At 42.1% G+C, this 144,179-nt stretch overlaps 1 protein-coding gene across 1 annotated transcript; it reads right to left on the bottom strand.

Annotated features, from left to right (window-relative positions):
- Positions 1–46,489: 46,489 nt before the first annotated feature.
- On the bottom strand, positions 46,490–115,358 carry ZNF366 (zinc finger protein 366). Its single transcript, XM_066241482.1, has 5 exons — positions 115,239–115,358; positions 66,145–67,491; positions 62,745–62,936; positions 52,165–52,339; positions 46,490–50,596 (listed from the first exon to the last, which is right to left on the bottom strand). Exons 2-5 carry the CDS (start codon positions 67,474–67,476, stop codon positions 50,040–50,042), a joined length of 2,256 nt encoding a protein of 751 aa, XP_066097579.1. The 5' UTR covers positions 67,477–67,491; positions 115,239–115,358; the 3' UTR covers positions 46,490–50,039.
- Between the last annotated feature and the right edge of the window lie 28,821 nt (positions 115,359–144,179).

Here is a 144,179-nt window from a genome sequence, read left to right as displayed (position 1 = left end):
AGAAGAGAACACCCACACCAGCCGTAAGCATGGGAGCTTGTGATGGTGGCTAATTCTCCTGCCAAACAGACTCCTGTTTTCCATGATTAACAGAGGCTGAGTCATGCAGGCAACAGGCGTGTTTATGTGCAGTTATCTTAAAATAGGCTGGATGGTAGAATGAGGGAAGAAGGCGGAAATCACTCCCAAGTCCTTCTTACTAACTTCCTCCTTGGGGCATTGGGTTCAGAGGAGCTCTATTATTAAAGATGTCTCAGGTTATCGTGGAAGGATACAGTGAATGAAGATCATGCACGCGAAAGAGTATATCTTGCTTCTTTAATAGTCCATGCATCATCCTAGCTGGGTGTAAATAAGTTCATAGAGTGTCCATTAGTGAACAGATTAGAGTGAAATGGCTTCATTTGGTGACATAAGATCAGTAAAAACACACCATAGTAAACTTCATGTGACATCTAAATTATCTGGCAGCAAATACAACAGGTTTGAAATAAATAACTTGGTAAAATCAGTCTACAGTCTGAGGCAGAATTTGAGCCTAGTCTCCAGTAAATAAATGTGTCAGATAAAGCAGCATTCTGTGATTTGAACCTAAGGAGGAAAAGGACAACTCACTATCTCTGCTTCATCTCAGCTTTTGACCCACTGTCCTCTCTCGAAGTCCTGGCTTCCTGGATGGCTGAAGGGTTTGCAGTGTGGAGGGTCAGCAGGCATGAAGGGGGCTGCAGTGTGAGTGAAGAGCAAAACCTGGGTCCGCTCAGCTCTCACTCTGCCACAGGGTCAAATCATTGATTTAATTTCTTTAGAACAAATGACATTTTGTGAATGGGGACCAAAAGAAAATGTTTATCTATGATAATGTATTTTATAAGATTTTATACCTATCAAAAAAGCTCTATTCCAAGCCATAGAATTTTTTCTAAAATTTGTTTAAAACTGGTGCCATTTAATCCTTGAAGAAATACTAGTAAAAAGTTCCAACAATTCAGAATCATAGAAATAAAACAATGACTATTCCCCTCCCCATTTCCTCCACCTCCTCTTCCACCCAAAGCAGCCACTGTTATGTGTGATCTTTATCCTTCTAGGATTTCTTCTAACCACACATGAACATATATGTGATAGATGACAAGATTTACAAAGCACATAGCAGATACATTTAAAGACAGGGATGACATTAGACTGATATTCCGCAAGTTGTTTTCTTTACGCTCCACACACTATATTTAAAAGGCCACCTCATGCTTTTTCAGGAATGCACGATTATTTTACCAGTGTCCTGTTGGTGAATATTTTGAAAGCAACTTTAATTTTTTTCTTTTTTAATTAAATAACTAGTTTTTTTAGTGAGAGAGACAGAGACAGAGAGAGGGACAGACAGACAAAAAGGGAGAGAGATGAGAAGCATCAACTCGGAGTTGTGGCACCTTAGTTGTTCATTGATTGTTTTCTCATATGTGCCTTGACCGGGGGCTCCAGCTGAGCCAGTGATCCCTTGCTCAAGCCAGCGACCTTGGGCTTCAAGCCAGCGACCTCAGGGTTTCGAACCTGGGTTCTCTGTGCCCCAGGCTGAGGCTCTATCCACTGCACCACCAGCTGGTCAGGCAAAAGCAACTTTCCAATAAGAAAATATTAATAGAGTGTGGGGATGGGTAAAAAAGGTGAAGGGGATTAAGAGGTACAAAATTCCAGTTATAAAATAAGTCCTGAGGAGAAATGTTATGTCTCGGGGAATATAGTCAGTGGTAACATAGTAACCTTGTATGGTGACAGATGGTTACTAGGCTCATTGTGGCGATCACTTCATAAGGTATATAAATGTTGACTCACCATGTTGCACACCTGAAACTAATATAATGTTGTATGCCAACTATACTTTAATTAAAAATAAAAATAAAGACATTTTCTCTGTAATGGAATGATTCTTTCTATGTAAGGGTAGAATATACTTACATTCTGGTAGGGTTTTTAACCAAATGCTTTTAAACCAAATATGGATATGAACTGAGAACTATTTTAATTCACAGCAAACGGAGACATTAGAGATATCGAGGAATGCATCCAAGGTTGTAGGTCACATGAGCTGTTTGCCTGTTTCTCAGCCTGGGCTTCAGTGAATACCACTGTCCCCTGGGGACTGGCAGGGCACTGAGAGGGGGGAGAAGACTTGCGTGGAGAAAATAATACAAGGAAGGAGGCAGGGAAGTGACACAACGGGAGAGGGAAGAAGGAAGGACAGAGGGAGTTGGTGACCTTGTGGGCCCTGGCCTCCGCCCCCACCGCCAAGAAGGAGGTCTTGGAGAGATTGAGGAGCTGTGGGGAGACTGTAGAGATGCCTCTGGGGCCATTTTTCCAAAAGGATATTCTGTTGCCAAAATAAAATGTAAGAGAGAAGCCAGAAACTATTCATGTAGGAAGGACATTGTAAAACTTTGATTAAATCCTGGCAGAAGACTCAAAGAACGTTGCCATGACTCAGACTGGAATGAAAAGGTATGATGCAAACTTTAGGAGGGGAGTGGTTTTTGTGCAATTTTTTTGGAGATTAAGCATGCCAATGATGAAGGTTCCAGAAATAATGTGTGTTGGCTCCAGGCAAAATTACAAAGGAGGTTCAACCTTGACTGGGATGCCATGTCCCCATGCTCAGCCTTGTCCCACCTTGGAGGACATCCTCCACTCTCTAATGCCCTGCATCATGGCGGAAGTTCCTGAATGTCTACAGTGGAGGAGCTTAGGGACCACAATTTGAGGAGAAGGAGAGGCCAGAGGCCTAATCTTGAAATTGCATCTGTAGAGAAAGAAACCATTTTTTTTCCTTAGAGTATGTTATAAAGCAAGTTCAATAGCAAAGTTTCCAAGAGATGTTTTTATTTATACTCTACATAATAGTATTAAGGAAATTATTCACTTCAAACTATATTTCTTTCACTTTATATGGGGTGCTTTGAGGAGTTGGAGGAAGTGACCCTCCCCAGGCCACAAACTTATTCCCTGTGCTGCTGGCTATGTCCTCATGTTCTCTCTGCTTCCTCCTCATCAAAACTCGCTCTGCAGACAGGGCAGGGTAAACTTGGATATGGCACTTCCAGATCAGAGGCTCACCTATTGCAGTGAATGAGCTATCTGCATTTTGTCAGGGAACAAAACCCAAGCAAAAGAACCATTTCCTTGGGGGCCATGTTAGCTGGTGGAGTGAGAATCGACAAGCAAGTTACTCTTCTCAGATTCCTGATGTTTGTCTGCCTCTTGGCCTGCTCCTGAGGCCAGGCCAAGTAAGAATCAAGGGATTAGATAGATGCTTTAAGGTTGGGAAAATGGCACTGTCATTAGTCAAATAAATAATAATATTGCATAGATTCTTGAGTATGTAAATATATATAAATGAAGATATTATCTTCATTGTGAGGGCCGAGTGTTATTTTAAATCCATTGGGTCTTCTCCTTTGGATCAGGATGCAGGCTCTTCGGAGACTGCTTTACAGGGTCTGGCCGCAGGGGTGGCCCGCGGAAGTCCCCTAGGGTATTCAGTGGAAGCTTCAGACTAGCAGCTGATGTGCCACAAACTTCACTCCCCACTCCCTTTCCTAAGGTGAGGTGGACCAGTCAGGGATCAGTTGTAAGACACAGTACACCACTCTAGATATTTCATTAGAATGACATTTACTTCAAAGACTTTGGTGTTTAGATTTCAGAAGAGCTGGAGGGGTAGATTACAGGCCAGGCCTGCAGAAATGACTTTCAGAACAGGACCGCTGAAGGGCCCCCCCGGGAGTTGTGGCTCTGGATGCCATCCAGGGGTGAGGAGTCGATAAACCACCACCAGAACTCTAGCCCTGTTGATGTCAAGGTCACATCGCTGGAGCTGTGAGCCAGAGATAAGGAAGCCTCGCTCATCACCGATGCAGCTGCTCATAGTGTCCATGGACATAGTGGTTGGACACTGAATCATAGCTGCCGAAAAATCTCATCTGCATCTCCACGGCCTTGAATGCCGTGGGAGGAAGCCTCCCCACCCCCATTCTCCATCTGCCTTTCAAATCCTGTTTGAGTGCCATCAATTGGCAGAACCTAATTTGCATCCAAAGCCCTAACTGTAAGAGGATCTAATGGTGATTATTTTCAATTTGTAGTGTAGGGGTTCAGCACAAGTCACCCCATGATGTGCCTCTGTGGTCTGTGGATTATTTTGAGTTAAAGGCAACTGAGACATTGTAGGCTCAGAAAAACTTCTGCCACCACCCCCCCAGCTTTACTACCTAGAAGAATTCAAATTAGGGGCCTTGCCCATAATAAGAGTTATCACCAGAAGTAACTCTTTATGGCCTACTATAAGGCAGGGCAAACATCTAATTACTGAACATCTGTTCTTGTTACCGTCTTGCAAATGACATTCCTCCCTTCTGAGGCCTCAAGGTGCCTTTCCCCATCCTTAGCTCCGAATGCCATATCTACCTCATTCTAACTTCTTGTCCCTGAACCTCTCATGTTTGTGGGATCACTGACTCTCTCATGTATGTGGGGTTCTCATATAGATATGTAATTTTTGTGTGTGCATGACAGACAGAGAGACAGAGAGAGGGACAGATAGGGACAGACAGACAGGAAGGGAGAGAGATGAGAAGCACCAATTCTTCGTTGCGGCACCTTAGTTGCTCATTGATTGCTTTCTCGTATGTGCTTTGATGGGAGGGGGGGGAACTACAGCAGACCAAGTGACCCCTTGCTCAAGCCAGGGACCTCAGGGTTTCAAACCTGGGTCCTCTATGTCCCAGTACAACATTGTATCCACTGTGCCACTGCCTGGTCAGGCTACATATGTAATTAAGTATGGTTATTTTCTCTTGTTAATTAGTTTCATGTACACTTAATTATCACACCACCCAAAGAACCCTGAAGGGTAGAGGAAGTTCCCCCCACCCTGAGTAGCACAGGAATGCACACAGGAGAAGAGGTGGGAATTGATGCTGAGGACCAGTTCTTCATGTCTGTTACAGAAGGGAGGATGGGGTTGGGGTTGGGGGTGATTCCCTCCTCCCTCAGGTCAAAAGAGAAGGGCTTCAGGGATGCTATACAGAGACTGGTCCTCTGAAGTTCGGGAAGGAGAGGGAACGCATTTGGACCCCTGACTGGGGAACCTAAAAATGAGGGATGTTCTGAATATAGGAGCAAAGGTGATTTGGGAGTTGCATGGTAACTGGCCTGTTCTCCCAAAGTTTGGGATTCAAATGGAAGAAAGTAAAGAGGAATGTGAGGGTTTCCAATGGACAAAGTAGTTCACACCCTAGAGAGAGCTGGTGTGGAACTCATTCATGTCTGTGCATGTGCTTATCTAAAGGGGAGAAGGGGCTTTAGCAGGAAGTGGCTGGAGGTTAGCTCTAGAATCCTTAGGACATGAGAACAGGAGGAGAGTGTAGCAACCACAGCAGGAAGGTCTCCCAGTAATTGACAAACATTCTTCCTAAGAGAATGAACCAAGTTTACACTCTGTGAGGTCTGGGGAGTGTGCTGAAAGCTCACAGCAGCTTCAGACAAGTGCAAATGCTCTTTCTTCCTTAAATCTTCTCTCCCTTATTTATGGGTCAAACACTAGGTACATGAGAGACCTAAGGAGGAGATACAAGGTGATGAAAGTGGGTGCTGTGGACTGAACCAACCACATATTTTGAAGCGCCGACCTCCAATGTAGCTGAAGGGGGTACTTAAGGTTATATGAGGTCATAAGGGTGGAGTTCTGGTCCAATAGAATTAGTATCCTTTTCAGAAGAGACACCAGAAAGATTTCTTCCTCTACCTTTTGCAGACACAATAGAAGGTGACTGTCTGCAAGCCAGGAAGAGTCTTCTCTAGGAACTGAATTGACTGCCACCTTGATCTTGGGCTTCCCAGACTACAGAACTATGATAAATGCATTTTTGTTGGTTAAGCTACCCCGTCCAAGGTATTTTGTCATGGTATCCTGAGCGGACGCACACAGTGAGAAACCAACTAACCCCCCTTCTCTGTCAGATTGTTACAGTTGGAGGAAGGGACAACCCTCAATTTTACAGTTTCCATGATTATAATAAATAAAAATTAAATAAATAAAAATTAAAAACCATTTTGCTGTTTAAAAACTATTCTTTTTCATTTTGCAAGAACTAGTTCGAAGTATGCACATTGAAATCCTAGACAGATGAAAATGCTGAGTTTGAGACTTTTTTGGGGGTGGGGAAGGGAGATACAGCCTTTAAACTTCATGACAGTAGGTCTTTTCAGTTCTGTTTTGCACATTAATCACATCCTTGCTGCTTAACACATAAATACTAGGGAAATCAAAATAATTTTGGTAATAACCCAGGCAACACAAATTGTGACTAATAAACAAAATGTGGTCCTGGATAAACCTGGATATTTTGTTTACTAAATTGAGACCAACTTGCTACTTTTTATTTCCAGAGAGTAAACAGAAACATCATAGGATTGCTTGAGATTTCTTCCAGGGACTGGAGAAGAACTAGCCCAGAGTGGATTTAAGGAGATGGTGGAGACAGAAGAGAAAGCTGCTTGATGAGTATTTCCTAAGAATTGTTCTTGTTCAACATTTCAATTATAAATTAGCCTCCAAAACCAATATACCTGACTGAGTGTGCCAGTCAGACCTGGATGGCTTACCGTGGAAACAAGGACAAAGGAGGATGGTAGAGCAGGCTGACGCTGATGACACCTCTCCCAGTTCTGCACAGGGGGTGCGACTCTTGGTCCCACAGCCTAAAATGTTTCCATCTTCATGGTAATCTGTCTGTCTGGTTGGTGAAAGGGCATGCCCCTCTTTTAGTGGAGAGATGCTCCTTAGGATCAATTAATTGCCAGTGTTATGACAACATCCTCACCTTTGGGTAAGTTGGCTGCCATGGCTGGGAGTGAGATGGAGATGCACCCGTTTGCTAATACAAGTCATCTTCTGGATGACTCATTCTTTTAAAGTAAGTTCATGGGTTGGCATTCTGATTTGTGTGTAACCATCCCTGTGAGCTTGGTTAGTATGAGTCTGTCCCCGAGAGGGGTGTCCATTGTCAGTGTCTGCTAAATATTAATCAATCAGCAAGTGATGGATTGATAAATTTTCTAGTTTTAAAACTGATACCCAAGTCCTAGTAGATTGTCCAGGTAAATACTTTATTGTGAATCTCTTGGCAGCTAGTTGGTTGTGCTTCTGGGGATGTCCATTATCAGAGACTTTTCATTTCCAAACGCACCAGTGGCCTCCGCCAGTACAGGGAGGATTCAAGTTTGTAAGCACTCAGAGAATCCATGCAAATTACAGCGTTTGAATTCCTTGTTTAATGAATCGCAACCTGATTTCCTCCATTGTTCTTGGTTATTTTATTGTTGCAAAGGTTCATATAACTTCTTACGTTAACAAATTAAAGCATATTCAGTATGTGATGAGTAAACTGCCACAGGTGTGCAGCCAAAGCCCAGCTATGTAAAGTAACCATTGTGTGACAAGGAATGTAAGTTCACTCCAGTTCCTGAAAACCAAGCCGGGAGATTCTGTCCGTTAGCCGCTTCTAGTCTGGTTTCTTCCGCTACTCTGGCCCTGTTTCCCAGTGGAATTATTCCCATTACTAAAATAGCATAGCTCTAAAGCAGGCCACTTTATGTTTGAATGAATGTGGACACATGGCAACATTTTCGGCCTTCTACCAACATGACACCAGAATAGGTTAATACTCTTTTTTTAGAAAGAAGCCCAATCTGTTAGGCAACAGAGGACCCAGATTTTGATTTTAAAAATGTTGACCTTGATAAAAGCAAAATATAGGGCCTCTTTTCCTCACTTGTCTTTAAATCTTTCAATTAACTGAACAAAGTGGAAACCATTCTTTCAGGTTTAAGAGTCCTCATTGCAATTGCATCTGTTTATTCAGTGTTAGAGTTTGAAGACGTTGAGGAACATTGTCAAACTTGGCACACCCACTAAAAGGAATCAACATACACTGTGAAGTCTATTTGTAGTTTATGTTGCTAAGCAAAGTAAATGGCACCGAGGGACAATGTAATGTGTTTGGATGGTCTCTCCTATGTGATGCTACAATTTTCCCAGAAATGAATAACTTATACATGACAAAGTAGGGTGGGTTTATTAATTCAGATGTCAATAAAGGGAAAGATAAACACTTAGCACAGTTGAAACAAAACAAATGATCCTTTAATATACATACCATAAAATTTCCCGATTATAAGTGTTTGATTTTTAACCAATTTGCAGTTATGCAACCATCACCACAGTTTTAGAACTTTTCCATTGTCCCAAAAGTTCCCTTAGACATTTTTTGCAGTAAATCTCCACTCTACTCTCAGCCTCAGTCACTAATCTAATTTCTGTCTCTACAGATTTCATAGAAATGGAATAATATGTACTCTTTTGGACATCTGGCTTCCTTCAGTTTGCATAATGTTTGGCTACTATGAAGGATACTGGAATGAACATTTTGTGTAGACGTTGGGTTTTTTTCTCTTAGGTAGATAATTTCACAGTGGAATTGCTGGGTTGTATGTTTATGTTTAACTTTTTAAGAAATTATAAAACTGTTTTTCAAAGTGGTTCTTCCATTTTACATCCCATCAGCGATATATAAAGTTTTTCATTTCTCCCTATGCTCTCCAACATTTATCATCATCTGTCTTGATTTTAGCTGTTCTAGTAAGTATGAAAAGATAACTCGTTTTAATTTCCATTTCTTTAATGAATGATGACATGAAGCACCTTTTCATATGTTTGTTAAATATTTCTATGTCATCTTCTTTGGTGAAATATCTATTTGTATACTTTGATCATTTTTAATTGAATTATTTGTCTTTTTATTATTGAGTTGTAAGAGGTGTTTTTTCTATATTCTGGATACAAATCCTTTATTAGATACATGATTTGCAAATATTTTCTCTTAGTCTGTGGCTTGCTTTCCGTTTTCTTAGTGGGAGTCCTCTGAAGTACAAATGTTTTTAATTTGCATGAAGTCTTTGTATCTTAAGCATTGTGTTTTGGTGTGACTGGAATTTTGTTGTTGAATTCATGGGAACACATATTCTCCTCTATCCCATTTGCTATATATGCCCCTAAAACTGCCCCAAAGTACCCTACTGAAGCAAAACAGTGATAAGTAACAGTCTTTAACAGATAGTTTCAAGAATGAAGAAAAACAAACATTGAATAAAAACGGAAACATCCTAAAACAGCAAAAAATTTATTATTAGAGAATCGTTACAGTAAACCTAACATCAAATTCATATTAACGAGAGAGTAGGAAAAAGAAGGAAGGAAGAAATGGTTTAAAATTAATGTATTGATTCTTTCCAGGGATAATAAAACAAAAGCAGAGATCTTTTTGGTGACCTTGACTCTATGTTGGCCAGGGCAGGGACTGGTGATGTTTTCTATTCGTCATTCTCTTATCTCTCTTCTGGTGACACGGGATCAAGCAGGTTAGTAGAGCGTAAAAGAGAGGATGAAAAACCTAACACCAGTAATATATATTTAAAAAAATGATGTTCAGAAGTTGAACTCAGAAGATTCAAGCTTGTATCTCAGCTCTGCCCCCCACTAGCTTAGATGCCTCGGGACACTTGATCACAAAGTTTTTGTTTCTTCCCCTTTAATATGGGAACAATAATTCCACATCACAAAGGGTTGTGAGGATCAGGTGTGTGTGCGTGTGCGCGCACAGTAGGAACTCAGTAGACTTCAACACAAGGACACAGAAAAGTTCTGGGCAAAGCATAGATAGGTGTGGCAAGAGCTTGCATTTCATGGCACAATTCTACATCCCTGCTGTAAACCTAACCAGACACTAGAGACAGAATCCCACTGTCATCAGAATTGGATTTGGGGAGTGGAATACAGGAAAGGCTCTCTGGGAGAGAGCAGCTCTATGGTTGTTTTGTTTCTGTGTTGGGTTATTAGAAGTGTGGGAGATCTTAGACTCCAGTTGAAAGATAAATGACATGGGAGAACAAATGGGAGAGGAAGAGATTAGTTGAAATCTAAGTACTGTCATTATAAAAGAAAAAAGCAGGAAGAATTTTCTCATCAGTCAAATGAAGGGATCGGTGTAGATAACCTCTAAGACTATTTTGTGCTTATGATTTCGCCATGAGGAAAGCTCTTCATGGAGGAAGACTGAACTTGCCAGAGGAGATTTTTCAGAAGAGACTGTAAGGTGGTTGGATAGAGCTGCCAAAGAAATTCCATTAAGAGCAAAGGTATTTCGAATGCAATAAAGAAGCAGAAATCAAGAATTCCTACCTCAAGACAATTGCCAGTACTTAATGAGAGAAATGAACATACGGAAAACAACCAAGGACAAGTTCAATTCTATAAACAGAACCCCCTTTATATAGAAAATCCAGAAAACGCTGACATTTTGGAAAAAGATGCTAAGGATGAGTAACTTTCAGGTCACAATGCTAGACATCTTAATTAAGTTTAGAAAAGCCTGGAGATTTGTGAAAAGGTTGTGAGAAGCAGGAAGACAACTGAGAGACCGATCATTTAAAGGGTCTGGACTTACACCTGGGCTTGGAAAAATACCATGACCTACATATGTCACAATGAAATAAATAGACTGTCACTGAAAAAGGTATTTCATAGACTGACAATCCTCCCCTAATGTTCTAGGTCTGCCGATCTGGTTGTGAGCACAAGCCGCTTAGACCCACAGCAGAGTTATTTATGGTCCATACAATGGCTGTGACTGAGCTTTAACATGGGCCTCAATACTTGATTGTGATATTCTGTAGACATATAACTACTGAGATAACTTAGTCATCACACCTGTGCTGAGGATTGCCCGTTTTTCCCTCTGAGTCTTTTCTGTCCTGATGACTGCTCTGCTCTTGGCCACAGAAGTCTGCTCTTCTGCTGGGCCCTTCACCCTCCAAAGCCCTGCTGGGACCCTGGAAGATGCCAGACCTTAGTCTAGGCACTGGGAAAGAAACTTGATTAAATTGATCAACCTCAAGGGAAAGAGCTACCTTTTTCTTTCTTTCTTTTTTTTTTATAATTTTATTTATTTATTTATTTTTACAGAGAGCGAAAGTCAGAGAGAGGGACAGACAGACAGGAACACAGAGAGATGAGAAGCATCAATCATCAGTTTTTCGTTGTGGCACTTTCGTTGTTCACTGATTGCTTTCTCATATGTGCCTTGACTGTGAGGCTATAGCAGAACGAGTAAGCCCTTGCTCAAGCCAGCAACCTTGGGTCCAAGCTGGTGAGCTTTGCTCAAACCAGATGAGCCCGCACTCAAGCTGGCGACCTCAGGGTCTCCAACCTGGGTCCTCTGCGTCCCAGTCCGACGCTCTATCCACTGCGCCACTGCCTGGTCAGGCTACCTTTTTCTTTTGAGTCAGAAATTCTTAAGAGGGCACCCACCTGACGTACCTAGCTTTATTTCATACTCACCTGAACTCTGTGCGTGGCCTGCCTAGCATGATGCTCACGGTGTTTGGTCCCATGCTCCCAGCTGAATCACAGGGAAAAGGAATGCTGACTTTGAGTAACGCTGTCTCTCTGAAGTTCAAAGTCTCTCACTCTCTCTGCTCCCATCTTCTTCTTGCTGAGTAACTGTTTAGTTACGAAAACCTTGATAACCATAATCTCGGAGTTTAAAAAGTATTAGGTGGGAATCCTTTTGCTTATGAACAATGTAAAGATAGTCTGAATAAAAAAATATATTTTCCATTACAGAAAGTGTACATTATTATCATAAAAAATTCAAGCAAAAATAGGTTAAATAAAATATTAAGGTGCCCCAGTCCCCTCTCAATCCTTATCCCCAAATCACCTCAATTTCCCACTTAGGGGTAAACATTGCTGAACCATATTTTTAAAAGGACTGAATAAGAAGAACAAATTCTCTCCAGATGTTTTTAAGATATGAAGAAAAAGGATCAGGGAAAGAGAATTCATTTATATCTTTTCCATTTTAGATTGGCAGAAAGGACTTAAACTGACCCAAAACGGATTCAAGGGGAGAAACAATTTTATGAGGGAGGAAGCAAACAGAATAATAGACAAAGTGAACAAAAAATCCTGAGAGAAAAGCATACCTCCTAGAGAGGAATTCAATTTCTTAGGAGAAAATGAAGAAAAGATTCAGTATTAGCACGTTTTTAAGAATTGAAACTTTCAGAGAGAAGTAGAGATCGCGTTGTTCGCACACCATGGGAAACGGCTCACTCAAGGGACCGCGGAGGGCGCCGGCAGGATGGCGACCTGGGTTCCGCAGGTCGGCAAAACAAAGAAGACGGTTAGCGGTACTGGGTTGCTGGGTGCTCAGTTTTAAGCTGTCAAACACAACCCATTTTGCAAAGAGGCAAAGGAAATACTGGATAGACTAAAAATGGTTGGTAATAAGAAAATAGCATGCAGACTACAGAAAGCATACAGTGAGAAAAGAAACATTAATGACCCCAATAGTATATTACTTTATTTTAACAATTAAAGATGATGATCATAATTAGGAAGTATGGCTAAGAAAATAAATGATGTTTACCAAGTAGGGCATATGAAAAAATCTTCATTTTTTTGTTTGTTTGTTTGTTTATGGCTACAAGTGTTTGCAAAACCTATTACTGATTTGTAACTAGGCTTCTTAGACTCTTTCTTTCTTTCTTTCTTTCTTTCTTTCTTTCTTTCTCTCTTTCTCTCTTTCCTTTCTTTCTCTCTTTCTCTCTTTCTCTCTTTCTCTCTCTCTCTCTCTCTCTCTCTCTCTCTTTCTTTCTTTCTTTCTTTCTTTCTTTCTTTCTTTCTTTCTTTCTTTCTTTAAGAATTACTTTTTTTTTCCCTCTCAAAAATAGCCATCATCTTTTTTGGAGATCATTATGTTCAGATTAGAGCCCTAAAGGCATTTTGTATGTGAAAACGTTTGAAAATAAGATCCTGTAGCCCTGGCCGGTTGGCTCAGTGGTAGAGCGTCGGCCTAGCGTGCGGAGGACCCGGGTTCGATTCCCGGCCAGGGCACATAGGAGAAGCGCCCATTTGCTTCTCCACCCCTCCGCCGCGCCTTCCTCTCTGTCTCTCTCTTCCCCTCCCGCAGCCAAGGCTTCATTGGAGCAAAAGATGGCCCGGGCGCTGGGGATGGCTCTGTGGCTTCTGCCCCAGGCGCTAGAGTGGCTCTGGTCGCAATATGGCGACACCCAGGAGGGTAGCAACATGGCGACGCCCAGGATGGGCAGAGCATCGCCCCCTGGTGGGCAGAGCGTCGCCCCCTGGTGGGCGTGCCGGGTGGATCCCGGTCGGGCGCATGCGGGAGTCTGTCTGGCTGTCTCTCCCTGTTTCCAGCTTCAGAAAAATGAAAAAAAAAAAAAAAAAAAAAAAAAAAAGATCCTGTACAAGTGTTCACAGGACTAATTATGGGCTTGAGCCACTCAAGAAAGAGAGAAAAATCTTCCTTAAGGGGAAGTGAGAAGAAAAATGAGGAACAAAACTGTAAGAAAGAGGTAGGATGGCGATGTTTATGTTTAGTAACTTTGTTTTATCGGTTTCTGAGTGTGGTGTAAAAAAAAATTAATAGTCGATAATTGAATGGGAAGTGGCAAAGTGGAGAGAGGAGCTTCTCTTGTCCTTGTTAAGCAGTTATTATTCGTTGAGCTAGGTTTCTTTAAGCATAGGAATCATGGAGCTAAAAGAGTTAATATGTAGGAAGATATAACACTTATTTTGTTATTTATGTTTTTAATCTTCTTTGGCAGCCTTTTTTCCCACTCAAATATGTTGTACTGTTAGGTGAAAACCTAGCTTTGAGAAGTCAGCAACCAGTATTTCCTATAATTACCCCATCAATAGATGCCCAACTTTTGAGGCTCAAGACTAGAAGGGAGAGTTCAGAGTAAGCATTTCTTCAGGTGGGTGGAGGAAGCCAATACAGAGCCCAGAGAGTGTTGACAGAAAGGGCAAAACTAGATGTTTCCCCTTGCAGTCCTGAGTAGCTCTTCAAATCCAGACAACGGGTCTGAACTAAAATGGCACCTTAATTGAATGACTCTCTGTAAGTCACATGATAATTAGCTGCATGCTAAAAAATACCCTACTTGCATTTCAGTCTGTTGAGTATCAGGAGCCCCTGTTGCTCTTGATTATAAGGAACAGTGCGGTCACACGTTGACCCCAGGGCAATGTGGTCGCTAGACCACAGGGACAGTGAGAACAAAGGCAGCTTTGGGCTCTGGCTACATTCTTTTCTCCTCTGTCCTGCTCTACCCTGACTTCTCCCCTCTTCCTATCTTTCTTTCCTTCCCTTCCCCCGCTTTCTCTTTATCTCCCCTTCCTGCTTTCTGTCTTCCTTCCCCTTCTCCCATTCTTTTTTCCTTTCCCCTCCTCTTCTCTCCTTTTCTTGGCAATTGTTTTCTTTCTTCTGTTTACTCAGCTGGTCCAAAATGGCCTTTTCTGGATCCTGTGCCTTCTCATCCTCTTCTCTTTGCATTTGTATGTGCTGTATCTTCACCCTGGACTGTTGCCCTCCTTTTCACCTGGCTACATCCTGTCTGCTCCTTCAGAGTCTTCTCAGGTGCTGTCCTTTGCGGGTAGCTGGCCTCCATCCTCCAAGGCTGGGAGCAGAGTCCTACCTGTGACTCCCATAGGTTCACTGGTGCCAATCGTCCCATCTCAGGTCTTTCTGCTTGCATGGTGCCTTTCTCCCACTGCGCGCGAGCCCACTGGAGGCAGGACTATGCCTTGTGTTTCAGAGCTTTACTCAGAGCATGGAAACATTGGTGAATGGCACGCCCCAGGGTTGTGTGGTGTTCCTCTGACAGGAGTTTAACATAAATGGAGTGGGCAAAAGTAGACTTACAGTTGTGAGTACACCAAACACAGTGTTGATAAAGCTGTTGTAATAATCATAACCTGCATGGCTTTTTCCATGTGAACAACTGTAAACCTACTTTTGCCTGCCCTTGTACTTATGGAATGGATGAGTAAGTGAATAAATTAAATCAATTACTCACACTTCTGAATTATACATAATTTGTTTGTGCTGTCGCAACACTTAGGCTTTCCAGTTTTGTCTTCCTTATCATGGTGTGTATCAGCTTTACTTGGGTCTGGAGTTTATGTCCAGAATTCTATAGTGCAAATTACTACAGGTTTAGCCTGAAGTAAAAGCTGTGCTGAAACTGATAGGGAAGGACCCTGACCTACCCATTTTCCCGAATCCGCTGACTGAGGATTCCAGTGCTGCTGCTACCCAGCTGGCAGAGAAACAGCCTACCTGGGGAGATGGTGCAGGATGAGTGGCTTTGTCCATGCTGAGGAGACAAGGTCTACTTTGCACAGTAAATGACTGAACTGGTTGCGATTCCTCTTGAAAACTTCCATTCCCAATTGGAGAAATTCACAGTATATAAAGAAAATAAAGGCTTGGAATTTATAGTTTTGTGATCATCAGAATATTCCCAGGTGGCACCTTTGTGTTCATCCTCTCACCAGGCTCAGAAACTCTTGGGTCTTTAGCGAGACTGCAGAAATTGCCTTTAATGTTGCTGATTTAATTGCATCATGGCCTGTGAATACCACAAATCAGCCATGTCTACAATGTAAAAATGGTCTATTTCACAGTTACTGGTTCCTTGGGAGCCCGTTACTAGCAACTTCCACCTCGGCTCACACTCACCTGTAAGAGTAAAGTGAAAATGCAGTTTAAATCTGAACATAGTTGATGGGATGGTAGAAAAAACCCTCTTCTAGCTCTTTTCCATAAGCCGTGGGTCTAACTGCTAAGTTTCAGGCATATTCCCAGTGGGGCTTATTGTAAATCCTTGGGATAGTAGCATAAAAAAAATTATTTTCTGTTTCTAACTGGAAGCAAGAGGGGATAGATTACATTTCTTTGATAAGAAAGTAGGATTTTCCTGCCAAAGCTCATGGGAAATTTTTGACATACAGGATTTTGCTGCCACAACCATGGAGGTCAGAATGTCCTCAGGTATAAGAAATCCATTTCCAGTTGTCAAACACTGTACTAACTCAGGATTAGTTTCTCTCTCCGCTAGTTCAGAGCTCTTCTCCAAGTTATGCTTGTGTCTCAAGCATGCTTTTGTTAAAATAAATAAGTAAAAGAAAGTCTCCACAGTTGCCTGAGGGTCATTCCTTACACCGGAGGAGCACAGGAAGATATTTTAAGCAGCAACTGAGGTTCTGGGATGGGAAGGTCAGAGAGAAAATCAGGTCAGTCTTGATTAAAAATTGTTTTTTAAACAGTGAGCCTCTAACATAGGTCGCTGCATAAAATTTCACTGCTATGATAGAGAGCCATGTGGATGTCCACTAAATATTTTGTTTTGTTCATGTTAATTTTAGCTTTTTGTTTCTGGGACATTTTAGATTAGGCAGAGCTGAGTGGAGCTAGTTTACGTGTGAATTATTTCCTTTTGCAGGGTAAATCACCCTCTGGTGGTGTGTTGGCTGCTGGTAGAGGTCCAAGCCAAGATTCGTTTTTTCTTGGGTTAAAATTTTTCTAGAACCACACTTAGGAACAACTGTATTAGAAGGAGGAATAGGAAAGGGGGAAGCTTGTCTGTCAGCATGGTCACTAAATACTCCATCCCGGAAAGCCTGCTGGCGCTCAGTCAGCCACTCAAGAGTGGAAAGGCCTCAGGACACCTCGATCAGGTGCTTCCTGCCCTACTGCACTGGTACAGGAGCTGCATACTTGGACAATATCAGTGTGAACTGAGCAATCAGCCCCCCAAATTCCCCTGCAGATCACCCAGCAGGTATCTGGTGGTGCCAACAATAGTCTTGTTGGAGTGAGTATCTGCTTCTCTTCCTGGCCTCTGATACCTAGACCATTACCATGAAAGAGTTTTATCTTGGTATTGAAGAGCTGAGTTCATGTGCCTGAGGTTTGGGATGTTGTCATCGTGCTACTGCCTTGTCACTTCACCTCCTTGAGCCCCGGTTTCTCATCTGTAAAATCGAACTAACAATGCCATCTTTCAGGATGTTGTGAGGATTAAATGATATATTAGTTGCTTTTGAACTTTAGTACCTAGGAGAATTATCTTGGATATTTGTTAAAAATATAGATTCTCAGGCCTCCTTCAAAAGATAATGTATACTGACTTATTTTGCAAATGTGAAGAGTTGTACAAACATAAGTAATTGCTCTTATCATCCTGGGCATTCCTGGAAGGGTTAACACTTTCAGCCTGTTACACGTCAGGACAGGGAGTAGGGGGTTAAAGAAACTGACATTCATTGAATTCCTAATATGGTCTAGGCCCATTGCACACACTGTATAATTTAATCATGTGAAGTAGGATTAGTATGCCCATTTTATAGATGAGGAAATTGAGGCTGAGAGAAATTAAGATACTTGTTCAGCGTCGCACAAATAACAAATGCCAGGGTCTATGATCCTGCTTTCCTTGCCTCCAAAGTCCAAGCTCTTCCCACTATACTAAAATTAATTCGTTCATTAGATATTTTTTAAAATCTTATTTTTATTAATTTTAATGCAGTGACATTGATAAATCAGGGTATATATGTTCCGAGAAAACATCTCCAGATTATTTTGACCTTTGATTATGCTGCATACCCCTCACTCAAAGTCAAATCGTCCTCTGTCACCTTCTATCTGGTTTTCTTTGTGCCCCTCCCCTCCCCCACCCCCTCTCTCCTTCCTCGCCCCATCCCCACCCCTCCACCCCACTCCTTGTTACCATCACATTCTTGTCCATGTCTCTGAGTCTCATTTTTATGTCCCATCTATGCATGGGTTCATATAGTTCTTAGTTTTTTTCTGACTTACTTATTTCACTCCATATAATGTCATCAAGGTCCATCCATGTTATTGTAAATGATCCGATGTCATCATTTCTTATAGCTGAGTAGTATTCCATAGTACATATGTACCAAAGCTTTTTAATCCACTCGTCCTCTGATGGACACTTGGGCTGTTTCCAGATCTTTGCTATTGTGAACAATGCTGCTATAAACATGAGGGTGCATTTCTCCTTCTGGAACCATTCTATGGTGTCCTTGGGGTATATTCCTAAAAGTGGGATGGCTGGGTCAAAAGGCAGTTTGATTTTCAATTTTTTGAGGAATCTTCATACTGTTTTCCACAGAGGCCACACCAGTCTGCATTCCCACCAGCAATGCAGGAGGGTTCCCTTTTCTCCACATCCTCGCCAGCACTTATTCTGTGTTGTTTTGTTGATAAGCTCCATTCTGACTGGTGTGAGGTGATATCTCATTGTGGTTTTAATTTGCATTTCTCTAATGATTAATGATGTTGAGCATTTTTTCATATGCCTATTGGCCATCTGTATATCCTCTTTGGAGAAGTGTCTATTCATTTCTTTTTCCCATTTTTTGATTGGATTGTTTGTCTTTCTGGTGTTGAGATTTACAAGTTCTTTATAAATTTTGGTTATTAACCTCTTATCAGACGTATTGTCAAATATGTTCTCCCATTGTGTAGTTTGTCTTTTTATTCTGTTCTTATTGTCTTTGGCTGTGCAAAAGCTTTTTAGTTTGATATAGTCTCATTTGTTTATCCTGTCTTTTATTTCCCTTGCCTGTGGAGATAAATCAGCAAATATATCGCTGCGAGAGATGTCGGAGAGCTTACTGCCTATGTTTTCTTCTAAGATGCTTATGGTTTCACGCCTTACATTTAAGTCTTTTATCCATTTTGAGTTTATTTTTGTGAATGGTGTAAGTTGGTGGTCTAGTTTCATTTTTTTGCAGGTTGCTGTCCAATTTTCCCAACACCATTTGTTGAAGAGGCTGTCTTTACTCCATTGTATTTCCTTACCTCCTTTGTCAAATATCAGTTGTCCATAGAACTGTGGGTTTATTTCTGGGTTCTCTCTTCTGTTCCATTGATCTATGTGCCTGTTCTTATGCCAGTACCATGCTGTTTTGAGTACAATGGCCTTGTAGTATAGCTTGATATCAGGAAGTGTGATACCTCCCCCTTTATTCTTCTTTTTTAAGATTGCTGAGGCTATTCGTGTTCTTTTTTGGTTCCATATAAATTTTTGGAATATGCGATTTATATCTTTAAAGTATGTCACTGGTATTTTAATTGGTATTGCATTGAATTTATAAATTACTTTGGGTAATATAGATATTTTAATGATGTTTATTCTTCCTAACCATGAGCATGGTATATGCTTCCACTTGTTCGTATCTTCCTTGATTTCTTTTATCAATGTTTTATAATTTTCCGAGTACAAGTCTTTAGTCTCCTTGGTTAAATGTACTCCTAGGTACTTTATTTTTTTGGTTGTAATAGTGAAGGGGATTGTTTCCTTAATTTCTCTTTCTGACTGTTCATTGTTGGTGTATAAAAATGCCTCTGATTTCTGAGTATTAATTTTATATCCTGCCAACTTGCTGAATTCATTTATCAAGTCCAGTAGTTTTTTGACTGAGACTTTAGGGTTTTCTATATACAATATCATATCATCTGCAAATAATAATACCTTTACTTCTTCTTTTCCAACTTGAATGCCTTTTATTTCTTCTTCTTGTCTAATTGCTGTGGCTAGGACTTCCAGGACTATGTTGAATAAGAGTGGTGAAAGGGGGCACCCCTGCCTTGTTCCTGATCTTAAGGGGATTGCTTTTAATTTTTTGCCCATTGAGTATGATGTTGGCTGTGGGTTTGTCATAGATGGCTTTTTATCATGTTGAGGTATGTTCCCTGTATTCCCACTTTGCTGAGAGTTTTGATCATGAATGGGTGCTGGATTTTATCAAAGCTTTTTCTGCATCTATTAAAATTATCATGTGGTTTTTTCTCCTTCCTTTCATTTATGTGATGAATAACATTGATAGATTTGCAAATATTGTACCAGCCTTGCCTCCCCAGAATAAATCCCACTTGATCATGGTGTATGATTTTTTCCATATATTGTTGGATCCGGTTTGCTAATATTTTGTTGAGGATTTTAGCATCTATATTCATCAGGGATATTGGCCTATACTTTTCTTTCTTTGTGTTGTCTTTGCCTGGTTTTGGAATCAGAATTATGCTCGCCTCATAAAAGGAGCTTGGAAGTCTTCCTTCCTCTTGAATTTTTTGAAATAGCTTGACAAGGATAGGAGTTAGTTCTTTTTTGAATATTTGGTAGAATTCACTTGTGAAGCCATCTGGCCCAGGACTTTTCTTTGTTGGGAGTTTTTTCATAACTGTTTTGATCTCATTTGGTATAATTGGTCTGTTTAGGTTTTCTGATTCTTCCAGACTGATTTTTGGAAGATTGTATGTTTCAAGGAATTTGTCCATTTCATCTAGGTTGTCTAGTTTTTTGGCATACAGTTCTTCATAGTATTTTCTTACAATCCTTTGTATTTCTGTTGTGTCAGTTGTTATTTCTCCCCTCTCATTTCTAATTTTATTTATTTGAGTCCTCTCTCTCTTTTTCTTGGTGAGTCTTGTTAAAGGTTCATCAATCTTGTTTACTTTTTCAAAAAACCAGCTCCTAGTTTCATTGATCCTCTGTATTGTTTCTTTAGTCTCTATGTCATTTATTTCTGCTCTGATCTTTATTATTTCCTTCCTTCTACTACATTTAGGCTTTACTTGCTGTTCTTTTTCTAGTTCTTTTAGATGCAGGGTTAAGTTGTTTATTTGAGCTTTTTCTAGCTTCTTAAAGTGTGCCTGTAGTGCTATGAAATTCCCTCTCAGTACTGCTTTTGCTGTGTCCCATAAATTTTGAGTTGTTGTATGCTCGTTATCATTTGTTTCTAGGATTTTTTTATTTCTTCTTTGATCTCATTCTTGATCCATTCGTTATTTAACAATCTGCTATTTAGTTTCCATGTGTTTGAGAATTTTTGAGCTTTTCTGTTGTGGTTGATTTCTAGTTTCATGACATTGTGATCAGAGAAAGTGTTTGATATGATTTCAATCTTCTTAAATTTGTTGAGACCACTTTTGTGCCCTAACATGTAGTCTATCCTAGAGAATGTACCATGAGCACTTGAAAAGAATGTATATTCTGCTGCTTTAGGGTGAAAGGTTCTGTAGATATCTATTAAATTGAGTTGATCTAGTGTGTCCTTTAAGTCTGCTGTTTCCTTGTTAATTTTCTTTCTTGAGGATCTATCTAGTGATGTTAGTGGGGTATTAAAATCACCTACTATTATTGTGTTGCTGTTGATCTCACTCTTTATATCCATCAAAGTCTGCTTTATATATTTAGGTGCTCCTATATTAGGTACATAGATATTTATAATAGTTATATCTTCCTGTTGGATTGCTCCCTTTATAGTTATGTAGTGGCCTTCTTTATCTCTTACTATATTCTTTGTTTTAAATTCCATTTTGTCTGATATAAGTATTGCTAGCCCAGCTTTTTTTTCATTTCCATTTGCATGAAATGTTTTTTTCCATCCTTTTACCTTCAACCTATGTGCATCTTCTGTTTTAAGGTGTGTCTCTTGTAGACAGTATATGTACAGGTCCTGTTTTCTTATCCATGCAGCTACCCTATGTCTTTTGATTGTATCATTTAATCCATTTACATTTATGGTTATTATTGACATGTAGTTGTTTATTTCCATTTTATTCTTTAAAGCTGTATTCCTCTTTTGTTATATTCTTTTCCCACTTTGATCTGTTTACACCATACCCCTTAACATTTCCTGCAGCATTGGTTTGGTTGTAATGAATTCCTTGAGGTTTTTTTTTTTGTCTGGGAAACTTTTTATTTCTCCTTCAATTTTAAATGATAGCCTTGCTGGATAAAGTAGTCTTGGTTGTAGGTTCTTGTTCTGCATTACTTTGAATATTTCTTGCCATTCCCTTCTGGCTTCAAGTGTTTCTGTTGAGAAGTCTTATGTCATCCTTATGGGGGCTCCTTTGTAGGTGATAGCCTTTTTTCCCCACAGCTTTTAATATTTTCTCTTTATCACTTAGCTTTGGTATTTTAATTATGACATGTCTTGGTATAGGTTTCTTTGGGTTTCTTTTTAGTGGAGTTCTCTGTGGTTCTTGGATTTGTAAGAATTTCTCCTGCATTAATTTAGGGAAGTTTTCAGCTATGATATGATTGAACAAAGCCTCTATCCCTTGTTCTTCTTCAGGAACCCCTATGATGCGGATGTTATTTCTCTTTATGTTGTCACAGAGCTCTCTAAGAGTTTCCTCAGACTTTTTTTCTTTTTTCTTCTCTGCTTTCATGCCTTCATTCCAGTTGTCCTCCAACTCACTGATTTGATCCTCAGCTGTATCCATCCTGTTTTTAATTCCTTCCATTGTGGTCTTCATTTCTGATATTGTATTTGTCATCTCCGACTGATTCTTTTTTAATATTTCAATATCCTTTTTTATACTTGCTATTTTTTTATTTAGGTGTTCATGATGACCATTCATTGTTGTTCTAAGATCCCTAAGCATCCTTACAATCATTATTTTAAACTCCGCATCCGGAGGTTTGATTATTTCCATATCACTCAGTTCATCTCCTGAAGGTCTCTTTTGTGGTTTCATTTGGATTGTACTTCTTTGTCTTCTCATTGTGCTTGGGTGTCTGGGTGTTTTGTTCGTAGAGCTGGTTGAGTCTAGGCTTGGTGTTGTCTGCCTCTAGTTTTTACTTGTGTTGTTTCTAAGTCTTCTTGGGTTGGCATCAGCTATTATTTCTAATCCACTTTAGGACTTGGGCCGCTTTGAAGTCTTGATTTGTTTGTTTTCTTAACAGGTGATTGTCTTGTTTGCTGATCTCAGCAGGGGGCTTATTTAAAACTGTATCCAGGAATGCGGTGGGTGTGACCTGAGGCTCTGAAGTCCTCTTCTGCCAGTTAATCTTTCTGGGGGCAGGTTGCTTTCTCAGCTTCAGTAGAGGGAGGTGTATCTTCGATCTCCATGGAGACCTGAGTTACTGCCCCTCCTCCCCACTTATTGTTTTCAGCTATGTCTTGTTGCGCTGATTAGAGCTGGAGAGATGTCTGTATCTCTGTGACCTGTAAGTACTTTTGTATTTTGCTTTGTGGAAGGATCAGCCCCTTCCCCAGTTATGGCTGCCTCCAGCACTGAATGAGTCAACTTTTTATGTCATCACCTATATTCCTCTCCCCCTCACCATCCGTCTCTCTCTTTCTCCTTTCTTTTTGGAAGACAAGCGGGCCCTTTCAACACACCTCGTTCCCTGGTCGCCAGGCAAGTGGCTATGAGCAGTATTTACTGCTCTTTTCCTTGGAATTGAGAGCCCAGCCTCACCCCCCCCCATTCCTGTAAGCAGGGGAGATTCTGGCGCTCCCTACCAGGTTTGTTGTGGCTTCTTCTTTGCTCCTTGATTTTTGAAAGCTGTTCTTGTAGTCCAGATTTGGTTTTTCACGCTGATTGTTCATAAATTAGTTTATAATCCAGTTCAGTGGTGTGAGCTGGGAGTCTGAGTGTCTGCCTACTCCGCTGCCATCTTCAGGTCCTCATTCATTAGATATTAATCCTTTGCAATCACCATAAGCAGAGACCAGACTTTGAGGGGAGAAATACATAAATAAGTCCTCAAAGTGTAGGTCCCAGATCAGTAACTTTAATGTCATCCTGGGACTTATTAGAAATGCAAACTCTAGGTCCCCACTCCACATTTCCGGATCAGCAACTTTGGAAGTGGGACCCAGAAATATGGGTTTTAACAAACCCCACAGGGGATTGTGATGCACATTCCCATGTGACAACCTCTGCTGTAGACCTGAGGCACTGGATGTGCCTGTGTTGTGGGGAGAAACCCGGGAGGTGGAGGAAAGGGGCAGCATGAGGCAGGAGGCACCCCGAGAATGGGGGGCTCACTGAAGGTAGAGGCGCGAGCTTGCAGAGGTTCACCCTCATTTCCATTGCTTTCTGTCCGAGTCCGTCTCACCCTGAGGCCCCAGGCAGGATGCTCGTGCCCCACACCCTCCACACCAAAGAATAAAATGCTGTCAGGAGAGTCTTCTATACATCAAAGGATCTGCTAAACATCAGAGCTAATCATTCATTCATTTAACTCAGATGACCAGAGATTCAGGGCAAGTTCAGTAATAAAATGTTCAACCAGATATCAGAATGACCTAATAATGAATAGGAGCAGAAAACATGCATTTAAACAATGTTCTCCTTTTCTTTTTTGCTTTTAACTCACCTCCTGACATCCCCTCATCAGAGGACACTGACTGGACATCATTTAAACTATTTGCTCCCTTCCAAACTAAAAAAAAAAAAATTCCTCTTAAAAATGTTGTGATTTTAAAAGAGTGAGTGGAAATCAATAACCACATGACAGGAGGCTTAAAAAAGAATTGGAAAATATCCTCAGGAATGGAATGAGTAAAGGCAATTTTTGAACTCACTGCATAAGGCCATGAACGAGACTTAAGCATAGCATAAGAGACTTTAGGAAGTTACTAAATGTGGCAGAAATGAATTCTTTCATTGAATTTCTTAAACATTTTAAAAATATGTCTTCTGAGCAAGCAAATATATTTACATAGTTCAAAATAAAATATTCAAGAGGACACAAAATGAAGAATCTCCCTCCTACCTCCATCCTCCAACCACCCAACTCCTCTAGCCACAGGCCCCAAGGTCATCAGTTGATCAGAAATCTTTCTAGAGATAGTTTATACATTTCAATATTTTACATGAATTTCAGCATAATATAGTCTTCTGGAGCTCACTTTTTAAAGCCTATTAATATACCTGTCAAAACATTAAAAGTATATTTTGTATAAAACTATGAGCCAGAATTATCATTGTGCCTTTCAGAAGAGTATTCCCGAGAATGAGAGTATTGTAATGTAATTTGCCCTTTTCTGAAATAGAGCTGCAGTCATTGCTTCATTATACCTTAGCTGTCATCCAACACCAGTCTCCTGATGTCAGAGAGAGAAGCGGTGCCTCTGGTGAATTCACTTGAGCTGGGTGGCTGCACAAGAGGGGCTGCCACGTGTTACTATCCCATCTTGACCTTTGCAGGTCCAAAAACATCTCTTTATGTCACCAGTTGTGATAAATGCCCATTTAAATAACACTCAAAAAGTTAAGTGGACCCCTGTTGGTTGGTGAGTTTTGTCTCTCCTCTAGGTGAATCTCCCTAGGAAACCAAATCACTATCAGGAAAGTAAGTTGGTAAAAGAGTCAGAGCCCAAGGCACTGGTGGGTGATACTATCAGCTTTTGTCACTGAGCTGCTCAGCACTTTTGGTGAGGAAACTATGACTTGTGTAGCTATTTTACTCTTGTTACTGCATTCAATTCTCACACCGTACTCTGAGGTAAGTCTAATCCAGTTGCCACAGATGAAGAAACTGAGGCTAAGAATGGTTAAACAACTTACCCAAGGTCATAGGAAACTGCTGGTCCTATTACTTTCTATGGTCTTTGGGCAAAACTTCTAATTCACACATTTACTCCTCACCTGGGTTCTCCTACAACCATTCATTCATGCATCCAAAATCACTGCTCTTTGGCTGCTAGAGATACAAGTATGAACGGGCTCCCACCTGGAGCCTTCATCTAGGGCTGAAAAAAGAACTATAAACCAATATTTACAATGCAGGATGCTCTCATGGAGACAAGGTGTATCAAACATTACCTGAGGATGTTAAGAAATGGCTACAATGACTACCATTTATTGAACACTCACCACATGCCAGGAATTGCTCTAATTTTTTTTACACTTAGTCATCTCAACAATCCCCTGAGGGAGAGACTATTATTATGCCATCTTACTGATAAGAAAACAGTCACAGAGAGATTATGTAACTGGTCCAATGACACAGTGTAAACTAAGCATTTCCATTTTGTGTTTTTCTTTGTTCCATTCAGAGAACAACATATCTGAGTTTTGTGGTACCTTGCCATGACTTTAAGAGCCAACTGTGTTGTGATGGCTAATGTTTGATGATGTGGTCACTGGGTATATTCTGGGGAGAAAGAAAATGTGAAGGTCCCCAAGGAAACTACTTTGATTTCTAACAGTGTAGTCAGCTCACCCTTGAAGGAGAGATTGAGGGAAGGAGAGCTTGACTTGAATGACATAAGTCATATCCAGAACTGACAACTCATTTCATTTAGGGTGAGGTGCTGTTGTGTCCAGATTAATTTTTCACCCCTGCACTGGGGAAAATTCTGTTTCACAGTTAGCCCAAGACTGTCTCCCAATCAGTTAGTTTGCTCTTGAGAGTGTGATATTGGCCACAAAGGAAACTAGTATGGATGACTCAACATGACCCATCATTGCCGCTAGAAAAATAACCCAGACCAAGACTTACTGGTTCTGATTTCCTGGTCTCATTTATCCAAAGACCAGTGTCATCCCATCAATTCTAAATAATCTCCTCCAGAGGGGGGCTCTCATAGGAAAGTGTAAGTGTGCAGATGAACAAGAATCCCCATTTCCCATGGACAGGACCTGTGGAGAAAGAGGACACTGGAGGCGTCTCGGAACTGAGTTGGTTTGGAATGAAGTGCGGACTGGGAAGGGAAGACAGAGAGGGTCTATCCTGTGAAAAGGCTGAAGATCAGTCCTCAGAAAATGAAGGGTAGGAGCTGGGGGAGGGGTCAGAGGAGTGGCTGCATGGTGGGGCAGTTGCCACTCTCTTGTTTGCCTGCTCTGAGAACTAGCCCCTTTTCACATGGATAGACCCTCAATTGCCATTTCTACATTACATGACCCTAGTATTTCTTTGCCATAACTGATTGGTCCAGGGGATTTCCTGACCTCAAAGGTACCAATCTGATTTGTCTCTGAAAAATTTGGAAGTTTGAACTGAGAAGAACAGACAATCCAGGAATGCATGCTGTTGAGTGAGGATGACGGTGTGGCTGGCTGACAATGCTAATGACTGAGTCTGCCTTGCGTACAGCCCTCCCTGGGGTTGGCTGTTCAGATTTTTTTGAGACTTCCTTATTTATTTATTTATTTAGTTAGTTAGTTACTTACCTGCCTATTTAAGTTGACTAGGGTTGATTTTTGTAATTTGGGATTAGAAGAGTCTTATCTAAAACTCTCAGAAAGCTGGGAAACACCTCTTCAGGCTTTGGTGCTATCCTCCAAATTTGGATGAAATAAAACAAATTTCTTCTAAGAAAGATTGACAGGTTAATTAACAGAAAATTAAGGCTCTACTGAAGTCTGAGACTAGTTGAGAGTGAAAATGAAGAAAAGTGATCTCTCTTCCTTTCCTTCTACCTTGCCCTTCTCTTCCAAATCAATTAAATTATATTTCAGGGAATAAAGTTAAGGTCCAACTGTGATTGACTTTAGCTAGGGGTGGCTGAGAAGTTGGCCACCTGATGATGGCTAAAGTTTCTAGAACATACTAATGGCCAATAAGCCAGACTTACTGTATCGGAATATTTGTGGTCCATGTATCTTTTAAACATGTTCTTTCATTATGTTATTTTTTGTTTTATGTTATTTTTTAGATTTTATATGTAATTTAGTTTATAAATATTTTATATTTTTTAAGATTTTATTGATTTTAGAGAGAGAGAGAGGGGGCAGGGGTAGGAGCAAGAAGCATCAACTCGTAGTTGCTTCTCATATGTGCCTTGACTGGGCAAGCCCAGGCTTTAAACCAGCGACCTCAGAGTTCCAAGTCAATACTTTATCCACTGCGCCACCACAGGTCAGGATAGATTTTACACACACACACACACACACACACACACACACATATGTACATATAGCTATACATCAATTATCTGGGGGTAAATCCAGTTCTCTAAAAACATTTACTAATTATTGGCTTACTATATAGTAGTTTCCTAGGGCTACCAAAATAAAATATCATAAATTAGGTGGCATAAGATGACAAATACATTCTCTCATCATTCTGAGGACTAGAACTCCAAATTCTAGGGTTGCCAGGCCCATGCTCCCTCTGAAGACTCTAAGGAAGCCTCCCTCCTGCCTCTTCCAGGTTCTGGGGTTGCCAGCACTCCTTGGCTTATAGCTGCACTGTTCCAGTCTCTGCCTCCACTGTCACATGGCTTTCTCTTCTATGTGTCTGTGTCCCTATTCTTCCTTTTTTAAATGTTTATTTTATTGATTTTAGAGAGGAAGGGAGAGAGCAAGAGAGAGACAGGAACACCAGTCTGTCCCTGTATGTGCCCTGACTGGGGATCGCACTGGTAACTGCTATGCTTCAGGATGATGCTCTATCCAACTGAGCTATCTTGCCAGGTACCTATTTCCCCTTCTGTTTATTGGATTAGGACCCATTCTAGTGGAGCATGACTAACCTTAACTAGATTATATCTGTGAAGACCTTATTTTCAAATATGGTCACACTCACAGGTACCAAGGATTGGGACTTCACTATATCTTCTTGGGGGACACAGTTCACCACATACTTCCCATTGGACATTTATGTTGTTTATAATTTCCAAATGATAATACTGCAGTGAACATTCTTTTATATAAGTCTTTGATGTGACATTGTCTGGTTATTTCTGTCTGATATGTTATTAGAAGTGAGTGGTGGGTCAAATGGAGTATCAGTTAGAGTCCGATCAGGAAAATAAACAACAAACAAAAATACTTTAAGGTCTTTAAAACAATGGGGAATTTATGCAAAAAAAAATGATTACACAGGTTCCAGAAGTGGCTCAGGAGCCATCAGGGAAGGTGAGGCTACCCAAAGTTTAGAGCAAAGCCACCACCACCCCTATGGCATGCAATGGAATCTGGAACCATGACAGTGGTTGGATAGGAAGTGAATCTCAGCAGTGGCCTTCAGAGGTACCACCCCAGGTAAAGGGTGGGGACCCACCTTCTTTCCTCCCATCCCCAGCTTTGCACCAGGCCCTCCCATGCAGGTGACCAGGGAGGGCATCTGAAATATATGACCCACAGGGGTCGGGCCCCTTCCCTCAGGGCAGAGCAGGCAGCCTGAGGGGAAAAGGACCTAGACTGGCACAGGCACATGGGACTTTAAGGGTTTGCTACATTGCTCAGTGCTTTCCAGAAAGTGTTGACCAACACTCCCACAATAATAAGTAATATCTACGCTAGTGTTGAGTATTTAAATTTAATAACATTTTCAGTTATAATATTCAATGCTTCAAATAACACTGCCTAATTTCAAAGGCAATACATATGCACTGTAAGAAATTGGGGAACTAGACAAGCAAACAGAAAAATAATAAAAGCCCCTCTAACTTTACCACTGAGTGACAACCACTGGTGACAAGTGCCTCATCCCAGTGCTCAGAAGCAGAGAGGAATTATGTCTGAATTGCCCTATCACGTGCAAAGTGAGAGCTGCCGTTCACAAGAGTGTCTATTTTCTTTCTGAACATTGAAGCTTCTCTTTGATATCTGTTCTCCTGACTTCTTGAACTCACTGTCAAAATATACATCATCATGCAACTTGAAAACCCAGTAAGGAATCCTACAGATTCTTCCCTCTGATCCCCTGGCTTAGTGATTCAGCTTGCCTGATGGCAAACGTTCATAAAACCCTGGATTCATATCCCCAAGTGCAGCCCAGTCTAGGGATCACAGTACATGTCTTGGATGTAAGTGTGTGTGTGTGTGCGCGCAAATGTGTGTGCACGTGTATGTGTTTGACAGTGAGAGGATGAGTACATGAGAATTCTCTTTGAAATTAACCACAGTGGCACAGTCAGCAGTATATAAACTCAAAAGTAAGATAGGGAATCATTTTTTCCCCCACAGAATAACATAAAATTATCACCCCTGGCAATGTCTCAGAAACGGAGGAGACTTGCCTCAGGCTCTGAAACACACCACAGGTATCGGAGTTTAGACTTCCTTTAAGCAAGGCAGCTTCCCTAGGTCTGTGTCCAGACAGATTTAAAATAAAGTAACACAGGAACACATCCAGTATTCAGACCAAAAGCCAACATCGCTGTACATAAATAACAGCCTATGTGACCCGCAGAAAGGAAGCAGTTTGCTCTCGTTACAGACAGCTGCAGCAGAGCCGTGCTGGCCCCTGGCTCCCAGCCCTCAGCTCACAGTATCAGAGGCTCCGCAAATCAAAAGCAGAGACCGCCTTCCCACTGCTGGATTCTGATTTAAATTTTCTTTCCCCACGTAACTAAATGATGATAGAAAGGCCCCACAGGCGCCATAAGGTAGATGAGGCATTTTGCAACTTGGCTGAGCCTTTGAAATAATTTCCAGACACTTGTTTTCCAAAAGAGACAGGCAGAGTCCACCATAGTCTTTGATGTCATGTCACTTCCTAGGTATTCAGGAAAGATTTATAGCTTAATAACATACCAGTTGTATCAGACCACTCCAGCTTCAAGAACAAATTCTGACCCTAACGTCCCACTTGGGAGGGTCAATACCAGTCTAATATCTGTCATTTTTCATGTTCTCCTTTTCCTCTGGCTTGCACCTGGACAGTGGCTCCTCCTAGATGTATCTCCAAAAATGTGTCTCCCAAGATGCTCACACATACTAGTTCCTGGGTGTCTGTGTGTGGGCTTGTACACATTTGTGTGTGTGAATATGTGCACATTTGCATGTTTGAGCATGTGCACATTTCTGTGCATGTGTGCATGTGTGAGCCTGTACACAGGTGTGTATGTGTGTGTGTGTGTGTGTGTGTGTGCGTGTGCACGCGTGTGTAGGGTATCAGTTCACTCTGGTCACCCTTGCCATCACTGGCCTGCTGCAACACACCACTGCTGTTGAGGGCTGCCCTGTTTCTGTGAGGCCACTCTAGACAGGTTCTAGCAGATCTCTGCCTTCACAGGAGGTCTGGATGTAAGGGCCCAGCTCTGCTCTGAAGGCCCCCAGAGTCCTTTGGCACCGGCCTCTGCAGCCATTACATAGGTCTGTGGGTCAGACTCTGGCCCACGAAGAGCTCGCAAGCCCCCTGTCTCTCCTAGTATCCTGGAAACCAGCACCCCACTAAAAAATCATCTCCTCTTTTAACTTAAAAACACAAAAGATTTTCTCCGTGCAGGGTCATCTCAGGCCTTTGAAAATAAGACCTCTTCATGGTTGTCTCTCTGGGTCTACAACCTTCCGTGTGTGCGTGTGTACACACACAGAGCATCACAGAACCATATAAAACCACTGTTAACACCCCCTTGAAAGTAAGAATAAAAGTCCCCACTGTCTAGCCTTTATTTGTGGGCAAATAGCAGTAAAATCCCTTTTGTTCCTTTTCAGAAATCTAGAGTAAAGAGGGGGGAAAAACAAATAAAAGGGCAATGGTTAATACTACAATAACTTATCTTACTACATATTCATTTATTTCAGACTTGAAATCAAGTCAAATCTGGGTTCCAAAGCTAAAATAAATGTGAGCCAAAATAAAATTGTGGAGTGATGGGAGGGGACATTTAAAAAAAAATTTATTCAGTGAGAGGAGAGGAGGCAGAGAGACAGGCTCCTGCATGTGCACCAACAGAGATCCACCTGGCAAGCCCACTAGGGGGCAATGCTCAGCCCATCTAAGGCGTTGCTCCATTGCTCAGCAGCCAAGCTCTTCTTAGCACCTGAGGCAGAGGCCATGGAGCCATCCTCAGTGCCGAGGGCCAACTTGTTCCAATTTCTCCAATTGAGCCATGGCTGCAGGAAGGGAAGATAGAGACATTTAAAGCCAGTTAGTACACTCACCCCCTGAAGCCCTGAGTTCCCTGGTTTCCACAGTTATAACTGCTGTAGGCCAGCCAGGGACTCAGGTGAAAGAATCCTTGAATTCAGACCTCTGAGCTTGTACACCAAGCAGGGTGATGGTAGGTTCTACTTCACCTGTATACCTGAATTCTAATGACTCATAATAAGAGCAATGTTGACTAACACATGTGCCTTAGTCACTGTTCTAAACACTTTGAGAGAGAGAGAGAGAGAGAGAGAGGGAGAGAGAGGAATGAGAGAGAGAGAGAGGAATGAGAGAGAGGAGAGAGAGAGAGAAGATAGAGGAGAGAGAATGATTTAACTCTCAAAATTACTCTATGAAGTATGTAGTATTTTTATCCCCATTTTACAGACAAGAAAATTGAGATCACACAGCTAGTTATTGGCAGAGCTGGGATTTAAATTCAGGCATTCTGGCTCTGGAGTCCATGTACGTAATCACTAAGCCAGTGGTTTGCAAACTTGAACATGTGTTAGAATCACTGGGCCATTCAAACACAGATTGCTGGGTGTTTCTAATTTCAGGCGGCATGGGCCCAAGAACTGGCATTTCTAACTAGTTCCTAGGTACTGCTGGTACTGCTAGTCTAAGAAGCATTTTCAGACCCACTAGTTGGTGCTCATTGAATCCTTCCCTTAATTCCCATTTTGGGTTGCCTGTCTAGGGCCCCAGCCCCACAGGAACTGAGCAGCTCCAAGGACCAGAAATGACTTGGACCACCACTCAGATGCCCGCTACTACCTGTCTTCCATTTTTCTTTTGTAAAAAAAAAAAAAGTGCTGTTTTTAAAAATTTTTAAATTTGTTCTTGAATGTGTAGGTCCTTTTAAGATCAGCGACACTTCCCCTTAAAATATTCCTCCCTTAGCTCCCCAACCCTCGTCCTATTGTTATCTGCAAGATGCTCCTGTTCTCCATCTACTTTCCAGATGCCAGAAACTTCCCCATTCACAGCCGCTACATGGTAGGTTTATCTGGTCGATGGATTTTACTCTGTCCTCTCCCATTGCTGAACAAGCTGTGGCTATGACAGCTGTCATTCCTTAAGTCCTCTCTGACCCAGGACAATTAAGTTGGGTCACATCTTCTCAGGTGACATGGTCCTGTCACTGTTTAGATGACCCTCCTCTAACCATTCTCTAAGCCCTCAATACTCATCTTAGTAGATGGAGGTCAGAACTAGACACAGCACTCCATGTGGGCACTGACCACAATTCACTGGAACATTACTTCCCTTCTCCTAGTTTTTTATGATCTATTCATACTGCCTCTAATTGCTTTTACTTTTCTGGCACATATTGACTTTGGGCCCAAGACTTCCAAACCTTTCTCAATTACCTATCTTTTGTCTATTTTATGCTTATGTAATTGTTTGGTTTTTTTAAATTTTTACTTTGACACAGAGTGTAATGCCAGTGGCCGAGGCCAGGAAGATGCACATTGGATTGAGGCAGATGGTAGAAAAACTATGGAGCTGGAAAGGGTTGGTCCATTCCGCTTAATAAAGTCTCACAATGGCAGACAAGCACACAGGCAGGGGAAATCACCTCTCAGGCAAACAAACAGCAAAATGGCCTCTCACAGTGGTGGGGAAGCAACCCACAATCCCCAAGCAGCGCAAGCGCCCATAGCCTTATATAAGCCATACACAAGTGCCTCTGCCACGTGCTCACGCACTAATCAGGCAAAGTGGTTGCAGCCAGTACACCAGTGAGCAAGCCAGTGAGGATTGCAGGTGGTAGATTGCCCGCCCGCCTGCCACTGTGAGGGGCCATTCTTGCTGTTTGTTTGCCTGAGAGGCGGTTTCCCCTGCCTGTGTGCTTGTTCACTGCTGTGAGACTTTATTAAATGGAATGGCCCAACCGTTTCCAGCTCTGCAGTTTTTCTATCTTTTACCCAAATCCAATGTGGACCTGCCTGGCTTCGGCCACCAGCCACCGGCATTGCACACATTTGTTCTACACTTCCAAGTCTGAAGGTCTTTCACTTTCATAAAGAATATGGAAGCAAACTAAGAGCTAAGAAGCAGTTCTATTTCCCTCCCATCAGCCATTAGCCTTAGCACATCAGCCTCAGTCTACTGTCCTGACCGTTTTTGTATTGGTCATATCCACCAAAGACCATTTTGATGCTTCAAAATTTTTTCATAAGCTTTGATTCATTTTTTTTTCTTGGTTTTAGTCTTCCAGCTCAGATTTTTACTCTTACACCAATCTTTCCTTTTTCCCTTAGTAATGTACTATTCTCTGATCGTGTGTGTGTGTGTGTGGGGGGGGGATCTTTCACAGTCTGATTTCATTGAAGTGACCCTAGTAATTCCCTGAGACCCTGCTCCACTCAACTTGTGGGCATACTCAAGCTGTTTCTAGGGGCTTTTCTATATGAATGGCCTGTCTTTGCTCATGCTTCATCTGGCCTCAGCATGCCCCATACCTCTCGCTAAGTGGCCCCAGGACTGGCACTAGCGGCAGCCGGTCCTGGTTCACAACTTGGCGTTGCCTGAGTACCTCCAAGCCCAGCACAAGTAGCAGCCATCTGAAAATCACTTTGTAGCTCATGCTACGAGGCCCCAGGAAGAACACAGATGATGGCTGACCTTGGCCTGCACCTCCCCATAAGTTTCAGAGCCAGCGCATCCAATGGACAACTTCAGAGCACACTGAAGCACCACCCAACCCCCTCCACAAACGACACACTCATGGGGCAGACTCAGCAGGCACCAGAACCCTGCTGAGGTTGAGTCCTGCTCTGTGGGGTGGGCCCCACAGAGCTGAACCTCCACCAAACCAGTATTACATGAAATGTTAAAGTGTATTCTTTAAGAAAAAGAAATAAAAACACCAATATGAACAATAAAGTAGCAATAAATACATACCTATCAGCATCTGAATCTAAAAAATAAAATGAACAAGCAGAACAGAAACAGGCTCATAGATACAGAGAAGATTTTGATGGTTGCTAGATGGGAGAGAGGTTGGGGGGATGGGTGAAAAAGTGAAGAATTAAGAAGTACAAATTGCTTGTTACAGAATAGTCATGGGGATGTAAAGCACAGCACAAAGAATCTTGTCAATTCTAATAACTATGTGTGGTGCCAGGTGGGTATATATCAGATGATTACTTTGTAAGTTATGTACTGTCTAATCACTGGAGTGTATACCTGAAGCTAATATAATATTGTATGTCAACTGTAATCAAAAGATAAAAAAATGATTTAAAAATAAGTTAAATTAAAAAAAACCCACAAAGACAAGGGCTTAGGAGGAGGTGATAGCAGTTGGAAGGATGAGAGTAAGAATAACTGTGGAAGGAAAAGAGCACAATTCCTGAGAAGTTCTTCTGTAAACCAGTCTCCTCATACCGCCCTGCAGACCTGTTCTGCCTGACAAACCAGACTGATGCGGGAACCGAGAGAAAATGTTTTAAAACTTCTGACTTCCAGGGACTGTATATAAAACTGAGCAAGGCAGACAAATAGTCCCAAATGTCATGTGTCATCAGCCCAGAAAGATTTAAATTTTATTCGAGAAGTTGGTGACTCTAAAACCACAGCTGCCAGGTGAGTTGAAGGCCTCATTTGAATTTTATATTGGAACCTGTCATCAAGATGCCCCCTTTTTAAAAATTTTATTTTTAAATTCTAGCTGACATATATTATATTGCTCTTATGTATACAATATAGTAATTAGACTTTTATATATCTTACAAAGTGATCACCATGATAAGCTTAATAACCTTCTGTCATTTTACATCGTTATTACAATATTATTGACTATATTCTCTGTGCTGGATATTACATCCACGTGACTTATTTTAAAACTGACAGTTTGTATTTTTTAATCCCCTTCACCTTTTTTCTCCCATCTCACCACCAACCTCCCCTCTGGCCACCATCAGCTTGTTCTCTGTATCTTTTAGTTTTTTTTCTGTTTTCAACCACTATGGATAATAGTACAAAGTTTCCTCAAAAACATTAAAAATAGAAATACCATACAATCCAACAATTCTATTTCTGGGTATTTATGCAAAGAAATCTAAACACTAACTTGAAAAGATATAGGTATTCCTATGTTCATTGCAGCATTATTTACAGTAGCCAAAATATGGAAGCAACTTAAGCATCCATTAATAGACGAGTGGATAAAGAAGTTGTGGGATGCCTGACCTGTGGTGGCGCAGTGGATAAAGCGTCGACCTGGAAATGAAACCCTGGGCCGGTTCGAAACCCTGGGCTTGCCTGGTCGAGGCACATATGGGAGTTGATGCTTCCAGCTCCTCCCCCCTGTCTCTCTCTCCTCTCTCTCTGTCTCTCTCTCTCTCCTCTCTAAAATGAATAAATAAAAATTAAAAAAAAAAAAAAGAAGTTGTGGGATATCTATGCAACGGAATATTAACCACCCACAAAGAGAGTGAAATCAGGCCATGTGTGATGGGCCTAGAGAGTATTATGCCATGTAAAATAAATTGAACAAAGAAGGACAAATACTTTATGATTTCACTCATATGTGGAATCCAAACACAAAAACAAACAAACAAACAAAAACAAAATGCCCTTCTAATTTCAGAGACATACTAATCTGGAACTTTATAATTTTTATATGAATCAGTTTCCTTTAATCCTTAGGGAGTGTTTTTATTTGTTTTGATAAAATGTACATGTTATCTCTGTACAGTTAGTATTTCAGTGGCTTTCAAACTATTTTGACCAACAGTAAGAAAAACACATTGCAATCCATAAAACCATCTATATATAATCTAAAAAAAAAAAATCACCAAAAGCACTAAGTCTTATTATGCATAATGTTCTGAGATAGTTTCTATTCCAGTCTAGTCTCTTTTATGTAAATGCTGGTCTCAGCCAGTTTGATTTTATGATCCATTAATAGGTCATGACCTATAGTTTGAAAAACACTGCTCTCTTTTGCCTGGGGTAAAATTCAAGTGTTTTCTTTGTGTAATAAAAACCTCAACAGCCTCCACTGTCTTAAAAGTTAAAAGTCTTCCTCACTAAATGTATTGGAAGCAACATAAATCTGAGACTGTGTCAGAAGTTGGCATTAATGTGCTGTAATTTGGGGCCGGTGATGGGAATATCAGCCAGTGCACCTGGCTCTGTCACTCCTCTTGATTGTCAGAGCTGGGGAGATAGGTGCTTTTCCTCCAGGTGCCCTTTGATGCAGCTCCATGAAGAGAATGCAAATGCTATCAGCCTGGTCAAGAACCTGTCTCCTTGTAGCATACTGGGTGCAGGGCAGAGAGCGGCGTGTGTCTCCGTCACTCGGAAGAGTGATCTGTTGCGTGGGGAAGCCAGGGGAATGCAGGAAGATGAGAAGGCAAGGAAAGGGGTGCAGGTGTGGGGGATTCTTCCTAGTCTTATGCCGTCACCCCCAGAGCCATATTAATGATTCCACACTTGTGTTCAGGAGGATAGGGGAGAGAAATCAACACGATTTGTAAGTCAGGCCCTGCTCTAGGCGCATTCCCGTGTGGCCGCTGTAGTTAAGTGTAATAAGAGCTAATAATGTGTATTGAGTGCTTATTTTGCTTTAGGCATTATAAGCATTATCCCACTTAAGTCTCATAATTCTATCAAGCAGAGGCTAGTGATTCCCAATTTTGCAGATGAGAAAACTGAGAAAGAGAAAGAATCATTTCTTCCAGGTTACATTGCTGATGTAAGATGGAGCCCAGGTCTGCCTGAGCCCAGAGTCTGCGCTCGTCACCACCACCCCACACCATCTCTATTTGACAGACAGGAAACTGGCTCAGAAAGGTTAAGTAATCTGTCCAAGGTCACACAGCTAACAGGTGGTAGAGCCAGGATTCACATAGAGTCTGTCTTGACACCATTTCTTTCACTAGAACCACTCAACACTCCTGCATCCCAAGCCCACAGATGTGGTAAGGAGAAATGTGGTTCTTTGAATAACACAAGCCTCTGCCTTTGAGTGAACACCCCCAGGGCTGCTATTGAGACACTCTAGTGTGGATTCCCCACAGGCTTGTCAGGTAAAGAGGGTGAGGGGCGGGTGTCACAGAAATCATCCTGTTTCTTTAGACAAATAACAGTGCAAGATTGGGGACATTTCTAAGTTCTATGATGTTCAACTCTAAAGGTGTGAAGACTTTAAATCAGTTCAACATAAAGACTTGACTCTTAAATTTCTTTCTTAATCCATGCATCTTATGAGAGGCCAAGAATCATGTTAACTTCATTGCTTAGCTAAAAAGAAACAAGCTGAGGGGGGCAGGAACCATAGTTCTTCGAATACTTAGCACTGATCCTTCTCTACTGTTACCTTGTAAAGCTCCAGGAAAGGAATTTTTGGTGTCAGGGAAGACATTTAAAATTTAGGTGAAAGGGAAGTTACCTAGATTGGCAATCTCTACCCAATATCAGTGAAGTCATTTAAGGAATAGCTTTAATACTTGTTAATATTATACATAGTTATTTTACATGAGCAGAATTTTACAACCATTGCCTCAAAATGTAATCACTCTGCTTATAATCTGAAAACTTTCTATGTAACTTTCTATATGTTGTTATTTATTAGGGTACTTATATCAATGGCCTTTTCTTACAATGGCCTCACAAGGTCATGAAGCGCAATGACTGTGTCTGTAGTACTTATCTCCACAGCTTTCCAGCCCAGTGCCTGTCACAGAGCAGGTGCGCAATAAACAGTCATTGAATGAGTAAAGTTTTTGATCTCCTTCCTCTTTTAATTTCAAATGGGGAAATAATAGTTGGCAAATACTACAGGAAAAATTTTTAGCTTTAAGAGTGTCAAGGTTTTGATGAATAAACACTGTTCTATAGTTTTAGAAGCTAAGTATAGATTTTGATCACTAAATGACTCATGTTAGGACTAAACTAGCCACACTAATTCTTTCTCTCTAAACAAATAAATAAATGTCTCATAGAGGTTTGGGGGGTGTTTATAATTTTTAAATTTTTACAGTTTAAAATATGCAGCTTGAACAGGGCTAGACAGTCCCCAGCAATTCGAATCCTGGTTGGATACAAGTTCTTCTGCATGCACCTGGTTACCAGCCAGATGGACAATGCAGTTCTCCTCCACCAGGCTCAGACAAGTCCCAGGAAAGACTAACTTCGATTTGGGGGGAGAGGGTTTACAAGCTTACAAGGGCCAACCAAGGGTCTAGACAATTTGCTTTAGCTATTAGGTCAACTGGCAACTTGGGGGCAAGGGAAAATAGGATTCCTCCTACACCCCCCCCCCTCCAAAGGACTGGTCGAACAGAATAAAGTGTGTTAATAAATACTTTTTGAAACTCAAGCAGAGTCCTTGACCTTTGAAGGGTACGAGGTGCAGGAACAACAGGAATGAAGCAAGATAAATCACTGGGGCCATCAGTTGCTATTTAGATGAAGAAGTTCCCGTCCATCCTTTATTTTCTATTTTTATATTCATGAGAAAAAAACAAAGAGAGTATAAAACTAGATAGGGATCTCAGCATTAACAGCTGAACAGATGAAAGAAATAAAAAAAGTTACGATCAAGAGATACCATTTCACACCCATTAGAATGGCTATTATCCAAAACATGGAAAATTACCAGTGTTGGAGAGGATGTGAAGTGGGAGCCTCCGTGCACTGCGGGTGGGGGTGTCAGATAGTGCCGCTGCTGTGGAAAACCGTGCGGCAGGTCCTCAAAAAGTTAAACAGGGTCACCACATGGCCCAGCAACTTCACTTTTAGGTATATACCCCAAGGAATTAAATTAGGGACTCAAACAGGTATTTCTACACTAATGTTTAAAATTCACAATAGCTAAAGGTGGAAACAACCCAACTGCTCATTACAAGACAAATGAAAGGATAAACACAATGTGTGTGTGTGTGTATATATATATATATATATTACACACATGTATACATATATGTGTGTGTATATATAAAATGAAATATTTTCAGTCTTTAAAAGGAATGAAATTTTGACATATGCTATATAGCGTGGATGAAACTTGAGAACACAAAGCTAAGTAGAATAAGGCAGATACAGAGAACAAATACTGTGATTCCATTTAGATAAAGTTATCTAGAGTGGTCAAATTCATAGAACCAGAAAGTAGAAAATAAGTTACCAGGGATAGGGGGAGGAGAGCGTGAGGACTTATTGTTTGTTTACTGGGTACAGAGTTTCTCTTTGGGATGCTAAAAAATTTCTGGAAATGGATAGTGGTGATGGTTGTACAATATTATGAATGTACTTAATGCCACTAAATTGCACACTTAAAAAGTGGTTTAAATGGTCATTTTATTTTATGAATATTTTACCACAATGAAAAAGAACTTATTATAAAACCTGAGAATATATGAATTGCATTCACAATGTTGTACAAACATCACCACCAGCTGCTGCCACCTCCCATAGGTGGTTTACGCCAAAGTCAGGGGAATGGATCTGCTGATGTCCACTGGCTCCTCAGCGGGCCTAGAATAGCTTTCCTACATCAGGAACTGGGGAGGATGGGAGCAGCCACTTGGAATATCCATTTGGAAATCCACTGGAATCACTCTTCTAAGACACAGGCCTGTGGGGGACAAGGGACTTTCTGCACCAGCTGCCCTACTCAGCTCCTCTTTACTGAGCAGGGGTCTGGGGTTGGGGGAGTGCCGCCAGTGCCTGACCACCGTCCCGGGAAAGGTCTTCTGCACAAAGCTGGAGACATGCGAGTTGCCACTGGAATGGTCTTCCACAACATGGATCTGGGTAGGCAGGATGGGCGCAGCCATGCCTTCCACCATTCCCATTGCGTTCCTGTAGGTTACATGGAATGAATATATCTTAAATTGCTGTAAGCCCTTTGATCAATCTCCAGAGACTCTGGATGATTGTTTTTGCTTACTTTTACCAGTTTAATTGATGTCTCTCTGGGGCTGAGGTTTCACTGGGATCGTCACTCCACCATTCAGGAAGCCCCCTCCTTCTCTGTAGAGTTTTAATTGGCCACAGTGGAAAGATGCATGTTTTTGGACAGCAGCATTTTGTGCAGGTCCTCTTGAAGGATCTTCCTGGCAAGTTCACTTGTCAATCTTATACTCTTCTTTTAGTCTCCCAAAGCCACATCCGATCTCAAGTCTGTCTAAAAACTTGCTAGAGATTGCATAGTGGTGGCCAAGCCCTTGGCTCAGAGAGCTACCAGTCTGAGTAGGTGAAGCATTTAATTACATAAACCTGAGATCAAAAGTAAAGTGTCCCTGCAGGAAGGTAAGGGGATTAGCAGTGAGGAGGCACATAAAGCTTTTGCAAAGACAAGCCCTTTGAAATCCACAAAATCACCTGTGTCTGCTGATAGCAGCTTAGAGTGACTTCTGAGGGGATTAGACCCTGTCGGGTGGTGCTTGCTTTACGGAGATGCATCATTATACTTGATGACTGTTTATTGAGCGTGCCCTGGGATGCTGGCATTGTAATTACCTGTTTCTAAGGCTCTGCATCACCTTGCTTTGATTTTTTTGCTTTTTCCTCCTGTAAAGATTTTGCAATTGCTGGGGATTTTGCATTTCTTTTATTTTCCATTGGTTTTCCAGGACTGTGAAGAGGCAGTTGATGCAAAACCACAGCTCAGGATTTTAACCACTTTTCTGACTTGGATAGCCTGTCACTCCAAGTGAAGCTGTTTTCTTTACCAGGCTTGCTACGGGTTGGAAGGGAAGCTATCCTTCAACAAGGGCAAATAACACAGTCTCTACAAGTCATCCATCCCTTCATCCTAAACAGGTTAGAGACCATTTTCATTAATACTACATTCTAGAAGAAACAAAATTATTTGCCAGCATCTTAATATAATTGATTGCTAAAATGAAAGCAGTATCCTTATGCTGGTGGCTGAAATCAGGCAGGTCTATATCGGATTCGGGCAGACAGTAAAGAAACTGAGGAGCCGAAAAGCATTGGGCCATTCGTTTAATAAAGCCTCACAACGGCAGACAAGACACAGGCAGGGGAAACCGCCTCTCAGGCAAACAGCAAAAATGGCAGGCAGGCAATCCGCCATCCTCAATCCCCCTGAGCGAGAGCACCTATAGCCTTACATAGGTCATACACAGGTGGCATAGCCACCAATCAGGCAAAATGCTTGCAGCTGGTAACACCGAGCGCAAGCCTAACACAGCTGCCCCACACCTTATAATCCATTTAGGTGTCTCTTAATGTATATTACTCCATTTTCCTCCCAAAAACCATTTGTTTAAGATCTGCTCTGTGAAAAAATTTCACAATGCATATTTCTAACAGAGATGCTTTTTAAAAAATCTTTATTGATTTTAGAGAGTGGATAGAAAAAGAGAGAAAGATAGGGTAGGAGTGGGAAGCATCAACTCATAGTAGTTGCTTCTTGTATGTGCCTTGACCGAGCAAGCCCAAGGTTTCAAATCGGTGACCTCAGCCTTCCAGACAGCAGTTTAAAATGATTCTCAGGTGTGATGCCAGAAGCTTCAGCAGCCCGCTTCACGTTGCCTCTGTGATCTCTGGCATGTCCTTCTGAGAGCCCTCCTCCTCTCACCCCCCTCCCAAGTGCATTTTGAATAGCAAGGATTTCTGGCTGGACTTTTTGTTTGGGTCAAGTTCAGAGAGAGTTCTTGTGTTTCTTTCATCCTCTAGTAAAGATGGGGGGGGGTGGAGGTCAGAGGAAGCACATCTTACAGATGAAGGGCAAGTTGAGATCTTTGATTCAAAGGCTGTGGCTCTATCACTTTCTCTTAAACAGAAATTGTATTCATCTCACACTTCCTACTGCAAATCACTCTGGTACGACATGACAATGCAGCAGATACACAAGGACATTTCCCACATCACACTACAAACACAGACCCCTCTCTGGGGAACCTAAGAGAAACCTTTGGGCTTCCACTTCCCCTACATTTGTTTGAAGGATCAAGAGAACACAGTTCCATTTTCAACAAAAATTAAAAAGGAAAATCATGAAAAGAGCCAACCTCCTTTTTTTTCTTCTCTCTTAATACATTGTTGCATCCAGGGAAGAGGAAACAGTGAGCGCCACTGATACTGGGTCCCCAAGGACCCTGCACGGGTCACTCCCCAGCTATCAAATGAGCATGTCTTCCTCCACTTGTCGAGCAAGTTTGTAATGGGACTGGAAGTTACTCTTGGCTCAGCTCTGCTGTGCAAAAAAAAAAAAAAAAAAAAAAAAAAAAATGAAATGCCACAATGCTTCAGGGAATTGGCTGTGTTCACACCTGGGTTTTCACAGAGAGGGCAGTTTTTTGCTTTAAGGCTTTGGAGATTTGGAGAGAAGAGATTTGAAAAATCATTAGCCGTGTTCCTGCCAGCCTCCATAGGCTTGCTAAGAACAATGTGTTCCCTAAGGGCAGGGATAAACTCTTTCCACATATTTTGTTTTTTATTTCTTCTTAAGGTACTGTCTGTAATGCCATGGGCCAATTCACTTTAGGACTTAAAATATGACAACATCTCATTTATTCTGCCTTGTTACAAAATAATGTGCCCTGGAAAAAATTTTTTCAGATCACTGGACTTTCACCCTTTGAGAACGGAACAGTTTAAAATGAAAATGTACTTGGCAATAGATGACTGGATAAAGAAGATGTGGCATATATACACTATGGAATACTACTCAGCCATAAGAAATGATGACATCAGAACATTTACAGCAAAATGGTGGGATCTTGATAACATGATACGAAGCGAAATAAGTAAATCAGAAAAAACCAGGAACTGCATTATTCCATATGTAGGTGGGACATAAAAGTGAAACTAAGAGACATTGATAAGAGTGTGGTGGTTACGGGGGGGGGGAGGGGGGAATGGGAGAGGGAAAGGGGGAGGGGGAGGGGCACAAAGAAAATAAGATAGAATGTGACAGAGGACAATCTGACTTTGGGTGATGGGTATGCAACATAATTGAACGACAAGATACCCTGGACTTGTTATCTTTGAATATATGTATCCTGATTTATTGATGTCACCCCATTAAAAAAATAAAATTATTAAAAAAAAAAGAAAAAAAAGAAAATGTACTTGGAGTTAGTTAATAAATACGGATGAGAATAACAACAATTCTTTGACCATGAAATTTCATTCTCACAAAGATGTTTTAGATTACACTCAGACCCTTAAGGATGCAAAGGATTCTACAGCCTCACCTAAGGCTCTTGGAGTACTGACCTCTTTGCATTGGCTTTCTGGGCTCTAAGTCTGTGTTCGTTTGTCTTCATGTCTGCCATTTCTTCCCAGAATCTGTGTCTGAGAAGCTTCAGGGTCCTCTTCAGTCTCAGCTGTTACTTCTTTACCAGCTATAACCCAGAACAAAACTGCAAGAAACCAGGGGGGTTTAATTCTATATACGGTGCACACATGGTGAACATGCTCTCCTGACACCCGAGTAGAGAGCCGGGGTCTCCTGATAGCTGTACAAATCTAAATCACCCTTTCTGTCACACAAGGAGATGAACCTTGTACTGTCATTTTATTTTGTATTTAGAAAAATATGCATTTATCTTCTTATTAAAATTTGCCTTTGGTAGAAAAGTCAACTGGACCTCCAAAACAGATTTTGAACCATCCATGTCTAGCTTCTTCCTTGCCACTTCCTTAATCCAGGCCAGCATTCTCTCTCATAGACTGTTAGAGCAGCAGCCTAATGGTCTCCCAGCATCACCCAGTTTCCTTCCAGCCCTCCACACCACAGCCAGGATGAGCTTTAGAAAATGCCATCCTCTCAGTTTACCTCCCACACATGGCTTTCCTCAGCTGCATCCCTGTGTCCTGCTGTGTTCCGTTGGGCGGGGCGGGGGCAGGGTGCCGTTACGCAATGGCTCAGGGAAGCATAGGTGTGAACACATGTGACCCATCTGGCTTTCCTTTGGTACTCCTTTCCCTACTCATGACAGGAAATGAACAGGTACAGCAACCCCATTCTGACAAGGGCACGTGTCTGTTCAGGCTGCTATAACAAAACCCCAGAGACTGGGTGGCCTAAACAGCAACCATGTCCCACAGTTCTCGAGGCTGGGAAGTCCAAGCTCAAGGTAGCGGCAGGTTCTGTGTCTGGTGAGAGCCTGCTTCTCGGTTTTCAGATGGCTGCCTTCTAGCTGTGTCCTCACATGGTGGACAGAGGAAGGGGGGGGGACTTTGCTCTCCCCTTTCTTTAAAAGAACAATAATCTCATTGTGAGGGCCTTACCTTCATGACTTAACCCAAACCTAATTACCTCCCAAAGGCCTCATCTCCAAATACTGTTGTTTGGGGTTAGGGTTTTAACTCATAATTTTTTAGGGGACACAAACATTGAGTCTACAGCAGTGTGATGACCAAGGCTCAGACCCCTTGGCAATGAGGATCTGGGCCATGCTACCTGGGAAGGTGAGTGGTACCTAGACAGGTAATGGAGGAAGAAGAAAATGATTATCGTCGTATCTCTTAGACTAATTGCTGCAGTGGGGACTGCTGTTTGCCCCACTAACCCTGGTCTTCTAAGTTTTCCCTCAGGAGTCCTGGAGGAGAGGCTTCCTGCATGCATGTGAAGCCGTGGATAGGCGTGAAACCAGGGAGGGGGGACTGTGGTCCACACAGAAGTGAGTCACCCCATCTCTCTTCAAGGAAGGACTTGTCCTCTCTGTGAGGGGTATGGTCAGCAGACAGCCTCCAGCCACCGGATCCTGGAGTCCGTGCCTGCTAAAGAGTCACACCTTTCTGAGGTCACGTCCTTCTGGTGGGGGGCAAAGGCCTGGATATTTCTGCCTAATGTGGCACAACTCTGACCGCGGGCAGCCTTGTCCCAGAGCTGCCGCTGAGGTTCGGTGGGGCCTACATCACAGTTTTGCCTCTCTCTTTGCTCGCTCTTCTTTCCTCCTGCTCCTTTTAACCGAGGCCAGTCCCTCATCAGCACCTCACACTCACAGTTGTCTTAGCATGTCCGTCCAGAGACTTCAACCTGCTACAGGCTAAATGCTTTGAAGGCAGAGGAGGAACTTACCGACTCTGTAATTTGAAGCAAGCTCTTTCACTCTCCTGAACTTCTGTTTGCGCATCAGTAAAATGGAAATAATAGTTTGACTCTCAGAGTTGTGCGAGGCTTAAGTGAGATTGAGCGTGTAAATTGCCTGGCATAGTGGTCAGCATGTAACAGTGTGTAATGTTTAAAAGGGGAGCTCCCCCCAAAACGGACCGTTTCCCATGCCGACATAGCTTTGTGAATTCTGAAGATGGAGAGCTGAGTGTTCTGTTTTCTGGTCACTCTGTTGATGACAGTGATGGCTAATTCCTACATAGCATAAACTGTGAGCCAGGCACATAGATGTCTCTCATATATTAACTTATTTAACCCACATAACAACGTGGTGAGGAAGGTACTGTTCTTCCCATTTTACAGATGAGAAAACTGAAGCACAGAGAAGTTTATAAATTGGTCTCAGGTCCCAAAGACTGAAAGTGGGGGAGCTGGACTTTGACCCCAGGAACCTGGCACTGGAAGCTGTGCTCTGGCCCACTAGAGTACACTGCCTTTGGTCGAACTTTATTCTATAAAGAACCTGATGCAGACTAAGGCAACCCTGCCTCTACCCTCTCACTTCTCCAAGATACCCTTCTGGAACTAATTTTTTGAAAATAGGAAATATGCAGAAGGCGAGAAAGATGCCACCAGCCTGCAAATGGGCTGAGGGTGAGGGTGACTAATCCTTTCTGAAGCTTTGATGGATGGGGAACCCAACATCTGTGTCCCGGGGCTGAGGCCCCAGCCAATGGGAACCACCCTGGAGAGGGGATGAAGGCAGGAGTGAGACTGGCACTGGCAGCTTCCTTGCAAAATTCTGACTATTTGCAAATAATTAACTCAGCTTCTTCAACATATTTTTATTTGCTTAAATTAACAAAATATAGGCTACATGCTCTTTTCAGGTAAACGGCTTTTTCACTGAAGCAGAAAGCAATATTCACAACTCGGGTTGCTACACACTTGGAGTTTTAGTTTTTAAATAGCAAGCCAAAATTCTGTACAAAATCAACATATGGTGTAATGTTGTCCAAATATGTGAAGGATTTGAAATGCTAGCTCCATTACATTTTGTTCCAGCAAGGCAAAGATCATGATTCATAACACAATGTTAATATTTTATTAAATGCCTCAGGGCTTAATAAATACAGTATGTGCATTGGGCTTTCTCATATAGCTACTCAAATACAAATACACCGGTTACCCTTGTGGGGTTATGAAAGGTGAGCCTCCATCTCATGGCCAAAGGGGAGTCAAAAAATTTTTAAAGAAGATGAAAATAATTAAAAGGCAATAAGAGGGGGTGGTCATAGGCCTGAATTGAAAGGATAAAATAAAATATGTTTCTTGGCTGGTCAGTTGGTTGGTTCAAAGTGTCAGTGGCCGAAAGCCTGAAGAGCATTTAGTGGTGACCTCTTTTCAGAGCACAATGCGATGAATGACACGTTGCCCTGGCTCTGGAGTGCTGGAAACCGTGGGTGGTTTCAGCCCCTACCTCTCTGAGGATGGCTCTCCTTCAGGGTTTCATTATTGTTAATTTGCTCAGTAGGCAGGGCTGGCCAGCCCTTTCCTGAGCTCTGCACTTACGCATAGTCCTTGTCATTTACTACCCAAACTGGGACACTTTTGGGAGTTTAGGTGACACCACTGATAATTACCTTAGGACAATAGGTATAAACCAGGGTTGACCTAGGCAAACCAGGAAGCTGTTCACTCGACAACATACAAAAGCAACATTTTAACCTTGGTTCTCATAATGAATACTAACCATGGGTTAGATCTAATTAAATAACTCATACCCAGAGTCAAGAGCTATAAACAGGCCTTAGAATATACCCCATAACAACTTTTTACTCCTTTTTCTAGACCTTTTTCTCTCTCCAGATGAAATTTTACTAAGAAGGCTAACACAAAACAGATGAAATCTGAGCCACTCCGAGTGACACGGGCACGAGGCCTGGGAGTCTCTCCTTCTCACAAAGCCTCTCTGGAGGGGCCCACGCAGGGGCCCTGGCTCCTCCACAGACAATTTGAAAACTCTTCTTCTAGACCATACTCTCTCCCTCTCGACATTAACTTGTTCCTCAAACATTCCTAGATGATTCATTTTGGTTGGAAAAGACTAGAACTTTCTGTTCTAGGCCTCTTGGTTCCTTTTCCAGCTAGCCAGACCCAGAACAAACTGGCTCTGCAGCCCTCAGAGTAGGTTCTCAACACATACATAGCTGCCGGAAGAGTACATCTGTAACAGAACCCTAAAAGCTGGGGACCTCACAGACCTCACGGGCTGCTTTCTGGGTGATTCCACTAGGGCATTGATGAGCTATGTTAATAGTGAGTGGAAAGCAAGTTGCCCCTCTGAGGACTTGGAACAGGTTCCTGGCCCGGAGTTGTGTTTGTAACTGCAGGAACCACAATATGCCCTTCACCATCCCTTTGCAGGTGCTCTGACCCAAGGACACGGGCAGCCGGAGAAAACCCAAGCCGCTCTGGCACTGACGGCGGTGGGGCTGCAGGAAGGGGCTGTACGCATGGTGGCGGGAGAAGGGCATCGGGAATGAATGAAGACTCGGGTAAATGATGAGAGCTATACTGCTCACAAAAACTAGGGGATATTTTATAGCTTCATATTCATTTTGAAAATACCCACTAATTTTTGTGAGCAGTATAGATGAGGCTGATGGGAAAGCACCTTGGCCAAGAGAAAAAGCCAGCATGCAGCATCAGAGGTGGGCTAGGTCTTGTAAAGAAATGTATTGGGGACTTTGGAGGAGAGGAAGCAAAATAATAAACAGTACCTAGCTCTACAAATAAGAGTCAAAACTACCAACCTAGAGGCAGTTTTTACACACAGACACAGTACCAGTGGGGCTCCTGCTGATGGCCAGTCACAAGTATGGGACGTCCTGTCAGTTCTGCTTTACTCGGTGCCCAAGCCTGAGGAAAGCTGACCTGCTGGGCTCTACCTACTCATTATAATCATCGTCTCTCACTGGAATCGTGATTCAAGCATCTAGGAAGAAATAATTAGTCACTATAAGCCAGCTATGTATTTTAAAACATAGTAAGTGACCATAAACATCACAGGCATCATCTTGTAATACAGAAAGTGTGTATTTATGCTGTGTGTGTGTGTGTGTGTGTGTGCGCGTGTGTCCCCTTGGGAGGCTCTTACAAAACAGGTAAGAAGTCTAAGTGAGCAGTATGATTTCCAGGTCTCCTGCTCTCTGTCTTAATGATTCTGAAGCCACACAGAGAAATATTTAGAGTCCCTGGGAGGGGTCCCGGGAGTCACAATTTCAGCCCAGTCTTCCTCAACCCCGGCTGCACGCAAGAATCATGGGGCAATTGTGAAAATAATCAATGCTGGGATCTGCTCTAGACCAATTCCATCAGAGTCTCAGGGAGTGAGGCCCCAGCTTAGGTACTTTAAAAAAGGCCCCCTGCACCAATTCTAATGTGCAGGCACACTGAGAACCCAGCCCAGATGCTCCCCTACTGGTGATTAGTGGCTGGATGTTCTAAGACTCCAAATAAGGCAGGCATTATTCCAGGGAGAAGTCCTCCCTGACTCCCCCAGCTCCTGCTCTGAGGAGAAACCAACAGCTCACAGGTGACAACTCTTGTTGCGGCTGCTTTATGGAGCATGAGGCCTCCGAGGAAGGCCTCCAGAAGGAAGCCCCCCCCTGCTCAGGATGCAGGCGTGAGTACTGTTGGGCCATCGGAAAATATGGATGTTCCTAATGCCATATTTAATGAAGGTAACTGGAGCAGAGCAAGGCAGACCCAGGCAGCAATTTAAGTATGGCTGGACTTTCCTGAGTCAGAATTACTCATTTTCCCTTGAAATTTTATCTTATTTCTGCAGCAACTAGGTGAGAACACCCTTTTCAATAACTCACCCTCCTATGTCATTTCTGGTATTTTTTACTTTTTTTTTTTTTTAACAAAGGCAATTTTTTATATATACAACTACTTATATTTTTACCTATCTGGAAAAATATAACTTTCACACATTCAACTAAATAATCATTAATAAGGCAACATGTCAAGCACCATAGTTTTGCAACTTGAAAGAAATTTACCACATATTGTGTATTAGTCAAAGAAAAATAGAATTTCTAAAAGCACCTTAGCACCAGCTTACAATTAGATATCTAGAAGAATGTGTACAGCTTATTATATTGGAGATGCATAAAACACTGAAGAAGACCCTGCCTGTGTGTGAAATGATCCAGGGCCAGGGAAGGACCTGGGGGGTTTAAGTCACCTTCACCGAGGATGGCTCTGCTCCTGCGCACGCAGCCCAAGCCACTGTGCTGTGAGCCACCAGCCAGTCTCCAGCGAAAGACAGCTCAAGCAGAAAAAAAGCTATATTTGAACTGCCTACTTCTCATTTTCCAAATGTAATTCTTAAACGGTCCACTTAGATACCTAAAAGCACTGCTTGTTTTTCCATTTTCCTCTCCAGTAATTCTTTTAAACTCTCATCTCTGTGCTTGAAGTACAAGTAATCAGAAAAGGAGGCACCCCGCCGGGTGCTGGGCAGAGCCCTGAGGCTGAGACCCTCCCCTCTGCCGGCCCGCTCTAGCTCCTGGCCGCCCTCTGCCCCCAGGCTGTTCTTGCTATTCTCCTGGCGTTCTTCCTTCTGCACATCCTTCTCCTCCTCCTCCTCCTCTTCATTTCCCCTCTTCTCCGCCTCCTCCTGGGCTTGCCAGGGCGCCCTGGGGGCCGGCTCAGGCTTGGCGGAGAGATCCTGGGGCACGCAGAGCTGCCGGTTCCGGGAGGCCAGACCCGGGCTGTCCTGCTCCGCCTCGTAGCAGGTGTCCTCGTCCTCCTCTTCGTGGCAGGAGCTGCCCCTGGCGCTCTCCCCATCAGACTGGAACGCCCGGCGTTTCTGGGACAGGTCGAAGGGCTCCTCTTGTTCCAGACTCCTCAGGACCCCTGCGGTGGGCGCCAGGGCAATTCTCCCCCTTCCAAAACCTGTGAGAACAAAGGCAGAGTTCAGGCCCAGGAAAAGCCTCTGAGAATGGGTGGTTAGGTGGCACCCAGGGCAGTTTAGTGTAGTTTAATTTTACATTTTAAAAACAGATAAACTCCCAGAAAGGATGTGGAGATGGGCCTTGTCTCAGATGAAGTCTACATGGGTTTAACCCCTTCAAGGTGAATTTGGCAACATGAACCAAAAGCCTAAAATAAGCCTAGCTCTTACTTAGCAATTACATTGCTGAGAATCTAAACTATGAAAATTGGCAGGTGCATAAAATCTGTGTTAGGATGCTCATCACATTTTTAATAATGAAACTGTGAAAACAATTCATCTATTTAATGATAGAGGTTTGTTTAGATAAGTAATAGTACATCCACACAATGACCTATGTGTGGAAGATGTAGAGACATAGTAATCATAAAAAAGGTATTCTCTCCATATTTTAAGTAACAAACATATATATTTATTATATACTGGTATATTTATAGTATAAACTCAATTCATTCTTTCTTTCTGTCTCTGTCTCTTTCAAAAAATGATTTTTCTTTATACTGCTAATGCGCTTATTTCTTTTTTCTTTTTTTACTATATTTAGTGAGCATATATTTTACCATTAAAAAAATAAAATAATAAAGGCATTTCCATCTTGGAAAAAAATAATAGATGGTCTCCTTCCCCTCACCTCCGCCACAGCACAGCGCACTGGGCAGGGCGGACTAGTACCAGTACGGAAGGACTGCCTGCGTAGGGGCCACGGGGAAAGCTGCCAAGCTGGTAGACCTGGACCATGAATTCATCACAGCTGAGGACCCCAGGACTGAGAAAGTAAACTAGGAGAAAACTTCTTCCCAGTTCAGTCAGGACCGAGGCCGAGAGACGGAAGCCCCTGCTCTGCACATGGGCCTATCGGCCCTACCGAGCAGGATAATGGTCCTTGAGCGAGTCTAGCCATGACAGGTCAGAGGAGGCCTAGCCTGCTTCAGACACACTTCTGCTGACCACAGAGCTGGCAGGCCTGGGTTTTTTTTGTTTTTGTTTTTTGTTGTTGAAAAGAAAGATTGCATGCCTTTTAACAGTTGTGCAATGAAGTGGATACAATACAGGCTTTAGTGTCAGAAAGGTTTGTGTTCAAATCCTCACTCTGACACTTTTTAGTTGAACAAATTCAGGCAAATTAATGTCTGGCAGCCTCAGTTCCCCCATCTGTAAAATAGGGAATCACAGAAGTTTCTCCAGCTAGAAGCTGCTGTGAAGATTCGAGGCGGCCAGGCACCCAAGGCAGAATCTGGAACAAAAATCTAATAATGGCCAGGACTGGCCTCATTACAATGTTCCAATTTATTTTCTAGAATTCACTTTTACTTACTGCCTTCGGATCTTACTTAGCATTTTATTTGTGATAGTAACATTGTTAGCCTGCTCCTGCTGCCCTGTTGTAATCTTGAAGTTTATACTCCCCTTTTCGATCATAACAATCAAGTAAAGCCCCTATACACAGTCACCTCCCATTTGTTACCCGCTGGCCTCCGCAGGCTTGGGGGCTCCCTGGAAGAGCGATTACCTTGGGAATGGAGGCCCCGCTCCATGACCCCGTGTTTGACTTTCATGTGGCGCGTCAGGTTCCCCTTCAGGGTAAATTTGCTGGGGCAGTAGAGGCACTTGAAGGGCTTGCTGTCGGAGTGCAGGTGCATGTGGCCCATGAGGTTGTGCATGCGGTTGAATTCCTTCCCACACAGCTGTCGGAGACAGGGATGAGGAGAACATAGGTTACTCGCAGGCAGGGGACTCCGCCCAGGTGAACCCACACCCAGGCCTGTGTGAGACCCTTGGTTTGGGTCTGGGCATTTTAAGCTGCTTGCAAAAAAGCTGTCCGCATGGAAGTCAGGGAGGACCGTCCTGGACTGTGCCCAGGCTCAGAGGTCGGGCAGGGAGGGATGGGCTCATGAGATTTTGTTCCTGTGGTACAGATTCTTAAACTCAAAGTAAAAAGCACAAAGTTATTAAAGCTTCTTTTAAACCTTTTGAAAAAAAAGAAAAGCTCATCCAAAATGAAGAATGCAAAAAGTAATTGCCCAAAGCATGCTTCACTTGAATAATAAGGACACAATTACTTTTTTAATATTATGGAGCATTTACAAATGGAGGGCCCTGTCCTAAGGCTGCCATGGAATATCTCACTTGATTCTTGCATTAATCCTATGAGATGGGTGCTGTTGTCACCACCACTTTACAGACGGACAGACTGAGGGACACACATGACGGGATAGACAAAGGCACACAGTTAATGGGCACTGGAGCTGGGATAATGAGTTTAGGTCATCAAACACCAAAGGCCACAGAGTTAACCAGCATACCATACTGAGTTAACCAGCATACCATACTGGACACCCCCCAGTAATCTTTTTTTTTTTAATTGATGAGAAAAAGAGAGAAACACCAATTTGTTGCTCCACCTATTTATGCATTCATTGGTGGATTCTTATATGTGCCCTGACCGAGGATTGAACCTGCAACCTTGGTGTACAGGGACAATGCTTTAGCCAACTGAGCTATCTGGCCAGGGCCCAATAATCTTTTCTGTCAGACTATATCAGCCAATACATTTCTAATTTTTAAATTTGCTAATTATTGGGATGAATTTCAAAGTTAAAGGGAAGAAGGAGACATGCAAAGGAAGAAGTGTGTCTTCTCTCTGGGTGGAGATTTAAAGTACTGAATATATTATCTCAGGTATACAAAAAGCAAACATGTTTTATTCATTTTTTTTCTTTGTCATTTCTCTTGCACCATTAAGGTGCAAATGCATGATGGACCACAACACTGGTTCTCCAACTTCTTTCAGAAGAGAATCTGTCTTTTCAAAGGCACTGTTTGCAGAGGGGGCAGAGCGTGAAGCAGAAGCCTCTGCTGTGGGATGCTCTCTCGCCCCCCGGCTGTCCCCAAACCTTAGCAGGGGCTCCAGCCCTCCCGTGGCTGTGCTGGGAGGAATGCAAAGAAGGATTTTTGTGTCTGTGCTCGGACCAGAGTGCTAAGGGAGGATTGTTCTCCTTCTCCTCCAGCCTCAGTGGCCTGTGTCATGAGGGCACAATATGGAGTGAGAGATGCCATGGAGAGAGGACTTGGGGGTACGGAGTCCTCTGAAGCTGACACCAGTTTTCTTTTCAGGCACAACGCTGGGGGCTCTGGATTGAAGCTTTAATAATTAAGGCAACGTTGTCCTCAGGTGGCTCATGGAGCTGCGCGTTGAGCTGGCCTTGCAAAGGGGTAGACTAACAAAGGGTGGCCTTGGGATACTGGCCCGAAAGAAGCTGGGTGGTAGGAGGAAGCAGGCTGGGATTACACATTGGGCACAGATAAGCTACAGATGGATAATGAATGGTTGGTTCTGTATTCTTAAATGACTCATATTTGGGAGTTTTAAGTTTTTTTTCCCTTTTTACTTCCTTACTAGCAAGAATGAATTCAGCATACTGGTGTCCCACACTCAGTATTCAGAGTATCTGCTCACCACATTCATTTGGAAAAGTTGACCCAAGAAGGGAAAGGCTCAGAGAGTTGGTCTGATTTCAACCTCCTCGGGAGCCCTCCATGTGGGATGGATACTTGCTTTCTTTTATTTTGAATAGAGACAATTTATTAAGACATTATCAATTTGTGGCTTAGTTTTATACATGTGTACAAGTTCTGGCAACCTTTTTTGATCCACTTATTATCTTAGTTAATGCAGTTCTCCATTCTGGCTAAAGAAAAAAACAACAACTTTGAATCTAAAGATTCTGCATTAGATATTTCCAGTTGTGGGTCATTTTAGAAAAAGTGTATTTCACTTGGTTCCTGATCATTTGGAGTGATGCTGCAGCAGGAGATTCAAAACCAGCGAAATCCAGCTCCTCTCCCTGCTGTCCCCGCAACACATACGGGGAAGGAGCTGGAGGCTGGAAGACTAATCAGGCTACTGCACTCGTCCAAGCCTAAATGGTCTCATGGTCCTACAGGCCAACAGAGAGAACCGAGAGGATGAGATGGGCACCTTCTGCACCTGGATCCCGTGAAGGGTGAATTCCCACTTCTAGTTATGGTTGCCAAGATATCAGAAGCTGGACTGGTCTGAAAGGGATTTATAAAGGAGACAGAATTTTAGCCTAACCTTGAAGAACATGCAGAGTGCCCTTTGTTTGATTTTAACAGAAAAATATAGTTTCTTCATTAAACATCTTTAGACACCTCAGTCAATAAACGACACTATCATTGTGTGATCATGACCATTTGCAGCCGCAGCTGCTGTAGCTCTGCAATCAGAGAAGATCCTGCAATACACCTGCCCCAATGTCCCACCTCCCTCCCCCCTTACCAAGGTTCCCCCCATCACCAAGGTCCCACTTCCTTCTCCCTCTATAAGGTTCCCCCTTCCTCTCCCACACCAAGGTTCCCCCCCTCACCAAGGTCCCACCTCCCTCTCCCTCAACAAGGTACCCCTCCCTCCCCCTTCACCAAGGTCCCACCTCCCTCCCTCCTCATCAAGGTATCCCTCCCTCCCCCCTTCACCAAGGTATCCCTCCCTCCCTCCTCATCAAGGTCCCACCTCTCTCCCCTCTCACTGACATCCCACTCTGTTCCCCCTCACTTCTCTCCCTACCTCATGCACCAAGATGTGTACATATCACAACGGCTACCACTGGGCATTCTCCAGAATCTTCCTCAGCTTTAGACAAGCAATTTTTTATGATCCTTATCATAGTCCAGTGTGTGTTTTTCTATTCTAATCTTTTTCTGGATCAATTTGTTCATTAGTAAACTTCCTGGGCCTGACCAGGCAGTGGCGCAGTGGATAGAGGGTCGGACTGGGATGCAGAGGACCCACGTTTGAGACCTCAAGGGCGCCAGCTTGAGCACGGGCTCATCTGGTTTGAGCAAAGCTCACCAGTTTGGACCCAAGGTCGCTGGCTCAAGCAAGGGGTTACTCGGTCTGCTGAAGGCCCGCGGTCAAGGCACATATGAGAAAGCAATCAATGAACAACTAAGGTGTCACAACAAAAAACTGATGATTGATGCTTCTCATCTCTCTCCATTCTTGTCTGTCTGTCCCTATCTATCCCTCTCTCTGACTCTCTCTCTGTCTTTGTAAAAAAAAAAAAACCAAAAAAACTTCTTGGGACATTTCAATGAGACGTGTGGTCACTAGGACATTAAAATGGTATTATCCCCTAAAGTCAAGGCCTGTGGCCTCAAGGAAGGTCCACTGTGGGGCATGACTGGTAAACTATATTTTCTGATGTGTGATTGGTAACAAAGACTGATTTTTGTGCTGTTGATAAAATCTAATTTTTCTATACCAGAGTTCTCCTTCATAGTTTATGGTAGCTTATTGGGCCAGCCAATGGAGAGCTCTCCCAGGACTGAGGGGAGGTATGTGAACTCTAGAAGATGTTTGGGGCAGTAAAGGGTGCTGAGATCATCTTCAGAAATGTTAGGGCTGCCTTCCTTGTCTTTGTGGCTACCTCAGTAACAAGCAAAGGGGTATACACATAGGAACAATAAATATCTAAGTATTTAATTGAGAGAGTAAATAAACAATCAGGAAAATATCAGTAACCCCATGCAAAAATTCCAAAAAGCAGCCATCACCACTGTCTTTCTTTCCCCACTATAGTGTGTATAACTCTATACAGTACACACTACTTTGTAAACCCAAATCCTTAGTAGTAGGAGAATAAAGACAGTTAACTCAGGACCCAAGGTACTTGGATAGCATTCAGATCTCAATGGTTGGCACCTTTAGCTTCTTCCTCTCAAACTCTGACCCTCCCAAAAAGCCCTTTGGTTATTATCTAGAACCCTTGACCTCTTCATCTTTCTCAGAAGATTGTCCTGACAGGACAATACATGAGTATATAGAGATATTTTGTGTCTGTGAAGTTGAGAGAGATGCGCTCAGTCACTGTTAGTGAAGATTGTCACTGTTAGAAAGAAGACTGCGTTGGTTATTCTCTGAGCATAGTCACTGTAGCAGCAGAGGGGAGTATGACCGGAAGGAGAGGAAAGGGTGAGAGGGAGCACCAAAGCTCTAGTTTCTTTTTCTGAGAAAAGCAGCTGTCTACATCAAGGCTCTCTTTAATCATGACATGTGAGGCTAAGAGCTTGCTCAAGCCAATACTTGCTGAATCATCTCCTGCCCAGGTCTATAAAAATGAAAACAGTTAGGTATTGGCACAGGAAGCTGCTGGTGAGGATTCAGCTTTCATTTTGCAGGCGGTCATCTCGACCTGCCCACCCCTCAGGAACTCTCGGCTTCTCTGATGTGGGCTGTTAGTGAGCCTGACATTACACCTCAGCTTTTATATCGATGCCCACTCCTATGCCTACTTTTTAAGTGGTAAGTGGACCACAACATTAGAAAATTAGAACAAATGTTTTGAACTGTCCTTGAAAAATGGGTTGCACAGATCATCAGGCTTTGAGATGACAGCACAGAGAAGTGATGGTGAGACCCGAGAGGGGTACAGCACTAACTAACTCCATTGTCTCTTTTGTAAAACGTTGAAGAAAACAATAGTTCCTTGTGAGGCTGTTATAAAGGCCAAGTGAGAGAATTCATGTAAAGGGTTTGACAAAAAGAACTCAATAAATATGAGTGTTTATTACTATCATGATCATATACATAGTATACTCGTTTACATTTCAGAAATAGAAAGGTCTTTGAAGATGAGGGTGTGGTCTTTTTACACCAAATTATTTGGAGGGAATATTGAAGGAAGTAAGGAATCCTCTGAGTAAACACTGCCAGGTTACTTGAGGCATACTAGAAAGGAAGCACTGTGCTGGACCCAGCATTGGGAAATGTGAATGGAAAAAGAAAATTCGTCTTAGATAGCAAGTCTGGGGAGAGCCCATTGTCTGGCTCCCTGATCCTTAGCCCTTTAAACAGCGGGCAGGTGTCCTGTTCCTCATCTTCACAGGAGTTCCAAATCCAGCTTCCTGGTGCCTCTTCTGTATCTGATTAGGGCCTGGAGATGCCTCAGGCAACTTCCCACGATCCCCAGCGACAATGCTGACAGCCAGAGCTATGGAGAAGTCAAGTCAGTTGTGTGCACAGACAGGATGAGGGCAGCGGGCAGCTGCTGGGCTGGAGCCAGAGGCCTATGAAGCCAAGAAGAGCCACACTACCTCACGCCAACCAGCCTGATCTGGGTCTGGGGACTGAGATGCACCAGGAAGCCTGCGTTTTCCGATTCTGAGAGAAAAGGTCAAAGAGCCGCAACCTGCAGCTCAGGAGAATGGCCTCCGCTAAACTGCCCTTCCCTTACATTCTTCTCTCTCTCTCTCTTTTCTATTAAGAAGGGTGTTCCTTTCCTCAAAGGGAGAGAGAGGGAGGGAGGGAGAGAGAGACTGTAAACTGTCCAAAAGGGCCGTGAGAAAACAGGAAGCTTTGAAAAGTACAAGAGAAAGCAAGATGAAATCTATTTGCAGGCGGGCCCCTGGGGACATGTGAGGCATTGTTAAGCAGGCAGTTCATGCAGCTATATCCTTCCTTCTGCTGAGGAGGGCTTTGCTGCCAAAAGGCTGCTATCTGGTCACTGCCTTAACCCCCTCAATGCCAGCCTGAGAACCTTGGTTTCCAGTACTGAGCCCCTAAATATCCTCACACGGTTTGTCCCCTACACGGCATCAGCGAGCCGGAGGGGAAGATGGAACCTGCTTGGTAGAGGTGGTGGGTCCTTTTCCAAGGAGACTTCATCCTCTTCCATCAGCTTGCCCTTGGCCTGCAGGCCTCTGCTTCAGACCAGGCTCTAGATGACCTAGTGATTCATAACTTAGGCAGCTCCCGGCTTCACCCATCTCAAAGGAGAATTTGTCCCGGAAATTCTGGATGGCTGCTTTTCCTGGACAGGTTTCCCAAAGACGGCAGCTGGTTCTTTGCTTTTATGAAGAGCAGCCGCTACAAGGACAGTGTCCAAGTCCACCCCTGTGTACTAACGCAGAATCTGGGAAGCATCTTTCTGAAACATGGCTTAAATGTACAGGCGCGGGTCTCTGGAGAAGCTCCAACTGGCTCCCAGAGGCAAGGAGTCCAGAAGTTGAGCCAATAACAAAAGAGCCCAGAAGGGCAGTAAATTTTTTTATAAGGAAGCAAAGAGAAACATAGAAAGGAGCCTTTCCTCTCCTCTAATTTTCCATTCTATTGTTAATGCTTAATTCCACAGTGAGTGAACTTTGCTGTTTGCTATAGACAGCTGTTTCCACTGAGCACAGGGCTGGAGAAAACCAGTTTATGTTGCAACAGGGGGCGGGGTTTATTTTAGGAAGGATTTTTAGTGGTGAGAGTCCCAAGAAATTAGAATCTGTTACTTAAAATAATTCCCTCACTCCCCTTTTGCAAGGTTTGGGGTAAAAGAGACAGAGCGAACTCTCAGAGTCAGGCCTGCCAATCACATGAAGGGAGTAAGTCTTCCCTGTCACCAGGCGAAAGCCTTGGTTTAGTTGTCTGGGCCTATTCGCCACCATCACTATACAGCCTCCCATCCACTTCTCTCTGATGGCGGTGGATGGATTGCACAGCAATGAGCAATGACCCTCCCTTTCTCTCTCAACCCCCAAGATCCCAGTGAGCTCCAACCAGGGCCAGAGTTCTAAGACTTCAGCACAACATGGATGGGAAGCAAAGTCCACGGGATGCCATCTCAAGATGGCCCATGTCACCATGGAGCTAGTTCACCAACACACAGAGGCCCATTACATAATCTGTCAACTCAGATGTGCTCTGAAATCCTTTGAAATGAAGAAGGTGACAGCAGGAAGAGGACACTGAGCAGGGTAGCACTGAGATGGGGACACATAGAGGAAGAACCTGGCTGTATGCTTCGGGCACTTTCCAGGAGACAGAGAGCTCTTGTTCAAGGTGATTGACATTGTTCTTATTGTAGAAATATCCAAGAATGGAGAAAGGCCACCTAAGTTTGATTTTTTTTTTTTTAAAAAAAGGCCCTTTAACATCCAATTCTTTTTGTTCTAATGACATATATCCACTCTCCTAGGCAGCTACCTGACCCACAGTGTGGTCTGCTGAGAGAAGCTACCCACCAGGAGGAAGTGACTGTAGATTACAGTCCAATTCTTGTGCCAGGCTCAGCTCCCACAGGACAGGATAAACTATGCATTGCTTCAGAGTTGGCATTTTATCCTACAAGCCCTTGTCATGGTGTGATCAGACATCCAGAGCCTAATGCACACTCAAGGAGAGGTCAACTTGAGTTTCTGAACCAGCTGACTGGCAGACACCCTTTGAACCATGTATGGTGCGCTATCATTGGGGTGGAGGAAGAGGGACAAGATGTTCATGAAAGGAAGCCCGAAAGGAGGCTGGCTCACTGCAGCGTTGGGCCAGGTTGTACTGCTAGTACAGTCTTCTATGCACTGGTACCAGAGAGAACCCTGTAAGTCCTCAAGTAGCACCTGGAGAAGAAATCCTCTAGGCCACTCTGAGGCCCTTGATATAGAGAAACAGAGCAGCTTCTGTGTCCCCCAAATCACACATAGCTCTGCCCCCTAACATAGCCCTCTGTTTCACAGACGTTTTTCTGCCTGGTTTAGCCACTACTGCTGGACCTGAATTGATGAGGTGGAGGTGGGAGTTGGTTGGACTGGACAGGTGTGAATTTTCAGGGGACTGCTAACTATGCAATGGTTCCCTTCATATATTAACAACTTTATGTGCTGTCCACCACCAGTTGATAAGCTAAAAAATAAACCATATTTCCCCATATATAAGATGCTTTCATGTATAAGATGCACCTTAATTTGGGGGCCCAAAATTTGAAATGTATTCTATAAAGTTATTAACTCAAGTTTTATTCACCATAAAATTCATACAACTCCTCATCACTGTCAAAACTCCCATCCATTAGCTTGTTCTCATCTGTGTCTGATGACGAATCACTGTCTTCATATATTGCCTCATCCTCAGTTCCATCTATGGCAGGGGTCCCCAAACTATGGCCCGCGGGCCACATGTGGCCCCCTGAGGCCATTTATCTGGCCCCTGCTGAACTTCTAGAAGGGGCACTTCTTTCATTGGTGGTCAGTGAGAGGAGCATAGTTCTCACTGAAATACTGGTCAGTTTGTTGATTTAAATTTACTTGTTCTTTATTTTCAATATTGTATTTGTTCCCATTTTGTTTTTTTACTTTAAAATAAGATATGTGCAGTGTGCATAGGAATTTGTTCATAGCTTTTTTATGGTCCGGCCCTCCGACAGTCTGAGGGACAGTGAACTGGCCCCCTGTGTAAAAAGTTTGGGGACCCCTGATCTATGGCATTGGAAATGCCACACTTCTTAAATGCAAGTAAAAAAATCTACTATCTACTACTGTATAAGATGCATCCAGGTTTTAGACCCCAAATTTTTCGAAAAAGGGTGTATCTTATACATGGGGAAATTCAGTAATATGTGCTCAAAGCCCAAAAGTAAACTCAACAGAAGGAAAGCACAATGGAAAAGAGCTCCTGTTTGCACCTTCATTGTAGGAGAGGAGAAACCCCTGGAAGGCAGGAACAGCTCTACTAAAAGCGAAGGGGCGAAAGCGCTCAGTGAAGTGGGTAGGAAATCAATCAAAGAAGTGCCTAGTGAGAGAAAAGAGTTGGTCTGTGGCGTCCATTGGTTCACGTAGCCAAGGCTAGCTTCATGGTGTCTGTGTGACCTGAGCAGTGACATAGGACCCCAAACTCAAAAGGGTCCTGAGTCTGGCCTACTGCCCTGCTTTTATCGTCTTGAAATTCTTCATACTATTTGAACAAGGGGACCCCACATATTCCTTTCGCACCAGGTCCAGCATGCAGTTTCCTCCCCCTTCAGCTCAGATGACTCGAGGTGGACGTAAATTGACTTTCAAACCACTGGAACTTGAAGGGAAGGAGGGGAAACACAAGTGGGTGGCAGGAAGAGGGCTGGAGGGAGAATTCTCCCTCCCCCACCTCCGGAGAATGTCCACACAGGTCTAGGGAAGCTCTGGTTCCTGACCCCTCTCACCCCGTCCAGGAGTGGCCAACACAGGAAAGAAGTCAGCTTCACAGGGGGTTCCTTCACGTGGGGGGCATGCCGCAGAGGCATTAAGGCAGAAGCAGCCCCTGGGAGCAGGACACCCTATTTTAGAAATAGAGATCGCCTGAGAATATCATCCAGACCCCATCAGACATGCAGTAACAGAGAAGGAAAACTTCCATTTCAAACAGAAAGGCCCCAATGACATCTGAACATGGTGATTTCCTCCTTCTCCCCCCGCAGCCCCCTCCTCAAGGCCCGGATGACACTGGCCAGTACAGTCCTTGCATGAAACTACCTGAGCAAGATTTCCTTTGTCTTAGAAGTGAAGGGGGATGCTGTCAGGAGGGGGCAGCCTGGGAGCCCGAGCATTTCTGAGTGACACCAGTCAGTGCCGTGGGTTTTACAAATCTCCTGCTCACACATTATCTCAGCAGATGAAATAAAAATCCAACCAAGCTAGTGTGACACAGAGATTTTAACAAAGATGCTTCATGGTCCTCAGGAATAAATGAGAAATGCTTCAGGTGACTGTGTTCACAGTTACTCCTCAGCCCAAGCCAGCATCGGAGTCATCTGAGGGCTAGCCTCAGGTCTCTGTCACCCTCTCTTGAAGACCTGCCCTCAACTCACACCAGTCAGCCCAAGTTCCAGGAGAGCAGGAGCGGAGGCATGGGCTGGGAGTGAGGGCAGTGCTAGAAGCTTCTCTGACTCCTTTCTGCAGTCTACTCATTGGCTTGTAAGGGGAAGAGGGCTTCACTGGGTTGCTCCTTTCTGGACCAGGAGCTTTCCATATCACCTTTATCCTCTAACCACTTCGTTCCCCAGATGGGCCTTCCCCCTCAGACCTTTCCCTGCTGGCTGCCTCCATCCTCTGGGGGCTGGTCCATGGTGAGACAAACAGGCCCAGCTGCGGGGCGGTGTGAGCACAGGTGTGGTGGAGAGGGGGAAAGCACTGCGCAGAGCCTGGGTCGGCTCCCTGGACCCACTGTGGGCCCCACTGATGAAACGGTGTGGAAGGTTCCCTGGAGACTCTTCCCCACCGGGCATTTGCACAACCCTCCGAGTCCTCACTTTCTGCACTCTCCCAAGGCCCTCTGCCCACCTTGCATTTGAAGGGCTTCACGTCAGAGTGGACGATCATGTGTGCCTTGAGCGTCTGTTTCTGCACAAAACTCTTGTAGCAGAGGTGGCACTGGTAGGCGCGGATGTTGGTGTGGATCAGCACGTGCCGCTTCATGTTGGCCAGCAGAGTGAACTCCCGCCCGCAGATGCCGCACTTGTGCTCCTTGACGCCCTGGAGGGAGGCAAGAGCCAGACAAGCGCGGTTAGTGGGCCCGTGCTCTCGGCAGGGTTGTTGTCCGCTTTTCTCTTGGTCGTAAATCCACGAGGAGCTTGCTGATAGATGTTTAGTTCTAAATGGTGTGGCTTTCGCCTTGTTAAATTGTTATTTTCTTGAAAAATATTGATTACATAATTTTTTTTTCTTTCTGAAAATCATAAACTATCTGAAGTTAGAGGAAAGGAAAGCTATTGCTCTTGTTCCTGCTGCTGCTGGGGTTAATTCTACAGTAACAGTTCTCGGGGATTAACAGGATTTGGGTCAGAGAACTGTCGAATGATATGCAAAATGAGTCTGTGATCCAGCTTTCACGATAACGAAAAAAAAAAAAAAAAAAGAAAGAAAGCTCCTAAACTGATAATATCATTTCCCGTATGAAAACCAATGTTCTCTTGAGTTCTCATTAATAGACTTGAAAATCCCAGAAGAGTAACTCATATCCACACTTCAGTTAATTACAACTTAACAATCACCTCTTGAGATGGTCCCCTGGGTTCCCACAGGCCACAGTGACCTCTGAGCGACCTGGGTATGGGACCTCCTCTAAACCAGCTTCTGTCCTGTAGAGAAACTTGGTTGAGGACAGCTTTCTGAATTAGAAAACAGGACCACTGATTTTCTAGTTTCCCTGTTGTTTGTAGAGAAGTGTTTGAATAACTTAAGCATTGATACCCTCAGTTGAAAGCACTTCCAGGGATTAATAACAGGAATAGAGCATTAGCTAATTCTGTATAATCAGTGCTTCCCTGAAAAGGCCTTTGCAAGGGATTTGGACCCAGAATGACTTTTTGGAAAAAATAGTTAGAAAATCATGACATTAAACTAAGATTAATACAGGTTTAGATCAAGTTGTTTAGCTAATAACTGTATTTTATAAATCTCATATTAACTGGTATCCATAGTGACCTATGGAGGGAGGGATTCCATGCTTAACTCTCACTCTCTCTGCCTATATTTCCGAGTCTTTAATTTGGGATATGATAAGAAATATAGTACCGTTCTTCAGTTTTGGTAAGCCCATGGCACTAAGTGTGATTTCAGGTCTCTGGCCAGGCACTAACTGGCTGCAAAACCTAAGGTAATCCATGGCCTTTCCTGGTGAATACTTCCTCATCTCAAGATGGGAAGGTGAACCGTAAGAATCCAGGACTCTTTCCAGATGGAACGTTCCCTAGTCTAGGTTAGTGCAGATGAGGGTGCTAATGAAGAGATCACAATTTTATTGTCTTCCTAAGAAGATGCATTTCAAATGTGCTGAATATTCAAATAATGAGTTTAAAATTATGAAATTAATGAAAACTATTTTCTTGATGGGTTGTAAAATTTACTTCAGCATCTTTTTCTCAAGATTGTCTCCATATTCGGCTAGGACCAAGGCGAAGTAGCTACTTATCACTGTTTTTGGAATTCTCTAGAGAATTCTGTGTCCAAAGTAAAATTCACATGTGGGCTGGCCTTGAACCCAAGTCAGTGGAAGCCGGGACATAACTTTGGGGACAATAGGAAGCTGCTGTATCCCTAAAAGGATCAGTGAAATCACAGAAGGAAGGCCTGCAGGGCTTGTTAGGAATAAGGGGAGGGAGGGGGGTAAAGAAAGGGAAGTCTTGACAGTAGTGTTCAAGAGCTCAGGTGCTGGAGTCAGGGATTCTGGGTGACCTCCCCATACCTCCACGTCTCATTTGCAATTTTGGAGTAATGATACTTGTAAGTAGCTCCTGCTATAAAGTGGCTGGCACATAGCAGGTGTTCAATAAATACTATGCTTGCTGTTTGCTGACATCCTTTATTAAAATACACTTCGTTTCCTAATTTAAATGAGACTTATTTCGGGTATTAGGCTGTTTTTCCCATTTTGACTTCATTATCTACTATCTTACAGAATTTTTATATGTTTCAAAATGCACCTTTGATTCCTTTCCCACACATGTAGGAGGAACCTCTGAAAGCGGCAATTGCCTTGGTGGCTGAATCTCAGTCTCACTTCTTTGTTGATGGTTCCTGCACTTGGCAGGCCCGTTCTCGGGATGCTTTCTGCAGATGTCTTGTGCAGGGCAGGAGTTGTCTGCACAGAGTCCACAGAGAAGCCATACATGTTATGTCTGCAACAGCGCGGGAAACACCCTGTGTTCTGTCTTAACCTATCAAGGGAAACCCATTATGGCAGAACATGAATGTATCTTGGCTGGGCAAAGTCCTCCACTGACCTTTAAGAACTAAAGAATGTTTTAGAAACTCTGTTGTTGAAAATCCTTCCTGCCAAGAAGGCCCTGAGGTCAAAGGTGTGAGGGCAAAGGTCAGTGGGGCAAACTTCCCCTCTTGGAAGCTCAAAGCAGCCCTGAGCAAGCTCAGCTAAGAAAGATTTCAGGGACACTACTGGGGCCTTGTTTTAGTTCATCCTGAATGACTCCAGAGCTTTGGTTACAAACCAGAAATGAACTAAGACCTGTGGGCCTGTATTTCTCCTTGAAGACTTGAGCCCAGGGAAGATATAATCCAACCAAACGGAGGATACTCTCTCTTGTCTCCTGCAATGGAAACCACGTGGCACTGCAGCCAACTAGGCAGGGGCTCCACCTGGGGAAGCCCAGACCCGCTGGACGCAGCCTCTGTTCACCCAGAGCCATCTACAAATGAAGCAGGTCTCGTAGTTGAAGGAGAGAACAGCCTGGAAGGTAGCAGAAGGTAGCCACTGCTTCGGCAGCAAGAGACCAAGAGAATTCTTTAGAAAGAGACTCTGATTAATATATCTCAGGCACGGGGCTGGCCTTGGGTAGATAGAGTTGATGACACACTCATGCTAGTGCCCTGGATGAAATTTCCAGAAGCAGCAGAATTTTGGAGATTCTAGGAAGCTGAGAAGCAAAAGCACAAAGACCTGCTGTTTCCTTCATCTTTTGCACCCACTCCTCCAAATGGTCCGCAGTGTATTTCTAGGCTCATTTCAGGTGCTGGAAGGCTAGCTCTAGATGGGAAAGGGATTGACTGCTAGTTTCCTCATTCTCTCCCATTTCAAGGTGAGGCAGGGCGTCAAGGCCCCGGGACCGGAGCTCTCTCCGGGGTTACACAGCTTCTCCCGTCAAAGTGGGGAGCAGCGCGGGTCTTGGGGGCCCTAGTCCCCAGGGCTCTGCCCAGCTCGCCCGCCCCAGGCTGGGACCCGCTGTACCTTGTGGGTGAGGGAGTGCTGCTTGAGGTGGTGCGGCTGCACGAACTCCATGCCGCACTCGGAGCAGATGTACGGCCGGATGTCCTTGTGCTTCATCATGTGGTTCTGCAGCTGGCTCGGGTACTGGAAAGTCTTGTTGCACTCAGAGCAGTTGTACTGGATGGGTCCGCGGTGCGTGGTGAGGTGCCTCTTCAGCTGGGCCAGCGTGGGGAAGTCGAGGCCACACTCCACACAGATGTTCTCGCGCCCGCTGGCGTGCTTGGCCTCGTGGGCCTTGAGCTCGCTCGGGTAGGCGAAGCCCCGGCCGCACACGCGGCAGTTGTGCGGTTTCACCTCGCTGTGCTGCATCATGTGGCGCTTCAGGTGGCTGGTCTGGGTGAAGGCCTTGTGGCACACCTGGCACTTGTGGGGCCGCGTGCCCTGGTGGGTTAGCATGTGCGTGTGCAGGTGGCTGAGCTGCTTGAAGAGCTTCCCGCAGCGGCTGCACGCGTGCGGCTTGATCCCGCTGTGGCCCAGGATGTGCGTCACCAGGTTGTACTTGGAGGTGTAGGACTTCTCACAGTTGGGGCACTGCCAGCGCTTCTGCGCCCCGCCCACGTCCACGTAGTAGCTGTCGTCGATCTGCACGTTCACGTCCACCCTCTCCACCTTCTGCTTGGTCTCCTCGCTCTCCTGGGGCTCAGCCTTGCGGGGCAGCAGCGGGTCCGGGGGCTGCTTGGGCAGGAAGGCGTGCCGGCTGAAGGGGAAGGGGGAGGCTGAGGGCACGAAGAAGGGGAACATGAGGCCCGGGGGCACTTTGGGGTAGTAGGGGTAGGGCGTGGGCAGGAATGGAGCGGGGGTCGTCTGGGGCCACACGGCACTGGGCTTCACCGGCTCCTGCTTGACGGGTTTGCCCCCCAGGTGCTCCAGGGTGCGGTAGAACTGGAAGCCCACGTTGCACAGGTCGATCATCTGCGAATCGTACTTGGGGCGTGGGGGCTGCGGGAACAGCAGAGGGAAGTTCGGGGTTCCGTGGATTTTGCTTTCCTCGGAGTGGAGGCCAAGAGCGACTTCCTCAGACGGGTGGTTATAGGGCATCTTGGTGGGCATGCTCTTCCGTTTCCGAGACCCGCCTCCTTCAAAGGCTCCCGGAAATCCGTCCAGGTCTCCGGGAGGAGGCTCATACCGGAACTGGGAAAAAGGGCCCCGAAGAGCTTCTGGGAAGGGGTGTCTTTGGGGTGCTTTCCCTCGGGAAACCACTGGCTGCAGGCAGTGGGGATAGGAGGGGGTCCTCTTCACACCCAAATTGAAATGCACATCCTCATCTTTGATCATCTTCATTTCCTTCTGCATCCTTTGGCAATTTTCCTTTAAAGAGAAAGAAACTTATTGTTTGAAAAAGAATCCTTTTTTTCCCATTACCAGGTTTTGGCTATATGTCAGTGCTAATTTATGAAGAGCAATGCTTGCTTAACACTAGCCCTCATTTATCCTAGGGCTGTTCAGAATACCACTGTTTTTATCCCTGGCAAACCTAGTTACAAATGTGGATGGCACTGGCCTCCTGGAGTGGGACCCTAGGGCTCCAGTAAACACTCTGCCACAGAACCTTAGCTGGGAAGGGGGAGGGTGGGAGCTGTGGGAGCAGAGTAGATTGGGAAGAAGAAACCTGAAAACTCATTGGGCTACTGTCCCCACTTAAGATGAGGGTATCACAGCCCACAGAGATGAAGTGGCATGTTTAAGTCCCCCAGCACAGCTACTGGGTACAGGAGTATGAACTGGGGCATATTCTGCTGCAACTTTTCAGCCTGAGACAGAATTATATATGCTAATGGTGACTTAAATGTGTCTTTTAAGGTTGTTTTTTCTCTAACGGAACCAATGATTTACACTGCCTCACTCTGTCTGGTGGCCTTTGTTGCTGGAGGGTGGGGATATTCAAGGCCACACAGGAGAGGGGACTTGAATGATTAACTTAGATCTCAGATTTTCTGAGTACCCCAAGCAAAATGTGCTGCTGGTATTTATTGAGTGGATGAGATCAGTGTGATTAAGAAAAGCATATAACCCAATGTTACAAAGTCATCTGGGCATTTGTGCTTTCTAATCTAACACCTGAAGCAACTTCAGTGGGGAAATTTCAGGATTGTGAGTCTCTAAAACCACACTTGCATCTTTCACTTTACACAGGCGTCAGAGCCTTTGGCGACTCCTGCAGTACCAGGCATTTCTCTGCTGAGCCAGTCACTGCCAGAGGCTGTGGAGCCATGGTCTAAATTAGGCGCCATGCTTCCTTTCATGTGTCTCCTTGCCATTTTTTCTCCTCTTCACATGGATACTGGTGGGAAAATCTAAGTGGCTGACTCCACAATTTCAGTGAAAGCCATTTCTACCTAAGTCTTCTGAGTTTTAATGGGATTGGTTGCTTTTGCTCATTAGAGGATTCCTCAGAGCCAGTCAGCCTGCCCAGGCAAGATCTGATCTCAGGCCACTGGAGACAGGGCAGAGATAGGGTCCTGGACTAGACGAGAGCCCTGGCCCTCGGGAATGGCTACATGCTGAGCAATATAGGCCGAGGGGCCCAGAGGTAAGGCCAACAACGTCCACTGGTTTTCGGTAGTTCCTGGTAAGTTAAATACAGTTTTTACCTAGATATTCCCAAATCACATGTGTGTGTTTATGAGAGGTTTGAGAACTGCAGCACAATTTTTAAAAAATGGATCTTTTTATATTAGATTACCAATTCCATACACAGACAATCCAATTGAGAAAAAATTATGTGCTCTTATTATATGAATATTTGGGCATTATTTAAAATTATGCAAAAGTGTCAGAACTAAAACATAATTATCTGTTAGTCTGAGTTTATGTAAGGGGAAGATAGCCCTGTCTTGTCTTCATTCCATGGATTTTGGACTTAGTAATTAAGAGAGAGAGCTTGCATGTCCAGAAAAGGAAGGTCCAGCCTTGTGTCCCACCCTTCTTCTGCTTTTTTCTAAAATTATTAGCTAAATGCTAGGTCTTCCACCACTGCTGCCTCAAGTTACCAGGCACTTGTAGGAAGTGATAAGTGCAGAGGAGGCTGAAACAGCTAGCTTTATGACACTGGGAGGTGTGTGGGAAGGGTATCAAAATGAGGGGTATTGTGCTGTCACTGTCAAAAGGACCAAGACAGGATGGAGAGGGCAGAGGCTCTTGGGTGGTTTTTCATGTTTAATAGATTGTCTGGGGGTTTGCAATATAGCAAGTTCTGAGCCTAAAATTCATATAAAGTTATAGAGGTTGTGGTCTGTCCCAAGAAGTTGTTGCTCCTCTGGAAATAATTGGCTTTCAGACTAGGCTAATGTGTCCTATTGAAATGGAGGGAAAATGGCAGCTCCTTATTTAGAAATTTCACTTTGGCCACAGTTGGTTTTATAGCCTCTGTGGGGATAAGATCCTATTTGCAAGGAGGCTGCTCAGACTGGAAAGAATCCTTCCAGGCTTCAGGTGACTCCAGCAGACCACAGCTGAGTCCATCCAAATGCAAATTGGTCCTGTCTGTTTTATTCTGATTTGGTGAAAAGAGTCAGTTGATTCTTATTTTATATGAGAGAGCATGATTGGAAAATTAAGCTCTGTAATATAAATATTGGAACATGGGTCAGGACTCAATGGACTTTTTTGTGTGTGTTTTATTGTTAAGAAGGTATTTGAAAATGTGTGGCTAATGATGTCTGGAATCTTTATATTATGTTTTGGTTCTTACACTGGAAATCTACTTAATTAAAAAGAAATGTTATTGTTAATTTTGAAAGTGAAGGTATTTCAGTTTATACACATAATTGTTAACCTTTGTTTAGTATTTTTATTTTTAGTTGTGACATAGTCTACTAACTGACTCATCTTAATATATTAGGAGCAACATTTATAATATAACCTTCATTTCAAAAGCATATTTATTTTCAGTGTCTGCATTTTTATTTTATCACCATTGACCTAGTAAAGCAAAGAAACATTGTTGAACAGACATGTTTTTTAAAAAAAAATAAATGGCAGAATTACGTTCCCCAAACCTGGTCTTTACTTATGTACATTTAATTTCCTCCGTATTTCAGTATAATAAAAATTTCCCCCAGTTCTTGACTTGTGCATATACACACTTAACTCCTAAAATAGTAGTTTTTAACTCAGGGGGTTTAAAAAGGCACTGGGATCGATCCATGGATATTTTTCCAGATCTGTAAAACAGCAGTCCCTTTCTGACTAACAATCTTAAGGAACACAGCAGTCCCCACAGGGGTCAAGGAGAACTAGATCTGCTTCCTCGCGGCAGCAGTAATAAGTTGCTGCTACTTTTTACTATCCCTGTCTTCTGAGCACAGGATGCTAAGGCCAAGATGAAGGGAGTAAAAGAAAAGCACCCAAAAAGCAAATCCATATTGGGGATGAGGAGTGTTGAAGGGAAGAGCATGAAAAAGATGTCTTCTTCAGGACGTAATTTATCTTGAAATCAGTCAATTTAAAACTCTGAGCAGCTTCTGCAAAACCATGACTAGACCCCTAGTAAACACGCTCCCTTCTATTTCTATAAGTAGGTCCACAGATATCCATGACAGATCTGAGATTCCTATGGGGGCAGCAATGATCTACTTGGACAAGGCACACCTTCCCCTGGTCAGTGATCTGGCTGCTCCCAGAAAACTGGCAGGTTGTAGGATAGTTCTCCATCGGGACATGCTGATACAGTATGCAAAAAGAAAAAAGAATTAAAATTATAAAAGTACACAGCTTCAGGATAGTGGGAAGCGCATTGGTTCGGAGCCTGAAGATCTGTGTTGGAACGCTGGCTTTGTGTGACAGTCGTGAGGCACTGAGCACATTTTTTTTTGGAAAGTTTGATTTTCTCATCTATGAAAGGAAGCCCAGGATATCCCCATTGAATTGTTGGAGACTTTAAGATAGAGTATGTATATGAAAGTGTTTTAAAGACTGCACGGTGTGGTGCTCTTGAGGAATGAGAAAGAGTGGACAGGAGAGAAGGGCTTTGCCCATTTATCCTGAGTTGCTCTTCTCATTAGAGTGAATGTGAACCACACTCAAAGAGCCCAGTGGGCAAGGCCGGCGTGAGTTTCTTCATTCAGTGTGGAGATCAACAAGGTTCTGCAACCCAGTCATAAAACAGATGCCCAGAAAGTCCAGTGAGCAGTAGGAGATAGAAAGACCCCTGGATTGAGAATGTGAAACATAAACCAAGAATGGGTAGTCACCCTGCATCCTTTCACCCACAGGAAACAGTTTATCCTTTGTACTAACGTGGGGTTGGGGAGGGAGAGGCCTTAGAATTTTATTGCTATTGTCAGAGAATGTTCTAAGTTCCTGGCTTTCTTCTACGTATATTCAATCACCAAATCCAATACGTTCTACATCAGGAACAAATTATTTGAAGAGTAAAATATCAGGTTGATCTGTGTTAGAAGAATTTGGGATTCAGGGTGTCTTCTTTAACAGGTGTATATATACATGAGAATTAGATATAAAAAAATAGGGAATGAATGGATTTTAAAAACAAAAACAAAATCTCCTCTTTGCACCACAATGAACAATTAAAAATACAAGGCCTAACCAATATGAAACTACATTTAGTTTTGGGGGGAAATGCTTCTAATAATACCCTTGAATTGGGAATTCACCTACTGCACCAAAATATAAATATTCCCCAGATAAAATTACTGGTATTTTGTGGTTCTCATTTGATTTGAAGGTCATTCCAGTAAATGCTGGTAGAAGAATCACAGTGAGTCAGCCTGCCAGGGGCAGACCTATTTATCTCCTTTCTGTTCATCCTGACATTCATAAAAAAACATTTTCTCACATTCTGTATTCCTTGAATATTTCTAGTGTTTCACTGGAAAATGTTACATTTTTACTATCAGAAACACTGACTTTCTTTTTAATTTGAGAGACTGGTCTACTCAGCAAAAATGGAAGCAAGGAGGAGGTAAGATTCAAGGAAAAGTTTAAGAATAAGAAGCAGTGCTAAGAGATGCAAAGAGTAGGGACTTGTCAGAGGACAACAGGAAGGCAGGATGGGAGACATTTGGACGGACTGCCAACCTCTCTGTTCAGACAAGGAGATCTTGTTAGTAAGACTCCTCGGACACGGGGTTTTATTGGGTCACCTGGTTCTTTCTGAATTTGTGATAACAGAAGGAGACTTTGAGTCTTAGAATTAGACAATTTAATGATTCAACATAATTGTCTTAATATATCTGAAACTGTACTGCTGAGTTCTTCATCTGCAGATATTAGTACCTAATCATTCACTCTTGTATTCCTGCGGTTGGCAGGAAAGGAGGGTCTCTGCGCACATCTGGAGAGGGAGCAGTATGTTCTCAGGGAAGTGAATGGTTTGCCCCGTCACTCCTGGGTCAGTAGTAGAGCCATGAAGAGGGGACCAGATGCTTGGTAGCCAGACTCCAGGGCCTTTCCAAATGCCCTTGTGGCCACCATTTAACTTATAAACCTAAATTCTTCCCATTTTATTATAAAAAGTAATCTGTCAGCCCACAGCATGACCTGAGCCCCCTAGGAGGTCAGAAATATTAATGAGACCTGTTCATATGTGAGAAATCAATTGAACTCACATAATTTATGTTTTTAAGTTTCTAAATACCACAAAGATATAATATAGTTATGGTGAAATTTACTTTTCCATTGTTCAATATCCATAATGAGCATGCATATATACCATTTTAAAAAATATATATTTAAAGAGCCCTTATTAAAACAACAACAAATTCAGCTACTAACTTGCACAGGTTAAATCAGTGGTCCCAACCTTTTTTGGGCCATGGACCGGTTTAATGTCAGAAAATATTTTCATGGACCGGCCTTTAGGGTGGGACGGATAAATGTATCATGTGACCGAGACAAGCATCAAGAGTGAGTCTTAGACGGATGTAACAGAGGGAATCTGGTCATTTTTTAAAAATAAAACATAATTCAGACTTAAATATAAATTAAATGGAAATAATGTAAGTTATTTATTCTTTCTCTGCAGACCGGTACCAATTGGCCCATGGACCGGTACCAGTCCGTGGCCCTGGGGGCTGGGGACTACTGGGTTAAATGGATACATGATTTACTTAGTAAAGTACTGAATGCCTTGGTCTAGTTTCTGGAAAGCAGGAATGAATATAATTACTTCAGCACTGGAGCAGCTACTAGTATGTTGAGGTTATCTCTGTCCTCATGGTCCATTTAAAGGAAGGAAATGAATTGGAGATATGAGTTAGCAGTTCTCCTTCCCAACCCCCAGAGCTAATATAGTTCTTGTGGATGGAGTCCTACTTTCTTTGGGGGAAATGTCCTTAGAATGTATGTCTTTTTTTTCCTTTATGTTTATAGATCAGGTAAACTTGATATACCCACTGCTAGCTAAGAAAATACATATATACATGCATATTAGAAAGGCTCACTTTATCCACCTCTGAGGGTGACAGCATATTGGTCTGGTGGCCCTCAGAATTGGTAGACAGTGCCAGAAAATATGACCCTCCGCAAGCAAAAGTGTTAAGAGTCAACACATAACAGAAATTAGCCATCTGTGGAAGATATCCATTTTGAAAGTATAACTCAAGGCAATATTTTGGGGGGGGAGGGGAGTGAAGAACTGTTATATTTTGATTGTGGTGGTGGTCACACAACTCTATTTGTCAAAACTCATAAAATTCAAAGCATGAACTATATTGTATGTGCATTAGAAAATAAGTTTAAAATATAAAAAAACATACAAAAAAAAAGCTACTTTGCACATTATCATAAAAAGAGTAACAAAGGATATTTGGGAAATATCCCATAACAATCAAGGCAACCAGACTCTACCCTCTGATCAGTTCCTATCTATGGAATTTATCTAGTAATATGCATATGGCTTATAAAGAGGAGAATTGGGTTATAAAATCAATAATATTAATTTCTGCTTTATCCAAAGGGAAAAGCTTTAAATGGCAGAAAACGTCTTCTTCCTTTTTTCTTGTATGTATTCTATTCAGCAAGAATATTGTGAGGCAGGGCTGGTGCATTAAGTTATCCTTCAAGGTCTTCTCATCTTTGGCCCTGATTTTATTCAGTAAACAATCTTCTATAATTGCTCCAACAGTCTTTGATATGTAAAGTAGTCTACCATCTGTGGACAAGATTCTAATCATTAGAAAATATACTGCTACCCCTTGTAAATCAATAGATTGACATTGACATTCAGGTCCATAGGTCATTCTTAGAATCATTTTCCCTAAGCCCAACTAATAGAGTGCTCTTACAAAATGAAACTCATAAATCTCCAAACCCGCGGGCCCGATTGTGAGTCATGGTAACCCCACCAGGGACTGCTATCCCATGAAGTCTGCCTGAGCAGCTAACTGTCTTCTTTCTGTGATACTTTTTATTGGCTGTATCAACCAGACTGTCCCAAAATTCTGTGGATTGGAGGCAGAGAGAACCTCACCTACTAGAGGTTTTATAGAAGCCTAGAGGTGACACTTTCCTTTCCACCAGAGCTGTAAAAAAATCCCTCACTTCTCCAAAGTCTACCACATTTGTTTGATGTTCCACTCATTGGTCGAGCCCCGTGTTGCGCATCACTTTTCTCTGTGGGTGGGTACCGTATATTTTAATAGAAGCTGGTTAGAAAGTCAGAAACTTGCCTGGTGCCTTATATGTTGTTGGAATCCAATAATTATTTGGGAGTTTATTTGACAAATATCTATTTTCTAGCTTGCTCTTGCTCTCTGATTCCAAGCAGAATTTTGGTATTACCTGAAAAAGTAAAATAACTGGTTGACTTTGCCTATCCCGGTTACCTGCAAGTCAACTTCTTATCAATAAACTGCCAAGAACATCTCCAGTGAGAAAGGTGGTTTAGCTAAATAAGGTATAGCAACAAGTAGGGCAGTGCTCTTCAGAAAGCATGCCCCCAGCCCCTTGCTTCATTCTGGCTCAGTATCCTTGACCAGTAGGTGCCATTTTCTTTTGACCTGAAAGGTAGAATGCCTTGTTACACTATAATATGAATAAATATGGGAGGGCTCCAGAGGTGCAGTGATCAGATGCCACTAAGCTTCTGAGGGAGTATGTCACCATTGAGTAGAACATGCCCACATTCTAGCAAACAATAGTGTCCCCACAATTTTTCTCACTCAACAACTGTAAGTTTCCCCATGACCATCCAGGAAAAGGTCTGTTAGCTTTATGGAAATGCCCAGCCTAATGAGCAAATGCATCTGTGACCTCATCTTTTTAAAAAAAAACAGAATAGTAGATAGAATTTCTACTCTATTTCTGCCTTCTGATGAGTGATCACTCTTCTTTTTAAGTACCTTTTCTCTCTTACACTTTATACTTCAAGATCTTTAAAAATAATTTATTCAATTTATTGATTTTAGAGAGAGAGAGAAAGAGGGAAAAAAATGTGTTTGTTGTTTCAGTTACTTCTGCATTCCTTGGTTGGTTCCTTTATGTGCCCTGACCAGGGACTGACCCTGCAACCTTGGGATATGGGGATGACGCTTCAGTGAACTGAGCTACCCAGTGAGAGATCGTATAGTTTAAGATCTTGATTGACCTGCTTTATATTGATTTTTTTTTCCTATTGATTCTGCTTGCTAAAATCATTCTTGAAAAATATATATACTTACGAAATATATGTACTTAGCTCCTCAGGTACATGTGCACACAGCCTATTTTTCTAGAAGAAAATTACCAGAATCTGGCAATATTGCTTGCCCTGGGAATGAATACTACATGGCTGGGGGAGGAAGGCTTGAGAGCCCAGCAGCCAAGTTATCAATGTCACAGTTTATAGGGAAGTGCCTTTGCAGCTGTCCAGGTCCCTGTGTGGACACTTTTAACTATATACCCTTTCAACTTAGACTTTTGGAGTTGTGACTGACTTAACTATTCAAATACTTGTATTAAAAATAAATAAAAATTCACATTGGCTTTCAAACAGCAAACATTCAGACAAAACTAGTCTTAGATTCTCCTCTTTTTAAGAATTCTCTCAAAGCATTTGTTTGGACCACTCACTTTTTCTGCTCAAGGTCTTTTGGTGACCCTGGCAGAGGTCCCTCTGGTTTGTACAATGGGCATGCAGTGTTATGACGCAGGCTTATGTCATCAGGGAAATAAGTATAAGAACTGAAAAAACTCCTACTGGGAGAAGCCTCCCTAAAGGCATGCACTTGAAAACCCCTTCCAGTGCCTCCTCTGCTCTTGTGCCATGCTGGGGATCAGGAAGACTATGTCTCATGAGTCAGTGTCTGGCCTCAGGGAACTCACCATCTGGGAGAAGAAAGTGACAAGCAGATGTGGATAAAAATGTTCTAAGAGCTACAATGGAGGAATCTTGAATAGATATCTTGATTTGCTGAATATGAGAGAACAAGAAGAATGATATTTCTTTGACCAACATAATTTGTTTTCAGATCTGGTTCATCTTGCTTTTTATTTTATTTATTTATTTATTTATTTTTATTTTTATTTTTTTGCATTTTTCTGAAGCTGGAAACAGGGAGAGACAGTCAGACAGACTCCCGCATGCGCCCGACCGGGATCCACCCGGCACGCCCACCATGGGGCAATGCTCTGCCAGCCAGGGGGCGATGCTCTGCCCATCCTGGGCTTCGCCATGTTGCGACCAGAGCCACTCTAGCACCTGAGGCAGAGGCCACAGAGCCAACCCTAGTGCCCGGGCCATTTTTGCTCCAATGGAGCCTTGGCTGTGGGAGGGGAAGAGAGAGACAGAGAGGAAGGCGTGGCGGAGGGGTGGAGAAGCAAATGGGCGCTTCTCCTGTGTGCCCTGGCCGGGAATCGAACCCGGGTCCTCCGCACGCTAGGCCGACGCTCTACCGCTGAGCCAACCGGCCAGGGCCTCATCTTGCTTTTTAGATGCAGATATATTCCAGAGGCTATCCTAATGGTCTGCTATATGTTGTGTTTAGAGAATGGCCCTGAAAGCAATGTTCACATTCCCAAGAAGGAATTTTTAACCTAACTCATCCTTTTTCTATACCTTAGGTGCCTATTGTGATAAAATGTAATTTACTCCAGGATTTGTTATTGCTTCAACACATCTCTAATTCTTGGATTGTCCTTTGTCAATTTCCTTTTTCTAGTATGTTCTCTCCCATTCACTCCAAATGTTAACATTATGAATAAGAAAAAGAAAAGGACCAGGAGTTGATTTGCCAAGACCTTCCACCTTGATCATTCATTCCTAGATGGTTTTTGCAAAATCTTGTTCATTGTTTCTTAGAAATGGCTATGAGCTTTTCTCCTTCTTTCCATTTCCATATCTAGAACTCTAGTTCAAGTGGACACCACTTTACCCCTAGAATACTTTCACCAGTTTCCATCTACTCTTTCAGATCTTTCTTCTCTTCCCTTCCAAATCCCTCAAATATCAATGCCAAATCCATCTTCTAAAACTTCATCACCTTTTCTAAGACAACTGGAATAATAGTGTGTAAAGATTGCTGCTGTATATAGTATGGAGATTGCCAATTGCTGCTTCAATATTCATTTCTCTTTATCCTTTCAGAAACAGAACGTTGATTTTACTTGTGGTAACAATGTCCCAGCAAAAACACTAGCTTTCCCAGACGATCTTTCAGTTAGGAGTTGCTCTTTGCCACAGTTCTGGCTAGAGACTTCTGAGAAAGCTTTTGCATTCTTTTGTGTGTGTGTGTGTGTGTGTGTGTGTGTGTGTGTGTGTCTGTGTGTCTGTGTGTGTGTGTCTGTGTGTGACAGAGAGAGACAGATAGGGACAGACAGGAACAGAGAGAGATGAGAAGCATCAATCATTAGTTTTTCGTTGCGACACCTTAGTTGTTCATTGATTGCTTTCTAATATGTGCCTTGACCGTTGGGCTTCAACAGACTGAGTGACCCCCTGCTCAAGCCAGCAACCTTGGGCTCAAACTGGTGAGCCTTGCTCAAACCAGATGATCCTGCGCTCAAGCTAGCTACCTTGAGGTTTTGAACCTGGGTCCTCTAAGTCCCAGTCCGACACTCTATCCATTGCACCATCGCCTGGGCAGGCGCTTTTGCATTCTTAATGCTGAAGCCTCCCGCTAGCCTTTCCTGTCTTTCTTCTTTCTGCCTGGAATGTGGCTCTGAGGCTGGATGTAGCATTGTCTTAGTGGAACTGCAGAGCAACCCAATTGATAATGCCCCCCACAAGATATAGAAGAGGGGAAGAGGGAAAGTGTCAATGTCTAGCTACTGTGCCCACTTGGTACTGATTTTCTTGTTATTTGAGAAAATGCATCCTTTACTTGGTTAAGAAAAATGTATTCAGAGATCTAGGGTTTGTAGCTAAACTGAAAATGTACCTGAAACACAAGCAACTCAAATGTAAACTCTACTCCCTGACTTACAAAGTCCTTGATAAGCAAGTTCCACTTAAGTCCCCTTCTCTCTAAAATCTTCCTAACCCCAAACTTTCACTATTCTCTTCATGACTCTTTGCCTTTGCTTAGATCAGCCAGCTCTTAGGGACAGTCTTTCCGTTGAGCCATCCCATTCTCTCAAGCTGAACTTAAGTTTAGCTTCTTCCTGGAAGCCTTCCCTCCCTAGTCTTGTGCCCAATTATCTCTCCTTTCTTTCGAAGGCTATTGCATCATCTCACAGTACCCTGGGTTAAATACAGGTTTCCCCCTGTATTACATTCTGGTTATTTCAGGGTTAGGTTTTGTTTTCCCAACCAGCACATAAGCTCCTTCATCACGGGATTCTATCTCCCATTGCCTCGTGCATGCTACCAGTCATCATGGAGATACTTGTCCAGAGCTGTTGCCTGGTTGAAATTCTGTTAGTATGCATTGCTGTATCTGCTTTTTAAAACAAATTTGTCTGTGGCTTTCAGGGCACATGTGAATGTAGGCTGTATTATCTGGCAAGTTAATATTACCATTGACTGCCAGTTCAGAATCAGTATGAATTAATTTGCCACAGGGAGAAAGTTACAGTAGCAAATGTGATCACTGTGGTTTCTTTATCGCTGTGAGCATTAGGTTGGATGCACATGGTGATAGAGCATTTACTGGGATTGGAGATCAACCTCCAACCCAGTAAATCTGGGTTTTCAGCATTAAGAGGTTATGAGATTAGGACTCTTTGGAGCCCACCTCTCCCTGTCTCAGAAGAAAGCAAAGGCACCAGTTAAAAAGCTAGGCGTGGGCAAGTGGCCACATATCTGTCACCTCCTGCACTGAGCCTGGCAGGATGGCTGTAGTGGCAGGTCTGCCCCGAAGCCTCCTTGGAGGGCAGTGTTTTCCTCCAAAGGCAAAGGAAGAAAAGAGGAGGAAGGTGAGGAAATACCACTGCTGATTAAATCTCTGAGGGTTTAATTACTCTTCTATGAGATGAAAATAATCACAGGAACTTATATTTAGACAGGTTTATCTTCTTCCTTAGGCACTTACTGTATTTTTTGCTCCATAAGATGCACCTGACCATAAGACACACTTAGGGTTTTAAGGAGGAAAATAAGAAGAAAAAAATTCTGAACCAAATAGTGTGTTAAAATATTTAATAAAATACCATATTTTTTGCTCCATAAGATGCACAGGCATTTTCCCCTTCACTTTTTGGGGAAAAAAAGTGTGTCTTATGAGTTAAAAATACGGTAACTGAAAACCAAAAAGGACATCAGTGCAAGGAGGGGATATCCAAGTTCAGAAATGAAGGTTAATGTCATTTCTCAATTTTCTGCACTAATTTTTCTTCAATGAGATGTAACTATATTCATATCCTTGCTTTCTTCCTCTCTCAGACATAAACATACATACATGCACACTCACAAGTGTTGTATTCTTTGTGTGTTTGTTATAGTAACAAAATAGAGTTATAGTCACTATGGAAAACAGTATGGATGTTTCTCAAGAAATTGAAAATAGACTACCATATGATCCAATAATCCCACTTCTGGGTATGTATCCAAAGGAAATAAAATCATTACCTCACAGAGATATCGACTCTTGTGTTCCTTGCAGCATTATTCCACAATAGCCAAGGCATGGAAACAACCTAAGTGTCCATCAATGGATGAATGGAGAAAGAAATGTGGTGCGTGTGTGTGTGTGTGTGTGTGTGTATAATATAATGGGTCGATATAAGGAAATATTATTCAGCCTTTAAAAAGAAGGAAATCCAGTTACTTGCAACAAGATGGATGGGCCTTGAGGGCATTATTCTAAGTGAGACAAGCCAAACAGAGAAAAAGACAAATACTGAATGGTATCACTTATATGTGGAATTTTTAAAAAAGTCAAACTCAGAGAAACAGAGAGAAGAGAAGTGGTCACCAGGGACTGAGGGGGTGGGGGTAGGAAGAAGTTGATAAAAGGGTACAAACTTTCAGTTTAAGATGAATAAGATCTGAGGATCTAATGTAATACATGGTGACTATGCTTGTGACTATAACTCAGGGGTCCCCAAACTTTTTACACAGGGGGCCAGTTCACTGTCCCTCAGACCGTTGGAGGGCCGGACTATAAAAAAAACTATGAACAAATCCCTATGCACACTGCACATGTCTTATTTTAAAGTAAAAAAAACAAAACAGGAACAAATACAATATTTAAAATAAAGAACAAGTAAATTTAAATCAACAAACTGACCAGTATTTCAATGGGAACTATAGGCCTGCTTCTGGCTAATGAGATGGCTAATGTGCTCCTCTCACTGACCACCAGTGAAAGAGGTGCCCCTCCCGGGAGTGCGGCCGGATAAACGGCCTCAGGCAGGCCGTAGTTTGGGGATCCCTGCTATAACTGATAACACTGCATTGTATAATTGAAATTTGCTCGGAGAGTAGAATTTAAATGTTCTCACCAACAACTGGGGTGTGTGTGTGGATATGTGGAGTGACGGATGTGTTAAGTAGATGGGAAGACATTTTCACAATGTATACAGGTATCAAAAAGTGTAAAGTTGTACACTTTAAATATCGTACAATTTTATTTGTCAATTATACCTAAATAAAGCTGAAAAAATAAGGTGTTTTCTTCAAGGACAGTTTTTCCTGATACCTTAAATAGCACAGGTCTGCCTTATGAGATAATAATCCTGAATCTAGGAATTGCAATAACTTCTTTATTTGGTGTTTTAACCTCAGTTTTTAAAAATTTAATTAGCAAAACAAACAATAAAGAAGGAAAGTATAAAATAACTGTTTCTTTTGGATTTTCCATGAGCCAGACCTTGGGGCAAATGCCCGCAGGACCATTTATAAATGTCTGTGAGTTGCTTCAAGGCCCTGCTGAGGAGTCTCAGAGGCGAGGGCCCACTGGGCAGTCGCTAGGGTGGAGGGAGGGTTGGAGCTCAGGAGCAAAATCATTGAGGCCTGCGGGCCTTGTAGGTTTCCTGAAGCCTCAGGAATTCAGGAGTGATAGTCAGGCTGCCCCCACAAGTGAATCTCCAATGGGTTTATTGCCCATCACAAGAAAGGCTTATGGGGGTGAGGAGAGAAGGAACACTCCTGCATAAATGTATAAAATACAATACCTTTCCTCAGGGAGCTTGCCATCTGGTTTGAGCTAGAGAGTACAAAATAACCGATTCTGAGTTGGAAGGGACCTAGAGGTCTAAAAACATAAACCACATTGTATGTCTCTTAAACTTCAGAGTCTTGGTTCCACATTGATGGGGCTGATAGTGCCCCCTTAGCAGTGGATTAAATGAGATCATTTATCTTGCAGAGTGTATCTCTGCATGCAACAAATATAGTTCAATCTGCTTTTACTATTATAATTATGACAAGTCAGTGAATCATGTTCAATAAATGATACTGACAATGGGTTATCACTTCAGAGTGAGTTGGTCAATGAGGTCAAAGGGAAAGAAGATGAAGGCATTCCAGAATTAAAGCACTGAATATAAGGCATGCCATGTGGCTTCTGGTTACGGTGGTTTTCTGGGCTATCCAATCAGGGAGTATCTCCCATGTGTCTTCAGCTTATAGAAACTTGGCTTAGGCAAAAGTGAACAAGGAGAAGACATCTGATCCCAACCTGTTGCTAGCCCTGAGTGCTAGCAGGGCTTATGAGCAAAGAGGGAAAGTGTGACCCATAACAATGATGTTATAACCACTCTATCTGAAGTTATGTAATAGAAAGTTACAATGCTCCCCATCGTCCAGGTCTTTCTTTCACAGCTCCAAGTTTTATTTTCCCGGTAGGACTATCACAATGCGTTCCTTCATTTATTCTCTGTCTTGCCCTGTTAGACCACAAACAACATGAGACCAGGTATCTTGTCTATGCTGTTCACTGTTGTACCCACCTAGAAGAATGCCCTGAATATAGGTCAGTTCATTTGAATCACTTGAGAAGTTTTAAACATACCACATTCTCTCTCTACCCCATCACACACACAGAAAATATGATACCTAGATGCCTCCCCAGATCTAAATTACATATCAGGATCTCTAGAGGAGGAGCCTAGGTATTGGTGTATTTTAAGAGCTCTGTAGGTGATTATCATGGCCACCCAAAGTTAAGAACTACTTTTTTTTTTTAAGGTTTTATTTATTGATTTTAGAGCAAAGAAAGAGATAAAGAAGGGGGAGGAGCAGGAAGCATCAACTCATAATAGTTGCTTCTCACTGTGCCCTGACCAGGCAAGCCCGGGGTTTTGAACCAGCGACTTCAGCGTTCTCTGTTGAAGCTTTATCCACTGTGCTACCACAGGTCAGGCTGGTTAAGAACTACTCTAGGGACATGCTCAGTAAGGCTTTGTTGAATGTAAGTGGCAGAACCTATACACTAAGAGGAGTATGAGTAGGGATTCTGATGGAAAAAGCCCAGTGATTTGCAGTCACCCCTGCCTTCCCTCCACCTACCCAGGCTCCTAGTGATGGGTGTGGGGTGACGAGGAGGTTCTCCTCCATGCCAAGGCAGACTTGATGAAGCACACAGCTCGTGGTAATGGCCGTTTTGGGGTCCACAAAGGGGAGCATCCTGAACAGGTTATGATGTACGCTGGTGCTGGTGCTGGTGGGGGCACCACCAGTGCACCATTTGCATGCAGATGAATCTTAGACTGGAGACCCGTCCCCACCCCGTTTCCTTTACCCAAGCCCCCCCCATGGCCCTGACTACAATGATTGACAATGAGGAAGAGGATGCAAGAAGGTTTTCTTCCTGCATGATTATGATACTTCTGAAAGGTTGAGCTGTGGGATTTTTTTTCTTTTCACTTCTCTCTTGGAAATCACCTCCATATGCTGATTGGACTGTAGTATAAGACTTCTTCTTTACATTGAGAAAGCTTTCCCCACTATACTTAGGCGGCAAAGTGGGACTGCTGTTACTTCAGCTTCCTTAATAGCTTTCAGTGCCATTTATCAAGGTTGATTTTCTTTAAAAAAAATTTTTCCTCCAAATAAACAACTAAATGTAAAATCTTCCCTTATAGTTTGATTGATGGTTCACACCTTTTGGAAAATCTAGCTCATATTTTTAGAAAGAAGCAGCTGGTTCTTTTGACATTTAATTCCAACAGAATGCCTCATTCAATCTTCCCTCTCCCAGATAGAGTACACAGACTATTGAAAAATATTTGGTGACATGTCTCCAAGTGTCTACATCAAGTGTGGAGGAAAGGTAGAATGAACTTATAATATCTTAGAATCTGAGCTGATGACATTGGCATGTCTGGTTTTAAGAAGACATGATTATGGCAGGAAAGGACCTAGCTACTGTTGATATCCACAGGGAGGAAACTTTGAAACTGGGGTTGAAAAATCAGATTTTTTTCCTGAATCATGGTGAGTGTTTTACCCAAAGGGATTTGCTAAAGTCAATGGTATTAGTAGTAATCATGATAGCTCTCTTAACTGAGGACTCACCGTATGCAAGGCTTTTATATATAGAGATAATTTCTTTCTATCTCTATGACTATTACCCTTATTTTATAGACAAGGAATTTGAGGCACAATAACTATAAATGATATGTCTAAGGTTGCATAGCCTGGAAGTAGCAGCTTTTAGCCAGGGTTTGCCAAACAAATACAGTAAAGGGTCAAAGTGTAAATTTTTTTGCTTTGTGAGGCCTACAGTCTCTGCTGAAACTACTCACCCCTGCCTTCGTAATGAAGGCAGCAGCAGTTGCCATGTAAACAGATGGGAGTATCTGTGTTTCAATAAAACTTTACTTATAAAAATAGGCAGTGGCCTGGACCTGGCCTTGAACCTGTAGTGTGCTGACTCTTAGCCATGACACTAAGCTCTCTCTTGAGGCCTATTGCTAGGCTCTTATTTCAATAACTTCTTTCAAGATCTTTCACATTTAATCATGAGCTATTATTATTGCAAACACTCATTAAACCTACTTATACAATGGCTTACTGAGTAAATAATTTAAGGGTTTTGGGTTTTTTAATGAATCACATTCACCAAATGCTAGCAACACTCTAAATGTTATGATGGAAGAGGACTTTTGAATAAGTGGGATTATAAACCACGCAAGGATCCTTCGGGGGAGTGCCTCCAACTACGTCTCAGCTCTCGGGAGTTTGTAAGTTGGCACGGTGGAAGAGGAGTTATGTTTTTGCAGCATCTGCTCTATGCCAGGCCCTGTGCCAGGGCCCTCCATGCTCCCCCACTTCTTTAGAAAATACATGTCACTTATTCCATGCAAGTTTCAAGGTGGTACTGAAAAATACACCAAGATTTTAAAAATGTAAGAAAATGGAGCATTATATCCTGACCAGGCGGTGGTGCAGTGGATAGAGCGTCGAACTGGGATGCGAAGGACCCAGGTTCGAGACTCCAAGGTCACAAGCTTGAGCGCGGGCTCATCTGGTTTGAGCAAAAAGCTCACCAGCTTGGACCCAAGGTCGCTGGCTTGAGCAAGGGGTCACTCGGTCTGCTGAAGGCCCACGGTCAAGGCACATATGGGAAAGCAATCAATGAACAACTAAAGTGCCACAACATAAAACTGATAATTGATGCTTCTCATCTCTCTCCATTCCTATCTGTCTGTCCCTACCTATCCCTCTCTCTGACTTTCTCTTTTTCTCTGAAAATAAAAAATGGAGCATTATATTTAATCCCTACATCAGTCCTGCATGACAGGTGCCATTATTTCAGTTTATAAATGAGAAAGAGAAGCTCAGGGGGGAAGTTACTTGCCTGAGCTCAAGAGAAAATGAGTGATTGAGCTAGCATTTCATCTCTGATGTGCCCACCAATTTTTTGTCTGGTACACCTTCCATTAGGGACCACTGCCATTTTATAGTGGACCGCACACCTTACCTGCTTCATAACTCAATCACTAAGTGAGTTTGGAAAGTCAGTTATATTTGAAGTTCTATTTAGTTCTCTTCTGTGAAATGGAGAATAAACCATAGCATACCCTATTTGTTCATATAGTTGCTGTAAATATCAAGCAAGATAGATAGAGTATGTGATAGATCCTTGCAAACGTGAAACACTTCTGGGCATGTACAGTGGTGGCATCTGTCAGGAACTGGTCATAGTTGTGGTGAGGCAGGCCCTTTCACCTCCTTGCCACATTGCTGGCCACTGAAAGGATTTCCCTGCACACAGGGGACCCCAGCCACTGAATCATTCAGATTGCCCATGTCTGGAAAGGAATTGGCCCCTAGAAATCCCCTGAAATCAGTATAAAGCTCAAGAACTTGGAAAAGGTTACAGAGTAGTCATCCAATTTCTAGTCACATAAATGACTCTTATAAACACACACGTAAGTGTCATCGCCATCCCTCCCCACATCACCTACCCCCCAAGAGACTCTCCTCCTACTTTCTATTCTTCTAGTTTCAAATGGGCTTTTTCTTCTTGAAATGAGTGTAAATTAAACCCTTTCCCCATCACCAAACTCCTGCCTAGTTGTTTCAACAGAGTGGTAGGAAAATGCTACCAATTTTATTCAAAGCCCACAGTTTCAACTCATTGGTTCTGAGGGCCTTTATGTACCTTTGCCTTCAACCTGTGACTTTCAAAACCTTTGGCTAAAAGTTGGAAAGTAGAAAATTTGAATAGTTTGATTATATACAAAGAACAATTTTTGTATATAAAAAATACATAAAATTAAAAAGAAAATGGCAAATTGGAAAAAGTGTTTGCAACATAACATAAACATAGTATTATTTGATATATAAGAGCTTCTACAAATTAATCACAAGTCACCGCTTAAAGTAGAAAATAGAGCCAAACCATCAAAAAGTAATGCACAAGAATAGTTCTAAAGACAATTTAAAAAACATTTTTTTTGGATAGTGTCAAGTAACACCTGACTCGCAATTCTCATGGAATTACCAGTTATGGAAATGTCTTGACAAAAGATACAGGACTGTATCTGGCATATTTAAGATCAGTATGGGTGTGGGAAGGTATGTGATCTCTCTATATAAACCTGCACCTCCCTGAGACATTTTAGATGACTGGAGACAATGATAATGGAGACAAGAATTGGACTGAATGTCAGATCTAAAATTTGTGAAGACAGCATACACAAATATATTCAAGATTTCAACTCTGAGAATTTGAACAAGAAGAGAAAAAAAATGTATATAGTTGATCCTTAAACAGCACAGGTTTGAACTGTGTTGGTCCACTTATATCAATACATGGGTTTCTTTTTCAGTGAATATAGTAAATGTATTTTCTTTTCTTTAAGATTTTCTTCATAACCTTTTATCTTCTCTAGCTTACATTATTTTAACAATACAGTGTATGGCACATCTACAACATATGTGTTTATGACCGTTTCTGTCCTTGAGAAGGCTTCCAGTCAACAACAGGCTATTAGTAGTTAAGTTTTGGGGGAGTCAAAGTTTACATACATGTTTTCAACTACAGAGGGGCAGGGTGTTGGCACCTCTAACCCTTATTTTGTTAGGGAAGAAGATAGAAGTAGCCTCACAATGTTGTTTTGCAATATTATCTGGAATGAAGTATACAAGACCTGAGGCTCATCTAAGGCAAAATCATACTTGGGAAAATCCATTCATGAAATCATGTCATCCAAAGCAAATAACATTTTATAACTAGAGACCAAAACCAAAGTGTGAAGGATATGTTTCTAACCAATATAAAAGTGTGCAGAAATAGCTGTACCTAAATTGAATGAAAATTGTGCGACAAATTGAGGAGGTGGTAAGGAAAAGCCAGTTAAGACACTGATGGGCCTGTTCTGAGCGTCTGAATGCTACATTACTGTATTTAGAAGATTCTGGGTAAAGACTATTTCCTTGGAAGGGTCAGCAAAAGAAAGAATTCTTTTAAGTGCTTTTCTGTAGCCTATTTTCTGTTCCTTGGAGCTCTTGACTTTGAGTATGATTGGGAATGTGCTTTGGTTTCTCTCTCTTCCTCTCTCTGACAGGCTGATTGTGTTAGATTATTAAGCTTCTCTGACTTTCTTATAAAAAGGGTACATTTAATAACATTATTTAATGGGGTATTTGGGAAATTTCCCCTTCAAGTTTTCATATTCATTTGTGCTGCTCGAAGAAATGGTGAAGCTAATTTAAGAGGAATTAATTCAAATGAGTGAAAAAATGGAGTGACTAAATTAAAAATCACCTTTCTAATGAGGGTCTCACCTGGTAAGCGGTAACTCAGTTGGATCTATTTGATAATAACAAATATGAGAGAATTTAATCTAGAGTTTAGGGGATTGTCTATAATTTCTCAAACCTTTAGGTTTTCACAATAAACAGCTATTCTGTGGGGATTAATGGAAAATTCCATGTAAATGGAGAAATGTTCCTGCCTGAGAAAAATGTTGCTTGTTACATCTTCTGGAAGTAATGAGTCCTGGGCCAATTCGTGTGAACTTCATGTGATGAAAGAATGTGCGGGATAATCAAGGTAGTAGTGAGCACCATATGTGGACACCCTAAAACTGACAGGTGACTCAGCTCTCTGGGCGCTGTCTAAGCTGCTGGCAAATGGCAGATGCAATATAAAGCCCACATGGTGCAATGATTAGAAAAACAAGAAGAAAGTCATGAAAGCAGTTGACAAAAACTGGCTATTGTTGATCAAGAAGGATTAAAAGACAAAATGAGTTGGCACCAGAATTAGATTAAGGTGACTTACTCTACACAATTTATTTTTAATGACCTTTATATAATATAAAGTCACTACCCTTGTAAAATTTAATGCTGAAATGTTTAAAGAAGAAAATGAAAATAATCAGTAATACCACTTCCAAGAGTAACTGTTAATATTTTGGTGTGCATGGATATGTTTTCTTTTCTAACTCTATTTACTATGCACATCTGTACAATACACAAATAATACTGCAGTAGACAATTTTATTACATAAATCTTGGTTGAGTCTCTATTTCCTTAGATTAAATTCTCTGGAAATAGAATTACTAAATCAAAGGATATGAATTTTCAGATCTTAATACATATTGCTAAATTGATTTCCAGAAAAGTCACCTTAATTTATACTTAAACTATTCATTTCTTTAAATGTATTTTTTACCTATCTTTTCCCAACTGAAATTAAATAAGCTCCTAAAGTTGAGCCAACATTTTTAATAAAAGGAATAATAAACAATTTCAGCTTTACTGAGAGAATTATTTTATGATATCTATGGTAACTTACACTGAGATAATTATCAAAGTTTTCAAAAACTTTCATGCCCATTATTACATTAGGTCCCCACAAAAACTCCATGAAATGAAGAGAATTAATTATAGAATGTCTTGGAGCATGGAAGAGGATTTCAGATATCATCTTGTTCATATACATATTTTATTCATATTTCAACCTGACAGGCACGGGGAGGATATGAGAGTTTTTAAGGTCTAGAGCCTAAGTGTCTGGAATCTCACTTCACATATTACCTTTCCATTGGTGGCTTTAACTCTCTACTGATTTCTGTAAGGTTAGATGTCACTCCTAATTTCCTCCTCCCTTTGTACTGTTTAATCAATCCATTGGAAAGTATCTCTCCTGTCACAGAGATTTGCAGTAACTGGAAATCTGAACTCAGACTCATAAGCAGAGACAGAGCAATCTTGAAATGAGCACTTTATCTGCGATGTGCATGATGACTCAGAAAAGAAGCCCCAAAAGCATGTGGATGACAATAAGCCAATGAAGTTGACAGAGTCAACTCCAAACTTGGGGTGAACTTGATAAACCAAAGTGGTCAAGGAAAACATAGTAAGAACAAGTTTAGGGTTCCAAGTTCAACATATTTTACTACCAGACTATTATGACCATGAGGATGGCTGAATGCTGTAGTATGCCAAGACACAGGGGGAATTGTTTTCGCTGGATATTCCTCACCAGCTCGTGTGACTTAGCCTAGGTGAGCTCTGTCAAAAGGAGGAATCCTCAAAGAAAACTGTCAAGGTTCCTTCCACCCCAAAGATTTGAATATTCTTTGCAGATTATCATCTGATTAATGCACTATAGAATTGCAATATATTGCCTAGAAGTTAAAACAGCATTCTGTTGATGTTTGATGTCCACTAACAGTCCAATATGGCATCTGGTCAGTTATTGCCTCATTTTCCCATAGGGGTCAAATTTATTTTATTTAGAAACATCTCAGTAGCATTTCCATTTATTTTTGTGTATATAATTTTAAATTCAGAGAAATCATATCCTAAAATGCCTGACATTTAAGAAAATCTGGCACTGGATTGCCATTATTGAAGCCAAGTCTCGCTTATTTAGAAAGTGGTTTGGTTTAGCATGTGGAGTGTGCCAAATTTTCATTAAAATTAACATTTGTGCCATATGCTGGTACCCTAAACTCAGTACTCCTTTGGCTGATGAAAATACAAAAGGAAAAATTTCTTAGACTAAGTCCTGTTCTCTCTCTTTGTAGACACTGGTATATCTGGATATTAACAATGATCTTCTCTTGGTATTGAAAATGAGCACTCTCTCATTCTTGGTGAGAGGTCAAACATTACAATTTAAGAAGCTCTATATAAAGTATACTTATTTTTTAAATATAAAAGAACCTATATTTCCAGGGTTTTTTATACAGCTGTGTGCCTGTTTCTATGGTTTAGAACTGTGCTGTCCAATTCAGTACTCACTAGTCACATGTGGCTTTGAGCACACAAGATAGGGCTGACCCACACTGAGACTTGCTGTATATGTTAAAAGCACACTGGATTTAAAAAATTTATTTAAAAAGTAAAATACCTCATTAACAATTATTGCACTGATTACATGTTTAAATAATATTTTTATTGGGTTAAATAAAATAGATTATTCAAATTAATTTCACCTGCTTCTTTTTACTTTTTCCATATAACTACCGGAAAATAAAAAATCACAGTAGTGGCTTACATTATATTACATTTCTACTGAACAATGCTGGTTTAGAGATTGTTTTTGGTGGAGAACTATATCAGTTTATTATACAACCAGGCCATGGGGCTGGAGAGAAGAGGAGGTGGTTTTCTATCCCGCCACCTCTTTCCAATAAGACTCAACACTAACTAAATCGTCCTACAATAAATATTATTTTAAAGATTTGTAGAAAAATAAAATTTCAAATGTCTGTGGCTTGATCAAATACACATGTAGTAGAGTCTTATATCCATTTGTACAGAGATTTTAAATAAAACACTAGCAATTATTCTTGAACTCACCAACTCTCATGGCCCATTCAAACCAACTTACACTGACTAAATACTGCTCAGATCTATACATTCATCCTCACCAACTCTGTGGTCCAAGCAACTGTGATCTCTCCTGAGCTGCAACACTTGTTTCACAAGTGGTCTTCCACATCAGTCTTATTGCACCCCTGTAATCTCTTCTCCTCAGAGAAGCCGTAGTGAGCTTCTCAACAAGCACATGCGGCCATGTTACTCCCCTGCTTGAATTCTCAGTGATTTCAGGATGACATTAAGAATTTGAACATGGTCCATAAACCCAACAGGGCCTGACCCTCATCCATTCCTCCAGCTGCATCTTGCCCCTGTTCCCCAAGCCATCTGCATTTTACTCAGACTGTACTGGCCTTTCAGCTCCTCATCCACACTAGGCTCCCCTCCCTTCAGAACATCCAGACACACCATTCCCATTGCCGAGGGCACTATCCCTTGCCCTTTGCCTTCTTTGCCTGGTTGACACCTATTAATTCAGATCCCTGCTCAGTGTCCCTTCCTCAGCACCTCTTGACCAAGGTAGACATACCAATGTGACACTCAGCATATATCAGAGTGGTCATTTTACATTTATTTGTGTACTTATTGATTCTGTGTCTGGCTCTCCTCGTAGACTGTTTGCTCCATGACAGCAACAAGCCTGTTAGCTCACATTCACTGTGGCCTCCCAGCACAGTGTTTGGCACACAATAGGCCCTCAGTTAACAGGAAGCACAAGAGAAGAAAAGCAAGGTAGTTTGTACCAACAAGAATCCTGCCTCTTTTCTTTACCATTGCGGAATCCCATTCCTTCACAGCTCACTACCATGCTCCCCGATAGAGCACCTGAGTACCCTGTTATAGGGATCAGCAGATGCTGTGGGTTCTGTTTTCATTGTCTATCCAGAATCCAACCATTTCTCACCACCTACACTGCCCCACCTTGGTCTAAGCCACAAAAACATTTTCCAAGAGCTTTGGCTTTTCCACTGAAATAGATGGAAAATCACTTCCTAAATAACTTCCTTAATTCTTCTCTTTACTTCCACTCTTGGTTCCCTTTAGCCCACTCAAAATAATAGTCAAACCGATTTTATTAAAATGTAAGTCATATCTTGTTATTTGCCTGCCTAAAACCTTCCAGTAATTTTCTATTTTAGAGTAAAAGCCAAGTCTATCCAATAGCCTATGAGACTCTCCATGAGATAGTTACCCCTCTGACCTCATACTTGTCCCTTGCTTACTTTACTCCAACTCTCTGGCCTCTTGTGATTTTTTTTTTTTTTCTGAAGCTGGAAACGGGGAGAGACAGACAGACTCCCGCATGCGCCCGACCGGGATCCACCCGGCACGCCCACCAGGGGGCGACGCTCTGCCCACCAGGGGGCGATGTTCTGCCTCTCCAGGGCGTCGCTCTGCCCCGACCAGAGCCACTCTAGCGCCTGGGGCAGAGGCCAAGGAGCCATCCCCAGCGCCCGGGCCATCTTTGCTCCAATAGAGCCTTGGCTGCGGGAGGGGAAGAGAGAGACAGAGAGGAAGGAGGGGGAGGGGGGGTGGAGAAGCAGATGGGCGCTTCTCCTGTGTGCCCTGGCCGGGAATCGAACCCGGGTCCTCCGCACGCCAGGCCGACGCTCTACCGCTGAGCCAACCGGCCAGGGCCTGGCCTCTTGTGATTTCTTGCACACACCAGGCATTGCCCCCACCCCACCTTAGGGCCTTAACACCTGTTCTTCTTTCTGCTTGGACAGCCCTTCCCCAAGATACCTAAATAGCTTTCTTTTTGTTTCCTTCAAGTTTTTGCTCAATATCACCTTTTCAATGAGGCCCCGTGATCCTGCTCCCTCGCAACCCAGCTCTCCTTATTTTCTCTCCTTCCCTACTTTTTCTTTTGTTCCCTGATATGTTCCCAGTGCCTAAAACAGTATCTGCCAGTAGGTGGTTGCTCAATAACTGTTTATCAAAGGAAAGACTAAGGCTCAGTTTATGCACCTGAAAAACAGGTGTGCTTGAACCTGGCTATTGAGCGTGAACACGCAGCGCTGGCCTGTATTGTCAGGAGGACAGACTCGGCTCCATTTCAGAGTTCATTCAGGAGACTTGGAGGCTCCCTAAGCCCCAATCAACTGCTCAACCTCTCAGCTCATTTCTGTAACTGTCTGTGAGGCCCAAGGAAGCAGTCTGGTTCCAGAGAGCATCAATATAGCTCCTCCCAACATCCTCCCTCTACTCTCTCTTCTAACCCAACCACACACAATACACCACACAACCCTCTCCCTTTCCAAGGACACAACTCAGGCTATTTCTAAAACTCAGATTCTGATCCAAAACAGTATCCAACACATAGTGCTTCTTAATAGGCACAGGAAAAGACAGAAGACTTCTGAGCAATTTCCTGGCCGTATATTTTTCCATTCCAGTAAATGAGGCCTTCTTTAGCTCAGGAATCTCTCTCTGAACCAAGCTAATGACTTAATGGTGCATGTAATTTTTACTGCCTAGGCTTGTTTCTTTGTTCTTTTATTTTCTATTTTAAGTGATCAACACCTGGGTCTCTTCTGTCAAAAAATTTTTGACAACCAGCTCTTCGAGGTGTTGACTGATAGTTAAGGCACATGTAATGTTAATGAGGAGTTCCCTTCCTACACAGGCATTTTACTTAATAATACATAATACTTAAATTGCACTCTGCCTTCAAAGGGTTTTGCCAATTTTACACTCCATTAAGCTGAGCAGCACTCAGTTCATGGCTGATGGCTGGGACACCAGCAAGGTTAAACAGTTTGCCTAAGGCCGGAGCTAGCTGTGCTTGGACAAAGTGCTTTGTCTCTTTTAATGGAGAGGGAAATACAGCCAATAAAAAATGTAGTACTTCTTTAACAACTGTGTTGATCAGTAAACTAGTTCTGAGTTCTTTCTGTGTGCTTTTTTAAGCCATATTGTGACTTGCTCCCTAGGCTGTACTGGTTCCCCACTGTCTCCAGATACCATTTCCTGTTCCTTTTCTTCCTTCTCCTCTACCCCTCCTCTTCCTCTTCCTTGCCTCTATCCTCTCTCAGTTTCTGGGAGACTATACCAGTCAAAGGGGAACCCACCATACCACCCAACAGACAGGGACCCTCATTCCTGTCTCTCTGGGACACTTTCAGGTACTGAGCATATTGTTAATGGATGGGGAAGGCTTGAGGTCAAGTTCGTGAGGGTGGTGAAAACCATAGAATAAGTTGTTGTGTCTTCCTGGACTATCAATTTTATGTAGTGGTGAGTAATATAAAACATTTTTTAAAATTAATTTTAAATGGGGTGACATTGATCAATCAGGGTACATAGGTTCAGAGAAAACATCTCCAGGTTATTTTGACATTTGATTATGTTGCATACCCATCACCCGAACTCAAATTGTCTTCCATCACCTTCTATCTGGTTTTTTCCTCCCAACCCCTCCCTTCCCCTCCCCACCCCTGGTAACCACCACACTCTTGTCAACATTTTAAGTGCAAACAAATATAGATATATTCTGAAGAGAATGCAAAGGACCAGAACAGGTTAACATCTGAAATTCTACCTGTGGCAGACCACTTAGGATTTCTTTTCCAGATTTTTCTCTCCCTTTAAGAGTACTTAGATTTTAAAAGTCAGAGAATGACTAACATAACAGTCCTTCCTCTGGGCTCCAGGAAGATGAAATACTAGAATTGATTTCTAAGGGCTAGTGGAATCAGTCATTGTTTTATTGTTCCTTTGAGCAAGATTTTTTTTTTTTCTGGAGACTCAGTAATGGAGGGAATCTGAACCATTCTTTCCCCTGGTCCTTAAACATCCACCAGGCAGCAGTCTTACCAAACTAAGGGCAGAGTGGCCCTTTTCTCATTATTCAGCAAATAAGAGCAAAAACAAGGAAACCTAATCGCACTTGAGATCATGATTAAAAAGAAAAATCTGGCATGTGTTCAAAGATGAAATTTCTTTTACATAGTGATTTCATGCTGAATATGTTGAAGACCTTCAGGAAAATAGAAATGAGTAATAACATAAAGGCTAAGCTACAATAACTTTGATTTGGTTCTACCTGTCCACATCCAGGTGCATATGAATATGTGTCTCCTTAAAGTGTCCCAGGACACGTTAGCCCAGCACAGCATTTGGAGAGAAAGTCCAGCACCATGTATGTAACATGCCTGTAGAATGTACCCACTGTAGGAGAGCAAAGAGTTCAGGAGACAAAGTCAGAAAACCTGGCTTTGAATCCCAGTTCCACCACCGACTAACGTTCTCAAGCATACATCTTCTCAATCATAATGACACTTTATCTATCAAATATGTCTAGCTGTCATGGGCACATGGTTGGATTGCATTTCCCTACTTACCTTTATATGTAGACATGGCCACGAGACTTTCTTTGGCCAATAAATTGTGAGCACAAGTGGCATGTGTCATTTCCTGTGGAATCTTTGAGAAGCAGTCCATGATTCCACATTCTGTTCTCTCCCTCTGCCATAGCAACCTCAAGCATGTCCAATAATAGCTGTTCTATCAGCCTGGAGCCTAAAGTTAAGATGACCTGAATCAAAGCTATAGTTGATCCATGCCATGGATATGTAATGAAAGTGAGAAATCTTTTCTTCCTGTCTCTCTTTTTTTTCTTTTCTTTTCTTTTCTTTTTTCTTTTCTTTTCTTTTCTTTTCTTTTCTTTTCTTTTCTTTTCTTTTCTTTTCTTTTCTTTCTCTCTCTGTGTGTGTGTGTGTGTGTGTGTGTGTGTGTGTGTGTGTGTGACAGAGACAGAGAGAGGGACAGATAGGGACAGACAGACACAAAAGGAAAGAGATGAGAAGCATCAATTCTTCATTGCAGCTCCTTAGTCTTCTTAGTTATTCATTGATTACTTTCTCATATGTGCCTTGACTGGGGGGGGGGTACTACAGCAGAGTGAGTGATCTCTTGCTCAAGCCAGCAACCTTGGGCTCAAGCCAGCAACCATGGGGTCAGGTCTATGATCCCATGCTCAAGCCAGTGACCCTGTGTTCCAGCTGGTGAGACCTCACTCAAGCCGGATGAGCCTGCACTCAAGCCAGTGACCTCGGTTCAAATCTTGGTCCTCCAAGTTCCAGTCTGATGCTCTATCTACTGTACCACTGCCTGGTCAGGCACCTCCCTCCCTCTCTCTCTTTCTCTCTTTTCTTTCTTTCTTTCTTTCTTTCTTTCTTTCTTTCTTTCTTTCTTTCTTTCTTTCTTTCTTTCTTTCTTTTATTTCTTTCCTTTTTCTGTTATAAATTTTTAATAGCCAACCCCCACAAAAGCTGAAAACCCATATATTACTGATAGGATTACAATTCTTTTCTTTTTTTGGATGTTGTTATTAAAGCATAACCTGGTCTATCCTGACAAACACACTACTTCATAGATATGGAGAAGAATCAAAATGGGATACCTAATAGGTAATATGTACAGCACACAAGCGCTGAATAAATGTTAGTTTTCTCTCCCTCACCAAATTTCTTTGCTTTGTGACCCTTCCCAGCCCTTCCTTGTCAGCCTTGTGCTATGCTACTTTCAGAGAATTTTTTCAATGAATGAAAAATTAAAATGAATTTTATTTTAAGAGTTCTTAAGGTTTTCCCTAATACCCTTTTAAAGAAATGAGAGATCCCCTGAGTAGAGCCCAGTTGGAAATCCCATAATGGGAAAAGAACCTGGTTCTCTGAAATTTATAAAAGAGAAAGGAGCTAAGTGTCTTAGGAAAGAAATCAGCCAGAAAATAAAACCAATGAACTCTGAAAATTTCCAACCACAGAGAACACTCCACCCCACAGCACTGTGATGCTATCATGGAACTGGGATGGGGCACAGGTTTCTCATAGGGACTCAATTCTGACTCTCCTTTAGCAGGTTATCTGTCCTAGAGGGAAGTGGAGTCCTGTTCTGCTGGGTACCAGCTTTTGTCTCAGTGAGAATGGTGAGGATAGTCAGACCTCAGGCTTTTAGCTTTTTCCTCATAGGCTCCTTAAGAGACCTGTGCCTTCCTCCTCCTGATCCAGGCCATGGCTTCATGGGTCTGAGAGGGGAAGTAAACTGGGCCATCGCTGCTGCTTTGAGTAAATGCTTAAACTTAATCACTTAACAATTTATTCAATTAGGCCAACAGCCTGATACTTTTTTAGGATATTTAAGTTTACTTTGGAGGAAAAAAAGTACCTACATAAAATTACTCTGAAAAATCCACGTCTTTGAGCCTTACATAAAGGGTAAACTGCAGTTAATCGATTTAGAAAGCATTCATGACAGCTGTGGGTCTCCAAATTATTGAAAATTTTGAGAAGAGGGGAAGGAAAGAGGAATGAAATATGGATGAGACAGAGCTGTATAACCTTTGAAGTTGCTTCAACTGTGACGTTACTTGATCTCTGAGCCTCAATTTCTTCATATGGAAAATGGTGATAAAAGATAATAGCTCATCTCACAAGGTTATTATAAGATTTTATAAAATAAATAATTAGAAATCCCCTGATATTAAAAAAAAAAGCACTCAATAAATAGTAAGGATACTGGTATTTGGGCTTCCTAACAACCCTGGTAAGAAGATATTCTCATGGTTGTAAAAAGAGAGGAGGAAGACCTAAGACCAGATTAGACAGAAAAATAATATGGCAAATTAATAATTCTCATTCCAAGATTTTTATTTTTTATTTCTCCAGGCCCTTTCATCTGGACCTTTTGAGGAAGAATCCTAGCAGCTTCTGTAACCCTGAAAATGGGCCTCAGAGAGCCCAGCTCTATTGTGTACTGGCCAAACCATTGGGATGGGGAGAGGGGCCATTCTGGGCCAAACATATGGAGCGGGGCAAACTAGGGAGTGGTCAGAGGTGAGAAGACATGAACCCTACCTAACTGAGGTGGCCGCAGGACCCTGGCACGTTATAAAGGAGGTGTGTTAGAGGCCTGGGGCCTCGAGAGCTTATGTTTAAATACTTCAAAGAGCTAACACTTAGGTGGACTGGATTAGTTTCCTGTGGTCCTAGTAGGCAGAAACAGGGCCAGTGGACAGAGGTGACCAGGGAAGCATTCATCTCCATTCAGTACAACCATTATTATACTGGAAACCTCTGGAAGATTCAAACTGGACCTTCATCACTTTAGCATCTATAGCACCAGGACAAAGTCTCATCCACATGGGACAGCCAAGGAGCAGAAGCTGCCAGACTTTCTACTGGCTGGTTTTGGAGAAAAGCTATTTCTGAGAAGCTGATTATCAATTAGTTGACCCATCTGCCAGAGACTTTGTTAAACAACTGTGTCAGCCAGCAGCAAAACTCAGGACAGGTACTTTTCTTTTACCTTCAACATCACACTTTGCAAACACTGAAGAAAAAAAAGTTTCTAGCAGGCTCAAAGGTTATTTATGTAATAAAGCTAAAAACTTTCTGTGGGATGATCTGGAAGTGAAATTTTAAGCTAGATAAATGCTGAGCCTGTTATGAAAGGTCATTCTTACTTCCTTTGACCTCCTTATAAGTGTGATCCTCAGCATTTTGGTTTGTGGCATGACAGCATTGCTTCTCTCTGCCTAGCTAATGGTCTACTGGCTTTGTTTCCTCTTATAATTTTTTAATGGGAAATAAAGTCTGTATTTGACATCAGCTCCAAGCCCAAACTTTTTTCTGATACCTTAAGCACATGTCTTGATGAATCTAACACATAAAGTTGATAGACTTGGAAAGTCTGTTGGACCAGAAGATATAGAAACATTATCATCTCTAGCTTGAGCTCACTGAGGCGAATACTTCCAAATGTAGCATTTGCATAAAAGCAGCTGTCCTAATTGCCTGCCTATGACTAAGAAAATGTAGGTGCAGAATTATGTGTCTAAAATTGCCCTTTATTCACAGTTCACATTTTTTCTTATTCACTAATTGACTCCAAGAAATTCAACCAAGTCCCAACTATGTGTCAAAAACAGTGGCAAGTGATGCTTAACACAACAATAATATTTGCTGAGTGTTCCCTCTGCAACAAGAATGTGTTAAAGACCAACCCATGTGACTGTCACAGCATTCTATGAGATAGGTACTATTCTTTTTCCTCATTTTGCCATTGAGGAAACTAGGACACGTATAGGTTAAACAAATTGTCCAAGGTCACACAGATAATAAAAGAAGGAACCAGCAGGTTTTTTGTAGATAGTTGTTAGAAGGAAGAAATTAAACAATAATGATGTATACTTCCAGATGCTTTCTAGACTTGTATTAAATACACAAACTTATTCTAGGGAGCTGTTTGAGATTGGAAAATCTCATTGCCACCAGAAGACCAAAATTATTTAAAGTACCTCCCTACAGTGTATTAGTGAGCCCAGCTGTGGTCTACTGCAGTGGTTCCCAGGCTTCTCAGCCTGCGAATTTATAAATTTAAAAAATAAACTTATTTTGCAAATCCTCAGTAAGTGAGAAAAAATACAAAATAACCAAAAATATTTTGAATTCAGTAACATCTTTAAATGAACTTATATTTATTAATTGCTACACTATAACCATATCGGAAAAGCAGAGGTTCACATACTTTCAAAAAACTGTTTTATTCAGCATGCAAACATGAGGCGCTTGACATCATTTTTTTTCTCCTTAAGTGATAAATAGGGAGGCAGAAAGACAGACTCCTGCATGCACCCTGACCAGGATCCACCAGGTAAATCCCCTATGGGACAATGCTCTGTCTATCTGTGTCCATTGCTCCATTGCTTGGCAACTAAGCTATTTTAGCACCTGAAGCAAGGCCATGGAACCATCCTCAGCACCCGGGGCCAACTTGCTCCAAATGAGTCATGGCTGCGAGAGGAAAAGAAAGAGATAGACAGAGAGAGAGAGTGAGAGAGAGAGAGAGAGAGAAGGGAGAGGGGGAGGGGTGTAGAAGCAAATGGTCATTTCTTCTATGTGCCCTGACTAGGAATTGAACCCGGGACATCCACATATCAGGCCGATGCTCTACCACTGTGCCAACCTGCCAGGGCTGAAACTTGGCACTTGGCATTTAAATAAAGACTCCTTGACTCTTTGCAATAGCACCACAAAACCCCAGAGATCCATAAGAGCTGTATGGCTTTGGCCAAATCCTTTATCTTCTCTGAGCTTCAGTTTCCTCATCTGTATAACGGGGATAACAACAAGTTTTCAAAGGATCTCAGAATTAATTTGAGACCAGAAAGAATCCAGACAGCTCTTATCCTGAACAGTACAAAATGATTAAAAGCACAGTTCTTGACAAATAGCACTCCAATGTAGTTAGAGATAACAGACATGTGTGCAAGAATTAGTAAGCAGGACAACCCACTAAACTACCTTTTGGGATCTAGTCCTAGAATGTGATCTGATCATCTGCAATGCATGGAGTGCATACAAAAGTGGTTCATTACCACTTTACACACAAGGAATTCAATTCACTTAAAAGCTATCATTAAGAGCAAATATACATATTCTGGGGAGAAGGGGGGCCACTATCCATATCACTTAAGAGCTATCATTAAGAGCAAATATACATATTCTGGGGAGAAGGGGGGCCACTATCCATATCTGAGAAGTTTGAAGTTACAGGAACCGAGAGGTTGCCTCTGTAGATACATACATCCTTTGCTGTGCTGTGCTGAGGATGAATTTGGGAAAATGGGCATGTGCACATCATGGTGATGGAAGATTTTTGGTTTGGTTTGAAGCTGTGATTTATATTTTTAAAATGGTTACCATGGAGAGGAACTTCTACTATGGCCCTAATATTAATATTTAATGCTATTTTGATCAAATGTAATTTAAGTCATATTTATCTTGCATATAGAAACCTGCGGTTTAACTTCAGTGGTTCAACCTCCTGCACACTGTCTGTCTTGCAATTTTACAGCCTGCATTCATCACATTTTCAGGATACAACTGCGTCCAGGGGATGAAATCTTGGAAGAAGTTGCCTGCAATGATACTGACTTGGGGCAGCAGAAAATCCTCCAGTCTATCTTTTTTGGGTTGTCGGGCTGAAAAAAGAAAAAGCCATTTCATCACGCCGGGACTCCCAGATCACTCCAGATCACTGTGTTAATGACTACATCGCTTGATAACTTAGATGCTGGCAGGAGAGCTCCAGGGCCCATGAGCAGGAGTTGAGATTAATAATTAAAAATGGTAACATTTATTGGCTCTTCCCAGGCACTGTGTTAAGCAGTAACATGAATTAGCACTCTTAATCCTTACAACAAACCCTGGAAGGGTGGTGAGATTTTATACTTGTCATGCAGATGAGGAAATTACAACTACCTGTGGTCACGGTGCTGGCAAACAAGAGAGTCAGGACTTGATCCCAAGCGGTTGCCCCTAAGACAGGGGCTGTAACCTCTGCTCTGCGCTGCCTTGCCACTCCTTCACCCCGGGCTTGTGCAGCCTTCTCACCCTAGCTGACATCCATATTTCACATGTTGCAAAGTGGATAGGGACGCAATAAATAAATTGAGAGAAAGCCTGTGGTTGTGGCTTTGTATGTGGCAGATACGACATATTGGCAGGGAAAGGACAAAAGGAAGGTAGACAGGTGTGAGATGATCATCCTGAAGTAAATTCTCAGATTACAGAATGTAAAATCAGAAGCATTTTTAGAGATTAATCGTCTAACTCCCTCATTTTACTGATGAGGAAATAGAGTCTGAGGCAGTTGCCCATGATCACAGAGCTGGTGTGGGACTCCAAACTCTCTCTTACTCTCAATAATTATTTTTGATTGCATACAAAAGGATATACAGTGAAAATTTCCCCTCATGCACCTTTGCCACACCAGCTATCTCTTCTCCTGCCCACAGGTAAATTCTATTAGCAGATCTATTGTATCCTTCTAGAGATACTGTATGCATGTCAAAAATAGGCTTTTTTTTTTTTTTTTTTTTTTTTTTTTTTTTTTTAACACAAAAATTCTAGCATTCTATACACTGGCATAATCTTGCTTTTTTTTTAAAACTTAACTATCCAGGTTAGAGATTGCTCCATTATTAGAACATATAGAGCTGCCTCATTCTTTTTTTTTTATCCCCAACTCTTTAACAGCTTTATTGAGGTCAATTTACATAATATAAAATTCATGCAGTTTTAAGTGTCAGTGTGATGAACTTTAGAAAATTTATGCAGTTGTGTAGCCATTACCAAAATCCATTCTGAAATCATTTCATCCCCCTCCCCCTACAAATGGGTTCCGTTCCGCTCCTTTGCGGTCCCTCCCCATTTCCACTAGAGCCCCAGGCACAGAAATCTACTTTTTATCTCCACAATTCATGCTTTTCAAAATCACAGACAGGTGAAATCATTCAATATTTATTGTGTATCTGGCTCCTTAAATAATATTTTGTCTGGCTTAGCATGATGTTTTTGAGATTTATCCACAAGCTGACTATAACAGGGGTTTCTTTTCATTGCTGAGTAGTATTCTGTTGTATGGATATGCCATCTTTTGTTTATCCACTCACCAACTGGTAGACCTCTGGATTGTTTCCAGAGTGGGGATATTATGAATAATGTTGTCGTGAACATTTGTATAAAAGTCTTTATGTGTACATTTAAATTAATTATGGGGGCATAGTTACCCAGAAGTAGAATTACCCTGTTGCATGGTAAGTATATATTTAACTGTTTAAGACACTGCCAATCTGTTAGAGCTCTAGTTTCTTCACAACTCCACGAACATTTGTTATTTTCAGTCTTTTTGGTTTTAGACATTTTAATGGACGTGTAGTGGTTACCTCATCATGATTGTGGTTTGCATTTTATTAATCTATTGATATTTTATATCTTTTCATGTGCTTATTTGCCATTTGTATATCTACTTTAGGTAAAGTATCCATAATTTTAGCCAGTTTTTAACTGGGTTGGTGTTTGTTTTACTATTATTGAGTTAAGAGTTCTTTATAGATTCTGGAAACAACTCTTTTATCAGATTTGTTTTGCAAATATTTTCTTCTAGCTTATGGCTTGTGTTTTCATTTTTACAACAGTGTCTCTTTTTTTTTGAAGAGTAAAAGTTTTTAATTTTGATGAAGTTCAAATGATCAATTTTTTCATTTTTTTGTGTATTTTGCATCACAGCCAAGAAATTGACTAACCCAAGGTTACAAAGACTTTCTCCTCTGTTTCCTTTTAGAAATTGTATAATTCCAACTTTTACATTTAAGTCTATAGTCTACTCCAAGTAAATTTTTTTTATTATAATTTTATTTTTTTAATGGGGTGACATCAATAAATCAGGATACATATATTCAAAGACAACATGTCCAGGTTGTCTTGTCGTTCAATTATGTTGCATACCCATCACCCAAAGTCAGATTGTCCTCTGTCACCTTCTATCTAGTTTTCTTTGTGCCCCTCCCCCTCCCCCTTTCCTTTCCCTCTCCCCCCTCCCCTCGTAACCACCACACTCTTATCAATGTCTCTTAGTCTCACTTTTATGTCCCACCTACGTATGGAATAATGCAGTTCCTGGTTTTTTTCTGATTTACTTATCTCACTTCGTATCATGTTATCAAGATCCCACCATTTTGCTGTAAATGATCTGATGTCATCATTTCTTATGGCTGAGTAGTATTCCATAGTGTATATGTGCCACATCTTCTTTATCCAGTCATCTATTGATGGGCTTTTTGGTTGTTTCCATGTCCTGGCCACTGTGAACAATGCTGCAATGAACATGGGGCTGCATGTGTCTTTGTGTATCAATGTTTCTGAGTTTTTTTGGTATATACCCAGTAGAAGGATTGCTGGGTCATAAGGTAGTTCTATTTGCAGTTTTTTGAGGAACCACCATACTTTCCTCCATAATGGTTGTACTACTTTACAGTCCCACCAACAGTGAATGAGGGTTCCTTTTTCTCCACAGCCTCTCCAACATTTGCTATTACCTGTCTTGTTAATAATAGCTAATCTAACAGGTGTGAGGTGGTATCTCATTGCAGTTTTGATTTGCATTTCTCTAATAACTAAAGAAGATGAGCATCTTTTCATATATCTGTTGGTCATCTGTATTTCTTCCTGGGAGAAGTGTCTGTTCATGTCCTCTTCCCATTTTTTTATTACTCCAAGTAAATTTGTGTGTGTGGTGTGCAGTAAGAGCCTAAGTTCATTTTTCCTTTTGCGTATAGATGTTCACTTGTTCTGGGGCCATTTGTTTCAAAGATCCACCTGGCAATCCTTTACTACATTACACCTTTGTCAAAATCAGTTGAGTATATATCTAGAGTCCCTTCATGGATTCTATTTCATTCTATTTCCTCATTATTTTTAGGGCTGTATAACATTTTATTATATAGATGATTTTACTTAATTTAACCAATCCTCCTTATCAATGGACAATTGTGCTATTTATAATCTTTTTTTCTTTTCAAATAATGCTGTGGCAAATATATTGTGTGTTTTTTTTCATTTTATATTTGCAAGATAAATTCCAAGAGGAGTCAATTTTGCATTTTGATAGCATTCGCATATTGATCTCTCTGGAAGCTTAGCTAATTCACTATTACATGGATCAAGTATAATAGTGCTCTTCAGAGCCTCAGAAACAAATATACTAACAAACATTTATCTTTATTTCATTAACTAGATAGAGAATGGTATCTTATAGTTTTAATTTGCATTCTTTTATGAAGTAGGATGATGTCTTTATTTTTAACATATTTAAGAGCCAAATATATTTTATGTGAAATGTGTTTCATCTCATTTGTCCACATGCTGTTCATATTAAGTTCTTTGTGATATACATTACAAATGTTTCCCCCTAATTTTTTGTTCGTTTGTCTTTTGACCTTGTTTATTGAGTTTGAGTCCCGTAAAAAGCTTTTTATTTTAATTTAATAAGATATGTAATAAATATTAAGCCTGGGTAAAACTAGAAAAAATTCCCCTACTTTGAAATTAAAATAAAATCTCCCATTTTTTTCTAGTATGTTTATGTTTTTATTTTTAACATTTTAAATCTTTGATCTAGAATTTATTTTGTTTTATTAATTTTTTAAGTTTAATTATTTTTTTTCTTTGCTTAATACCAGACCTGAAATTTATATTAATTTAAGAAAAAAAGTCGGGATATGCTCATTTTCCCCAAAGAGCTACCTAGTTGTCCCAACATCAATAATTACATAATCCAATCTTCCCTTTTGATATGCAATGACATTTTAAAATTCTTTCTTTCCTTTTTATTGAATTTATTGGGGTGACACCAGCTAACAAAATTATACAGGTTTCAGGTGCACAGTTCCACAACACATCACCTGTACACTGACTGCTCACCACCCCAAGTCAAGTCTCCTTCACCATTTACCAACCCCACACCCTCCTTCACCCCCACTCCCCCTAGCAGGCACCACACTGCTGTCCATGTCCATGAGTTTCTTCCCTCTCTCTCTTTTTTCCTCAATGTTTTTATCATATAATAAATTTCCATATGCATTTGGGTTGACTGATTTGCCATTTCTTTTGTGTTAACAAGCACACTCAAACCTCTATTCTCTGAATCCAAGTTTTTTAACCTTCCCTCCTGCAACATTCTGCAAACAACACACAGTAAGTGCATGAAGCACTTAGGAATTGCCGGCAGTAATACTTAACTCTCTCTCACCTTCTACCCCATTGCCCTTAGCTAACAAAATTCAAGCTCTTTTTAACATTTACTAAGAAATAGATAATTACAGCCCTGGCTGGTTGGCTCAGTGGTAGAACGTGGTAGAGCATGGTAGAGCATCAGACTGGCATGTGGATGTCCCAGGTTCGATTTCCAATCAGGGCACACAAGAGAAGCACCCATCTGTTTCTCCATGCCTCTCCCTCTTGTTTTTTTTCCTCTCTCTCTCTCTCTCTCTCTCTCTCTCTTATCCACACTCTTCTCTCTCTCTCTCTCTCTTCTTCTCCCCTCCTGCAACCGTGGTTCGATTAGAGCAAGATGGCCCCAGGCACTGAGGATGGCTCTATGGCCTCTACCTTAGGCGCTGGAAAATGGTCGGGTTGCAAGGAGCAGGGGTCCCAGATGGGCAGAGCATCGCCCCCCAGGGGGCTTGCCAGGTGTATCTGGGTGGGTGCATGCAGGAGTCTATCTCTGCCTCCCCTCCTCTCACTAAAAATTTAAAAAGAAATATATTGTTACAATAGTAAATCTCTTTGGAAATACAGGCATCAGAGAATCAGATACACGGAGAAGACAAGATGGCGCTGGAGTAGGCGGACGTACCAACATCTACCTCCCAGAACCAAAGTGGATTACAAACTAATTTTAAGAACTATCATCTGGAAAAACTAACTTTGGACTAAACTAAGAGGACTCTTCAACCAAGTAACACTGAAGAAGCCACACCGAGACTGGTAGGAAAAGCGGAAATGCAGAGAGGGCTGCCCAGCTTGGAGTGAACAGCAGCCGGGAGAGACTCGCGTGGCAGGAAGTGAGGTTAGCAGAGAGGGGAGGGTCCTGAGCCTCAGGAACAAAGCCCCAGCTTGCAGCCCCAGAGCCCAGAAGAGGCGTAAGGACAGTATTTAGCTGGAAACAAGTCAGGATACTGTTTTTGAGAATCAGATACTACATTCTTGAGTCAAATAAACAGTTTGGTGCTAATTTATGGTTTCCTTCCATAAGAGCTAATAATTTTGGATAAGCTGTGTGTACGTGTGTGTGTGTATGCACATTTGTAAGGCAGATGTGCCACATACAGAAGAGAGTACTTTACTGAGTTAACCAATACTCCCTCCCCATAAGACCATATTGGTTGAAGAGCAAATCAATTTGGTACTGTATGTCCTGATCCTTCTGGGATAGAATTTGTTCATGGCTCAATGTCCTTCCCAACTGCAGGTATTAAATATATGATGCCAATGTTCCTCTTCTAGGAGGCTAGAAGGAGCAGAAAGGAACCAAGGTAAGCCACAGTAAAGAGTGAGATGTATGAGCAGTAAGAGGTTGTAAAGACACACCAAATGAAATTACCTTCTTAAAATGATATATTTGGCTACACCTGCTTTTCCAAAAACTAGGCTTTCCACTCTTTCTCTAATGTTCTCTTTCAGACCCAGGGCCTGGGCTGCAGCTAAGAGATGAGAACTCTCCATCCCTGGGGGCTTTAATGGACCCAGGGACATGTGATTGTGCCATGATGTGGATGTGACCAGGGCTCAGGAGGGCTGTGGATCATGCTGGAGGAGACGCCACCTTGCTTGCTGCATTATTGGACGTCTCCTGATGGTCAAGAAAGACAATGCTCAGAATAGTCCCTCCTTGCCTATGTCTGTAAAAAACCCAGGATTCTCAATATACCTAGGAGTAACCAGGTAGGACTTTTTGTGTGTTCTTCACTCTGATAGTTCAAGTTCTAGTAGTTTAGAAACTCTGTCTTTATGGATTAAGTATAGTATTCCTTAGTTCCTTAAAAGTGCTCAGTATACACATTTTCTAGGATAATGTTGGAAGACTTCTCTTTGTACATTTTTTTAAACTGAAAAAGTCTGTAAGAGTGGGGTGAGGGGAGGAAGTTCCACTATGCTGTGGAAAAGAAAACTACCTCAACTAGAGAAATAGCAAGAACAAAGTGGTGGTGGATTGTGGTGGGAGTTCCATAAAACAGCGCCAAAACCTCAAGTTTTTCCCTCTCCCTTCACTTCCCATAGAAGAAGACCAGAGGTCCTCCATTAAGAGGGGAGATGCCATCATCTCCATCCAGGCAGAGGCCCCGTTGTGTCCCAGCTGAAGCAAACCAGAGGCGATTCCGGTCCTCTCCCTCACTCTCTTCCGGCTCCGCTTCCTTTCCCCGCCCCTCCAACAATAGCCCCTTCTTGATTTCTGTTCCAGGAGAGAACGGTGAGTCCCCAAGGCAAAGGAAACTCTAAGGATTCTTTCCGCAGTTTTCTAACTGGGGAGAGTGAGGTGTATGCTCTGGCATTTGCTCCTTGGTGGTGCTAGAGACCCAGTTCCCCTCTGTCTCTGAGAAAGACAGAAGGCAGGAGGCAGGGGCTCTTGTCCCCATTCTCCTGCATCCCAAGGAAAAATTGGCAGGGTATTCCTTTTTCCTGGAAGGATTCTGAGGTGCTCTCTCTTGCTTTTAAATATTTTTTTTCAAACTGCTAAAAAATCTAAACATCCTTTTGGAGTGATGTCCCCAAAATACTTGTCTCTGCCCCTGCTAGGACTTTCTTACCTTAAGCCAAACATTTGTGGAGTAGATGGAGACTTGGTCCCTCTCCAGACTTCTTAGATCTGAGGAAAGGCCTAAAAATCTGCCCCAGGTGATTCTGAAATTTGGTGCTCAGAACACACTTGAAAAACAGTATTCCAGACCTTTCTTCTCTGAAATCATCAGAATCCCTTGGGATGGAGTTAACTTGCTGAGTGAGGTCACAGAAATCATACCTAATGTTGCTCAGAGCTGAATAGACACAAGACTTGTCCAGTAACATCATTATCTGAGAGGGAGTTATGTTGTCTTGGACAAGAATCAGACAGAGTTAACCTTGCAACTTTTTGGAATAGGGACCTACACTCCAAAATCAGTCTGTATACATAACTAAAGCAGTGCTGTTCAGACCTGTGATCCTATTAAAATGATGACTCAGATCCAGGAGGCTGAGGTGAGCCTGAGATTCTAACAACTCCCAGGTGATGCTATGGTATTGGTTCTTGGACTAATTTGAGGAACACTACCTTAATGGATACTTAATGTTTTTTTTTTTAAAAAATACGTGAATTACAGATGACATATGTCCTTTCTAATGAGAAACCTGTAAACAAGCAACATCAATTTCGTGATCCTGAACAAATCACTTACTTCTAGTTTATCTGTTAAGCTAGGCAGTTGCCTTTTCTCCTCTCTAAAATGGGATAATAAAGCACCTACTTCTTAGAATGGGAGGGTTAAGTAAAATGATGTAGGTTGAGTTCTTAGCAGACCTCAAACTTGATAACAACTCATCCATAAATGTTGCCGTTGGAGCTGGTGGTGCTCTTCTGGTTATCTCCTTCTCCTACTTAATACCAGTGGCCATCACAGAGTAAGGTTTAAGTGAGGCCACAACATTTCAAAGCAAAATAGGAGAATAGGTCAGAAGTGCCTGTGTGTGCCCTGGTACTTGGCACTAAGGAGACAGGCTTTATCAAAGTAAACAGAGAGAACTTCTTCCGTTTCTACCACAAATAACAGAAACCTTAGACCCCAGTGTTATTATTGTATTTATATTTACCACTTTAAATTTTCCAAATAAGTACAAAACTGCCTCTCAGTTCAGTATTTGTTCACTTTGGCTGTCTCCATGACCTAATTATATAAAGGAAAGGGTATTGTGCTCCACAAGGATATCACATTTCCCTCCCTGAGTTCACCCCCTCGTATTTATGTAAACTCAGCCCAAGTGGCATCCCTTTAACTTGGATTTACGGCCCTGCCTAAAAAAAAACACAAAAAACCAGGGAGCACTGAGCATTTCCTACAAAGCTGAATCTTGGCTCACAACTCTTTTAGTCAAGGAAAAACAAATACCATTTTCTCTCTCACCAAAAACAATCTGCTAACCCATCTTCTGCCCAGAAAACAAATGAAAAATAATATGCAACCAAAGCCTATTTTGTTTATCTGATAAACGTTTATCTCTACGAGCAAGTGAGATAAGACGGCATCTTCATATACACGTAGCAGCCCCGTGCATGTAATGGTGGAACACACCATAATTCCAGTCAATTCAGATAGGGAATAACTATGTCATGCTGGCAGTCTGGCATTGTCCAGACCCCTCCAAAACTGACTTTTTTTTTTACCTATTAACTGCTGCAGCTGGAAGTATACAAAGGTAGCATGTTTTACTCTACAGCCCACTTATTTATTAAATCATCTATTCAACAAATATTTATTGTGCATCTACTATATGTCATGTTCTATTCTAGGCTCTGGGCACACAGGTGAACAAATGAAGTCCCTGTCCTCATGATGCTTACTTTCTAGTGAGCTGATAGATTTACACATAACTTCTGATGAAGACATGTCCTATTCTTTTACCTAAATGTCATTGTTTCCTCTAGATGTATTGGGTATTTGGCTAGCTATTTCTGAGAGTGTACATCAACATATCTCTTGCCTCTCTGCTCCTGTCAGATGAAGACCTATGTCCTATAGTGCTTTACTTAATTAGTCATATAAATATAGGAGAAAAAATATCAAGTGATTTAGATAGTAATAAAATCAGGCAAATCAAAACAATTTTTTTTCCTATCAGTTACAGATTTTTCTTATAATTAAAGCAGACTTAACATGACTTGTGAGTGTTGTTTTTTTCAAACACCATTATCAATCTTTTACCCTTCCATGTCACCATGAACTTAGGGACAAGGATTTAACTTCTAAAATGGGCTCAGCACAGCACACATTGTAAAAAGGTAAAAATCAAACCAAACCAAAAGAAGTTTATGAGATTGGCTCTACCAATAGTTACAAAAAATGATTAGAAAAATTTAGTATCTGTGTTTTCCTTGATTAAAAAAATGTCTACCTAGGACACTGAGGACCCAGCTTTGAAACCCTGGGGTCGCCGCCTTGAGCACAGGTTCATCTGGCTTGAGCACAGGCTTACCAGCTTGAGTGTGGGGTCACTGGCTTAAGCATGGAATAACAAACCCCATCCCAAGGTCACTGGCTTGAACCCAAGGTCATTGATTTGAGCAAGGGGTCACTGGCTCAGCTGGAGCCCCCAGTCAAAACACATATAAGAAGCGATCAATGAATGAACAACTATAAGTGACGCAACTATGAGTTGATGCTTCTCATCTCTTTCCCTTCTTGTTTGTCTGTCTCTCTCTGTCTTTGTCTCTCTCACTAAAAAAAAAAAAAACACCCAAAAACCAGCAAAAAAAAAAACACAACAGAATGCATGCTCACTATAAAATACAAATAATATAGACTTGCATAAGTCAAAAGGGGCTATTCATACAGAATTACAATATTGATAGACCTCAGTAATTGCTTTAGTATGATTCATACATGGTTATAGAACACTAATCAGTCTCATCAGATTGCTTGGCTGACTAGCCTATTCCTTATTCCATAGTGCTTCTAGAATAACAATGAATATATTTAAAACTAATTTCTAGAGAGAACAGCCAAAGCCGAATAAAAATTTCACTTAAAAGCATGGTTAAAGCATACATTTTTATTTATTGTCAGTGCAACCCTGAAGAAGACAGAGCGAGACACTGACCATCTGTTTAAGAGAATCACAGGATGTCAGCATCAGAATCTCGTGAATCTTCTATGCAGTAGGCAGGAGAGAAGAGTGTAAACAAGCCCACAGGTGAGTTCTGATACAGAGCCCCCCCCCACACACACACCATAGGAATCACTGATTTGGTCCCACCCTGTCATTTTCTAGGTGAGAAAACTGGGGTTCAAGCAAGTAAAGAAACCTGCCAAGTCTCACACATAGAGGGTGGCAGAACAGAACAGAAATGATCTGGCTCCCAGTGTGGTCTTTGTTCTACGGCACTAAGCTGCAGTAAAAGACATCTTTTGCACTTAAGTGTACACAAGCCAGCTTCATTTGGCTCTCTGAAGGTTAAGTTGTCCAAACAAGTCTCTTATTTACCACAGCCTCTTACTCTGACTATAGAACCTCACAGGTCTGAGTTATTGGTGGTTGGTTTTGGTGGTTTTTGTAGTTGTGTGTTTTGCTTTTGGAAAGTGGAGAGGGAAGTTTAACAAAGACCTAACTTAAAGTGCCATTATTACTTGACAAACTAAGCAGCATGTCTGTTTTAAAGTTTAGAGTGAGAGAAAAAGCAGTTGGATCAACTCCACCTCCCTCAGCCACTCACCTACTGTGGTGATACTGCTGTTCTGTTTATCAGTTTGCAGTTAAGTGGCTCAGTACTATAATGTTTGAGGAGCAGGATCTCCGAGTACTTTAGTGGATGGGAGAACATGTGACTTCAAGTCCTTTTCTCTCTGGTTGTCATGTAACTGCCATGACAGGTATCCAGTCATGTAACTGCCCTCCACTGCCAGGGAGAGGGTCACCAGTGACACAGGGCTCAAGAGCTTGGGGAAGTGGGTTAAAAAGAGAATGAAATGTCTACAATATGATTGCAGTCTCTTCAAACATTCAAGGCAAGCTTTCCCTTGAACAGAGCCCTATGAAACAGAGCTGGCATGTAAATGAGGGTAAATCTGGCATTTCTGCTGTTTTCAAAGATGAACAGCAAAACAATCATTTCACCCTTCCTTTATTTTATAAGAATGCGGGGTTCAGGGTTCAAGATATCTTTACTCAATGTATGCCTAGCTCAGAAGCTATGAGGAGTAATTTCTGTTCTGATAGGTCCTTGGTATAGTACAGAACAAGAATTATGACACAAATCATCAGAGATGTATTCTATTCCCTACATTCAAAAAATAAAGTACCCTTAAGTAGTAACATGACTTAAAAAATTACAACTGGCACTGATCAACTTTTACTACTTGCCACACATTGTGTTTTTTTTGTTTTGTTTTGTTTTGTTTTTGTATTTTTCTGAAGTTGGAAACGGGGAGAGACAGACAGACTCCTGCATGCGCCCGACCGGGATCCACCCGGCACGCCCACCAGGGGGCGACGTTCTGCCCACCAGGGGGTGATGCTCTGCCCCTCCGGGGTGTCGCTCTGTTGCGACCAGAGCCACTCTAGCGCCTGGGGCAGAGGCCAAGGAGCCATCCCCAGCGCCTGGGCCATCTTTGCTCCAATGGAGCCTTGGCTGCTGGAGGGGAAGAAAGAGACAGAGAGGAAGGAGAGGGGGGAGGGGTGGAGAAGCAGATGGGCGCTTCTCCTGTGTGCCCTGGCCAGGAATCGAACCCGGGACTTCTGAACGCCAGGCTGATGCTCTACCACTGAGCAAACCGGCCAGGGCCACCACACATTGTGTTAATTGTGCTGCATAAACAATCTTATTCAATCTTCACAACAAGTCTTTTATGTCAATGAGATTTTACACTTGGGGAAACTGAGGCTTAAAGAGGTTAATTATTTGGAATAGGCTCACAGTTCGTAAATGACAAAATTGTAATTCAAACCTAAATTTTTGTATCAACGAAGCCTGTGTTTTTGATATTCTGAGTCACATTTCAGCACACAGACTTACAGGACACAGCCTAACAACATTTATATGACAAATTTATAATTTATTTAGTTTTATTTGTACAATTTTGGCACAAATTAGTTAATAAAATCTTCTGTTTGTCAGATTCTAGATCATTCCAAGCTGGAGTTCCCCTAATGATATCACAAAAGAGCCTCTGATGACCCCAAAGAAAAATCACACCCTGGAAGTTTCTATAGATGCCAGCTCTCTCCTTGGACTTGAGTGGAGACAGATCAGTACTAACCAGACTAAACATGTCAATGGCTTTTTTCTTTAGGTAGCTGAAAATTTTTTGCCTCCATCAAATATTCTTATGGTGATGACTTAACTTGAATGGAATTATAGGTGCAAAGTTCAATCCACAGTACAAACACTATAGAGATGTTCACCTGAAACCTATGTACTCTTATTGATCAATGCCACCCTGTTAAATTTAATTTCTAAATTATAAAAAGACCAAAAAAAAAAGGGAAAATGTTGATTATCTATTTTTTTCTTTAGAAGAAAAGAACACGCCCTGCGCTCCTTGACCGCAAGCCGCAGTGAAGACCCCTGGAGCGGGGGCTGCTCGACGTGACGCGAGGGATCACCTCCCGCCTCCCTCGTCTTTAGTCAGTGCGACTCTGTGGGCAGTTTTTCTTTTTTATATTGTGTTGCATCTGATTTTTTAATTCAATAACCAAAACTGGAGAGCATCCTGTGATGTTGTTTTAATTGGGCACAAAATTAAATACGTTATCAAGGAAAAGTGAAACTGAAAGAAGCAAGTAAAGAAAGAACCCAGCCCTGGGCTTTCTATGGGGGTCACAGTTGCTGATAAAAGATGCCAAGTGCCCAACCCAATCGTTCCTGCGACCTTTTGACCAGAAGAACTATGAAATGGGTGACGGGTCGGTGGCAGGGGAGCTGGAAACCACTTCCAACTGCGAATAGAATGATTTTGCATCCTCAAGCAAGCAACCGTTAATCATGTCTCTTTTATGTTGCTCATTTTATAGTGCTCCTAAGGGAAGTCTCTTGAAAAAAGAGAAAGAGAGAAAAAGAAGCCTACTAATGAAACAAAATCTACGTAACAGTCTAGCTCTATCATATTTTCTAACTCTCCTTAAGATGATGGCTCAGTTTTGAATAAAGATTAATTACTTGATTATAGTTAATGTATAGTCTGGCCAAATTAATTTATAAATGAGAGACTGGCTATTTTCATTACACTCTTCACATCTCAAGTGATTCAACCAGTATATTTCATAGAAATGAATATAAAGAAAACTCTTTACGGTTTTTGTCCTTCACCCATTCAATACTTCTTTGAATTAAATTATTAATACTAGTAAATTTACACAGTCTTTCCAAGGGACCTTGCTGGCCTATTTATGATAATGTGATCTTGCCTCCCTTGTGGCTTTCCATTGAGAGTTCTTGCTAACATCCTTTCTGACAAATTTAATCAAAACAATTTAGACTTTCAAAAACAAGTTGTATGTTTTTAAGCTTGATTAGTTTGTTGTGTCCTATTCTGTTTGGAAAACGAGGCTCTGGGTGAATGTTTTTCAATTATATCTACACCTTAGTTTTCTACTCCCACTGATACAAGTGATCAATCTCAATCCTCTTATTCCTGTTGCATGCTATTTTCAAAAACTAAAGCTACAGTACATGCCCCCAAACCTTTGTCTTCTTTTGTGTGGCAGATGACATTTTCCATTGACAGTAGATAATAAATTTACACTCAACACACATGTGGAGCATGAACACACAAGCATCACCCTCCAAACACACACAGACAGTATAATTCAAAGTGATATTCCCTTCTTTTTTCCCTCCTACCTCAGTGGTAGAGAATAACAGTCATAAATTAATATTTCTCTTTTGGAGGAGGCTGAGTGGAAACAAAAGAACAAGAGAAGTACACCTCAATCTAGACAACAGGTAACAAAAGCCCCAAAGCAAACCACAGTTCTTAGCAGACACCCTGAGAAGCTTCCCAAGACAGAGCACTGAGGAGGAGTTGAATTCTCCAGCGACACACATCACACACTCCAGTGGCTCCTGGTTAACCCAGCCATACTATCTATGCAAAATTCAGATTTAACTCGATGTCCTCTTTTAGCCCCAAAGCAATTCCGTTTCCAGTTCTGCTAGCCTCAGCTCTGCAGTTCATCAGTATTCTTTTTTTTTTTTTAAAAAAAAGGTATAAGCTTAGATTCTGGGCCATCCATCAGTCAAACCCTTGGACTGAGGATTACACCCAGGAAGGCATTTTCTGTTGAAGAGCCCCGTGGCAGTCTCCATCCCAGGGACACTGAAATGGCAGCAGAAGCGATTGCATGGGTAACTTACCAGCTCCTGAGTCTGAGTGGCTGCAGCAGCCCCGTGCTTTACCTGATCCCTTGCTCTCTCTGTGCCTCTCCCTCTCTCTCTCCCTCTTTCTCTGTGTACAGATTGCAGGGAACTTAAAGAACTTGCAGGGACAGTGTTTCAAATGACTTAAGAAAGAGAACAGGAACAATACTTCGTTCTCTTTTTCTCAGATGAGTACCTTCGGGAAGAAGGAAGGAAGGGAGGGGAGAGGGAGGAAGTCAACAACCCTTTGCTTTCCTGAAAAAAAATAAGGAAACAGAAGATAGACATCTCATTTTCTCTTAAACAAAATGTTGGAAGGGGCAAAAAAAAAAAAAAAATCTTTGAAAAAAGGAATTCCTCAAAAATTCTCTCTGCCTTGGGAGCTTTAAAGAGATGAAAAGCCTTACTGGCCTGGGCTGTCCAAACAAATGGTGTTCCAGAAAGACAGGCTCCCTGAGCTTGCAGACTCGTATCTGGTTTGCAGAACTGACAAGGCCAAAAGGGAACAAATCATGTCGTGTCAATTCTGAGCGAAGGAAGGTTTGGTCTGTTGTGCTGAGTCAAACCTGCAGCCTGTTAGAGCCAGAGGTGGCCGGCCAGCAGACGGGCCGTGGGGCTCTCCCTGGGCCCTTTGAAACACCAGCACTGCTGCAGTCCCTCCGCCTGACTCCAGATCCTCAGGGTTCCTCCACGGTCGGATACATTCATGCACTGGTCACTGAGTTTTATATCACGGACTGAACCAACCTTCCATCTTTGCTAATGCTTAAGAAATAAAAACATAAAGCAACTTACCACAGTGGTGCTAGACATAGTTTTCTCAGATGTGTTGTTTATATTGTTCTTTACATTCTTAAGGTTTCTTGGGTTCACAGAACACTGAAGCAGTCTAGGTCTTAGAGCAGTCAGCCACAGTTTTTAAAAAGCGGTGGGGAGGCTGAATAGGAGAGAAAATGGAGAGAATTTTCTTTACCAAGTTAGGGGTAATTGGGAGTTCAATGGGCAGGCCTGGGCTCTGTTTACGGATAGGCACTTAAGAATAAGCCTGGCTTCAAATTCTCTGAGTTGTGCTGTGTGTCTTATGACCTTCATTCATTTGGTTAAGACCATTTTCACTGTGAACAGAAACCAGCAGTTACGTGGACCTTTGTGGCAGCAAAAGAAAAACCAGCTCTAAGGTAGTTCCTTATTTCACTCAATTGTGAAAAGAGGGGGTGGAGAATTACACCTGATCACAAAAAACAATTAAAACCTGGCTTGTGGTGATGCAGTGGGTAAAGCTTCAACCTGAAATCCTAAGGTCACCAGTTCAAAACCCTGGTTTTGCCTGGTCAAGGCATATAGGACAAGCAATCAATGCACAACTAAAGTAAAGCAACTATGAGATGATACTTTTAGTTCCACTTCCTCCACTCACTGTAAAATCAATTAATAAAATCTTTTTTTAAAAAGCTATTAAAGTGGCTCTGGCTGGTTGGCTCAGCAGTAGAGTGACTCCTCATCATGTGGAAGTCCTGAGTTTGATTCCCGGTCAGGGAACACAGGAGAAGCAACCATCTGCTTCTCCACCCCCTCTTCTCTCTCTCTCTCTCTCTCTCTCTCTCTCTCTCTCTCTCTCTCTCTCTTCCCCTCCGGCAACTATGGCTCATTTTGGAGCAAGTTTTCACCAGGCGCTGAGGATAGCTCTGTGGCCTTGCCTCAGGTACTGAAATAGCTCAGTTGCCGAGCAACGAAGCAACAGCCCCAGATGGGCAGAGTATCAACCTGTAGGGGGCTTGCTGGGTGGATCCTGGTTGGGCACATTTGGGAATCTGTCTTTGCCTCCCTGCCTCCCACCTCTCACTTCATAATAATAATAATAATAAAAGCAATTAAAGTGAAAGGGAAAGAGTGACTCTGATTCAATCTGTCTGAAGGATTATTGGGGATTCTATGAACTATAAGATTATTCTTTTATCCAAACAGTTTTCTCCCTCATTATCTATCTATCTATTATCTATCTACCTGTGTATCATCTATCTATCTGTCTATCTATCTATCTATCTATCTATCTATCTATCTATCTATCATTTATCATCTTTCTAATCTGTGCATCAGAGAGAACAAAGATATTGTGATTAGATAGGTTTGCAAGAGCCAGGACAGTGTTATTCTTTACATTTCCCATGGCACCAATACAGGCACAACCCCTGGTTTCTGGCATGAGGTGATTCCATCCCACCTACAGATGAGAAAGCTGATGCCCAAAGAAGAGTCCCCACGGTTTGCTCAAGGTCACACACGTCCGTGGAGAAAACAAAATGCTCCTCCCTCTCCTGCTGCAGCTCTGGTGCTCTTTGCCCTCTGCTGGCCTTCCCCTATAGCCTGCCTTGTACACGTGGGAAGGAAAATGAAAATGAGAATCTGAGAAAGCAAGAGAGGAGCAGGAGAGAATGGAGTGGATGGGGGAAGGAACAGAAAGCGATTCTTTTGCAGGAGTGGCAATTCGGGGCCACCCCTGAGTGATGGTGAGGGTGGAAGCACATCAGGGAAGTGCTGCTGAAATGCACCATAGACAGTGGAAGTAGGTGGGAGTGAGGGGCGGGGGAGGGCAAGCAGGGAGAGGCTGCCCTAGGTTCTGTGGCATCACCAGCACAGACCAGGAGGGGACGTGAGGAACAAAGCTGCTCAGGCTACAAACTCCTTGCAGGACTGAAAAGTCTCAGATGACCTGAAGAGTCAGTGACAGCAGCATGCAGCCCTTGCCGTGTTTTCATTCCTCCTGTAGCCTCGGGCAAGGCCAAGCTGAGCACCAGGAGCCCAGGCAGAGTCCAGAGGATTTCCCTTTTAAGTCTGCAGAATGTGGGGACTGTCACGTTGAGGCATGTTGTTTTCTGCCAGCCCGCTGGCCCGCCCAAAGAAGGCCTGGATGGGGACATGTGCCATCTGAGCTGCACAGCTTTGATGTAATGAAGTGGCATCCGGCCGGTGGCAATCTGGAGACATCACCTCTGGAAACACTGGAAGGGATTTCTCGTGTTTTTGAAATGCGACTGTGAAGCGGCACGGGTCTTAGATATATATGTCAGCCACAGTTTTTCAAAGGGGATTCTCAGCCTTGCCTGTGCCAAGCTGTTCCATTCATACTTTCCGTTGCAAACCGGCTTCTCCCTCTTTCCCTGCTCTGCCAGTCACATGAAAAGTCATCCTCTAAAACATACCAAGTCACCCGCTGGGTGTCTAGAAGCGAAAATTTCTATTATGACCCTCCCACTAGGTTTCACAGGAGAGATTTCTAATCGGGCCACTCAAACAGGTGAAGTTTACTGTTCAGCCACCTCGTGGCTTATTCAGATTCCGACTGAGCGTGGAGGAAATGGATGTTTGCACTGCAGGCAACGGAGGAACCCTCGTGTAGAAATGGAACACAGCCATGTTCCTCTTTCCAACAGGTAAGCCACACATCACACTGGATATTAGAGATAATCTGAGTAGAAGGAGAGAGCTACAAGATCCTGGGACTGGATCAGGAGACAAGGAGAAACACAAAGGTGTAAAATTTGGGGCGACCAAATCACTGACCTGACTCAGAACCACAGAAATATAAGCTGTACTCAAAATGGCTTCTCACTTCTGAAACATCCAAAGTGGTACTTGTCCAGCTTCTGGTTGTCCAGAACTCTAGAGCTGTCTGTTTATTTCATGACTGAGTTAATCCCTGATCATGGCAGGTGGTAGAGTGAGGATAGATTGAAATATATCGTATGCTCAGAAAAGTGTACAAAAAAATAAGTGTACTTTTCAGTGACCTTTCACAAAATAAATACATCCGAGTAACAGAAACAGAACAGAATATTCCCTGCGGTACTCTAGCCACTAGCAGTGGTTCTCAACCTTTCTAATGCCGTGACCCTGCAATACAGTTCCTCATGTTGCGGTGACCCCAAAACAAAAAATAATTTTGGTGGCTACTTCATAACTGTAATTTTGCTACAGTATTTTCAGGAATGTAAATACTTGATATGCATTATGTATTTTCCGATGGCTTTAGGCGACCCCGCCGGGGTCGCGACCCACAGGTTGAGAACTGCTGCACTACAGGATCCTAACTCCTACACCAGACTTAAATGTATATTACCTGGAATGAAATTTACATATAATGGCATCTAATTGTACTTTAAAATTATTTATTTATTTATTTATTCATTCATTCATTTTAGAGACGGGGAAGAGAGAGAGAGGGAGGGAAGAAGGGAGAGAGACAGAGAGAGAGAAAGAAGGGGGGAGGAGCAGGAAGCATCAACTCCCATATGTGCCTTGACCAGGCAAGCCAGGGGTTTTGAACTGGCGACCTCAGCATTCCAGGTCGATGCTTTATCCACTGTGCCACCACAGGTCAGGCCTGATTGTATTTTTTGTTCTGAATTTCTTTGCCTCAATATTATGTCTGTGAGAATCGCCCCTGTTGTTGAGTGCAGTTGGAGTTCATTCACTCTCGTCGCTGGAGAATATTTCATTCTGTGACTATCACAATTTCTGCATCTACTTTACTGAAGCTGGATGTTTGGGTTGTTTCTAGTTCGAGGCTTTTCAAATGGGCAGCCAGGAACACTTCTGTTCTTGCCAGATGTCTCCTCAAGTCTGATGCACAGCTCACCTCGCCAGGAAGACTGTCCACTCCAGGGATTCACAACATTTTTACTGGTTTCCTTTGACAAACATTTCCTCTCACATGGGATGCATGGCATACATGGATTTTTTAAAATTGAAATGACTTTGGTTTGAGGGCATAGTGATGCCACTGGACATACTGGCAGAGTCCCTGGGGAGTGTTGGGTGGAGTTGGGACCCTAGGTCTCACTGCCGGCTGCAACCAGAAGATGCCAGTTCCTGCTGCTCTGAGCCATGCTCCATCAACCCCCATACTCTCTTGCAGAGTCTGCGGACAGTGGGCCTCTCTTTCCTCCTCTGGACTTCTTGCAGACAGGCTAAGTTTCATTATATTAATGTGCACAAAAGATGGCCAACTCTCAGGCCTGAAACTGCTTTGACACTTCCTTTGTTTCTTTGATTTATTCTCTTCATCTTGCCAAACCTCAATATCCTCCAAGTCCCAACCCTCAAAACATGAGAATACTCCTTTCTTCCATTTTAGCTGCCTTTTTTCTTTTTCTTTTTTTTACCATGAAAAAAATAATACGAAGAATTCATTTAAATAAGTTGTTGAAGAAAGTCTGTTTCATGAATCCAGTTTCCTCACTTGACAGTGGGGAAATAACAGTACACTATTTTTCACAGCGTTGGGAGTAAAGAATAAGAACAACTAACATTTTTCACATACCTACCAAGTGTCAGGCACTGTTCTGAACACTCCACATGCTATAGCTTATTTAATCATCACAGTGGCCTATGCAGAAGCTGCCAGTGCTGTCTTAGAGCCATCCTTTTTAAATTTTTTTTATTTTTCTGCAGTGAGAAGTGAGGAGGCAGACAGATAGACTTCCACATGTGCCCAACCAGGATCCACCTGGCATGCCCACTAGGGGGTGAGATGCTCTGTCCATCTGGGACGTTTCTCCATTGCAACCAGAGCCATTCTATCACCTGAGGCAGAGTCCATGGAACCATCCTCAGTGCCCGGGGCCAACTTTGCTCCAGTGGAGCCTTGGTTGCGGGAGGGAAAGAAAGACAGAGAGAAAGGAGAGGGGGAAGGGTGGAGAAGTAGATGAGTGCTTCTCCTGTGTGCCCTGACCAGGAATCGAACCTGGGACTTCCACACACCAGGCTGATGCTCTACCGCTGAGCCAACCAGCCAGGGCCTTAGTATTGTCTTTCACCTCTGCTTCTTTATAGATGAGGGAACAGAGGCATGGAGAAGTTATACTACTTTCCCAATGTCACACAATTAGTAAAATTTCAAACCCAAGGAATTCTGGCTCAGAGCCCTACCTTTTCACCCTGAAGCTAACTTGCCCTGCCCTCTAAACAAACATCACTTGTCACACAGTAAATGCAATATGTGGACCCTCAAATCAGAGAACTACAGTTTTCATAATACAAAAGTTAAAGATGTATGGCACGGAGGCTCATTTTGCAACCATTTAGTGCCCACGTCTAATGGACCAGAAGGCTACGTGTGGTTAATGTGCTTCTGCCTTTTCCTGCCTTGTGGAGGAGAGACACATTAAACAAAGCCTACCTGAATACCTAAGCAATTGTGGTCAGTGATCTGAAGAGGAAATCTGGGAGTTAAGATAGCTTACAGACCTGGCCAGATAGCTTGATTGATGAGAGCTTCATCTGGAAGTGCCAATATTGCCCGTTTGATCCCTGGTCAGGGCACGTACAGGAACAGATCGATGTTCCTGTCTCTCTCTCTCTCTCCCTCCTTCTTTCTCACTAAAATCAATGAATTAAAATTTTTAAAAAAATGAGAGAGAAAGAGAGAGCTTACAGTCAAGTACCAAATCTAGACAAAAGGTCAGAAAAGATCTTCCTGACTGAGCGATGGTGGAGCAGTGGATAGAGCCAAGAGCCCCTATTCAATATCCTGAGGTCACAGGATAGAGCACAGGCTCATCAGCTTGATCATGGTCTTGCCAGTTTAAGCACAGGGTTGCCGGCTTGAGTGTGGGATTATCAACATGTTCCCAGGGACTCTGGCTTAAGCAAGGAGTCAATGACTCGGCTTGAGCCCCTCCACCCCGTCAAGGCATGTGTGAGAAGCAGTCAATAAACAACTAAGGTGAAGCAACAATAAGTGATGTTTCTCATCTTCTCCCTTCCCTTTCTGCCTCTCCTCCCCCCTGAAAAAAAGAGAAAGAGAGAAAGAAAGATAGAAAGAAAGAAAGAAAGAAAGAAAGAAAGAAAGAAAGAAAGAAAGAAAGAAAAGGTCTTCCTAAGAAAATAACATGTAAACTGGGACCTGAAGACGGAGTAAGCATGCCCCAGGAAATGAGAGGGAAGCAGCAGTCTACGCAAGGGACAGCCTGTTGAGTCCAAGTTCAGATTCTGAACTTGCTCCTAAAATGAATGAGAAATTATTTAAGATTTTACACAGGAATGGGACATGATTAGACTTGCATTTCAAAAGGCTGATTTTGATCATTATGTAAAAAAATGGATTGTGGAGAGCAAGAGTGGAATCAGCCTGACCAGGTGGTGGCGCAGTGGATAGAGCGTCGGACTGGGATGCGGGGGACCCGGGTTAGAGACCCCGAGGTCGCCAGCTTGAGCACGGGCTCACCTGGTTTGAGCAAAGCTCACCAGCTTGGACCCAAGGTCACTGGCTCGAGCAAGGGGTTACTCGGTCTGCTGTAGGCCCACGGTCAAGGCACATACAAGAAAGCAATCAATGAACAACTAAGGTGTTGCAATGAAAAACTGATGGTTGATGCTTCTCGTCTCTCTCCATTCCTGTCTGTCTGTCCCTATCTATCCCTCTTTCTGACTCTCTCCCTGTCTCTGTAAAAAAAAAAAAAAAAAAAAGTGGAATCAGAGGAAAAATTGTGAAGTCTAGTCTAAGGAGATACAAGTGGGCATGTTAGTTACCTAGAGAGATCATGGGATGACACAGTTTGAGGGCTGCACTAATATGCTATACAATGAGAGTCTGTGGAAGGATGAATATAGGCAGCGCCTAGCACACAGACAGCTACTTATTGAAGTTCATACTTTGAAATGGCAACACCTCTCATACTCCTACACCCATCCCCAATTCCCAGAGCCTCTAAAGCTGAGCACCTAGCTGCCTTCACTCCATCCCAACCTCCTGGTCTACTTGCTTTGCCGTCCTAAGGTGTGTTCCCGTGCCTAAATTTCTCAACATTCACCCAACAGCATTCGCTTTCCCCAGTCACATACTCAGTGCTACTACTGAAAAACTAGTGGCATCCTCAAAGCTGGGCCAGGAGTGGTGGGTGGATGGAGTAAAAATCAGGGTTTGAACTGCTAGGGTTAAAGAAAATGTACCTTAGGCATTCCATGTTAGATCCCAGGCAGAAATTTTCTAAGGAAAGTCTGTTATACATGGTGGATTGTCAGTGTTATAATTTAGTAACAATACTATGGGTCTTAAGGACTGGTATGTGGACTTAATCACCAAGGAACATATGTTTTCTACAGGAAAATGCATTCTGGGCTTCAAATATCTGATATAAACAAATGGGCATTTTTACATTGGGAAATGGTGATAGTTGTATTAGACAGCAACTATGGGTTTATTACCAGGTTAGGGGTGAGCAAGCATTCTCCTCCAGTATTCACTTCTGTAATTTAGTTGAGCTCATCTTTTCGCATTCTTCCCCAGAGTGGGTTATTTTACAGGCTCTCTCCAAACATCCTAAGGTCGTATGTGTCTGTGGTACAAAAGGGACAAGAAATAACTTTATTTAATACATTAAATTAGACATGGTTAGAGTCCCTCTCTAACCATGCTTCTCTCTCATGCTTCTCGTCTCTCTCCATTCCTGTCTGGAGACGAGAAGTTGGCTAACAGCTCTCTATCATGGTTCTTCATGGCTCTCACTGCTTCCTTGGGCAGAACCAGACCCAGGACTCCCATAGTCCCAGGAAATTCGTCCCTGAGTCTTGGCCAATGTTAGCTGATTCACGGTCCCCTCAGAGGTAGCTAGTTCTGCTCCTGACCTGACACCCTTAGTGCCAAGTTCTGTCACAGAACATCCACCAAGTCTTCCAAGACCATCCTGATTAATTCCCAGCCCTCTACAGTTATCCTTGTCATCTCTACAGCCCCCTATATGTGAGACTCAAGGTTGCTGCTACTCTAGGAAAACCCACACTATCTCAATTTCCAATCTTTCGGGATCCAACTCACCCAGGAGATTGGGCTTCTCTTTTCTTCAAGCCCATCGCCACAGCTTTCAGTGTCTTTGTACTTAGACCAGTGGTAAAATGAAATAATAAATGAACCAATACCACAAGTTGTGTTTCACGTGTAACACAAGAGAGTACGGTAGGGCACAAGGCAAACTGCAGTCTGTACCCTATCTAAAGGGGCTTGTGACCATGTGAGAGCATAGGCCGAGGGCGGCTAGATCATCATATTTTTTAAAAATAAGACGTAAATCTGGATTTTTACGTGAAATCTCTTGATTTAAAAATTTTAGATTAAAAAAGCCCTTTTAATGGCAGTAAGGAATTATTATTAATTTGAAGGGAGCATAATAGTGGTATGGTAGCTTTGCTCTAAAACAAAAACATATAGGAAGTCTTACTAGATGAAATGTGATTTGTTTTAAGATTCTACAAAAAAAATAATAAATTTCTTTTATTTTTATTTTTTATTATTTTTTATTTTTTTTTCTGTATTTTTCTGAAGCCGGAAATGGGGACAGACAGACTCCCGCATGCACCCGACCGGGATCCATCCGACACGTCCACCATGGGGCAACGCTCTGCCCCTCCGGGGCATTGCTCTGTTGTGACCAGAGCCACTCTAGCGCCTGGGGCAGAGGCCAAGGAGCCATTCCCAGTGCCCAGGCCATCCTTGTTCCAGTGGAGCCTCGCTGCGGGAGGGGAAGAGAGAGACAGAGAGGAAGGAGAGGGGGAGGGGTGGAGAAGCAGATGGGCGCTTCTCCTGTGTGCCCTGGCCGGGAATCGAACCTGGGACTTCTGCACGCCAGGCCGACGCTCTACCACTGAGCCAACCGGCCAGGGCAAAAATAATAAATTTTATATGCAAAGGGAATCTAAATTTGATTGTTTTAACTATACTCACACATTTTAAATTCTTTGATATTCCTCTCCTTGAGAGATGGTCCCTATTCCCCATCCCTTGAGACCTAATGACTTAGACTTAGTGATTTCTTCCTAAAAATAGAATAAGGTAGAAGTAGTGGGGAGTGACTTAGGAGACCAGGTTGTAAAAGCCATTGTGGTTTCCTCCCCATTCGCTCTATCAGATGGCTGCTCTGGGGGAAATTAGTTGACATGTCATGAGGACACTTAAATAACCTGTGGAAAGGGCCATATGAAGCAACACTGAGTCCTTCTGCATCAGCCCCGTGAGTTCGTCGTCTTGGTAATGGATTACCCAGCCCAGTCAGGCCTTCAGATGACTGCAGCCCCCACTGCATCTGATTTCACGAGAAATCCTGAGCCAAACCACCTGGCTCAGCTGTTCCTAATCTCCTGACCCATAGAAACTGGGAGATTATAATTTTTTTAAGCCACTAGGTTTTGGGGTAATTTGTTATACTCCAAAAGATAATTATTATAAGGTGTACCGGAAAGTTCTGTCCATTTTTGGAATAAAACAAAATACAAATTTTTCTTACCGTCAATAAACTTTATTAAATAATATAATTGCCATTATTATAAATGATTTCTTGCCAGCATGAGGGAAATTTGTGTATCCCATTTTTGAAAAATGTTTTATCTTTTGATGTGAAAAATTGAACCATGCTTGTTTGGTATCTTCTTCATTTTTGAATTTTTTGCCCTTCAAAAAACTTTGTAAGGACAAAAACAAGTGATAGTCAGAGGGTGCTAAGTCCGGGGAATATGGTGGATGCTACAGACATGCTTCTGTAGCATTTCTTCCTTGATGAAATTCGTAAAAATTACAGTGATGTAAATGAACTTTATCAGTAGCCATGGGTACACTATCGCTTCACACATAAGACTAACGTGAATCAACTTTGTTTTAGTTAATTTGCTACGTCAGTATGTATACATTAAGTGATAAAAACAGAGAGGCACACATGCGCCAAATAAACATGTGCTTACGTGTCGAAACTTGTGATAGAAATGGACAAAACTTTCTGGTAGACTTTATACATTTGCATTGGGGAGGCTGCTAATTTACAAAAATTTACCTTAACTTTTCAAACAAAGAAACAAAAAAATCCCAGGTGGGAACATTTGTTGGCAGCAATCACAGTTTGACCCTGAAACTAAACCGGGCTGTTAACTGCTACATCCACCTTCATGCCACCACCAAACAAGGGGGGTCGACTCTAGAGTATTTCCACACTGATCCTCTCTTACCTGGAATACCTGGGAAAAAATCCATGCGTGCGCCCTGGCATACATATAACAGACGACGAGCTCACCTTGCCTCCTACACCATCGATGTGTTCATTTCCCTCCCACATTTGTTAGTGAGCGGAGGTCCGCGGCAAGTTCTCTTTTTAAGTCTCTTCACCTGATAGATTTTTAAATTGCCAGGGGTCAGAAGATCAGTAGCTAATTTGCTTTACGTGGTGGTAAAATCTCCACTTAGTATTGTGAGTGCTTGATGTATACCAGTTATTTCTTTGAAAGCTAAATATTGGATTTTATTTAAAAGAAAAGAAAATATTAACAGAAACCTTTTACCAAAAAATAATCCAACTTAGAAACTAATGCAGACAATAGAATGTGAGTTTCACCTAGACTTTGCTGGTTCATTGCTGTATCTCCAGGGTCCAGAAGTCACCTAGCACATGGAATTTGCTCAAGAGACATTTGTTGAATTAATTCATTAGTGAATGAATGAATGAATGAAACCAAAGTGAAGAGTCTCCATTGGAGGAGGATGTGTAGCACTATATTCCCTGGGCATTTTCCTCTCCCTCACTACGCCCATTCCCTTTCAAACGTCATCATCTCTGAGGCACTTTCAAGAGGCTAAGACTGCTTGAGAAGCACAGTCTTAAATGCAAGGACCAGGAAGAACCCTTTGGGACTAGACATGAGCAGGCCAGGCTCCTGTCCTCCCACTTACTGGCCCCAAGGCCTGGCAGTAGGCTTCACAGCTCTTCTTTGGTTCTGATTGCTCCTGCGAAATAAGTTAGAAGCTTCCAGCCTCAATTCCAGAGGTGCCAGGGGCTTCCCCTGCTTTTACTATCCCTACTTTTACTATTATTTCACCAGAAGGAGGCAAGTCACCATTTGTGAGGCACTTTGAAGCTGACAAGCCGGAGGCCTCAGAGCGATGTGACCTGAGGCGCACAGCTTGGCACATGACCTGATGTGACTGATGTTCAAAGCAGCTGTCAGTGAATAGCAGGCGACCTGCACAAAAGAGCCAGCCAAAAATAATGAGGGAGGTGACAAGAGAAAAAAAAAAGAAAAGAAAACTCATGCAGGGCAGGGCTCAAGGTCACTTGTGTTTCCTCCGGTCTCACCTCCTCCCACTCCTCCACCCAGTCCTCAAACAACCCCCGCCTGCCTCCTCCAAAAGAGAAGTTAAAAGCTTTCTTTTGGAAGTAGAGTGGTTTGCTTAGACTGCTGCTGTTTACCTTTGGTAGGACAGCCATTGGTGGCAGAGTTCAAACACAGGAAAAGGCCTCTGGTTACAGGAAGAGTTGCAGACGGGCCTGGAGGCCTTGCTGAGATGCTGCTGGCGTTTGTACCTTAGCCTGGGGCAGGCAGGAGCAACCTGGGACCTCTCACTGGGCGGCTGCGTGTCAGGCAACCAACCTTCAGCTGTTTCTTGGACTGCACTTACTTCTCCCTTCCCTTGGAGATGTTGATCCTAAAGCATTAAGATGGTGAGGGATAGAGGGTGATGGGTGGGGAAGGAGGAACAAAATGAGAAAAAGAGGCTTAAATTAAAAACGAAAACAGCATGAACATGTATTTTCAGTCTAGTATGGAAAATAGAATTGCAACAAGTAGCAAACTTTGGGTTTACCTTTGGGAATTTTATTTGTTTTCAACCATTAAAATTATCTTCCCTGAACTAAAGAGACCACATTTTCCAAAACAGAGCCACAACTCTGCCCCAGAAAACCAATTTCTCTCTAGCTGCGGCCAGAACGCTGCAATTTCTTTGTGAAGGGAAGGAAGAGAATCTGCTTTCTTGCCTCTCAAAGCACTTGCTCATGATGCCTGCCCACCTGAGGAGGGTTAGACGAAATGGTGAGAGCAAGGACAAAAATCATGCTGAGGAGACAAATGCTATCAAATAGTCCAAACCTTCGGGGTCTTTCCCGTTTCCCCCAAATTTTTTTCCTCTAATTCCACTTCAAAAATTCCCCTGGCTCCAAGAAGCACTAGACTTCCTGGTCAGACCATTTTCAAGTTTACTATGAGGATCTCACTTCTCTCTTTGCCTGATTTTACAGTTATGTGTACCAAAATCTTTCTGTCTTCCAGAGAGCCTACAGCATCCTGTCCCTTCCAGAAGACCTTGCTCAGCCAGAACGGAAATGATAGGCTCCTGACCTCCTCTCTAGCCACTTACCTCCATTTACCCAACACCCGTTGTTAGTGAGCTTCTCAAAGACAGGTCGTGCTATGTAGTGAGAAGCAGCAATTCTCCTCCATTGAAAAATCTCCCCCAGTACTTCAAGTTCACTAAACTTTGGCTGCAGTGTTTGCCTTAGTGTGGAATGAGTCTGTAACAAAAATCCTTTTGGATTCTTTCAAGAGTTTTTCTCTCAGCATTTATTTTTAGCAGTTTGACTCTGATATGCGTGTGCCTTTGTGTGAGTGTGTGTGTGTATGTGTGTTTAAAGCTATGCTGCATGGGGTTTGCTCTCCTTAAATCTGTAAATTTATCTCTTTCTATAAACTTGGAAAATTTTTTATCTATTCTTTTTTTTCCCCAAATACTTTTTCCTGCCCCATTTTTCTCTCTTTTCCTTCAGAGAGTCCCACTGAACATTCATTAGACCTTTTGCTATTGTCCACAGGTTTCTGAGGATTTGCTCATTCTTTCCTGTCTCTCTCCTCTCTGTTCTCTATATTGAATCATTTATATTGAACTATTTTAAAGTTCACTGGTTTGTTTACCCTGTTCTCTCTATTTTACTGTTTCATTTTAGAGATTGTAACTTTCAGTTCTAGAATTTTCATTTAGTTCTTTTTTCAAAAAAGTAACTTTTTAGAATCACTTTCTAACCTATCACCACACTCATCTGTGAAACAAACATGCATATGAAGAATGGTGGGATACTCTTCTTTAACCTATTTTATATCTAGAGAAACCAAGGAACTGACAAGTGAAGATGATTTAGCAAGATTAGAGAAGCAGTGATAAATAGGGCCAGAATAAATACTATATAGTTTGTAAGATAGTGGAGGATGTGAAGATAAAAAGAGGAGGAGATTAAAAGGAGTAGGAATAAGGCAGAGTTTGTGATTTCAAAGAGGATGTTTAGGGAAGGCCTCACTGAGAAGGTGAGAATAGAGAAAACATCTGAAAGAGGCAAAGGAAAGGGAAGAAGATTTCACTTAGTAGGAAGAGCAAGTGCCCTTAGTAGGGCATGATATTATGTATATAGGTTACAAATAGATCACTGGACCTTCCATTATATTTTTATGAGTGGATGAGGTAAAAGTTAATTATACTGAATCCCAAAAGCCAGACATGTCATGACTTAAAATTATCTTATGAACTTTCATATCATACCTGTTAGATTCTTTAAAAGGATTTGATGAGTGTTACATGATAGTGTTTTGGTTCTGTGGGATATATTACATCCTTGGCATATGTAAAGTACTTTATAGGGACTAACAATTGATAAACATAAAGAAGACTAAAAAATTTTCTTTCCTCTGATGAGTATATAAATTGTATCTTCTACTCCCAGTAATTGATGACTAGGACATTTGGATCAACTCTTCCACTAAGGAAACCTATAGAACTGGATGAAATAAATTTTTAAAAATCTTTTTAAAAGCATCAAAATGTTAACAAGGTTGTGAGGAATTTAAATGCTAGAATGTAGAAAAGGAGGATCCAGATAACAAGACGTATTCAAATCTGATTTTGCCTTAATGACATTTGCCAACTCTAAAGAAATAGCTGCAAACTGCGCTATACTTTTGACAGATTCCTGGAGTAAGGGGGCAAAAGGCAAGACTTGCAACCCACCAGAAGCAGGAATTCTAATAAACCCCCTCCACTTCATACTGGGATCCCAACAAGTTACAGCTTCCAGTAAGGTCAACCACTAGTAAATCAATCCCTGCAAAGAATTTCCTTCTGGATTTATGTCATCTGGGTGGTCCAGAGAACCTCACTCAAGCCTTGAGCTTGATTTGAGATGGATCCAGACTGTAGCACCTCAGGAGTCCAGCAGAGGCAAATGGAAATCTTCCTTGGGAGATGATGCTACCATGCTAAGCCTCAAATTATTCTTACAAATAATATTTAAAATACAATATCCAACACACTGTCAAAATCATCACTCATACAGAAAAACAAAACATATTGAGCAAGAACCAGCAGACACAACAGACAACACAAACAGGAAGATAATGTCTGTGGAATTATTAGCCACAAATTATAAAACCACCTTGCTATGTTTGAAGAAGAGAGAGATCCAAAAGTAATGTTTTAAGAGGTAATAGCTGAATATATTTAGAACTAATGTAAGACACCCATTCTATACAGTTTGACTATAAACACCCTCATATACATCATAGTAAAACCATAAGAATCTCCCAAAATTAAACCTTATATATACCATATATTATAAGCAGCATAAGGAAAAGGACGTATTACCTTCAAAGACATGAAGCTAAATTGACAGCTGGTTTGTAAAAATCAATAATATAGAGGACAGTAAAATGATATCGTCAATAGGCTGAAAGGAAACAAATGCCTGCTTAAAATTCTATTCCCAGTAAACACATACCTATAATCTAGCCCCAGTAAACACAGTACAATTATAAAGATGAATAGACACTTTTAAAGTGAGGCAGTTTGGGAAATTCTAAAAGATATATTTTAGGATAAAGTAAAATGATCCAGATGGAAAGTCTTAAGTGCAAAAAAGAAATAAAGAGCCAAAAAAAAAAAGTATCTCATGGAATTTAAAAGTTATATAGAATTTAAAATTTGAACAACAATAGCAAATGAGTTAGGTTGGGAGTAAATAGTTTTAAAGGTTTATGTTTCTGAACTGTATAGACCAGTGATAAAGATCAGTATTTATATTAGACTTGGATAAGTTAACAATGCAAGGTTAATAATAAATTAATAGAAAAAATACTTTTTAAGCTAACCACTAGAAGAGTTGATTAGTATAATCTTTCAAAATAGGAGAGGGGAAATAATAACAATAAACAAATCTTAGTCAATCCAAAAGAAGTCAGAAAACAAAAAGAAAAGAAATCATAGAAGAGGTAGGACATATTTAAATCATGAAACAAGATGAGAGATTAAAACTCAAATATATCAGTAATTACATTCAATGAAAAAGGAATAGCTTTACTACTGCTTAACATTTGTACATCAGAAGGCTGTAAGGAATGCTGGAGAGTGCACTGATCTGAGGGTAGGAGGCCTGAATTCAGGTTGAGGTTTGGTCATCAGCTCACCATGGAATTCTGAGCAGTTTTCTGCACTTGAGCTCCCCCAGGAAATGAGTTTATTAGGTTGGATAATGAGGGAGAAAGGGAGCTTAATTCAGCCCTCACAGGCACAGAGACTGCTGTCATGACCTCTTTCATAGGACCCAGGTCTTAAGATAGCCTCTTGTGGCTAAGGGTTTGTCACATTCCTAGAAGGAAGGGACGCCCTCTGCTGAGACAAAATTGAATTCTCTTAAGCCTCTGTCTGCTACTGGGCAAGATAACCTAAGATGGCCTATGGAAATGGTATATGTTAGAGGTGGAGAGTTAAAGGTAGTATAAATATTCTTTAAATGACTGTTCATCTCATGCCAGAATCTTCAACAATGATTTATTTGAATTAGCAAATAAAAAATGCAACTCAATGGTTTCTAAAGAAAGGTGAGAAGAACTTCCAATCTATGTCTATATATCTTCTACCATAAGAAATTTATATTTATCAACATTTAATACACCTAACAACACTGGTGCCCTCACTTGGTTAATATGTAAGATGGTCACAGGTCACAAACAAAGCTGAAGTTATCCTGAGGAAAAAATGGGAATTCCAATAAATGGTGATAAATGAAGACTTGATGGGGGTGGGGGCATGAGAACACACACAATATACGATGTACAGAGATGTGTTGTAGAATTGGGCACCTAAAATCTGTATAATTATGTTTACCAGTGTTACCACAATACATTCAATTAAAAAAAATAAATGAAATTTCACACCGTAAAGTAGTTGGCCCTCATACTGTCATTTCTTCATTGGCTTTCAGTGTATTGCAATGAAGTACAGCTTCTGTTTTGCCAACCAACAATTTGAACAGTTGGCTTAAAAAGATTCCTGCCAAAATAACTACAAGTTAAATAGAATATTAATAGTGCAAGCTCAAGTAAAGAACAGGAAATTAACAGACCTGACATTTTCCTGCTCCTTTAACCATACCACAAAACAAAACCAATGATAATTTAGTCAGATTTGCAAAAAAGCCTGATAAAAGTACTAAACACTATCAAGAAAGCTTTTTGATAAATGAATAAACAAAACAGAAACAGACTCACAGACACAGAGGACGGATACCAGTCTACTGCCAGATGGGAGCGGGGTTGAGGGGCTGGGTGAAAAAAAGGAAGGGATTGCAGTAAGAAGTAAAAACTAATCGTTACAAAATAGTCTTAGGGATGTAAACTACAGCATCTGAAATATAGCCAAAAAGATTGTAATAACTGTATGATGTCAGATGAATACTGGGTTTATCAGGGGGATCACTTCAAACGTGAAACTGATATAAGATTAAATGTCAACTGTAGTTGAAAAAATGCAAAAAAATAAAGTTAAAAAAAACTTTTTAAATCAATTTCAGCAATAGAGGAAGAGGGAGAGAGAGGCAGGAACATCAAGCTGTTCCTGTATGTGCCCAGGTCAGGGATCAAACTGCAACCTCTGTGCTTCTGGATGATGTTCTAACCAACCAAGCTATCTGGCCAGGGTAAGAAGGCATTTTGAAATACAGATTCTTTACCCTATGTGATTAATGAAATCTTCAACTAATACCAGCTGAAATCAGCTCATGATAAAATGGGGCCACTATGATTAGCGGGAAACCTGAAAGTATGGTTTATTGCATTTTCTCCATTTTATTTATTTATTTTTAAATTTTAATGGGGTGACATTGATAAATCAGGGTACATATATTCAGAGAAAACATCTCTAGGTTATTTTGACATTTGATTATGCTGCATTTCCATCACCCAAAGTCCAATTGTCTTCCGTCACCTTCTAACTGGTTTTCTTTGTGCCCCTCCCTTCCCCCAACTCCTTCCCTCTCCTCCTCCCCACCCTGTAACCCCACACTCTTGTCCATGTCTCTGAGTCTCATTTTTATGTCCCACCTATGTATGGAATCATATAGTTTTTAGTTTTTTCTGATTTACTTATTTTGCTCAGTATAATGTTATCAAGGTCCATCCATGTTGTTGTAAATGATCCGATGTCATCATTTCTTATGGCTGAGTAGTATTCCATAGTATATATGTACCAAAGCTTTTTAATCCACTCATCCTCTGACGGACACTTGGGCTGTTTCCAGATCTTCGCTATTGTGAACAATGCTGCCATAAACATGGGGGTGCATTTCTTCTTTTGGAGCTGTTCTATGGTGTTCTTGGGGTATATTCCTAAAAGTGGGATAGCTGGGTCAAAACGCAGTTCGATTTTTAATTTCTTGAGGAATCTCCATACTGTTTTCACAGTGGCTGCACCAGTCTGCATTCCCACCAGCGGTGTAGGAAAGTTCCCTTTTCTCCACATCCTCGCCAGCACTTATTCTGTGTTGTTTTGTTGATGAGCGCCATTCTTACTGGTGTGAGGTGATATCTCATTGTGGTCTTAATTTGCATTTCTCTGATGATTAGTGATGTTGAGCATTTTTTCATATGCCTATTGGCCATCTGTATGTCTTCTTTGGAGAAATGTCTATTAATTTCTTTTGCCCATCTATTGATTGGATTGTTTGTCTTCCTGGTATTGAGTTTTACAAATTCTTTATAAATTTTGGTTATTAAGCCCTTATCAGACGTATTGTCAAATATGTTCTCCCACTGTGTAGTTTGTCTTTTTATACTGTTGGGTTTTTTTTTGTATTTTTCTGAAGTTGGAAACGGGGAGGCAGTCAGACAGACTCCCGCATATGCCTGACCGGGATCCACCTGGCATGCCCACCAGGGGGCAGGCGATGCTCTGCCCACCCAAGGCGTTGCTCTGTTGCAACCAGAGCCATTCTAGCACCTGAGGCAGAGGCCATAGAGCCATCCCCAGCGCCTGGACCAACTTTGCTCCAATGGAGCCCTGGCTGTGGGAGGGGAAGAGAGAGATAGAGAGGAGAGGGGAAGGGGTGGAGAAGCAGATGGGTGCCCTTTCTGTGTGCCCTGGCCAGGAATTGAACCTGGGACTTCTGCACACCTGGCTGATGCTCTACCACTGAGCAAACTGGCCAGGGCTTATTCTGTTCTTATTGTCTTTATCTGCACAAAAGCTTTTTAGTTTGATATAGTCCCATTTGTTTATCCTGTCTTTTATTTCACTTGCCCGTGGAGATAAATTGGCAAATATATTGCTGCAAGAGATGTCAGCTTACTGCCTATGTTTTCTTCTAAGATGCTTATGGTTTTATGGCTTACATTTAAGTCTTTTATCCATTTTGAGTTGATTTTTGTGAATGGTGTAAGTTGGTCATCTAGTTTCATTTTTTTGTAGGTAGCTGTCCAATTTTCCCAACATCATTTGTTGAAGAGGCTGTCTTTATTGTATGCTCTTACCTCCTTTGTCAAATATCAATTGACCATAAAGGCGTGGGTTTATTTCTGGGTTCTCTGTTCTGTTCCATTGATCTATATGCCTATTTTTATGCCAGTACCAGGCTGTTTTGAGCACAATGGCCTTGTAGTATAACTTGATATCTGGAAGTGTGATCCCTCCCGCTTTATTCTTCCTTTTCAAGATTGCCGAGGCTATTCGTGTTCTCTTTTGGTTCCATATAAATTTTTGGAATATGTGTTCTATATCTTTGAATTAAGTCATTGGTATTTTAATTGACATTGCATTGAATTTATAAATTGCTTTGGGTAATATAGACATTTTAATGATGTTTATTCTTCCTAACCATGAGCACGGTATATGCTTCCACTTGTTTGTATCTTCCCTGATTTCTTTTATCAATGTTTTATAATTTTCCAAGTATAAGTCTTTAATCTCCCTGGTTAAATTTATTCCTAGATACTTTATTTTTTTGGTTGCAATGGTGAAGGGGATTGCTTCCTTAATTTCTCTTTTTGACAGTTCATGGTTAGTGTATAAAAATGCCTCTGATTTTTTAGTATTAATTTTATATCCTACCACCTTGCTAAATTCATTTTTCAGGTTCAGTAGTTTTTTGACTGAGACTTTAGGGTTTTCTATATACAATATCATATCATCTGCAAATAATGATAGTTTTACTTCTTCTTTTTCAACTTGGACGCCTTTTATTTCTTCTTCTTGTCTGATTGCTGTGGCTAGGACTTCCAGAACTATGTTGAATAAGAGTGGTGAAAGGGGGCACCCCTGCCTTGTTCCTGATCTTAAGGGGATTGCTTTTAATTTTTGCCCATTGAGTATGATGTTGGCTGTAGGTTTTTCATAGATGGCCTTTATCATGTTCAAGTATGTTCCTTGTATTCCCACTTTGCTGAGAGTTTTGATCATGAATGGGTGCTGGATTTTATCAAATGCTTTTTCTGCATCTATTGAAATTATCATGTGGGCCTGACTGGGTGGTGGCGCAGTGGATAGAGCGTCAGACTGGGATGCGAAAGACCCAGGTTTGAGACTCTGAGGTTGCCAGCTTGAGCGAGGGCTCATCTGGTTTGAGCAAAAGCTTACCAGCTTGAGCCCAAGGTTGCTGGCTTGAGCAAGGGGTTACTCAGTCTGCTGAAGGTCCGCGGTTAAGGCACGTATGAGAAAGCAATCAATGAACAATTAAGGTGTTGCAACGCGCAAAGAAAAACTAATGATTGATGCTTCTCATCTCTTCATTTCCTGTCTGTCTGTCCCTGTCTATCCCTCTGTCTGACTCTCTTTCTGTCTCTGTTAAAAAAAAGTTAGAAATTATAATGTGGTTTTTCTCCTTCCTTTTGTTTATGTGATGAATCAGATTGATTTGCGAATATTGCACCAGCCTTGCCTCCCAAGAATAGCTCTGGCTGGTTAGCTCACTCAGTTAGAGTGTCCTCCTGAAACACCAACATTGAGGATTTGAGCCCTGGTCAGGGCACATATGGGAAGCAACCAATGAACATACAACTAAGTAGAACAAATGAATGCCCCACTCACCCTGTCTGTTTCTCTAAAATCAATCAATAAATTTTTTAAAAATTGTGTGTATTTTATAATCAACTATACTTAGTAAACAAACAAGTATTTTTGGAGATGTTTGCTCAAAGGAAAGCAGCAGGAGTACACTACACAAACAAAATAATCTGGAGCCCTCAGGCCTGATTAAAAACCAGATCTCTGGGGCTGACCTTGAGAATGACATGAATCTTAGCACTACCAGAGACTGAGCAGCTGAAGGTCCTGGGACTGGAGGGCTGGGCTCTGTGGTTAGTGGCTCTGAAAGCAGACAGAGGCTCCAGTTCCAGCCAAGACCTCTCTAGGCAAGTGGAACAGTCTAGCCACCACTGAGTGGTCTGGGAGTTATTCAGCCCCAGTTCCTCGGTTGAAGTACTCTCCCAGCTTCCTGCTTAACTCAGGGAACCTGGTCTGCCACAATGCAGAGTTTACGTGACTTCTATTTCCAAAGGAATTTTGACAGAACCTACTTTCCATATGCCCCATGACTTCAACTTTCCAAACATTGGCTATTTTTAATTTTAAAAAGATTTTTTCTTTTGATTCTGATTATGACATGTATTTTTAATGTTATATATTCATTGATATTATCATTACTGTGTGTTTGCATAGAGTAGGCAGAAGTATTGATGTGATTACCTTTCCATCTTGACTCAAAATCTTTGGACATTCATTTAAAAGTTTAACCAGCTAAAGTCCAGAGAGGTTAACTGAGTTTCCCAGGTGCCACAGTGTGTTAGTATAGTCAATCTCTTGATTAGGATGCAGTGTGCTCTCCATTTCCACATTGAGATACAAGATTTTGTTTGCCTATTTAATTATTTATTTATTAAGCTTCAGTAGCCTGGGGATAGAAACATATAAGACAGGGGTTGAGAACCTATGGCTCACAAGCCAGATGTGGTTCTTTTGATGGATCCATCTGGCTCACAGACAAATCTTTAATAAAAAAATAATAACATTAAAAATATAAAACATTCTCATGTATTACAATCCATTCATTTCCTACCGCTCATGTTCATGCTTGCGGGTTGCTGCAGCCAATCACAGCTGTCCTCTGGGACAACACCAAATTTTTATTGGATAATGCATAACGTACACGGGTCATTGTATGGCTCTCATGGAATTACATTTTAAAATATGTAGCGTTCATGGCTCTCTCAGCCAAAAAGGTTCCCGACCCCTGATATAAGATATAACATCTCTTTTATGTTTCAAACTAAATTAGCTCAGTTGCAACAGTGGTATGTATAGTGGCCCTTGCAAGACCTGTGCCTTCTTCCTGAATTATTCAAGAACATCAGGGGTTATTTAGTCCAAAATAGCCAATCCTCCTATCATGGTCCTGGTTCTTCTCTCCCTAGTAGATGTCTCACTCCAGATCACGCTACACCATGCATTATCATTGCAGAGCCAGTGAGCGGCTCAGCACGCACTATGTGGCCAATTAGACATGAAAGCAGGAGGCGATACTTCTGGAAAAGATCTCCCCACTCCTAATAAGAGAGATAATAAAAAGCAACTCTCCTTTTGTGTCCTCTGAAAATCTCTGGATGTGTCTTTTGGGGCTTGCACAGATATGTATTGATCTTGAAAGGAGCTAAATGAGAGTAGAGTGGAAACGCCCTAATGATGTAAATGAGCCAGTGCGTTAACTCTGGTTCTTCCCAGCCTCTGTCAGTTTTCTCTGTGAAATGATACATTTCTTTGCTCTTTACACCACTTTGAGTTGAAGCTTCTGTTACTTAAATATGAAAGCAGCCTGACCGATAATACCTGCTTCTGAATCGCCCCAGCGGTGAGAACAGGATCCCATAAGCCAGCGCTGTCCAATAAAAGTACAATGCAAGTCACAATCTAGGCCAAATACCTCATTTAACATTTTTAGTGCCCACATTAAGATGAAATTAATTTCAGTAAGGTATTTTTTAACCTACTCCATGCAAAATATCATCATTTCAACATGTAGCCAATATAAAAATTAAGGTATTTTACAATCCCTTTTTTTATTAAAAATCTTCAAAATCCAGTGTGCATTTAACACTTACAACACATGTTTCTATTCAGAGAAACCACATTTTAAGAGGTCAAGAGCCACGTGTGAAAAGCGATTACGGTTCTAGAGGGTTCTCTGGTGGGCTGAATTGGGGACTGCGGTTACCTCTCTCATTGCTGCATTCAGGGTTGGAAATGGACCAGGTAGGGTCCCCTACTGGGGCTTCTGAGATAAGAAGCATGTTCTTTAAACCCCTTATGCCTGGAGAGTCAGGCTTGCCTGAGCCTCATGCTAAGCTGGACGAGCTTGGCCCACAGGGACATCCAGGCCTAGTACTCAGCCCAGGTCATGGCTGGACCCCCCTTCCTCCCCATGAGTTATCCTGAGAAGGTCTTCCACATCTTTTCCTGCTGATGTAGTTCAGATGGGACCACATTGAACATCACAGTAGAGGCAATCTTACAAGGCATCTTCACCTCCCTCCCTATAATTTTTGAACTCTTTATGGACCTCTACATAATACTTTAATGGACCTCTGCATAACAAAGGCCAATGGGATGAGCAATACACTTTGTTTTAGACCATAAATGCCATTTTACCTTTCAGGGTATTAAGTACCAATTCGCCTTACATTTGGAAAATTAAGAAAGGACACTTGAGTACCAGACAAGGGAAAAATGTCAGTAGTAACTTTTAAAAGAAAACTTTCCTGACTCAAGTTCCATCTAACCAGCTAACAAAATAAAAGTGAAAACATACAAATAATAGAATCTTTAATGTATTCTTTCAACCAGAGATTTGAAAGAGTGAATAAATAGACAAGGGGGTGCCTGTAACTTTATTGTTTTTATAATAGTGAAAAGCTACTGCTGTAGCTTCTAGCAAGAGCATCCATGTAGCAGCAGACAGCACATGAGCATCTACCTTAAATAAGGGGCATCATGTAGCAATAACAGGAAAAGACAGAGGACCTGTGGGAGGAGTGAACAAATTCCACATGTCTTTCTCCATGCAAAAGAATCAGGACTGGCTCTTTGGACAGAGAGAGCTGAAGGGGTTTTCTAAGACAATCCCAAGGTCAGATGAGGGGGAGATCTTCTGTGGGATGTAAGATTTTCTGCTGGTTAGGTTGGAGGGGCAAGGGAGAGCTCAGATGATTATTTCGTCAATACCGTTGAGTCTTAACCTTGTCTGTACACATGGCAGGCCATACCAGTTACAGCAGGTAAAAAATTCCAGTTATTGACAGTCTAGAGCAGGGGTCCTCAAACTTTTTACACAGGGGGCCAGTTCACTGTCCCTCAGACCGTTGGAGGGCCAGACTATAAAAAAAACTATGAACAAATCCCTATGCACACTGCACATATCTTATTTTAAAGTAAAAAAACAAAATGGGAACAAATACAATATTGAAAATAAAGAACAAGTAAATTTAAATCAACAAACTGACCAGTATTTCAATGGGAACTATGCTCCTCTCACTGACCACCAATGAAAGAGGTGCCCCTTCCGGAAGTGCAGCGGGGGCCGGATAAATGGCCTCAGGGGGCCACATGCAGCCCACGGGCCGTAGTTTGGGGACCCCTGGTCTGGAGCTATTGACATTAGCTTTAAATTTCAACTACATTTCTAGTTCTCTTTTCTATGTGGATATATAAAATAATGATAGACTATGATGATAGTTCTCAAATGTTCATGTTTTCTAGGATCACCTGCAGAGCATTTAAAAATCCCGGTGCTGAGGCTGAGCCCCAGACCAACTAAGCCAGTCTCTCTGGAGGTAGGACCCAGCCATCAGCATTTTCTAAAGTTCCCCAGATGATCGCTCTGTGTAGTCAGATTTGAGAACTAGTGGATCATGAAATTCATGGTGTTTGTTATTAACAAAAATTTTAAAACATTTTCATATCTAATTAGATTTAGTAAAGAATATCCAGGTGAAGTTGATGCTATTGACTGTCTGCTTAACAACTCTTCCCCCTTCTTCTTTTCCAATGGACCACGCGTTTGGTTCAGCCTTCTCTGAGTGGCCATGATTGGCCTTTCTTTTGTCATAGGGATGGAAGGATCGACTGGAGGTTACATGTTGGAAATGGGGATATCTCTCCGTCTATTCCCCAAGACCTATGTCTATTAAAAAGCAAACAATCCTCTTGCAGCAGATGCAGAGGAGAAAGTTGGGAGAAAGAAGTATCACATTGTTCATTGTGAATGGAAAGATGCCAATAGGGCATATTGAGTGGGTTCTTTCCAGTTTAATGATATTGTACACAAGCACCCGTTTCAAAGCTGCATACCAGATTCTGAGAAGGACGTGTGCTCTCAGAGAGTGGCTCGATTAGCTCTGTCCTTTCTCTCCCTCTCAGATGTCTGTGATGGCTGGTAACACTTCTTGAGCAGGAAAGCTGTTTTGAATTCCTGCCACTTGGAGTGAGGTTGGATGCTTTTGCCAGCAGGGTGAACCAATTACCAGGCAGCAAAAGTGGGCTCTCAGGGACAGCCTTCCTGGGGAGTCTGGCCCAACACACAGGAGAGGAAGCTTTTCCGTCTGCCTCCAGCAACACCCTTTCAAAGGACTGCTGGCTCTGCCTGCCCAGCCCTATTCTGTGGGAGGATTCTATGAGCATTCTTCGGCAATAAAGCAAGGAGTCCTGAAAAATAGACTCTGAGAGGAAAGTAACTTGTTTAAATGTAAGGCAGTCTTTACAAGCTAACAGAGAAAACCATTCTAGAGACACACATATACATGAATTATAATTTGTAAGAAAGACCAACACATGTCTCTTCTCAGACCCTCTTTGAATTGTTGTAAGAACTGGACACTTGCCATGAGGACCGGTTCAACTTCCAGTAATGTCTGAGGGGCTCTCATTGAATCAACTCTCCTGCAAATAACTATAAACTTCAGACAATGTATTAAAAATCTACTGCCTGAACACATGGAAGAGTAAGTAAAACCCAGCAGATATTAGAGAGGGTTTGAAAAAACAAACAAACATATGCAGTAGCTCTAAATTGAAATCTGGACAACATTGCTGAGAAAAATTAAAGACCCAAATAAATAGAGCAATATGTCACACTCAACATTGTAAGACTCGACTTAGTTGAGATGTGAATACTCCCCAAATTGATATATAGATTTAATGCAATTTCTATCAAACTCCCAGCAGGTGTTTTGTTTTTTTTTTCATTTGGGTAGAAATTGACAAGGTGAGTCTATAATTTATACAGGAATACAAAGAACCTAGAGGAGCCAAAACAAGTCTGAAAAAGAAGAACACAGCTGGAAGATTTACACTGCCTTATTTCAAGACTTACTGTAAAGCCACAGTAATCAAGACTGGTATCAGTGTAACACTGATGCCCAGAGAAGAGTCCCCACGGTTTGCTTAAGGTCACACACGTCCGTGGAGAAAACAAAGTGCTCCTCCCTCTCCTGCTGCAGCTCTGGTGCTCTTTGCCCTCTGCTGGCCTTCCTCTATAGCCTGCCTCGTACACGTGGGAAGGAAAATGAAAATGAAAATGAGAATCTGAGAAAGCAAGAGAGGAGCAGGAGAGAATGGAGTGGACAGGGGGAAGGAACAGAAAGTGATCCTTTTGAAGGAGTTGCAATTCGGGGCCACCCCTGAGTGATGGTGAGGGTGGAAGCACATCAGGGAAGTGCTGCTGAAATGCACCATAGACAGTGGAAGTAGGTGGGAGTGAGGGGCGGGGGAGGGCAAGCAGGGAGAGGCTGCCCTAGGTTCTGTGGCATCACCAGCACAGACCAGGAGGGGACGTGAGGAACAAAGCCGCTCAGGCTACAAACTCCTTGCAGGACTGAAAAGTCTCAGATGACCTGAAGAGTCAGTGACAGCAGCATGCAGCCCTTGCCGTGTTTTCATTCCTCCTGTAGCCTCGGGCAAGGCCAAGCTGAGCACCAGGAGCCCAGGCAGAGTCCAGAGGATTTCCCTTTTAAGTCTGCAGAATGTGGGGACTGTCACGTTGAGGCATGTTGTTTTCTGCCAGCCCGCTGGCCCGCCCAAAGAAGGCCTGGATGGGGACATGTGCCATCTGAGCTGCACAGCTTTGATGTAATGAAGTGGCATCCGGCCGGTGGCAATCTGGAGACATCACCTCTGGAAACACTGGAAGGGATTTCTCGTGTTTTTGAAATGCACTGTGAAGCAGCATGGGTCTTAGATATATATGTTAGCCACAGTTTTTCAAAGGGGATTCTCAGCCTTGCTTGTGCCAAGCTGTTCCATTCATACTTTTCATTGCAAACCGGCTTCTCCCCCTTTCCCTGCTCTGCCAGTCACATGAAAAGTCATCCTCTAATAAATGCCAAGCCACCCGCTGGGTGTCTAGAAGCGAAAATTCCTATTATGACCCTCCCACTAGGTTTCACAGGAGAGATTTCTAATCAGGCCACTCAAACAGGTGAAGTTTACTGTTCAGCCACCTCAAGGCTTATTCAGATTCCAACTGAGCGTGGAGGAAATGGATGTTTGCACTGCAGGCAATGGAGGAACCCACGTGTAGAAATGGAACATGGCCATGTGTCTGGCCCAGCAGGTAAGCTCCAAATTGAGTATGATTTAAACTTTAAGTAAGAGCCAGAGGTTTGAAAGACCTTGTGATGGGGTGGGGACAGAGGCAGATTTAATGGCCAGCACACTGGTACACACCCTTGGCCCTGACTTCTGAAGGACCCTGCAAAACCCCTACTTTATCGTTTTTTCTAATAACACCAAATTTGGTTTCATATATGCAATTTTAACATTAATAGTACATAATATTTTTTATTTATTTAAAAATATGGTTAACACATATTATTTTCTCTGTCTCTCTGTTTTTTTAAGGGGCCCAATATTTCCTTCTGCTCCCGGGGCCTCAACTGACCTTAATCTGCCTCTGGGTGAGGAGAAGAAGTAGAAAAACTATGGTTTGTAATTGATGGGATAGAAACAGTAACAGCAAAACTCTGAACATACACACAAAATTCTGAACTTTTCAAAATGGCTTTCCACTGTCTGAGACATCTTTATTTTATTTCCTTCTTCAGATCCAATTACTAAGACAAGCAGGATGGTCCATTCAATCTAGGAATTATTTATTTTATATATATATGTGTGTGTGTGTGTGTGTATCTTTTTAAGATACAGAGAGATAGTCAGAGAGAGGGATAGACATGGACAGACAGACAGGAACAGAGAGATGAGAAGCATCAATCTTTAGTTTCTTGTTGCGCATTGAGACACCTTAGTTGTTCATTGATTGATTTCTCATAGGTGCCTTGACTGTGGGCCTTCAGCAGACCGAGTAACCCCTTGCTAGAGCCAGTGACCTTGGGTCCAAGCTGGTGAGCTTTTGCTCAAACCAGATGAGCCCACGCTCAAGCTGGCGACCTTGAGGTCTCAAACCTGGGTGCTCGGCATCCCAGTCCGATACTCTATCCACTTGGGCCACCGCCTGGTCAGGCCCAGGAGTTATTTAACACTAGAATACTGCTGCTTTTTTGTTTGTTTTTTCTTTTGTTCTTTATTTTTCAAAATATTGTGAAGTGTAACATGTCTGCAGAAAAATGCACAAATCATAGTCAGCTGATACACAGCCCAAAGCATAAATGGAACATGATCAGCACCCAGAACCCTTCCCTTCTTGCTTCTTGCAGCCACTGGCTCCTCAGGTAGAGCCATGACACTGACTGACTTCTAACCATGACCACTTATTTTGCCTGTTTCTGAACTTGCATAAAAAGTTAACATAGACATCAGAGAAATGGTGGTGTGAG

Source organism: Saccopteryx bilineata, chromosome 1 (genome assembly GCF_036850765.1).
Source record: "Saccopteryx bilineata isolate mSacBil1 chromosome 1, mSacBil1_pri_phased_curated, whole genome shotgun sequence".
Taxonomy (NCBI): domain Eukaryota; kingdom Metazoa; phylum Chordata; class Mammalia; order Chiroptera; family Emballonuridae; genus Saccopteryx; species Saccopteryx bilineata.
Note: the sequence above shows the minus strand (reverse complement) of the source record. Positions and strands in the feature narration are given on the sequence as shown.

Bases quoted from the DNA above. Each gene is read 5' to 3' on its own strand.
- ZNF366 (XM_066241482.1), bottom strand. From the start codon at position 67,476: ATGCAGAAGGAAATGAAGATGATCAAAGATGAGGATGTGCATTTCAAT. The intron at 62,937-66,144 runs GTACAGCGGGTC...GCCTCCCTCCAG, and splicing joins AGCACTCCCTCACCCACAAG to GGCGTCAAGGAGCACAAGTG. The intron at 52,340-62,744 runs GTGGGCAGAGGG...TGTCTCCGACAG, and splicing joins TGAAGCCCTTCAAATGCAAG to CTGTGTGGGAAGGAATTCAA.